Source organism: Eretmochelys imbricata, chromosome 9 (assembly GCF_965152235.1).
Source record: "Eretmochelys imbricata isolate rEreImb1 chromosome 9, rEreImb1.hap1, whole genome shotgun sequence".
In the NCBI taxonomy this organism is placed as follows: domain Eukaryota; kingdom Metazoa; phylum Chordata; order Testudines; family Cheloniidae; genus Eretmochelys; species Eretmochelys imbricata.
Window position 1 is genome coordinate 39,321,330 of NC_135580.1, and position 144,179 is coordinate 39,465,508.

Sequence of the window (144,179 nt, forward strand, 5' to 3'; positions counted from 1 at the left end):
ATCAGAGAGGTATTTAATCTCCACATTTTAGTAGGGGGTACATGCTCTGGGGGGTCTAGAAGACATCCGTATAGGAGCATGGTCAGATATAGCAATAGTACTAATGTCACAATCCGTGACAGAACTGATCAATTCTTGTGACAAAAAAAAAAAATAGTCCAATCCTGAATATGTTGAATGAACTGCAGGGAGAGAAAAAAAAACAAACAAACAAAAACCTGGCTGTCTCTGGCTGTAGTCACCACACATTTTGCAGTCACCACACATTTTGTAAACCTAAATCACCCACGTATGTATGAAGTACTTGATGAGTATTTATGTTCTGAGATGGAGATGATTTATCAAGGACTGGGTCTAGAGTTCATTCAAGTCTCCAGAGATAACAGGATGATGGCCCATGTCATAAATGATGGGATCATCCTAGTTTGCCCAGTGCAATTGGCAAAGATTATTATAGAACTGCCAATTACAGCCTCAAAGACAGTAAATTCACTCTCACCGTCATAACTTGTGCTCAGAATATTAGTATTTAACTTTTTATATATTAGTATAGCAATAACCCTCACTTTAGAATTAAAGCAACTAGAAAGTATTCCGTTTACAAGCTTCAGGTTCTGTCAGAGGTATCTCCCAGAGTATGGCAGTATCAACACTTTTTGAATATTTTTTTTCTTTTAATAGGATTATTAAACCCCTTTATATTCCAGGAGACACATTTAATTTCAGAGCCATCATTTTTAAAATATATCCCGGATAAAATATAAAGTCTATTTGTGAATAAATGAGAAGTTGTGAATAAATGAGAAGTTGCAAATTTTCCTGAGCAGCATACAGTTCTTGTATAACTATGCAGCCAAGTTATATAATCACTGGGTAGGATGTTGTTTTCCAGTACATATTCTACAGGAATAGGAAAGAAATTCCCAGCATAGGAGGGTAACAGTAGGAGGCCAGAAAGAGGAATTAAATAACTGAAAAAACAAAACAGAAAAGAGAGAGAGAGAGAGAGAAATACTAATTAGTACCATATAATCTAAAAGAAGAATCTGTTTAAACAGTCCAAAAATACACATTTGACACCCAGAGGGGGCAGCCGGATCAAGTGAAACTTACATATCTTCACAGCACCTGAGGTCCCAAACATCACAATTACAGTAATCACCTATTACTAACAGAACCTTCATATATTAGTCCATAAGAAATCACCATTTAATACAGTAATGATAATAGACAATTACTAATCAAATGACAAATTCTTACATTGATGCTCATTTCCCATGAGTTAAGGCAGTGGTTCTCAACCAAGGGTACCCTGGGGGTACTGAGAGATCTTCCAGGGGGTACATCAACTCTAGATATTTGCATAGTTTTACAACAGACTACATAAAAAGCACTACCGAAGTCAGTACAAACTAAAATTTCACACAGACAATGACTTGTTTATACTCCTCTATGTACCATACATGGAAATGTAAATACAATATTTATATTCCAATTGATTTATTTTATAATTATATGGTAAAAATGAGAACATAAGCAAATTTTCAGTAATAGTGTGCTGTGACATCTCTGTATTTGTACGTCTGATTTTGTAAGCAAGTAATTTTAAGTGAAACTTAGGGATACACAAGACAAATCAGACTCCTGCAAGGGGTACAGTACTCTGGAAAGGTTGAAAACCACTGAGTTAAGGCAATAGGAAGTAAATTGATTATAACCCTCCAACCCTAATGAGAGAGAAATAAAGGAATTAATGTATCAGTATCCACCAGCACCCATCAACTTGTTTAGAGCGACCATATAAGACCTCAGAGGGCAATCTGTAAGTTCCATATGGGTGGATCATTCCATAGATATCTTCTCTTGCCTGGGAGCAGTCTGCAGATACTTCAGGAACTTCACAATCAATGCTCTAGGCTAATGGGCGTGGGGACATGGGCATGGTGTACACCTGTTCGGTATGAAACCAAAAATCTATTGGCAGATCGAACAACTTAGTTCTCTGTTTCAGGACAAATTCAGAGGGTTTACTTTTCTCTTTTCCCTCAGGATGTTACATCATCTTGAGCAGCTTTAAGATCTATTAGCTTGGTCTTAATAGTCTTGATATTATTACAGTCCTTCACAACCTGTAAGTTTGTTCTCTTTGAAAGCCTCTTCCACTTCAGAAATTTTATGTTCTGCTTCCCCCATCCGTCTGCACTGAGATTCAGAGGGCACTACAAGCTCTGTCATGGTGGTCCATAAGGTGGAAACTATAGGTATAATTTCAACAGTAGCTGCGGCCACCTGTTGCAGCACAGCCATCAGCTGCATTCAGGCACCATTTTGTTTGTAGAAGAGAGGAAGGGCAGATCTTCTCTGGTTTTTAGTGCTTTCTGACTTAGAGAGGAAGTTGCAGAGCTACAAGTCACCTTGGGGGCTTCAGTAGTTGGGTGGAATATTTCTTGGGGTTGGATGATGTTTGGGGATTCTCCATAGGATGCTTTAGGACTCAAGCAACCTGAATCCACCTCATCTGCACCACCCTCGGGTGTCCCAAATTTGCATTTTTAATCAAATAGTCACAAATAGTTTTTGCAGTTTTCATTAGAGGCATCTGTTCATCTGTTGACAGAATCTTTTAATTGAAATCTTTAATATGTTTTACTAACATGTTCATACCTAATAATAATACGGCTAGTCTGATCTTAAGTTTAAGACAGCATTTTTTCCAATGACATACTGCTCACAAGTCATTACTCAACAGAACCCATGCACTGAGAGTCATCTCAGTGGAGTCATCTTTGAACCAAGAGGGAAGGGCAGGTGGCGTTCACACTATTGCCTTTCTTTGAGAGTTTTGCCAAGGTAGACCAGTTTTATTTTTCAGTCTAGAATCCTATTGGTGGAGCCTGCCAGGGGAGTGCACTGAATCAAGTAAATGACTCAGCTGGCTTGGCTATCCCATCTCCCAGCAAGCACTACTCAGGTTTGGGGTTGAACTTGCCAGCTCTGGGCTCTCTGTCACAGCAGGGCTTTGTTTGCACCTACTCTTGTTGCTTCCCATTTTGGATGGGCTCAATCCTGCTCTGACTCTGACCTATATTATCTTTGAAAAAAATCATACGAACAATCATTCAGTTCTCTTAAATTATATTATACTGGAAGATGTTTCCCCTGTTTCAAGGTTTACTTGAAACTTCCCCAGGATCTGTCTGCCTCCGGTGAACCTTCTAAATCCTGCCCCAACCTGTGCTTTGGAGTCAGTACCCCACATAGCAAAGCACACCGTTTATAACCCTTCCATGTTTCCTACAAGGATACATTTCCTCCCCCACGTACATATCCCCAAATTAGACCAATTCACTATCGCTCAGGACAAGGGATCTTGTTATATGCTCTCATAAGGATGGATACACAGGGCAGTTGTCTAGAGGTTTGAGAATGCTTGTCTGTTTAGACTGAAATTCTTGCTTCCTCTCATTCTGGAGACGGAGGCTGACATTCTGATCACAAAATAGAAATCTTAGCTGACAGTGGACAAAACACTTTCAGTCTCAGGTTGAGTGTGTAACTTTGTAATTCTCTACCATGAGCTGTTAAACCTTCATGATTTCTTTGTTTTCTGGCCTAACGTGTGCAATCTGACTTGCGTTGCATTAACAGTGGCTATTTTACAGTCACTGTGATTGGTCTTGACCACAAGAGGGAGTCCTACACCTTTCTCCACTCCACAAGAAAGAGGGTTTGGAAGTCTGAGGACGAGGAATGTAATATTAACTCCTTTTTCTTTAAAAAACAATCTTTCCCCAGTGTGACAAAATGACATGAAATATCCTGTACTGCAGGCAGCCATTCTTGCAAGTTGCGCAAAGTACAGCTTTGTGATGTGTGCATGCATATGTACTCCAGGATTCTCCAGTGTCCGACCGGAGCTGGGGCAAAGTGGAAGGGGTTGCACAGGAAGCTAGTTGTACTCCCTGATCCTGAGCTGCTCCACCCAGGTGCAAGTTCGTTACTTCTCTAGAGCTCTAACTTAGGCCCGTGGAGGATCAAGGGGAGCAGAGCTCTTTTCCCACTACATCTCCCAGAGTGGAGGTGCGGGCAGCTGGTTCCAGAGGTAGTGCAACCATCTCTGCCAGCTTTTGGCCAACTGAGAACTCCCCAGAACAGGGTTATTACTGAACAGGCCATCTCCGGCAGCTATAAATCCACCTTGCACTGCTGCTTTCATGGTGCAGAGTGTACTTAGTGGAATGTGGAATCTGCCCTAGCCGTTTCACTCCTATGAGATCTGCATGTATAAAAGGGGAGAAGGACTTTTAAAAATGGGAGATGAACTCACACACCTGAGCCCTACATGATAGGGAGAATAATGCTAGAAACATAAATGCAGTGAGACTATGAATTTTACACATGCAACTGTATCTGATGTAATAATTACTTCCACTTCCAAGAGACAGAAGATAATTTTCTTGTTTGACATGAAAGGTCAAGCTAAATGCTCCCTGTCACACCCCTCCTGCTCACAGGGAAACCTGCCCGTGTACATCTTGAGGCCCAATGGGTACAACGTACCCTCTTTTCCCTCAGTCCTCGGATGCTCTTCTAGGAGAGCTCCAATTCAGCACTGATTTGTGCAGTTTCCCCTGCTGCACTATCAGTCTCACTTCTTGAAAAGGCCTGAGGGGGGAGCAGAGGTCAGGACTGTCTGCTAGTAGTTGTGGTGGGGCAGGGAAGGGCGGGGGGACTGTACAAGTCAAATGCAGGGTAGTGCAATAAGGTAGGCCTTGGCATGGATGACCCTAGGCTCCAGACAACCTCAAGAAATCTGCAGATTTTGGACGCTGGATTGATTGCCACATCTGGCACTCCCCCCGCCCCCCTTCCCATCTCTGCAACAGAAGCATGAGAAGCAAAATTTGGATTTGGCAACCGATTTATTGCTTGGATTAAGCTTTTATACTCTACCCCAACTTGCAGGGTCGTTGCCAATAGTCTTATGTCCGCCCCATTTCCGTTACGGAGAAGTACCATGTGGCACAGCAGCTGCCCCCTTTGGCAAGTTAGCCCTGGTCAGGTAGTAGAAGACCCCAAAGTCAGACACAGAGGCAAACTGGTGTTTTAGTCAGCAGAGTCCCCCACCTCACACTATCATAACTCTCCATGCAAGAGCGGGAAATAAGAAAATTAAATGGAAAGCAAAAACAGAACAAAAATTGGCAGTAAGGCTTCATTTTAAAAGCAAAAATAGCCAAGGGTGTATTCTGTACCAGCTCTCCGACAAAAGCTGCACAAATACTACTAAATGCTTAGAGGCTCTTTCTAATTTCAAAAACTATGACCAAGTGAATGCCTAGGGCCAGGGAGATAGGATAGTTATTATAGGTAGATTTTTCATATTGTCTAAGTGACATAGGATTCTAAGTCACTTCTGAAAATGGGTCTTACAGACCCTTTTGAAAATGTTACCCTATGTCTCTATATTCATCTCCAAATAAAGTGAAATTTACCGCATACACATCTATGAACAACATACACTGTTTGAGTTTCTGGGTAAAGCGCTAGTAATTGACAGTGGCAATTGCAATCTTCAGGATGTAAATATCCAATTCTTATGTAAGTATAAAGTGAACAAAAATTTCCAGCATAGCTGAATATGAGTGGCAAGTAAAATGCTCCCTGCATCTACCTGCAAAACCTACAATAAGGGCCACTTCTAAGACGCAAGCCCCTGCCTTACACTTTAAAATATCCTGTACAATTTTATTCAGACTTTAAAGACCAACCTTCTACTTGACAGCTGATTTTTGCTAGCTCATTGGGTGGTCCCTTAAGACAGGACACCGTAGAGTGTAAAAGCCTAGTGGGATCTATCAGGATGAAAGATGCTATTTACCCATAATTTCTAATTATCCATCTCTATGAAATGTAAACAAAACTGAAAATGCTCAGCAGAAGTTTGCAGGATGCTGCCTGGGCTACACATGCATATTAACGCCACATGAAATAATCACAGATTCAGAAGAATGATGTACTGTAGATGTTAATGTAGTGACTGGAATTAACTGCAGAAAACTGACAGCGTCTGCACTAACAGAACAGGCATTCCCTAAAATGCCAGCAGCAATTCATTGTGGACGTGCATAAGAGATTGCATTTAATTGCACTACTAGAAAATCTATTGCCAAGGCTGACCATGGAGAAGAGGTGGCCATTTCTTTTCGATTTGTTGGAAGTGCTCTAGAACAGAGGTGGGCAAACTATGGCCCATGGGCCACTTCTGGCCTGCGGGACCCTCCTGTCTGCCCCCTGAGTTCCTGGCCTGGGAGGCTAGCCTCCGGCCCCTCCCCCACTTTTTCCCCTCCCCCGCAGCCTCAACTCCCTGCGTCGCCAGCACAATGCTCTGGGCAGCGGGGCTCTTGCTGCATGGTGGCGTGGCTGGCTCCAGCTGGGCAGCATGGCAGCCTGTCCTGGTGCTCTGGGCAATTTGCTTGTAGCGCTGCCAGCCACCGGTGCTCCAGGCAGCATGGGGTAAGGGGACAGGGAGGGTTGGATAGAGGGCAGGGGAGTTTAAGGTGGTGGTCAGGGGCAGGGATGGTCAGAGGGCAGGGAATAGGGGGGTTGAATGGGGGCAGGGATCCTGGGGGCAGTCAGGAAGGAAAGGGGGGTTCGATGGGGCGGTGGGGGAAGTCAGGGGCAGGGGGGTGGTCAGGGGACAGGGAGCAGGGGGGAAGGTGGATGGAGGTAGTCAGGGGACAGGGAGCAGGGGGGTGGATGGGGTAGGGGTCCCTGGTGGGCCGTCAGGGGACAGTGAGGGTTGGATGTGGCAGGAGTCCCGGGGGGTTGTCAGGGGGTGAGAAGCGGGGGGGGTCGGATGGGGGCGGGGGCCGGGCCACACCTGGCTGTTTGGGGAGGGACAGCCTCCCCTAACCGGCCCTCCATACAATTTCAGAAACCTGATGTGGCTCTCAGGCCAAAAAGTTTGCCCGCCCCTGCTTTAGAAGCAATAAAATCTAAAAGGTCCAGGTGGCATTTCAATGAGCGTGATGCAATAGTTAGAGCAGGTCACCAGGAGCTGGATTCTTGGTTCACCATCTGGCCCCATCATTTACATTGGGAAAGGCTCTTAACATCTGTGCCTCAGTTTACTCACTGTAAAATAGGTACAATACTGCACACCTACCTCAGGGTCAAGGAGGGGGGATTATGAATTGCTTTGGCAGCCTCCAGTCAAGCATGATACTAAATTACCTTCTAGCTTCATCATTTTTAATGGGTACTGAAGGCACTCAGCAGCAACACATGAATGACCCCTAAGGATAAAGTATTATTAGGTTTCAGTTGCCTTAAAAGACAGTCTAAGCAATTCCTCACAGCCTTTTTCTGTGCAGCTCTGGATGTTAACTATAGCAGAGGCCAAGCAGTGTCTAGGCCAGGGCCCATTTCCAAGGCAATGGCTGAAGTGTCCCGACACTGGCTATACAACCCACAACAGTGTGTCATATCTTAGCCACTTTAAAACTGATACCAGAAAGCACAAAGTGGGATGGCTCCTTTTATGGGCATGAAGGAGAAAAGGAGACGAGATCAAATCACAAATGAAAAATAGCACCCCACCCTCCCCCAAGAGCATCAGGGAAACATCAATGGTGTTTGTCTTCTAGCACATACCACAATGCACTGACCACGGAACTTCATTTATTTTGTAATTTACTACTTCTGAAAAGAGTGGGATTGAGCACATGGGAAAACAAAGCCCTCTCTTTATTCACAGCCCAGAGACAATATGGCAATCCAAGCTTCCTCACACTGCCCCGGCAGCCTTAATCTTGTTCTGAAAGGACAACTTCTTTGGCTGAGAGAGGGTTCACACACTCACTATGTTCAGTTCTTGGCTGCTCTGTTGATACTGCTGATTCACCTCACATAGCTACCAAGAGGCACCAGATGGTAACTACCATATAATACCAACAACCTGGGCTTGGTTCAGTATGGAAAGCTAAATGCACTATCTCCTGTTACCATGCCTTGAGCCCTCCAGTTCCTACTCCGTGTTTTAGTTTTTAATAGTACAGTGTGACAATCTGCTTTCCTCCTTCCTCCCCAAACAGCTGACACATATATACACTTGGTGATTCTTTATCTGGTACCTTTGCTGCCTGTTGCAGTTATTATATAGCACCAGCCTTAATGCTGGGTTACTGGAACAGCCTTGACAGTCCCTCACTTTTCCTGAGAACTCTTTCCCCTCCAGAGTCCACTATGACCTAGGTGGGAAAGCAGCTGGGGCTAGGGACACCAAGCTGAGCTCTCTTCAGCCTCCTCTAGTTCCCTCCTCAGAGCTCTACTAACCCTTTTTCAGTTAGCCCCCCTCTCCGAGCAAGTCTATCCAGGTCTTCTGTCTGCCCTCCAACTCCCTTACCATTCCCAGGTCTCCCGCTCTTGAGACCCACTCTCCCACTATCACCTTGGTCAATCCTCCGCTGAAGCTCTGCCCTCTCTGATGAATGTCACTGCTGGTGATGTCACCAGTCTCAGCAGTTCTTCCACAGTGTATTGATAGAGTATGTCTAGTGTGAAATTCAATTACTCCTGTTCTATAATCTTCTTGATGGTACAGCAATTGGTACGTTACTGCCAGTTTGTTAATTAGTAGTTCAGTTTGAGACACAAATAATGTGCTAAAAAATAAGTTGGTTTGCAAGACAGGCAAATAACCATCCCTTTCCATTTATTACACTATCACCATCTCTCCTGCTAACACAACCCCTGCATTTAATCCATCACCAGAAAGTTGAGAAATAGATACAGACGATTGGATACCATCATGAATCTGCCATTCAGCGTTGCACTCATCCCAGTGTATTTTGAGCAATATCTCCCAGACGGAGGGACTAACACTAGAGCTGTGCAAAAGGAAGGACTTTTTTCCCCCAAGCCATTGTGCAAAAGACATGTAAGTTATAGGCAGTTTCACATGGAAAAATTAAAATTCCCTTGGGCTGTTTTTCACATCAAATCACACAAAAAATAGTTTTGTAAAACAGGAAGCCAACACAAAGGGGTGACCTATCTGTACATATGCAAAAATATAGTATTTATTTTTCTGTTAGGATTTCTCACCTTCCCATATCCATGCCCATTTTCAGTCTTACTTCTCTGTATTTGCACAGTGCAAATTCCCTCTGCTTGCTGTCCCATTTCTCATCCTCGCATTTCATCATTAGGTTTTTCCTCAAACTCTCCTGAATGCAAAGCCAATTATGCGAGGGCTCAAGCCAATCCATTTGATCATTACAGTGTTCAAGTGGGTTTAAAATACGGGAAAGGAAGTTAACCCGATCTAGTATCCTTAGTCATTTCACAAATGATACTGTATAAAAGGGAAGAATGGGAAATAACCTGCCCTGTTTCTGCCATGAAAATGCAAGAAGAGTATGAGTCTGAGAATCACGCAGCACTCACAACCCCACCTGTAGCCAATGGGAATGGTAGGTGAACTCAGCACCTGAACCAGGACCTAAGTTTTATTTAAACTAACAGGATGATTTCAGGATAGCAAGAAATTTTTTTTTAAGCTTCGTTGTAAAGTGTCACCTGTTTTTACTTCTATGCTGTCCATTTGATTAAACCCATAGCCATTCAGTCAAGCTTTCCCGGTTTGTATATCTAATCTAGTCATCCAGGAAGCAAAATTATGGTCGTGTACCAAATATAAATCCACTCTCAACTGTCAATTGGACAATGAATGATGCAAAACTTTTCGATCTAGTCATGAAAGTCATGAATGAAATTTAATAGCTTGCCTGGCTCATCATTTCCTCTCCATAGAAGGGTCAGTGGTGTGAACACAACTAAGCCATGCAATGGCCGATTTTTTTTAAGCCCCTTAAGTGGTGGATGTACAATACCACTTTGTGCACAAACATTCCACCCTTTTGAATGGATGTTCAAAATGGAAGAAAAAGTGCTGCTGGGACATGGGCATATTCTACCAACAGTAAAGAGTTTTGTGAGTGCTGGAGGGGGTAAGTCTCATTTTACTTACAAACCTTGAAAGAATATTGACTGCGGAACTTGCGGCATAGTTCAGTTACCACAATTAGTTCTGCCTGATCTAATTCCTAATGACTTCCATGGGAATTGGGTTGGACCCTAAAAGCCCGTGGCTTCAAAAAGGTGACAATCTGATTTTCCCGAACTATGCAATTTTTTTTCTAATCAGCTGAATTTTTTCATTTTAGTGCCTCTGCTCACTCCCTCTGTGTCCAGGTCAGATGGCAGAGGTGACTATCCTGACATCAAGCTAGCTTTACGGCTCTAGAACCGATGTCTCTAGGAATATATTACAGTTAATAGTATAAACATTAATTTATACTGTGAGGGAGCTGGCTCAGATCATCTGTTCCATCTGGGCTTCTCTCCGTATTTTTAACATAAAGGAAACTTGGCCATCTTGGTTTGTAGAGCACCGTTCCTCCAGTAGATCCAGATTCCGAGGTTCTTTCCAGAGTAAACAATGGAAAACATGAGAGTGGCACATTCACTGGCAGTCTTTACAGACAGGCTAGTGAAAGAATGTGGATGGAGACCAAACCACTGTTCCAGATTAGCACTGAGGCATTTTTGTGGGCCACGTGGGGAAGCTTGTGATGCTGGTGTCTAGTAACAGAAAGCTTCAGTACACAGAGTTGTCATTCCTCTTCTTCTCATGAGCCCCAATTTACTCTGCTTCTCTCCTTCTCACCCGCAAACAGCCCTAATTCTCTCTCTTTTTCAGTAAGTTTGTTTACAATGCTGCAAAGATACTAGTTTTAGTCTGAATTCTGGAAAAGTTCCAGTAGTAGCAAAACCCTTAAATGAATTTCCTGTAAGTTTAAAATACTCAAAACCTTTAAAGATGCAGTGAATGGTTTTCTCCTGAAGGGGAAAAAAAAAGCACTTAGCTTTTAAACTGGACATAACCTTTACTTTTCTATAAAAATCACATATACAGCACCGTAACAGAGTATCCTAGAACAGCAATACATGGAAACCGCTAAAGATCTCCCCCTCCCCCACCCCCTTTTTTACCCTAATGCACGCACATAGCCAGAGTGGTACAAACTGAGATGCCGAAAATGCTAGAAACGAAAACCACTATTAAGGCCCTTGCCCCCTTTTTCATTATTTCTTAGCATTTTGCTATGTCCTAGTCATGCAGTTCTTTTCGTAAGCATTTCTTTTGGCCTTTATATAAAGCTGAAGGATCAAATTACACCTCCATTTATATGGAATGCCCCTGGTCCTTTTCATGATACTCTGCAAATCCATTGGCACTGAACCCACATTGTGAGTAATCAACATTAGTTCAGCTCATGCCTTTGTAGTAATTAAAGATACCAGGCTGGAAGTTTTGAGAGCACCATTCTAAGCAATGAGCTCTAAGTGCTGCTCTGTCCCTGTTCTTTGACCTTCTTAAAGAGATCGTTCTATGAAGAGAGTGTTGGTGCCCATTATTTCCTTGTCTGAAACTATGTTGCCTTAGATAAATGAGTTGCTGTGTATTTCTTGTTCCATCAATATCCTGTGCAGCCATACAAGGCCAGCCGTGAGAGAAAAAGCGGCATGGAAATGGAGTTTGAGGGAGGAGAGGAGGCTGTGGGTGAAGAGGGCTGTCAGGAAACAAAGAAATGCTTTTCATCAGTAACAGAGGTTCAAGTTGCCTCTGGACATTGACACTCATTGAAGTGGCACCTCCATTGCCTTGGGTGCAATGCAAAGCAGTGTCTGTGGGGGCTGCACACCTGAACTCTCTACTGGAGGCAAGCGTTCCACACCTCAGTCTGCCTAAGGAAGTGCAGCTGTTTACCTTCCTCGCCATAGGCTCTTCCACAGAGCCCCTTTTACAGTTTTGCATCTAGTGTAAGGTGTTACATTTGACTGGAAACGACAAACATTTTCCTTAATTACTTTGAGCCTTCACAGGCTTGTCTCATACTGAGACCACTCTGATTGGTGAACCACTAAAAGGCACAGACTGAGACTCTAGAGGGCTGGGGCCCCATATAGGGCCCATAATGGCCGCTGTCAGCACTCACAATCACTCACACAGGCTAAACTATCAGCCCCGATTTCTCCTTGGGTACCCAATTCCAAGCAGGGCTCAAGTGCAAGGTCTGTGATATCTTTGTCCTCTGAGAACAGGACCAAGAAGCCCATGAAACCTTCCATCTTGGCTAATCTTCACCCAGAGGCCTGGAGAATAGCACCAAAAGTTAATTTCATAGACCTGTGGGCCTGCCACCTCCACATTCACCTGTGACATCATTTTACCTCCTGACACGAGGAATCCATTCTTGTACCCACCCCAACACACGCCACTGACACCATACCATAGAGCCATCATATCTCAGAGCAGATGCTTCCTGTGAAGAAAAAACAAAAGAAAACCCCACTGTGGTACCCAGGACACACCTAATAAAAGAAAGAAACAGACACTATTCCCAAGATGATCCTCTGGAACAGACCTCTATGGTGCACCTGGATGCAGCAAAGGCACCAGGAAGCACCAGTCTCATGACTGAAAATGTACAGAGGTCCTGCGATGGGCAGCACTTACTGGTGGTGCTGCATAGGGGTTTGGTAGTTGGGTCACAACTCAGTCCTGTCTCCAGCATCCCCTGCTGGTGGTCACTCCCGGCACTGTGACAATCTCCTTTCTGGTAGTACGTGACTCGGCCCGCCGGACACATTGCCAGTTGAGTCAGCCCCCTTCCAGGGGGTTAACAGAATGCAACAAAATATATATCTAATTTTCCCACAAACAAAAGTCTTCAGCTCACATCCAGGCCTCTGTATTGGGGTTTACCATGTTTCTATCCCCCCTTATCTCCAGGGAGAAGGGGTTTGTACCCTTTCGCAGGAAAGGGGTTGGTAAGGGAGCCTAGGCCTTCCCCTCTCCACTGGGTTCCAGCCCAGGAGCCTATGACAGGTAGCAATATCAAACACCAAGGAGTGCTTCAGGGCTGTCTCTCTGGGCTACTCCCTACCACTGGCCCTCCCAATCCAAAAGCCTCAGAAATGGTTCACCAGAAGATGGAGTGAATGGTTCCCTAGTCCTAGGGAAAGACTAGTCCCACCTCTAGGGCCTGCGGTAGCACCATTTGCAGCCCCCTCTCCCCTGCAGCCAGGGCTCCAGCTATGCCCTTGCTCAGGAGCGCCAACATAGGTCTCTCCTCCTATCCTGCCTGCTCCTCTTCTGAGCTGTCTGGCTATCTTTTAAGGTCCTCCTCCAGCTGCAGCAAGCTCTGCAGATATGGTGTGGAGGAGCCACTTGGGCCCAGAATGCTCCTTAACGCCTACCCCAGTGTGTGGTTTATATATCCCATTACAGGCCCTCTAACAGCAGCAGCTTATCAGCCTGAAGAATTTATTGCAGCAACCCTTTGTAGAGTGACTTAGGGAGTTCAATGCCTACTTTAGAGAAGCTGATCATTTTCAATACATTTTTTAAAAAGTTTGCTTAAAGTGAGCTAAATCTCTCAACTTGATGCACTCTGTACCCTTCCCAACCCACCAGAAGAACCATTTAAATTTGCCACATATACAGAGGGAGAGGAACCTTTCCTGTGGTTACACACTCCTAATGCAACATAAAAGACCAAAGATTTATACCTTTATTTCTCTTTAAGACCTTACAATGTGTTTATTAGCCCCCCAACTCAGAAACAGTTTAAGGAGGCAGAAAAAAAATTAAATGCAGTGACAGCAAAAATCATCAATGAAGCAAACAACAGTTTGCAAGATAAATTTTAAAAACTGGGTATAGTAAAGAAAAGCAAGAATTATATTGAACTCAAAGCACATAAAAGTGTACAAATATTACCCAAAACTTTATTTATAGAAATGTATTCAAATGCAGCATTTGAAAATGAGAGAGAGAGAGACTGGAATGCTGATCAAGTTAGAGAACCTCATGTTCACTTACATTTTCTTTGATTAACTAGCACCATTAAGTCACAAACCACAAACTAAATCATAATTATTTCTAGACATGTAAAAAACTCCACCATTATAAAATGCAATACTCTAGTCATGAAAATCTTTTTCAAACATTTGTATTAAAAATTGGATCTGAATTAACTACTTGTAAGAGATGAAAGTAGTTCAAAAATGAAGTTTTCATACCTACTATGGTGGCCTAAGGTAAATCATCCATAAAAGCAGGTTGTTCCTAAGTCTGTTGATCCTGATCAAGGGAAAGCATCTACAAAATCATCTTTTCACAGCCGTTTGCAAACCAAGCAGGTAAGAGAAATTTAGTGCGCTATACATACACACCATACAGTATGTACCAGACTGGTCTTATAAAATAACATTGTCCTAGTCTATAAATATACTAATTGGACTACAAAATTTCTGAGCGTTTAGTCAAGCTGTCTTTCTGCCTCACACAGCCACTGCATCAGACTGAAACGCATGGTTTATACGACAGTCTATCAGCATGAATACAATTACTAATAGGAAAGATCAAAAAAATTTACCATAAGACCGACTGATTTAGTGTTCTAATTTCCGCCTCACGTTTAACTGTAATATTAGCATTTACTTTATCTGTTTCTAGTGACAGTCACACAACCTTAACATTTCTGGATTGTGTTCAAACTATTTAGGAAAGTGCTGAAAGTGCAATCAAAGAAGAGAAGTTTATATCCATTCATTCAGTACACCTACCTGAGGGACAAGTTTTCAGAAGGCTGTATGCAAAAAAGCATGCATACATTTGCGCATGCTCAAACACATGCGTGTATTTCTGCCAACTTGTTCCCTAATATTTCTGGCTAAGGGAAGGATGTTCCTGTCCCAGGATTTCTTTAGCAAGACTATAATACAGATGGTTGGAATTCATAAATACTTTTGATCCAGTGTGCTCCTTATGTATTAAAACTATTGTGATAATATGGTGGGAAAACACCATTTTGTTTATAAATGGTAACTTGCAATGTCCAAAGACTGCCCTGGAATACAGAGGAACTAAACCTATACTCAAACTTTTTCAAGCAATGTCCAGTTTACAGTAGCACACTTAATTTATCAATTAATTAAAGATAATTTAGCAAATGTGTTCAAATGCATAATAAAATAACCTAGCAAATTATTTTCTACTCCAGAACATCTAGAAATGTCTTCTGATGAAAATAAAACTATATTAAAATCTGTTTCAAGCAATATTTTGTACTTTAATGTACAAGAATTTGAAAACCCAAAAGGTGAACTCCACCCCTTTCACCAATACAGATCTTGTGTCAATACACAAATTAAAATTTCTCTCTCTCCTCAACACCCCCCTTTAAAATGGTCTCCTGCGACATGCATCATAATAATTAGTGCTATTAAAAACTGAAAACATGCCCCTTTTGACAAAATGAACAAACTTTTCTAGAGGACACATGGGCTTCCTGGAATGCATGTTATGCTCCCAGCAAAATGAGGTCTGGAATGTGACATCAAACCCATTATACAGGATGCGGATAAAGTGTTCTCTGGGTTTTTTCTCATCCTGCCACAACTCAAAGACTAATCTGGCTGCAAATCTTGGAAACTTGGCTTCTGTAATGCCCAAGGCACTGAGAACAGGTGACAAGGTGACATCATGAGCTGAGTAAAGGACAAATAATTCTTCTTTCTTGCCGTCTGCAATGCGCTGCATCCGGTTAACAGTCTGATTAAGGAGAGGATGAACGGCCAGCAGTGCATACCAGAAATAAAGTTTCTTTTCCTGTCTCTCTCTCTCATCCTCTAACTGATGTGTCTTAATTACCTTAAAGTGTTCAATGTCAATGCAGCCATTTTTAGTACAAGGGAAACTGACATTGTGGCAAAAATGGCACAACATAGAATCTATTGGGTTAGAAGCTCTTAATTGCCTAGTGGGAATACCGACTATTTTTGCCATATCCACATATGTTCTCTCCAAATGGCTGTTTTTCACCCTTAAGCTATACTGGCGGCGTTGCTCCTCTTCTAGGTAATGATTTCTCATTGGGCAATCACAGCTCCCAGAACAAAAGATAGTGCTCCACTGATGTTTTATGTTAATTTTCTTCCAATCAAAATCTGGAAGGAAGGTATATAGAAGTGCTAGCCCACTCTGCAGGGTTCGACTTTTTCCTGTTGTCTCCAAGTAGAGATGCTTTGCTGTCCAATCACTTGATAGCAGTTTATGTTTCTTTATATAAATTTCCCGTAATAGCTGTCCATTATGTAAATGCTGTACAACACCTAGGAGAGATTTAAAAAATCCTGTTACCAGTGTCCGGAAAAACGGGTTATAGGAAATGTCTAGAACTTTGACATTTCTGGAAAATGACATTAGCAGTTTTCTAACATGTGCACAAATTAGTTAAAAAAATGTTGATCTTTCCCAGGAATCAAATTTCACTTAAGCTTGGCTATTATCCCGGAAGATTTCACAAAGTATGCAAATCATATATATTTCTAAATCTGAAATATAGGTTAGCTCTGTATACTCTTCAGTGCAGAAACAGCCAGTTCTATAACTTTTTATAATAAAGCAGCTCATTCACGAGTAGTACTGGATTTAGAACTTTAAAATAATTGAACAGGAAAGTCAGTCTGATGATCTATGAAAAATACTATGTAGTTTATAAAATGGATCCACATTCAGAGATCAACTCAGTTTCCAGGACAAATCTGTTAACACGGTGCAGCTTGCACACATAAACAGCCATACAGTTTCAGAACAGCCCTTAAGAAGTGCATACCACAAACCCAGAATGGGTTAGGGGAGTGTAAGCCGGTGTGCAGACTCTCAAACTAGGGAAAAAGAAAAGGAGTACTTGTGGCACCTTAGAGACTAACCAATTTATTTGAGCATGAGCTTTCGTGAGCTACAGCTCACTTCATCGGATGCTGTAGCTCACGAAAGCTCATGCTCAAATAAATTGGTTAGTCTCTAAGGTGCCACAAGTACTCCTTTTCTTTTTGCGAATACAGACTAACACGGCTGTTACTCTGAAACTAGGGAAAGGAAATCAAGTCCCAACTACCGGCCTCTTCACATTCTTTCTTCAGAACTTGCTGTATTTCCAAACAAAAATTCAAAGCCCGTACAAATCAGCTCAAACTACATACTACCCTCCACATGTCAGGCCTTTACAGCTTCAAACGGCTGGGAAGGGAGAAGTCCCACCCTTCCTCTACAGTAAGTTCCTTTGCAGTAGACTCCCCTTTCCTTTATAACCCTGTCCAGCACAGCCAAGTAACAGTCAAGAACTCAGTTACCTTTTGCATGCCAGAGCATCTTAACATGTCACAAGAAGCGTCAGTCCTGGATACTAACTGACCCACACAGCCGATGTATGAGTCCTGGGATGGGGTAAAGTTAGATTTAAGACTGATGTATAGGTTACCCTGCTGCATGGCAGAAATCCTGGGATAGCTTTGCAGATTCCTCAGGAGGGGTGGTATTGCAGGGGCTGAGGCCAGTCTCGCTCAGTGACTTTGATGCCCATGAGGAGGAGGATTCTTTTGATTTGACTCTGGAATTTATGGTTATGGTGACAGCCACAGGGCCACCCCAGCTGGTTTCTGGTTTTACAAATCTAGCTGGATTACAATAACAAAATAACAAAATAACAAAAACAATATGGATCTAGTGCTAGGAATGGGCTGCAGAAGTTATGATTACGCTCTCAGCATGGACTGGCCATTGTTTCAATGATCCACTCCAAGGTGATTGTTGAGATCTGACAGGCTCCAGAAGGTTGAGGGAACTTACTGTGTTATGACTGACCATCATCAAAAGTCTGATCAGTGGAACACTATAGCTGGTGCTTCCTCAGTACAGAAGGGAGGCAACTGCTGGCATTCTCCACAGAGGCTCTTCAACTCTACAATGTGTTTACCACCCTCTTTGGCCAGAGCCCAGATTTCTCCTTCCAGATATTTTGCAAAGAACTCCATTATTCATAGGCGTTTGGGGAAGAGATAGAATGGCGGCTGCTAATTAAGGTATAATGATGTTATAGGGCAGGAATGAAGAATGTGCAGGTGGTCCACAGTGTATTCCTGGGCGAATTTTGTGCCACTGCGTAATGCAGAATTTTGAAGAAATTAATGTTGTGCATGCAGAATTTCCTTTTTTCTCCCCATAGAAATGGACTGCAGAGATGTTGGCTGCCACTAGGAACCACTGGACCTGGCAGAGCTCAGCTTCCAAACAGAAGACAAAGCTAGAGGAAGGGGGCAGGAACTGGAGGGTTCCCAGCACACCCTGAAGGAAAGAAGCAGCAGCACACAGGAAACTCTGTGCAAGCCTGGGACCCAGCATCAGGCTGTTTCTCCCTCTGGATCCCTGGGCTCTGGGAAGGCAGGGTCTGTGTCTGACTGATCTGGAGTGGGGGGATGCAGCTGGCCACTGGGGAGTGGGGTAGGGCTAGGGGTTGAGTGTCTGGGCTTGGGGGTGGGAGGTGGGGGGGGTACAGCTGGCCTCTGGGGGGAGAGGAGGTGTGAGTACCTTGGCTGGGGCAGGGCCCATGGCTGGGCTCTGGGGGAAAGTGGGTATGTGAGTGTGTAACCCCCTGGCTGGGCTCGGGGCCAGGGGGCGGGGCAGAGAAGCAGGAACTGGATTGCCATAGGGGTTTCTTTAACTCTACTCCTGGGGGAATTTTTGTGTGTCTGAATTGTTACAGAAAAACTTGCTGACAGGTATTTTGAAATAAATTAACAAAATAATTGAAACTGGCGTGAGTTATTTTGACAAATAAAATTTGCAGAATTTTGCAATGCTGTGCGCAAAATTTTTAATTTTTTGGCACCGAATTCCCCCCGGAGTAACAGTGGATATGAATTGTTCAGTATGGTTTTAAATATTGTAAAGAGAGTCCAGAGCACGGAGCTGATAGTATGGTTTTTTAAATGCAAAATAAATCCATATACTAAGGTAAGAAATCTAACAACAACAAAATTAATTCCTTGCTCACAACCACATTTCAACCCAACTGTGTTAAGACTCCTTTCCCTAGGTTTACAGATAGGGATTTTTGTTAGTTTTATAAGGGCTTTTGTTAATTTTGGAGGAAAATATTTGGACAGCAAATAAAAATAAACGAAGAAACAGGGACTGTAGTTTATACACAACAGGTGCTATGCGTTGATCAGAATTGATAATACACATAAAATACACAAATACATTTAAGGACCGAGTCCAACAAGTTTTCATATATCATGTGATAATTACATTTCATTTTTATTATAATATTGAGGATAATGTATCTGGTTGACCTAAACCGTAACACAGTTTTAGGAATAGGAAATGCATGATGGTGCAATATAAAGGTTTTTTTAGAATAAATGAGGGACAGAATGTTACTCATGAGGAGTGAAGCCATGACAGAATTAAGCAAATAATCCCCATTTGCTACCAATGAAAGCTATACACCACATAAAACCATGATGTGTCCTATACACGTCATATTTTAGAGTCAAGCTAGTTCAGGAATGTTTTAGAATTGTTAAACTATTTATTGCAATGTCCTTTTAATCCCATCATCTGTAAAGCTCGGCTCCCTTAATATCAATTTAATCCAACTGAACAGAACTCAGAGAAAGAAAGAAAAATAAACTCATACATTAAAAGCCCCTCATACAATCTAAAATAGCGTTTCCATTTCCTTACCAACAAGTGCCACACTTTGACATCTGCTCTCTCAGGATCTCCCTGGGCTAGAAGCAGCAACTTCATCACAGGGGAAAATTGGCAATTAAATCTTGCCAATCGTTTCTAAATTTGATGGATCATAAGATATTGAACTGTAAGCCAGCTACCAACTCAGCATTAATTATTCCTCCTGGATGTTGGACTAATGTACATTTTTAGGGGATGCAGAGAGGAATTCCATGTTTGGGAGAGAAGGGAAAAGGAAATAAGGTTGATTTTTTTTTTTAAATGGCAACTATTTGCCGTTCTGAGGTTTAACATGTTAGAACTAGTCCCAACAGTGATGCATTAGTAGGCTGAATGTAGGCAAGGTATGAGACACTATCATGACTGTGTGTAGTATATTAAGCTTTTTACATGGCCATATCCCATCTACACTGGGACTGGAAACAAAGTTAGCTGGCAGAATAATTTTTCAACATGGTTCTACTTAATACACACTGAATTCCTATCTAAACAGGGAGATAGAGCCCTGGAAATGGACTATGTTTTGCTGGAGACCGAGAAGAAAGTAAATAAACGTGCTACAGGACCTTACCTGTCTGTGTAAGTTCTCCCATTTCACACAAAGGATGACTGGGGTAACGAGGCAGGCTGCCCAGGGTGCCATCCATTTGTGCTTCAGAGCCTTGGGACATATGCCTAACAAAAGCTTCAAGATGAGGGTGAGACGGCTTCCTGAAGAGGTAAATCAAAACATGAACACTCCCGTAAGTGCATGCAAAAATAGCTCAGAAAAGTGAAGAGTTCTAATTATGTCAGTTCCCGCAATCTCATGATAAGGGGATATTTCCTGTCGAGAAAACATCTGCTCTTGGTCAGGGCTTTCCTTAAAAAATCCAGCCACAAAGCTGTGCACTAATATTAAAGAACTGGTGAGGACAAAATATAGGACTTTAATGTGTCCGAATGTCCAACAAGAATATAAAAAAATCAATAAAAGTTAACTCCATCTGGGGTCACATTCTTCAGTTTAGTAACTTTTGCGGTTACTTGCACCAATATCATTATAACAATATTGGGAAAAATCCCTTGTGTGGAGGGATTTTTTTTTTCAGAACCAGAAAGACTACTCCATTTCAACAGCATGGTCTGTAGCCACACAACCTTGGTTTGTGATTTTGTCAGGTCTGATAATCTAAACAGGGCTGACTGGTCAGTATTTAGATGGGAGATCTTCAGGGAATTCTTAGGTACTATAGTGCAGGAAGTGCTGTTGGCACTGCAGTAAATCATGCTTTTCTCTGAGTCCAAATTACATTTCTACTTGGGTTCTTAAAGGGTGCTGTGCCATTGCTGGAACTGTCTTTAAATGAGAAGTAAAAGCAACATCCTAACTTCTCCTGACCATTAAAAATACCATGGTGCTTTTTGTAAGAGTAGAAGAATTAACCCACATGACCTGGCCAAATTAGTAGATAATTCATGGGTAACTACCCACCTGCAAATTCACCTTCAGCTTTAATTGAAGCTTGTACAAAATAGTAAAGTGTTAGTCTACACCACCTTGCAAGAGTGCTTTTAAAAAACTATCCTTGTACATACTCTACATGACCTTACAGCTAAATTTTCATTTATATTGTAGCAGCACCCAAAAAGCCTAATTGAACTGGGGCCCTTTGTGCAAGGCACGGTACAGACACATGAGAAGACATACATCCTAACACTCTTGAGTTGACCATTATGGATGAGGCCAAAACAAACCAAGCAGTGTCATAGTAAGATTGAGGGGAAATATTCACAGAAAACTCAGTATTTTACCCAGGCAGGCAAACAGACAATGAACATCAAATATCCTCCATAATCTCTCTCTAATCTCTGTCTAGCAGCAGAGTGTGAGAGTGAGTTAGTTCGTATAAATTGTCAATGTTAGTGGCAATATCTAAATTACGTATTCACAATTTAATAGAGTGACTAAAAGTCATTTTTTATGATCAAATATCCCTGCAAAGATACCCTGATGCCTTGATTTATATACATGGAGTATGTATTCCACTACTAATAAAACTTTGTACTTCCAAGCCTTTCAAAGTGAATGAAACATTCATCAATTTTCCCCGAGACAAGTATTTTCATTTTACAGACAGAGAAACTGAGCAGCACAAAGCTTAAGTAAGTTGCCCCTGGACATGCAGTCATAACACGGACAAGGATCAATATTTAAACGTTACCCCAACAAACAACATTGTTTCAACAAATAATTTCAGTCATGTGGAAAGTAAAAATTTGGCTTCCCTGCTACTACAAACAAGAAACATATATCTAGCTCTGAAGTAGAAAGGCCTTGGCTGTTGCTCCATTTCAACCTTTTGCAATGTCTCGGGATATAGGCACACCTAGGAACTTTCAGTGCCACTAAAATCTCTCATGCTTTGAAGCTTCCAAGGTGTCCTTGGCACTGTGGCATGTAACTAAATGGACAGCTCTATGAGAATGAAACAGAGGGGCAGCAGTATGGAGCAAGGAGGTTGATAGATCCTGGCCTTTCCTTCTCATCAGTGAAGATGGCTGTAACAGAAAGATGGTTAACCCCATCCTAAAGTTACACCCCATCAGGAGGATATGGCTACTCCACAGCTGTTCCTATGGCCTTTCACTGAGGCAGCTGGGGAAGCAGTGTGTTTATTTTAAGAAATTAAAACAAATACACCTGCAGTAATAGTAACTGACTGCAAACATTCTCTTATCATACAAGTGTCATGGATACAAATGTCATGGATATAAGCAAAAAGTATCTGAAATTAACACAACAACCGTTCAAATTAATGGAAGATGTGTCTAAATCCCCTAAACTGCTTTGAAAATCTCAACCAAGGTGATTCCATACCACAACATGAACTCTTATATTATTGCTATTGGTGGGTTACTGAAGGAGGTATTTGAAGATTAAGCAAGATAATAATAATAATAAAAAAAAATTAGAGGAGAGAAGCAAAGGAATAGACTGATTTTTCTGTGTATGGGTAGGAACTTAAAACTCCCAAAAGTGTAAGTTCAAATTCCATGACAGGACTATATCACATATGTACATGTTAAGTCATATATTTACCGCATGCATAAATTAAAAATATGGAACACACACCCAAGCTTTGAAAATCATAACAATGGTGTGTTTGCATTCTCATGTTCCACTACATACAAGATAGACTTCTAAAAGGCTCTACTTTTTCATCTAGTCCAGTGTCATTGCATTTCCCCCCATTCCCTCCAACTCCTACTCCCGATTCCTATCCCAACTATTCCAGCTCTAGACAGCTCACTTAACCATGGAAATCCAAGACTGTTGACATTTCCTTGATATGGCTTTTAGCTATCAATGAGATATAGCCACCCATTTCTTAATATTGCTCAGAAACAATTAATTCGACTAGGATTTTGGTTTTAAGCAGAACTGACTTTGACTTTATAAAGAGAAATTCTTAAAGGGTCTCTAGTACTTTTATGGAGAAGTTTATATAGAACTATTGAAAGAAAGAGAGAGAGAGAGAGAGAGAGACCTCTACACTTTACTGACTTTTGCCACAGCAATATAGCAAACTGATATGAAAACAGAAAAGGAGTACTTGTGGCACCTTAGAGACTAACCAATTTATTTGAGCATAAGCTTTCGTGAGCTACAGCTCACTTCATCGGATGCATCAATGATGAAGTGAGCTGTAGCTCACGAAAGCTCATGCTCAAATAAATTGGTTAGTCGCTAAGGTGCCACAAGTACTCCTTTTCTTTTTGCGAATACAGACTAACATGGCTGTTACTCTGGAACCTGATATGAAAACTCGTGTCTACGAACATTATGCTTTTCTCTGAAAGTTATCTGAACCACTAGAGGGTGCCACAACACCACCTGAATAAAAGCATTCCAAAACAAGAAATCTGGCGTCAGATTTTTCTCAATATAAAGGCAACAGTGCTCACGTGGGATCTTCCTAGATGCGTTCCAAGGGAGTAGATGTCTTTTGTTAACAAGAATGGATCTAGCATGAAAATACAGTAATTGCATTAGCTCTCAGGCAAATCAGTTCCCTCAACTGGGATCAAAATGCCCCTTTCTTTTTTGTTTGCAGTTTTAAATCGATTCCCAAAACCACAGTGTGTATTATATTTTTCTTTATAAAGGGATTAGAAAAAAGTTGTTTGTACATTACTGTAACTATGTAAGCGGAAAATCATTAAGGAATGACAAACTGTGAGAAAAGAAGAAGGGCATAAAGAAAAAAAAGTTTAAATTTTACAGTATTAATACAGGTTTCAGAGTAGCAGCTGTGTTAGTCTGTATCAGCAAAAAGAACAGGAGTACTGGTGGCACCTTAGAGACTAACAAATTTATTTGAGCATAAGCTTTCGTGAGCTACAAGTCACTTCATCGGATGCATGTACAGTTTGGAAAGAAAACAAATTAATTTATAGGATTTTAGCAAATTCAATGCTGTTTCCAGATTTTGGAAATTTTTATGTACGTCAAATGAAGTGTAGTGTTAGGAAAGTACAGGCCATAAGAAGTGTCCTTTATTTCTAGATCACTTCAGGTTTCCTGTTATACCAATTTTGGCCACGTACCACAGAGCTTAATCCTGTTCTAAATATGGAACTTGCACTAAACTTTTTGTAGATTTATTTATTTGACATGTCTCAGGAACAAGAAGCTAAAATGAAAGAAATACATTTAAAGAAAATTATTTTGTATGTAATCCTTCTGCCGACAGGTTTGTACAAAATTTGAAGGCTAGAACATCACCACAATTTGGGGGGGTGGGGGGAGGTGGGCTAAAACTTTTGTGGTCTTTTAATAAACTTTATCCTGCATAAACTGCCATTTGTAATTTTCTCCCAGCAATGCTCCCCTTTAATGAAATTTCCAGCTCTTTTGTTAAGCTCTTCAAACAACATAATAGTGTGACAATTGCAAGAGCTGCTCTACTACTTGCTCTGCTGCTTCTGTTATATCACCTGTAATTCTAGTGGACTAAAACCTTCAATGGTGAAACTGTTAGGAATTTTTTGATGGAAACCACATAGCAAATAATCTCTCTCAAATCAGTGTTATTACTGGTACAATGCAGAGGGAGCAATACACAGAATACTAGGACAGAACAACTAATATCCAGGACTTAATAGCAACCTTTGCATATCAATGAATTACAATACATGAAACAGATATATTAAGTTATTTAATTTTTAGGTTTTTTTTTTTTAAACATACAAGCATACACTCACAGAAATCAGTAGAGAAGATTACTTGATTGGATTTCCTATTCTGAAAGCTGGATTTCAGATCTGGAAAGCTTTCTGGTTGCTTCCTATAATTTCAGAAAAGTGGAGAAGCAATCCAGACATGATGGAGATTTTTTGCCTAAATGGGACATTTCAGACTAAAATGTGTTTCTGCCTTCTATCCTTATTGTAAAACTCCAGTATGAAACAAAAACAAAAAAGTATTCTAGTGGTTTTACTGTGGTAAGTTTCTATATTAGAGCAAACAGAATTCCGCAAGTAGTGTTGAAAAGCAATCCTTGCAGTAGTATTTAAACTGGTAGTTGACAAATTCCTTTTTCCCAAAGATTTTTTTATTTAGAATACCAATCTTACTGTTGAATCAGCCAATTTACAGATGCCAGAGGAGATGGAGTTTCTAGGCAACACGGCTAAGACTGCTTGGACTGCTTCTGAGCAGGAAGCAAAGAAAATGACTCAGTTGTGTAGTTGAAAAGATTAAACCCTCAGAGAAATTTGTAAAATTTAATTTCCATAAGATCACAGAAGACTCAAAGTGCAATAAAAGGGACTCATTGTGTAATTTGACTGACTTCTTTATTATTGTATCAGAGCATTACAAACAGCAGTTGGGGAATCAGGAGTTAATACAGCAGCTATTTCAAATCAATTCAGTCCAAAATTTGTTTTTAAATTGTCAGCAAGTACATTGTGAGATTCATCAGCTGTTGCCATCTAACTTTTTCTGATCATGGACATCTATTTTCTAGTTATTAGTTGAATGACTTATTTGTAGGTTTGCTTTTTTAATTATGTTTTTATTGCTGTAAAATAAAACAACAAAATGCAAGAATTTATTTCCCTTTAACAATAACACGTGCTTGCTTTTTTCATGTTACTTCCTGTTATCAATGCACTATAGTACACTTGTGTTAGATACAGATCTATATTGGGATAACAAACCATTTGCCAGTTTTATTTTCTGGCTTTCATGCATTAGCACCAATGTGGAAGAATGTTTAAATCCAAACAAACATTCTTTTTTTAAAAGTCATTAAAAGCATTTATATTAGATCTTTTAGAATCCTTTTTAGAAAAAAATAAATTGTATGCCAAAACTATGACACCGTTCCATTCATGTTATATTGCTATTGCTATGCACTAAGAAAAGTATATTGTGGAACTACATGAAAAGGAACCATATATACACCAATGCCAAAAACTTAACTGACTCATTGTGAAATGAAATTGTCCTTCTTTCTGTTGGGTTAGATGTAAAAATCTGGAGATATTTTAGCTGCTTTGATGAGAAATGAACCATAACTTCCGTTTTGTGGTTTAAATTGTTAACTAGTTGGATGCCTCTGAACGTGTAGAGCACGCCGGGAAATCCCTATTTCTGGTATCTTTGTTTTAAAAAAAAAAATCCTAAACTGCAACAAATACAGAACCAAGAGGAGCCATGTTGTAGAATTTGGGTCCAGTTTGCCATGGAGTACATAGTGTGGGGAGGGGACACACACACACCCACACGAAAACATGGTTTTAGGTATATACATGTTTTTCCCACATGCATGAAATGTGATTTATGCACAAAAGGTCGTGTTAAGTCCTCAACAATCTGGACACACATTCTGCAGCAAGGCCCCTTGCTTCTGTGACACTCTGTGGCAACAGCTTGGAAATTCTGCTGCAGTTATTTAAAATTTTTTAAATGGAGGTTTTTACTGACTCTGGGAACTCAAATCAGTACATGGAAATTGTCAGGGAATTAGCTGGAACTTTTGCCACTGAGAAAGGTATTGCTCTTAGTACACCAGAAGGCCTGGGAGGTCATTCAGGATCATACAGCAAACTCATTAAGCTGGATATGTTCATTCAAATGCTGAGCATAAAAACAAATCAACGCAAGACTTCAGAGTTAAAACAGGGAGATGGACAGATCATGCACCTCAGACGTACTGTTTGAGGCTGACTCAGGAAAACAACACTGTCAGTGCATCCAATTTACATCTGGAAGATTTTCTTCACAACCATCATGGCGAGAACCTTTTTTGATTAATAATTCAGATCACATTCTGTCGCACAATTGTATTCTTGTTATAAGTAGGCTGCATATTTTAAAATATTCTTTTACCACACAATGTGGACTAAACTGAATAGAAAATTTTTTGTTTTGTTTTCTTTCAAATCATCATGACTACTTATGACATTTTGCAAACCACTATGCTCCACGTCTGTTTTAGTGAGGTTAAAAAAAAAAGAAAAAAAAAAGAAAAAGACATTGGAATCCACAAGTCATTTGAGACTAAACTTCCATGAAAACTACAAGGTCAAACTGAGTAATAAAATGATGGAGTACAGCATTTATTAGTGAAACTGACTTTAAAAATCTTATCTTGACAAGAAAATACATGTTTATTTTTTAATAATTTAAATATTTGTAAATATTCATAAATAGAATAAATAATATAGCTTCCCCCAACATGCAACATGCTAAAGACAAACAGAAGACAAGCTGTCAGACCATGATTAAAGGAAAACTGCACTGTAATATGATATTTTAATCATTGTGTCCAATTACTCAGTCACGTTTTAAAATGTGTCTTAAATATAGCAAGAAAGAAAAGTTAAATGAATAGTTAATGAAATAGGAAGCTGCCAATTTGACCGACGAAAGATGTACACAAGAACGCAGCGAGGTGCACCCTCTCTGTTAAATCTTTCTCTGACAAGGTGCTGTGTTCACGGAACAGGAATCTGTGCTCTGAAAGACATCTGCACACCTCAGGAGAGAACCTGTGGAAGTGTGTGAGGATACCCAGGAAAAGGGATTCCTCGCCTCCACATGTCCACAAGAAAGTGGAACTTGCTGAAACAATGTGAGCAAATTTCCCATTCTGTGTACTGATTGGAGTTACTGAAGTCAGGCTAGAGCCAGACAGACGTGCTCCAGAAGATGAGAAGTGGACAGGTTCTCTCATCCTATGAGCACCGAGCATCAGAACCCAGATCACACCACTGGTTTACTAGGTGAGATAGTGCCTGCTGTCGTGTTTCTATCTGACATCTCCCTCAATAGGTCCTACTGATTTGTCAAGCTTTTGGTCACACATGGCTCAGATCCTTCTCCCTCTCACTCCTGGGGGGAATTCTGTGCCACAATTAATAAACGTGGATTTTTTTAATATTTTGTGCAGAAAAAAACTTCTGCTGGAAATTTATTGCAGTTCCACCTTTTGCCCAGGACAGGGCGCTGTGATGATAGAACAGAGCAGCCTCAACAGAAAATAACTTTGGCTGGAAAGTTGCTGCAGTTCTGCCTTTTGTCCACCAGAGGGCACTGTGGTGATAAAACAGAGCAGAAGCTCCAGATAAGCTAGGGAAGAGAAAGAACCTGTCTTCTTTACAGTGCCTGTCAGCCACGTCAGGAGACAGGGGCTATGGGGAGACAGACAGCATGGGGCTGCTGGGGGGGGGGGGGGCAGACAGGGGCTCATAAGAGCTAGTTGGGGAGGACAGACTGGGGATGGTATTGAATGGGAGTAAAGGCGAAAGGCCACAGGGGGAAAGGAGGTTCAGGGCCACATGGTGATGGGGGAGGGGGTTCAGGGCCAGATTGGGACAGGAGATGGGTGAGTGGGGGCACAGAGACACATGGGGACAGCGGGAGGGGGTGCGGGGCCATATAGGGACGGGGTTATTGAGTCGGGACAAGGAGAGAGGGTGAAGAGCCACATAGGGATGGCGGGAGTGGGTGTCTGAGTGGGGGTGAAAGGACACATGTGGACAGGGGGTGCAAGGACACATGGTGGTGCGGGGACACATGGGGATAGGGGCAGATGTGCCTGACTAAATGGGAGAGGCTAGGCGTCAGGCAGGATCTTTATGGGGGAAGCTCCTTAATAATCCCTCCCCACCCCTCAAAACACCTGTTCCATACATTTCCCACCTATACCCAACAACCCTCCAATTTCACACCCAAGCTCCTTCCCAGAAATTACTTCCCTTTCCCTCAGCTCCTCCGTTACCCCATAACTCCCCTAAGCCTTTGCACTGCTTCTGAGGGGTGTGGGAAATATGGTTCTGTACCATAGTTTAAATGAATTATTATCAGAGTTCTGTGTTAATATGCCTAATAAGGAATCTATTTTTCAAAAAAAAAATTCCTGAATCTTTTTGTTGTCTGTATTGTTACAGACATACTTGCTGACAGGTATTTTGAAATAAATGACCCAAAATAACTGAAACTGGCGTGAATATTGTGTTATTTTGACAAATAAAATATGCAAATTTGAAAATATTGTGCACATAATTTTTTGTTGCTGAATTCCCCCAGGAGTATCCCTTTAAACGAGGGGTTCTCAAACTTTATTGCACCAAAACCCACTTTGGACAATAAAAATTACTACACGCCCTCAGGAGGGGAGACAGAAGCCTGAGCCAGCTCGAGTCCCGGTGGAGGGTGTAGGGGGGTGGGGGAGGGAGCAAAGCTGAAGTCCAAGAGCTTCAGTCGCAGGCAGGAGGCCTGTAACGTGACTCCCAATGCCCAGGGCTGAACACCTCGGGCTCCGGTCCCAGGTCCCAGCAAGTCTAAGCCAGCCACTTTGGGGTCCCGACCCACAGTTTGAGAACCACTGCTTTACACCATCTTATTGTATTTATATTTTAATATATTCTGGCTCACAGTTATACTGAAACTAAATCCAGTTTTTCTAATGCTTACTGAGTTCAGGTGATTTTATAACTCCACAAGGGAATAATACATTTTTATGGAAACCTGATGTCAACTTCTGAGCAGTCAAATAGTTACAGATTGAGGGAATGGATTATTTCCCTCTTTGGAAGACAAATGAATGGCCAGAGATATAGGATTAATAAATTATCCTAATCTGCATAAAGAGCTTTGAACAGAAACACAATACAGTTTAGCCGTATTTACTCACTAAACTGCAGCAACTTTCACTTTCTTAGGACAAACTCATGTCACTGGGCATGACTCCCCCAAAATTAGTACTTTTCAGCTTTTGTCAGCCTGTAACTATTTTTGTAGAAGTACTCCACTTTCTAGCCTTGCCATGTACTTCTGCCATGTGGTTTATAGGATGGTAAGTGGGTCAGCCTCTAAATAGGATTTAGTATAATTCTTGACAGCCTCTGCACCTTATTTTGAGAAGACTCAGCTGTTATTTCTTCTGTTAAATTCTCCCAACACTGCACTACCCTTGGAGAGCTACACTGATGACAGCAGCGGAGCATGAATGTAACCAGGACACAAGGACCACTACAGGCCTTCTGGCACTGGTGGGAGTACAGCAGCCTTAAAGACCACAGACCAAATTCCCTGCTACTATAAGCAGATACAGGCCTTCTGAAGTAAATGGCGTTGCACCCACTTGTGTATGAAACGTACCCAAAACTCAAATATTGTTACTTAACTTAGTCACATCAATATCTCACAAGCACTTGCCAATTAAACCAGCAAGCTATTAAACTGGAACATTCTTCTGTAATGGTTTTAATCCCTTCTGATTAAATTTTTCTAAATACAATTTTCTAAATACAAAAAATTTTCTAAATATGACTGATGTTCTCTTTTTTTATGCATTTGACACATGATTATCATCAAGTATTTGTTACAGAGGGAGGAAAAACATGACAGAATAGTTACTTTGTTCCTAAAAAATAACTACTACTATGGAAAAATTTGGATCAAAAACATAAAAAATAATTCTTCTCATAGAGAAAAATGTGTTTTTAAGTTCCCTCTGGAAATTTGCACTCTGAATGTTGAAAATAGTAAAAATATTAACTGAAGTTACAGACAGAAGAAATCTCCAAAGAATTTCATCCATTTTTCTTCTATTCATCCCACATTTTATGTACGTGCCACAATCCGTAATTCACAAAGCTATTTTACATATCTATTAAAAGTCCATCAGGCTGCAGCATAATCTGTGTAATCAATGAATTTAATCAGCAGAATACTAAAATCAAACAAAGAATGGACTGAATCTGAATGGCATACTTATTGGAAAGTAAAGTCCAAGTAGTTTAAACAAATTGAAATATTAGACACCTCAGATTAATTGTTCAATAGCAACAAACCTACAGTTCAAAAAAGTGCCAGTTATATATCTTTTAATATTCTGACTACAAATTTGCCATTAAAAACCAATATAAAGTCATAAAGGAACTCAAGGCTGACAGGCAAAGACACTAAACATCTTCCTGACATTGAAACAATATACCATCCAAAATGATGGTGGCAAAATTAAAATGCCAGTGTTTTTACCTAAGGGATCCACCTCTGCCAAGCCTTGAAATTATGGCACATGCACTTCAAGCTGTCCCCTTCACTGACTGCTGCACTCTTCTGGCAGGCAGGGTTTTAATTTACAAGAGGATTGTTCTCCGAGAGACAGTGTTTCAGTTTTAGATAAGTTCTCATTTTCAGTGGCTATGAAAGGCGGTCGATACACAGATCTGAAGACTGACATTCTATTAATCCACAAATTAATAACAGGCATGGGCAGACTGCCATGCCTTCCACCTTGCCTAAGCGGGACCAGAGGTAAGAGGACTCTTGAATTGTAAAGCCATTAACTCTCTGACCTGGCCATTCTGCTGAGAATGCCAGCAGGGTTATCAGTCAGTTAAATTTTATGGGTAGCTTTCATGATACAAACTCCTTTCTACTACAATACATACTGAGATCATAGGCAGAATCAAATAGCCATCAAACAGTAATTATTTTCAGTCATTACTGACCTATACCCTTTTCCTACAATCTGATGCATAGTAAAGAACCTTTACATCCATATAGAATCCTGCTAGCACAAAGGGGCTCCACAGAGTAGACTAATTTATATCAGTGATTTAAATCACTGAATTAAATTATGATTTAAATCAGCAAGCAGAAAACCTTGATTTATATAATTAACTTTAATCATGTTTTGTTTTTGTACTTTATATTTTCCTGAAGAAAGCTTGATTTGCATTGATTGGCAAAACACACTGATTCACAACTAAGCATAACCTTTACATTAAATTTGGTGTTTCTTTTTGCTAATCAGGAAGATATACTACATCTTCACCAATTTATTTAAGAAACTATAGAGCTTAACTTATATTTAGATTTTTAATTTTTACTTTTTTATGTCAGAAAATGGTGAATGGTACATGTCATTTACAAGATTATTAATTTTTTACTTGTGATTTGTGTCAAGCTCCATTTGGATGGAAATTCAAATGCAATTAAAAATGCACAAAAACATTTAATATATTTTTACTAAATAAAACTAAATTAAAGAAGTGACATTAAACTGGTTGATCAAACCCTGTTTTGCATTTAAAACTGATTAAATAAACGAAGTATTATGTGCAGTTGGTTAACTGAACTGATTGTTTCTGGTCCCGCTGTCCTTCAGGATTTTGGAACTAGTAGATCTCATCCTCCCACACCTAATTTCTATTCAGAGACTGAAAGAGAAAAGTAAGCTTTCCTGCCTTTTCAATGCCTAACAGATTTCTTAGTTTTGAATGAACTGAACCAGTGGAATAAACTGAAATGAAGAAAATATTCTCTACACCTGCAGAACAGATTAGTAGCAAAACTGGTTTCACTTCAACTAACACTGATTCCAGGTGGTTAGCCAGTGACTCAAACCACTGAACTGGTGGGAAATTTCTTTAAAACCTGTCAGCAAATATGTACCAATTAGTTTTACTTTTTATTTAATTTGCATGATTTTAATAGATTATAATTAGTTGTGATCTTAACACAGATTACAATTGTAAATAGTTTTTTATTTAATTCAGTTTGGGCTCCACATGAGTGCAGGGGTCTGCCTGCATAGATCGGATTGCAGATTCAGGTCCCTGGGTAGATTGAGCTAGTAGCCTTCAGGTGAAAAGCTCTCTCTCTTTTATTTAAGCAACTCCACTGAGCAGTCCAACGCAGAGGGAGTAAGCAGTTTAAAATAAGCTGTGACTTTTGCACGGTATTTTTAAGTAAAGACAAGGAACTGCAGATGCTTTTTTTAGCCATCCATCAACCTTGACTTCTCTTTAAAAATATCAGACTGAAGTCTCATATCCTCCTGTAATCCAGAGAAATAAATCTAGTCACCCAACATCGTCACTTCCAGTTATCTTTGAAAAGGTGCTTTCTTGTATATATTAAAACATAGCAGACATACTTTGAGATGAAAAGCTCAGACCCTTTATGATCTCTAAATGGATTTGAATTATGTCTCCTTATTTTCCAAAGGAAATATTATCTCACTCCCTAAAGACAGATAATTAAAAATCCTGTTTTAGCAATTAGCTCCTGGTTCATCTTGTTAGAGAAATTAATTGCTTCCTCAGCCTAGTGAGAGTTATTTGGTGGCATACAAAAGACCAAAGTCTGGGAGCAATCTCATCTTTATATGACCTAATTCAGACAGTAAGTTTGATTCTGGAGAGTGCTGACCAATGTACTCTATTAGTGTCCCATACTGCCCACTGAATGAAGACCCTCTATGTAGGATGCTGTAGATTATTAGTTATTTGACTAACTACGTGCTTCAGTGACAGAAGCAGCGTGAGAGGGTAAGAAAAATGGCAGGGGTGGTACTAGAAGAAAGTTTTACAGAAATTGTAAAAGGTCACTGACCACCACATTTGGAGGATTAGCCTTTTCATTTTCATTACTATGAGAGCCACAACCAGGAAACAGATATATTTTTTTTAAAATGCTGTTATAATATGTGGCTTATGGCCATAGATAAATACACTAGTGTTTTGCTGTGGAATATATTCAATGAAGGCACTGAAGAACTGGCACTCTATCAGAATTTATGCCCTGTTCCTGCAAACAAACACAGTTACAAATGCTAATGTTAAAGTGAACTATATTCAATGCCCCTCTGTCCTGAACTCACCACTGTATTGCAAGAAGAACAAAGGACAGTTAGTTACTTTACAGTAATTGTGGCTCTTTGAGATGCTGTAATCAGTGTGGATCCCACCGTATGTGTGCATGTGCCTCATATGCAAGATTGGAATCTTTTGAACAGAAGCATCGGTCGGGGCTGTGCATATGCCCTGTGCATATGCCCTGTGCTCCCATGCAAGGGCTTAAAGAGTGGGCAGGCTTTGGCCCTCCCTCAGAACCCTCAAAATTCAAAGTCAGTGTTGCTGAGGTCTCTGAAAAGCAAGGATGGTGAGTGGACTGTAGGATGCACTTGGACACCAACTCAAAGAACCAGTTACTGTAGAGCAAAGTAACCATTCTTTCGTCTTAGAGTACATGTAAGCGTGGATCCTATTGTAGTGACGAGCGAGCAATATCATCTCCAGAGCAATATCATCTTTGCCACATCAGTTAAACAGAGATTGCTGTATAGCTCTCCTGAACTTAACATCTGACCAGGCAGCTATCTCAAAGGCACAGTGGGTTGCTCCATCGTGCTGCTTCATAGATTGCTGATATTAGTACATTTCTGAAGCAGGCAGACGATGGGGCTTGTGTTCTGGTGGAGTGAGCTGTAACGTTTAGTGGGAGAAGTATACCAGCTAACTGGTTACACAGTGAGATACACTGTGCTCTCCATTTCAATCACATCTGTGACCAGATGGCCTGACCATTTAAAAAAAAGAAAACCAAGCTCTACTGCCAGTGTGACAAAGTTCCTCCTCTACCTCGGTGGGTCTTGCGCTTATTGGCGGATTTGCTCGCCTCGGAGATTCATGGCAGCCCTCAGTTTGGCTGTTTTCGTGAACCCACAGTCCAGGTCAACTTCTCCTGTGTCTGACCAGGAGTTGGGAGGTTTGGGGGGAAGCCGGGCCCGCCCTCTACTTCGGGTTCCAGCCCAGGGCCCTGTGGAATGCAGTTGTCTAGAGTGCTTCCTGGAACAGCTGTGCGACAGCTCCAATTCCCTGGGCCACTTCCCCATGGCCTCCTCCCAACACCTTCTTTATCCTCACCTTAGGACCTTACTCCTGGTGTCTGATAATGCTTGTACTCCTCAGTCCTCCAACAGTCCGCGTTCTCACTCTTAGCTCCTAGCGCCTCTTGCTCCCAGCTCCTCACGCACGCACCACAAACTGAAACAAGCTCCTTTTTAAACCCAGGTGCCCTGATTAGCCTGCCTTAATTGACTCTAGAAGCTTCTTGATTGGCTGCAGGTGTTCTAATCAGCCTGTCTTAGTTATTTCCAGAAAGTTCCTGATTGTTCTGGAAACTTCCCTGTTACCTTACCCAGGGAAAAGGGACCTACTTAACCTGGGGCTAATATATCTGCCTTCTAACACGCTCCTGTAGCCATCTGGTCCGACCCTGTCACACCGGATACAACCAGGGGGATAGTCTGAACTGTTTTGTTCTGCTGATGTAATAAACAAGGTCCTGGAAACACCCAGAGCGTGCAATACCCTCTCTCCTGGTGCAAAGTGTGGCTTAGAAAAGAAGACAGTAGCTTGACTGATGGACATGAAATTCTAAAACCACCTGCCGATGAATTTTGGATGATATTTCAGCACCACCTTATCACTCTGGAAGGTTCAGTTACAAGCACCTGAACCTCTCTGGTTTATGTTATAGCAACTAGAAAGAGAATCTTCAGAGTGAGAGGAGACAGAACACATTCCAAAAGAGGGTCAGAGGGAAGCTCTGTGAAGAGGACTAAACTGAGGTACTAGACAGAAGTAAGTTCTCTGACCACTGGGTAAGTAAGAGACCCTAGAGAAACCTCACTATTGCTGGGTGAGAAGAGATCAAACACAACTGCACAGGTGGATGACAAGCAGAGACTGATGAAAAGCAGGCCTTAACTGAACTGAATGGAAGGACAGCTGTTTCAAGTGCTATAAGTATCCGATGAAGTGAGCTGTAGCTCACGAAAGCTCATGCTCAAATAAATTGGTTAGTCTCTAAGGTGCCACAAGTACTCCTTTTCTTTTTGCGAATACAGACTAACACGGCTGTTACTCTGAAATAAGTAGTCAGGGTCTTTGGCTCTGGTACCTGCCCTAGGTCAAGTCCCTGCTGGGTTGCCCATACTGAGAACCGCTTTCATTTAGCTGAGTAGATCCTTCCAGTGGGCGTCTTCCTGCTCTACGTTAGGATTTCATAAAAAAACAAAAACAAATGAAGAGTCCTTGCGGCACTTTCGAGACTAACAAATTTATTTGGGCATAAGCTTTTGTGGGCTATAACCCACTTCATCAGATGCACGAAGTGAAAAAAAGTAGGCAGGTATAAATATACAGCACATGAAAAGATGGGAGTTACCTTACCAAGTTTGGAGTCAAAGCTAACTAAGCCAATTCAATTAAGGTGGATGTGGCCCATAAGCATACAATGAGAAACTTTGCTCAAATCTGATACAGTTTGTTAAGTTAGGTATTAGTAAACATCTTATCTTTATTTTTCTTGTAACAATTTGTGACCTTTATGCCACATTACCTGTACTCACTTAAAGTCTCTCTTTGTAGTTAAACTTTTTTATTGTTTTCTCTAATCCAGTGTGTTTAAATTGAAATGTCTGAGAAATTTCATTTGGGATGACAAGTTGTGTGTACGTTATTTTTTGAAAGAAATAATGGACCTGATGTAACTTGTGTTGTCCAGAAGAGGGCTGTGCAGTACAGGACTTACATTTCTGGGGGAAAATCTAAGACTGTGTTGGGGTCACCCTGCAATATGATAATGGCTGGTGAGAAGCAGACTGTAAACCAAGTGTGGCTGGAAGGCTGCAGTTAGACACAGACATTCAGAGTGTGGATTGCATACTGGAAGGCTATTTGTGACCAGCCCAGGTGGAAGCTACTTCAGCAAGACATTGTGAGGCACCCAAGACTGCAGGGTAGGGGTGACATAGCTGCTCATTAGTCTGGATTGTACCCTGGTTCATCACAGTAAGGATTTCACTGATGCCAAGGGCCACAAGCATCAATACACCAGTGCTGGCTTTGCAGGTATCCTCTTTGTCTTCCTTTCACTTTCTGATCCCAGAGCATGGCATATGCTCAAGAAAGCGCTGGCCAATGGTGACTTTTCCAGCTACACTCTTGTGTATACCATCACATCAGAGGCCAAAGTGAACCACGTGAACTGCTCTAGCAGACATAACTTGAGCTGAGCATCCCTGGATTTGCGGAACCTAGAGAAGGATTTTCACACAGAGCACCTACCTGGGATGCAATTCTCCCCTAGCCAAGAAAGGCACTATGTCCACCTTTGATGTGAATCAGTCCGTCACAAGACGGGCAGGTTTGCCCAACAGTTTGAGTCCACCGTGAAGTGTAGCTTTTGGCACAAAGCACCTCCCTTCACTTACTAGGGCAAATATGGAGGAAGAAGTGACCAATGCTTGCTGCTTTTTGGGTTATGGACAATTTAAGGAAATGGAAGTGTGAAGATTATCTTTTCTTATGTGAGAGTAGTTGAAAAATCTGACTGTAGTCTCTAAGAAGAGTAGCAGCAAGTCCGACACTTGTTGGGTTCCATCTTGCTGCCAAAGGTACAAAGAGAGAACAGATAGGTCCTCTCTGCCTTTTATGCCCTGGCACTGGAGAACAGGGCGGGGGAACACAAGGCACATGCCCAGTCCCACCAGACTCTGCTATTCAAAAGAAGCCAAACTCACATGTAGGAGGCACATGCTCACCAAAAGCGGATTTCGGTCTGACATATCTTCAAACAACAAGTGTTTTTACACTATAAATTATCTGACTAAATAAATAAATAAATGCTTAGGGCATAATGTTTGAGATACTGGAAACTGACTGTCTAACCACATGGAAAATTTTTAGACTGGATCAATCCATACTTACCTAACTTTGCCCACGTAGATAAGTGAGTAGAATCCTGATTGATTAATTGGTCCTTTTACCTAAGTTTTATACTTTAACATCTCAGAACTGGATGGAGCAAATTAACAGAACTATTGGTCAGGACAGGTCTCTGTGATTTTTTGTGGATCCAATACAGTATCCACAGGGCTTTTAAGTTTAATGGTAATAATTCACAGTGACATGTTTCAAAAATGTAACATATTTGGGGTAAATAACAGTATGCAATTTTAAACTGTATCTAGCTTTCTAAACACAGTAAACAGTATATATTTGAACCTGTACACAGCCAAATATTTTTCTGAACATTACATCGAAGAAATTTTTCACAAAATAGCAAGCACTTTTCATACAATATTCCATGTTTTAACAAGATAAAAGTTAAAATTCCTGAAAAAATGTGCGTGCATTGAACTAAATTGACCCTTGACTATCAAAGTACCCACAAGCCAATGACTCAGAGGACCGACGCAGTTAAAACACATCAATTTCACAGCCAACGGTACACAAGGGAGTAATGTGGCCAGCATCACATCTGACTGCCCTAACCCGATGGATCAGGTATCCGTTTTGCAGTTAGGTGAATTGGAGATGGCATTTCTGAGTGAGAGAGAGCGACACTCAAATCCACAACCTTCAGGACTGTAGTTGAGCGTGTGAAGTAAGGAGATTCTTTTCCCCAAGAATCAGGCAGGCACTGAAGACAATACTGAAGGCGGTTTTATTCACGGTACCAGGAAGACTGATAAATAGCTTCAAAAGTGTGGGGTTACAGTGACCAATTATATACCTCTCTCATCACTTCATTTGCATGTATCTTGTTCTTACAGAGACAAACATTGTTTCAGAGACAGAGAATGCACTTAACATGACAGTGACAGGAGCAGAACATATGCATCAAAACTATTTTGATTACATCAATTATCCATGACTATCTTAAGGCGAAGGGGTGGGGTGGGGGTGAGTGTTTACAAATATCCAGAGGGCTGTGAAGGGAGGGTTTGTTCTGTTCTAAGAGCTGAGTTACAGGGCGGACATTTGACCATATAAGTTTATCAAGTGGTTTACAGCTACCAGTGTCCTTGGGCCTCTGGTGTTTCTGTTTCTGACTCAGCTGCTAACTAAGTTTTTAACTCTTGCCTAACAAGCGCTTTAACCACTCAGGCACTGCACCTCTCACTTGACCATACCAGTGAAAAATCACAGCAAGAGATTAATACTCATGTTCCCTTCCAAAGTGAGGGAGTGCAGGTAATTTGTTTTCCCTAAATTTCTGCCCATGATCTTTTCTATAACTGTTTGTTTCTTTGTAAAAGACAGTGAAAATAATTATTTGAATCTTCTGCTCCTAAATGCAGCATTGTACATACCACATGGAGTCCTGGTATTGACTGATGTTTTGTTTACTTCTGTTCTACCCTGAATTTTCCATGCCTAAGAAGGAATAAATGTTTTAGAAGTGGGGCTGCTTTATACAACAGGAAGGGAAAAGGCCTTCACATTTTCTGTTTCTCTTTTCAAACATGAAATGAAATAATGTTAAAAAAATCTTTAATAATGGCATAAACTTCTTGACCAACAAAATGGAGACAATGTTGCTATTATCTTGACATGGTTATGGAAGAGGATCTTATTTCCATTTCTTTTCCATAAATAATTTGGGCTGTATTATAGAATAGAAGAATAAGCTAAATAAAGTCTGAAGGGCCTTCTGAAGTACATTTTCTTCCTGCTGCTACAGTAGATGCACTGATGGAGCAAAACAGATTGTGCATACGCAACTCTGCAACTCTTTGTGGAGTCATCCAATCAGAGTATTAGCTTGGTCAGCTATATGGTTACTGTTTAATTATTCGTGCTTGGTTATAGCACTGCCTGCTACTGAAGGCAATATCTTAAAATTGCAAATTTCAGGACATATACCTACTTCCGGGTTGTTTTTCTTATGCAGTCAGATATCCTGACTAAAAAAAATAAATCTAGTTGTGATAGGGTGTCCATCCCACACAAGGCCTGAAGGGGTTAAGGTGGCTAGGCAGGCTAGTTATCCACCTACACTGTACCTGGAGGAGCAGCAAGGGGGCAAGAACTAATTAGATATAAGGTTCAGCTGGACTGGAAGGGCCTGAATAAATCCCAGTAGCTGAGAGCTGATGGGGACTGCAGAGAGAGATGGGCTGCAGTCACTCTCAGGGTGAGAGAAGGCAATATAGGAGTAGCCTAAGGATACAGCAGTATGGTTCAGGACTGTGCAGACCTTGACTGCACCCCTGGGCTGGAACCCAGTGTCAAGGGCAGGCCTGGGTCCCCACTAGCCACTGAGCAGAGGCGCCATTAAGGGGCAATGAGAGGGAAGACAGCACTGGACAGTGGATCCCAAGAGCCTTTCATGCCCTGGAAGGGGTGGACTATAGTGACCCAGCCGGGGGCCAAGCCACAAAGCGGGAGCATTTGAATCTTGAGACTGCAAGATATAGAGACAGAGGTGGAGTGAGCAACTGCAGAAGGGGGCATCAGATGAGCAGAGCTAATTCTCAGATATAGCCACAAGGAGGCGCTCCTGTGGTGAGCAGAGCACCTCATGTTTCAGTATTCTTCAGACACTGAATTTACTGAATTCAGACTCGGCTAGCTTTTCTGCCCATTTATGTTACATGTCTAGTAAATGATCCTCTTTAGTAAAGGTTCCTATTAGTTTTATGAGTATGGGATTAAACTATGCTTAATGATTCATTCCAGATAGTTTATCACACCGGTTCTGCATATGTTAGCAACATCCCCATCATGCAAGATTATTAAAGTAACTGATTTTAATATAATCAGAAGGGCAAAGAATTGAAACAGGACACTGTCTGGGACTTGTCTAATAGTTTCCTAAATTGAACTGCTCAAGACTAGCCAGTCAGGGAGACAAGGAATATCACAATACCCACTGTCCAGTCATTAGTTACATAGAAACCACTTAGACACTGAAGAGGTGAGGTAATCTGGTTCCAAAGACAAAACCACAGGTGCTACTTATGCTGGAGGCATGGGGGACACGCAGCAAGGCATCTTATGCATTTCCTGAGACCAGGAACTTACATGTGAGAATGACAAACCTAAAAACCAAATTAAATCGATTCAAATTCCTGCTCTACTACCCTTAAAATGCACCACAGAACAACCACCTCTCTGCCTGATTCTACAGTAAAGGAGCAGGAAGAACTGGCTGGGAAGGAAAATGGAGATCCTGTGTGCTGCTTGGAGGAGTAACTTAATGCTTGCTCATCTGTTGGTCAGTTCTTGCCCGAGTGACATGCGGAGGAAGCAACACCCATGCATTTATACCACTGGCACTTGTCTCCAGAGCCTACAAGAAAACACTGCAATTCAGACAATCCTGCTGACACCTCTTCTCTTGACCCTTGCATGGCTGAGTGGACAGTAACAATAAAGCTTCTGGTTTTCACTGAACTGCAGCCAACACTAGCTTAAGTTCTAAAATATACTAGCGTAAGAGTTTTTCAAAATGCACTATGATCAGGCTTCCTTAAGTACAAAATGCTCAAGCTTAATTTAGAAGATTTTTCTCTTTAAAAATCATCAAGAGTGTGACAGTGACAATATCCTGAAATATCATTAATGAACTTTATTGAATTAGGTTAAACTTCATTGAATTAAGTTTAACATCTTTGGGGTCCATTGTATTAGAAATGCAATTGTGTATGTGTTATTGTGGAATTGTATGTATATACCTTCTCTTAGGAGACTGACTAATGCAATCTCTGGAAGACATTGAAACTTCAATAAACTTTTTTGGAACAGTACCTGTGAAGTGGATTTTCTAGGAAATACCTGGGAAATGCAAATGATCCACTTTAAAGCCAACCTTTTGAAGACACGCTCTGGGGAGAGAGCAGTGCCGTCCCTAGCTATTCTGGAGCCCTATGCAGCCCCCCACCACTCACTGGCGGCGCAGCTGGGGCTGGGTTGCTGCACTTCCCGCCGCCGGTGAGTACAGGCCCAGCCCTGCTGCAGTTCTCAGGGGAGTGGTGGCGGGACTGGGTTGGTGCAGGTGCGGGAAGGGGAAGGAGCTTTGGCGAAGGGCTGGAGTGGGGGCGAGGCTGGGGCGGAGCAGGTGCAGGGGCCGTGGGGAAGAGGTAGGGCAGGGTGCTGGAGCAGCACGCAGCTGCGCAGGGCACCAGGAAATTTGGTGCCCCAAATTTCCTGGTGCCCTACGCAGCTGCATATTTTGCGTATGGTTAGGGACGGCCCTGGGAGAGAGACCCATTGTGTACCAATTACCTGCTTCTGGTAATTCCAGATCAAAGATGCCTGAACTGTATGAAGGGAGAACTAAACATGTCATGAGTGTGCTTTGTTCTGAGCTGAAGCTGTGATGGACTGGTAATCACAAGGACTCCCCTAGGGTGGGGTGCTGAAGAATTTATCCTGCCAGAACCTATGTTAAAGTTGGGGTGACGTTTGGTAAGCTTATTAGCATGCCGTAGGTTCTTTTAGTGTTTTTACCATGTTTTCTTTAATGCTTTTTTACCTTAAGAATAAAGTAGGCTGGAAAAAGAAGTACTGTGTGATCCCTTATAACTGTAGCAATTACACCTGTAACAGTTGAGAGAGCAGACAGGTCTATTTAGGCAGGCTGTCTTTGCTGGGATTAACACAGCGTAGGCAGGGAACTGTGCAGCCGGGACATACTCCAATCAGAAGGGAGTGAGATGTGGTCTCTGCCCGAAAAAGGCAACGGCTGGGGAGCTGGAAGCCTGAAAGTAGGAGTGCTTGCTGGACCACTGAGAGAAAACACAGGTGGAGTTTCCCTCAGTGGTGACATATGGTATCAGGGAAACATTGTTTTACAAGAAATATTTTTATACATATAAACCAGGATGTGAGAACTCTGTCAGATAATGAACTAACTTCTCCTATTCCTTACACTAAATTGCAGCTCTGTTCAGGTTAGGAGAGGTTTCATTTTCATTGCATTTGGCAGTTTCATGAGGATATCTGGAACTCTAGTAATTGCTAGGAAGTACTGGAAATCTTACAAAAACCCAGCCCTTGTCTAAATGAGATTTGTAATCAACTTCTCTATTGCTCTGGTCCACAAACCTGCCATAGCAAAGAAGAAAAAAGAAAGACAAAGGAGTTTTGCAAGACATTACTTAATAACACTTCGCTCTCGCACGTTGTTTTGGATACATTGATTTCAAAGCACCTCACCGTAGACTGAATATTATGGAAAGAGAGTCAGGTAGTCCCAACTTTAGAGAAGGACAAATATATTTGAAGAAATAATTAACAAAAAATTATTGCAGCTATTCATTCTGTCTCAGGTAATCAATATACTGATAGAAAAGGATATTTATGTTGGGGATTCATTTTTTGTTTTTACTTTCAGCTTTCAAAATTTTGAGGGTACGTCTATACTACATTTCAAAACTTGTGACAGTGAGTCTCGGAGCCTGAAGTTACAGGCTCTGGCCCAAGCTACGGTGTTAAAAACAGCTGTGTGGATATTCAGACTCGGGCTCTGAAGCTCTGGGAACAGGTGGGTTTCAGAGACTGAGCCAGAATATCTACACAACTGGTAGAACCATAGCATGGGCCCAAGTCTGCAGACCCAGGCTCTGAGACTTGATCGTGCAGGTTTTGAGTGTAGACATAACCTCAGAACGTTCACTGGGGAAAATTATGTCTTTTGGGAACTCAATCACCACCAATGCCTCAAGTACAGTATAAGTAAAACCAAACGAACTAGGGTGAAGTCTTTTTATACTGTATGTTCCTAATGTCCACTTTTGATTGTTCCATACTGCACTTCTCACATCACTGAGCACTACCTAAAGTAAAAAAGAACAAATGTTGCTGCCAAAAGTAGCAGCAACACTCAGAATGTCTGCAGCCTGAACTGGGCCTGCTACCAGTGGAAGTGCTAGGCTGGAGACAGCCTTATAATGTGAAATAAAAGCACCAAGCATTCAAATTAAGTGGTTGTCATTAAAATATTTATTACACAGAGGTAACTGACATACCATATTTTTCTTTTTTACTTTGGCTTTCACGCTGGCATCTCAAATAGCACTGAGGGGTAACTGTTGGTAAATAGCAATTTTTGAATAGTGACATTGTATCTGTTTACCTCAAAGAGCTCAAATTAAAATGAGATGTGCCATCTCCCCTCCCCCCACCCAAAAAAGATATTCAATGCAAAAAGAAACTAAACTGAAGAAAAAGCATTATTTCTCTCTTCGAGACTAAGGATAAATGTTAAGAAATAAAAATCAAAGGTAACTTATACATGTGGAATATACGTATTTTTAAAAGTTTCAAAATTTCTATAGCAGAGGCTGGATCTGAATTTACTGAACAGAGATTGCAATTTACTGTTATCATGCAGGAAAGGAGATTTGATTAACTGAGATTGAAATTCTTTCCTAGTGATGTGGAAAAAGCAGTCAATCTCGAATGCTTCATTTAGATAAGGGACAAGAGGTATTTTAAATTTGAAAGAGGCAGTGTATGTAGTGTAGATATTCAATTAAATTGGCTCTGGTTTTTTATATGCAGATGTAGCCCAGGATTTGCAGATGAAGATAGATAATCCCTGAGAATATGTGCTGCTCTGAACTAGTAACAGAATATGATACTTTTATTTAAACATAACATGTTCGTCATAAGATTATTTGTATTACTGTAATGCCTCATAACCTTAATCGTACACCATGACCCCATTGTTTTAGGCAATGTGCAGACACAGAATAAAAAGACAGCCCCTACCCCAAATTTACAGTATAAGTATAAATCAGGAGACCCTCAGATGGATAAAGACAGATGGGGAGTACAAGGAAACAATACTAGTCAGCATGACAGGCAGTGGTCTCTAACTAACGTCAAGTTTTTTGTAGGCATCACGGAAAAGGAGAACGTTTTAAGGATGATAATTAAGTAGTTTCATGGATGTTTACAGGGAGTTCCTCCCCAGACTGACAGGCAGCATGGGAGAAACAGATTGGTGATTGTCTGAAAATGTAAGCAGTGCATGATGGAGGCTGGCACAGTGGGCCAACTGGAGGTGGTGAGCAGTGACATCTCAACTGTGAATGGCAGACAAGAAGTAGGATGGAGGTAAATTGTAAAGGGCCTTGAAAGTGAAGACAAGTAGTTTTGTACGATGCGACTGAGAAGCGGGAGCCAACAGGGGGATGCAAAGCAGTAACATGGTCAAAATGACAGGCTAGGAAAATTATCTTTGCTTAAACCAAGCTACTGGAGTGAGGAAGTGGCAAGGAAATGGTGCTCTGGAGTTTGCTGGAGTGATGGCTACCTCAAAAAAGAAGCAGGACAGCACACAAGGCTTTGAGGATGCTGCAAGCTAAGAAGAGGGATAGGGATGAAAGGGACCTAATGGGAGTTCACAACAGTCAGACTTGCTCCCTGCAGAGAGAGGAGCCAGCTTGTAGAGTTAGGAGGAGGAGAGAACATGTGAAAATGCTTCATGTGGGGCCACTCAGAGAAGACGGTCAGAGAGCTGGGTCACAAACAGGATGATTACAATGAGATATATCAAACAGACTATAGGCCTAGAGACTTACCAGCAATTGGGGGTAAGTGCAGTCTGACACTGTAGGTACCAGTAAGTGGGCGGCTGTTTGACTCCAGATGGGTCACAAATGGCCCCCATGACCCATGCCATCCTCAACCATGCTGAATTCTGTTCAAATACTTGTGTGAATGGGGCCAAAACATACTTAGCGCCCACAGCAGAAAGTATGCTGAGCGCTGCAAACCAGCAGAACTTCATTTATTCCAGCAATAGAACTAACCAAGGAAGCTTCTCTACCAAGAAGTACTATGAATAAAGTAAAATTACCGTGGAATAGGAATGACACATTCAGTTTACATACCAACAGCACTTTCAACTACCAATTCAACCTGTAGTTGTGAACAAGGACATTAACTCTGCCCTAGTACTCAGGGGTAGTATCTCTCCTCAAGTGCTAATCACATCTGCCTACAAGTACCCAAGATAATATAAAACTAAGCTCCACTTATCCACCTCCCTCAAGAACTATTAAATACAAGTTGAACCGTACCTAAAAACAGCAGTCAAAGTCAATTGTTTTACCAATTAAATCAATTGAAGAGTTACCACCATCTTCAGCTGAATTTCCTGTCTGGCCCCAGGAAATGGCCTCCTTAATGAAATCTTATTACATTTTATTATTTTTGCTAAATATCTTAATTTTTAAAAGTAGATTTTTTTTAAAGAAATCTATGATTCTGTCACTTTGAAAAACCACCTGAATTGTCTTTTAATATATTAGGTTAAAATTTAAAATTGCTCCAAATTCCAGAAATTGAAACTATGAATCTCACACAAAATGACAACAAATTGGCCATTAAAAGTAAGGCATTTATCTTAATATTAATATACATTAATATAAAACCTATACATGGATGAGTGAGCTGGATTACAGTTGTAAGAACCATAACTTGGAATTTCTACACTTTTATCCAATTAATCCCAGTCAAAATGCTTCATTAATACAATTTGTGTGAAAAATATTCATATGTATCTGTGCGCTATTATATCATTTAATTTTTTTACATTTTTAAGGACCAAATGAAGAGATTAAATATAATCTCAATGCACAGGGCCTGCTATGACAGAAGCCATTTTTTCAATGACAAACTATTTTGTGTGTAGCTAACGCACACTGGATTTTTTGATAATGCCATGACACTCTAACTTTATCCAAGAGGTAGACATGCTAAAGAGACTTCAAAACAACAGACTGCTACATGACTAATAAAAAAAACTTGGACAACTGTTCATAGCTGAGTGAAGAGATAATCAACCATTCCCAGATAGCTGCTTTACAAACTGGATGCACAACAACAACAGTCATTTCTCTCTCTCTAATTTTGTTCATGACCATGCCTCAGCTCTCACACAACATTTGGAAATGTTACAGTAAATGTCAACATTGAGAGAGAAATGGTAAAATCCAGGACGTTTACCTGCTAGACACCAATGTACAGTCGATCTCTGGTCTTTTTGTTTTGGGAATGGCATACAGTGGATATCTATCCCCATGGCGAATCAACACGTGGACAGACACAAGCTTAAAATAATGGGGTGCATGACCTATGCGGAATGAAGAAGTAAAATTAAACATCCGTCTTAAACCTCTCCATATGTTTTCCAATTCTACTATTCCAAGTAAAAAAGCATGCATTATTGTTAATTATTTGTTGTTTATCCACACTGTATTCAGTACTTAGAGAATATGGAGGAGAGACAGTCATTTATCCTGAAGTATTTATTTCAATTTAAATAATAATATAGACACCTATAACGGCTCTAGGTGCCCAACATATAATACTACAATAGAACCCCAGAAATGTCAGAATAAATTATTCAAAAAGAAACTCTGTTACCATAAAGCTCCTTTCCTCCCCTTCTTTAATCATTCTGGGAAGCATACCCTCAGCCCTCTCCAAAAACCCAGTTCAGCAGATGACTTTTCCAGCATGCCTAGAAAGTCACCAAATGTGGGCTACTTTGGATCCAAGTACTGTTTTTTTAATCTTTACCTTAGGTTTACTTTCTAAGGGGACTGACTGATATAAGCACTTAACCGACATTAGTGGATGATACAAAGGTATAGTAATATAAGATGCTTTGTGCCATACTATGGGGTGAGCAGTCCAAAAAATGTCTTCCTCAACTGAAGTTAGAGGCTGCTTTCCCCTCCCATCGTTATCTCTTTCCATGGTTCCCACCAACTTAACCTGTCATTTCTGAGGAAGCACCCCAATTGCTTGTGTCCCAGTTTGACTCTTCAGCATTAACATGTTCAAAATTTCACACCACTAGGAAGTGATTACACTGTTTCAAACAAAATGCTAAATATTTTTAAACAACAGCTACAATCTTATATTTTCTCTCCTTATCCTCCCCGTCCCTTTGTGGATCTTACAAAAATTTAAGTGTCAGAAGAACCTTTGTAGGTCTCCTTTAGCAACCAACTCCAAAATCAAAATACAAAATATGGAGAAGGAGGAATTGAGCATTTTTGGCAACTGAATATATTTCAGAGGCCAGTCAAGATTTTTGCGGCTAGCTCCAAGTTCTAAAGCATTTACAATACACACTTAAAATCACTATTTCCAGTGCTAACACGTAGGACCTAATAATGAAATAAACCCTGTCAATTGTCTACACCATGTCACACAGCCTACCTTCCATGCTGCTTTCAGTTATGCTAGGGACGTTACAGTAAACACGAGCTTCATAAATAGGATCAATGACAGGGGGTTCGGTCAGTGGATCAGGCATTATTCTCTTTCGGCTCTTAGGGTTCAGCCCATCTTCCTTGACTGGAATTAAGTGCACTAAAAGACATAAAATTAATAACATTTGTAGCAAATTAATACTGGTTATTACATCCATATTATTATTTTAATAATGTGCAAAATATTCAGTTGTAAAAATTGGTTATTTTACCAGGAAATGGACTTCCATGAAAATCAGTCACACTAGAGCACTAGTTCTGGGTTCATCCTGTCAATTTTTGATGCCGTTACATAATGAAATCAGGAAGACCCTAAAGAGCTCTCCTTGGAGTAAGACCTCTGAAATCTATCTGGGACGTAAGAGTCACTGTTTTTGCATTTGCACTCTTTTCCTTGAAACAGCTTCTTGTGTTGGATTTTTCCATGGGTGACAGGAGCAGCAGCAGGACTAGGAATTTAAAAACCTATATCAACAGTCAGTGGATAAGACAGGAGTCATTATCTCCCATGATTGCGGATATAATGACTCTTCAGCATACACCCTGAGAGGTCGGACAGGAGTTGCTGAAGAAAAAGAGATACACATCTTGGTAAAGGAACTTGTAGCCAGAGGACTACTGGGACTTCTCTTGGTAAAAAGCAGCTGAGAAAATAGTTTAGGAAATCTAATATTGAGAAAAGGAACTTCACCATATAAAGGGGAAAAACAGATTTTGGACTGTTCTTTATGAGGATGGGAATGACTGAATTTCCCCAACTCTTCTTATTCTGAAGTCAGGTTTAATAGCTCAGGATAGTATTAACTCTGTTAGGCACTCTTGACAGTAAATATCACAAGCATTTACTTCAGAAACTTGACTCTACAGAGTATCTTTTAATTGGAAATGTTGCTTTGGTTGCCTGCCTGGAGACTAGTTCAGGCAGGGAGACAACAACAGATTGTTGGCTTTATATTTCATCACCTCCTTGGAAATATCAGAAGTCTTCACTGCCAGTAGTACAGAAGAACACCCAGTGAACAGGTCTAAAGTACCCTTATTACACTTCCAACATGTCATCTTTTTGTGAATGGCAGCCAATCTTGTTTTACACATAGGACAATTTAACCCACTGAAAATTTTCAGTACAAATGGTCATCAATTTAACGTATGTAGTGATGACTGGGGCCTTGGGAAGTACAACGTATGGAGAAAGTAGTACATTTCAGTTTTGATTGTTCTATCTACCTAATTTACGACCTAGTAAACAGTGAGAATGGCAAAAATAACACAGGAAAAAATCACATCAGTCCAGAATGGTTAGATAAGAAAAATTCAGCTGAAGTAATTTTTTATATCACAGAGTATTTCCCAGCCCAGGGATCAAGCATGGCCTAACCACTACTTGTCATGCAGGATCACTTCTTGCCAATCAGCTGTCTGCATGGACGCACTTTCGCTGGAGGACCAGTGACTGCTGTCCAAATGGCAGTCTAAAGCAGCAGTTTTTTACATGTGAAGCTAACTGCAGTGGGCTCACTATTCCTAGACATTTCCCCTTGAAAGCTGTCTCATAGATAAACTTGAGTAACTTGTTTTTAGTAAACTTTGATTTTACAATTTTCAGATATCACCCTTTCCCCCCATCCAGAGTTGTTGTTTACTTGTACAATAAAATATTCTTAAGGACGTCAAAATATATCTAATAATTTTTTTCACTTTATAATCACTGAACTCGAAACTGAAATACTGCACACAGATGAAGTTTAAAAATAGAATTCACTCATGTTAGATGATAGCACAGACTTTTTTAAATTGGAGAAAGCTATTAAAATATATGAGAAAAAGCTAAATTACATTAGATCATGCATGGTGCCCACAACATCTCAGTGTCCCTTTCAGAAGAATGTAAGAAATACAGATTTTAGAAAGGTTTCAGAGTATATTTTAGAAATATACAGAAAAAATTACCCAGTTTAACTACTATGGATTTACCCAACTAAAACAAAAACAAAAAGTCAACAAAAGTGAACGTTAATGTTGTTGTGAAAATGCCCTTGGCAGTATCACACTAAACTGAAGGGGACACAAAGTCAACTCAAACTTGGATTTGTGAAACAAAATAAATGGAAATATTTCTCATAGGTCTTTGGCTTTGCAAAAGCTTGTTCTACAAAATCCAAATATTGGACAAAGTTGAGTTGACAAAGTCTCTTCAGATTGCCTAGATTTGAAGATTATTTTCTGTAGTAGCCCTTGAAAACTGCAGCTATAATAATGAACTCTCAAGGCTTTGCCCCGTCAACATATTCCTTTCAAAGAGGGAAAGATTTTCTTATTGAAAATGATGGGGATGGCATGGCTAATGTGATTAGGTCCTATGATGGTGTCACTTGAATAAGTATGTGGACAGAGTTGGCATCGATTGACAGAGCCAGAAGAGTACCCAGAAGTCACCTACTACAGGACAGGCCCAACAAAGAAAACAACAGAACACCACTAGCTGTCACCTTCAGCCCCCAACTAAAACCTCTCCAGCGCATCGAAGATCTAAAACCTATCCTGAAAAATGATTGCTCACTCTCGCAGATCTTGGGAGACAGACCAGTCCTTGCTTACAGACAGCCCCCCAACCTGAAGCAAATACTCTCTAGCAACCACACACCACACAACAAAAACACTAACCCAGGAACCTATCCTTGCAACAAAGCCCAGTGCCAGCTCATGTTAATTAATTAGCCTCTTACTCTATCTTTTCATGTTCTCTCTCTCTCTCTATATATATATCTATCTTCTTACTATATGTTCTATTCTATGCATCCGATGAAGTGGGCTGTAGCCCATGAAAGCTTATGCTCAAATAAATTTGTTAGACTCTAAGGTGCAACAAGTACTCCTGTTTTTTAATTATACTAATAAGATTATAATACCAGTCTCTGTAAACGCACATTGTTAAAGGAGATCAAAGTAGTTCCTATGCCTAATAAAAGAGTTAATAGAGGACTCCAATTACCCCCATATAAATTGATCCAATGTCCCAAGGAGACACGGTTTAGACAGACAACTTTCAAATGCTATAAGCAGTTGCTTTTTGGAACAGCTAATTCCAGAGCACACAACAGGAGACACTATTATTAGTTTAAGTAACTTACAGGGTTGATGTAACTAATAGGGAACACAATATAATTAAGTTCAACATCCATTGGTGGGTGGTTGGGGGAAAAATCATACCAACAACTAACAGTGACACTATATCTAAAGTAAAAAAAAAAAAAAAAAAAAATCAAAATCGTTAGATTTAGCTCTGAAACTATTAAGTATAAGATAACAAAGAAGATGTGTAACCCTCAAAGAAGCAAAAACAAAAAATAAAAACGTATTTAAGTATACTAGAAACAGGAAGCCAGAATCAGGGAGAAAAGAGAGCAATAAAGAGGATAATAAAGTTATTGCAGAGAAACAAAATTATTTCTTTACATCAGTCTTTACCACAGAGGGTATGGGGGAATTACACAGGCCTACCCTATCCAGTTAACGAAGATGAGGTACTACCAAAGATTTAAGTATTAAAAGAATTAGTACTGGAACAATGGATAAATGAAAGAGCCACGAATCACCAGGATCGCATGGTATAAACCCAAGAGTTCCAAGGGAATCCAGTGGCTAAACTGCTAAAACGAATATGCATTCTCTGAAAATCAGCTGCAACTATTCATGATTGGATGGTGGCAAATGTTTTACTTACAGACCAGTTGACAGTGGGCTATCCCAAGTTTCTGTACAAAGACTAGTATTGCTTAACACATTTATCAGTTTTATGGAAATGGGTGAACAGCTGAGTGGCAAAAATTTCAGATGACACAAAATTATTTAGGTTAGTCAAGATAGAGAAATCTTTGAAGAACTTTGGAGGGACCCAGATAAGTCAGCTGAATGAGTAGCCCAACCACAAACGGAATTCCATTTTGACAAATACAAGATAATAATGCACATTGGAAGGAATGATCTGAACTACTCATGCAAATTGAGGTTTCTAATTACCTGAAAGCACTCGGGTTAAAAAGACCCAGGCAACACCCCTGGACACGAATGTGGACACACTTCAATTTAAATTTCTGCTTAATGTGTAGCAGTGATCAAAAAAGCAAACTTTTTTTCTGAATGTGTAAGGAACGGGATAGGAAAACAACACTGAAAATATTATAGTTACATTATATCAGTCTGTTATATAAGCCCTCGGTTGGGATATTATGTTTTGTTCTATTCAGATATGGGTTTGATCTAGTACAGCAATTTCTATACTCCTAGTGGCTGTATACAATAAGGTTATTTCTACTTATCCAATGTCAGAAATGAACAATAAAAAAATACTGTAATTTAAATACCTCTTTGTGGCTCTTTTTAAAGTTTCAATTCTATATCTTTGCCTCCCTGTCCTTTCTCCCTCTCCCTCACTAAATGGTTAATATCCATTCCCACTTTGCCTGTGCAATCTCAGAATTTCTCTCAATTGTTTTCAACTTCTTTTTTTCCCCTCCCCTTCTGCCTTTTCTATGTCATCTTTTCAGTCTGATGTCTTTATTATTGTGCCTTTTCCCCTTCTGATTCCATTGCTTGTACTCTTATATTCCCTGTCTAATCCTTCTTTGCATGCATCCCCCTCCTCCTCCCACTGCCTGGCTCCTCCCCCACTCCCCACTACTTGGCACACACATTTCCTTTCTCCAGCTGTGCCACCTCATCTCTGCTCCACAAGCAGCAGCTATTAAAAGCTCTTAGAAGAGCAGCAGTTTTCGCTGTCAGTACTCCTTACTGAAACTCCTACTCCTTAGTGTCAATCCTGTTTCTGCCCCTGAGCAGAGCTATTGACCAATAAGCCCATGACAATATGCGGTCACAGGGATCGCTACAGCAAGTAACTCATGGAGTTGGCTACCTAATGTTGTCCCATCTCTTTGCTGCTTTTTCTGCTGTAAACTGGTATAAATGTTAAATCTCTACCGTACAATGTATTTTACATTACAATAAATGGCTATGACATATTATAGTTATTTTTACATTATGTGAATTCAGCCTTTAGCGCTATCAATATAATGCATGCTGTACAGGATCAAATGAAACTAAGCTAAATGTATCTCCGTGGAACAGTCAATTCTCTCTCAGTGCTTACATTTTTAAATTTAGAGCCCCAATTAACAGTATTTTAGAATAAGGCCCTTATCCTGCCAGGACTTAAGCATTTCTCTTGTCAGGAGAGGGACCCAAAAGTGTAAGACGAAAATTTCAACAGATTTAATTAATTTGCTATCTGAGCATTTCCAGAAGTCAGTGCAATGGATAAAAATGAAGATTTAAAGTATATTTTTGGAGGTTTTTGGAAACCTCTCCTACACTGAAACTATGCTATACAGACTATGTATGTATATCATTATTATACAAACAGCTAGACAACAGAGATGAAATTTAAGTAGCTTAGAAAGTTCACACCTTGTCAAAATGTTTAAAACTAGAGGAGCAATAGCATACAATTATTTTAAAGGATATTTTAAAAAGTCAGGACTAATAGAAACAAGATACAATATATGATTTTTTCATTAATATCCAAATACAACAGCAAGGAAGCCCTGACTGTTGTCCTGCCACGCCAGAAAATATTTGAAACATGAAAAAAAGGAACACGTTGGCAAATAGACAAAAATAAAAAGGTGCCAAAATGGGCAATCTGTACAGTTAACTCTAAAAGAATTGCAGGAGGCTGTCCAGATGGTAGAAAAACAAAAAACAAAAAAACCCACCACCACAATCAATGGTCTAGGAATCTTTATGTCTGAATTCTCATGTGTTTTGTATTAACAAAAATTTTAATTGGAGAAAAGGGTCCAAACTCTCAGCTAATGTAGGTCATGGTAACTCCGTTGAAGACAATGGAGCTAAAACAATTTGTACCAGCTATCTGTCCCAAGGTTTTCATTGTATTTTTAAATTTATGAGCTATGTAAATATCTGAATTGCATATTACAGAATATTTAAACAAAAACAGACTTTTATATAAATGAGTGTATTACAAAAAAAAGTTTATCTTTTACAGAAGCCGAGGAAACATTTTAAATATGTAAACAGTTTTGGCTAAGCAAACAGAGAAAATCTTTTGTATGAATAAAAAATAGCTACTTTTGAAACATGTTAACATTCCTTTGAATAAACTTTATCTTCACTGTATTTTAAATATGACCTATTAAATCTAAAAAGGGTCTGATTAATTTGTTCTCTTGTTTTTGCAGAACAACTTATGAACTCCAGAAAGTGAGCTCACAGAACATAAATCCTAGACATATAGTTTCTAAGCAATGGATGCAATCATTAGAACAGGCACTTGAAAATAATTGTATCCATGATTCCATGAGAAGTAGTCTCCTTAGAAAGAAAGTATAATTGAACAAATCAAATATTATACTCAGATGAATAACTGTAGGGAGGCAGTTCTATATAGGTTTTGAGTATGTAAAAAGAATACAGATGAAATTGACAGGAACAAAACACTACACACTGCAGAAAATGAAATTATTACAAACTTCAGTCCACATAGAACAAAGCATATGCTGTATAACATCAACTATCAAACTATTGCATTACAAATACTTTCCATTCTTTCCAGTATGGTTTTGAATATTAAAAACATACATAATGGTCCTGTAGCAATTTATACAGAAGGACAGTTTTAGAAAAAATTAATCTATATTTACCTAGAAGCATAAAAGTAGACAACAAAGCCATGTCCCAAACTTTTTTTCCTTTAGAACTGCAATGGGTCTGAGAAGAAAGTGTGGAGCAAGGCTAAAATGGTCACGTGCTTTTTTTTTTCTCTTGCCACAGAGTGATTTAAAATTTTTCTACATTTATAAGACAGATGGTTCTTTCAGTTCCATGTGAGCAAACTATTTAAAGCATTGACATGGAACTAAGCCACACAGCAAAAACGCAAAGACTATCCGGTAGTCTTTAAAAGCAAACAAGTATGTCTGGAACTACAAAAAAGTTACTTATCCCTCCCTCCAAGGTAAAGATTTTTTGGTATTAATAGGTTATTCCAAGGGTCACATGGTACACTGCAGACCAGACAAGTTTCTGAAATCCTCATGATAGCCGCAGGGTTTTTGTGTTTTGTTTTGTTTGTTTGGGAAGAAAATGGAAGGGTAAAGCAGAGGACTGGTGAGGAAAGAACAAGAAGAAAGGGTAGAGGGGTACTGAAACAATGAAACATGGAATGGGGAAGGAAGAATCTTCTGGCAGATATACAGCATTAAAAACAGTCTGGAAAAGACAGATAAGGTTTGAATCGCAGAGGTGCTAGTGTAAAATAATACTTATAGTGCTGTCAATTTAAAAGCAAGGTAGCATCACAAGTGCACTCAACTCAGGACCCTGCCATACCAGTTTATGATTCCTGCCATCCTGCAACCTCTCCGTAGGGCCACTTCTAGAGCTTTGCTTTTTATACAAATGCATATGTGAACACCAGTGACATTCAAATATGCTTGTGTGACAGAACAGAATCCACCTGTCCAACTTCAATCTTTCTGATAGCTGTACATACGTTTTGCAATTTTGTGATATAAGGATGTCTTGCGGCAGCTGAGTACTCTCACCTTAAGCGCACGTACAGCTGTACAATTATTTGTTCCATTTAACTGCTACCACATTAGAGAGAAGTTGGTTTGGCCAGTGCTGGACAAACAATTCTCACTCAGTAGATGTCATATTCACAGCCATTATGAGTAGAAGGGTGTTAAAAAAAAAAAAGAAAAAAAAAGACATTTAAGAGCTAGTCAATCAATGCAGGTAGGGGAAAGAGACTGGACTTTGACAATGTCTAGCATTGGAAGAGGAGACTTGTCAGTGCAGAGCTATTCTTGGAGACATGTCTCCCTCCAGGCCATCCACAGCTGAATCCCAAATTCTTCCTCATGCTCAGGTGAAGGAGGAGTGATTACGTGATCCTTGGGGTAAGTTTGTTGTCAGTAGTTTGTGTGCTTGTGGTGTGCTTGCTGCTTGACTGAAATATACCATGTGGTCTGTTTGTTTGGGGTATAGGTGCCTGCTCTGGGGCTGGAGCACCCACAGGAAAAAGAAATGGTGGGTGCTGAGCACCCACTGGCAGCCTCCCTACCAGAACCTCCCCCTACCCCCAGTGCCTCCTGCTGGCCAGCGGGCCCCGCCGATCAGCACCTCCCCCTCCCTCCCACTGCCTACCGCGGATCAGCTGTTTCACAGCGTCAGGATGCACTGGGGTGGGAGGAGCGAGAGCGCAGCACGCTGGGGAGACGGGGGCAGAACTGGGCAGGGAAGGGGTGGGGCATTGGGGGAAACGAGTGGGGGCGGGGCCTGGGCAGAGCTGTGGGACCACTCCCTGGCAGATTACAAACTCGGCGCCGATGGTTTGAGGGACCATGTGCTGAGCCTAGTGGCCTGCTAGGCAAAGCTGAGAGCTTCTTAATAAGGCTTTGAACCCTAAGCCCTTTAGCACCCACCAACCCTTAGCAGGGGGCGAGGCTACTCAGGAACACCAGGGCTTTAAAAAGCCTGCTCACAAGCGACCAAAGGAGTTAGTGAATAGGAGCGGCGAACAGGGGAGTTTTGCAAGGGAGCTGAGTGGGGGTTAGATACCCTTAATATTCTTTAAATGTAAGGCCAAACCCTTCCGCTGATAAAAACAAAAAAAGCAACAAAGGAACGAGCTGCAGAAGTAAAAGGAGAATGCAGGCAGAAGTTCAGCAACAGAGTGGGGGCTAGACAGTTTATTTCACTCAGTGCATCATGTAGAATTACCTGCCCTATGGACAGGTTGCGTATGTGTGCATTTGGTGCAAGGAGCTCCTGGCCCTAAGAGACCATGTACGGGCTTTAGAGACCTGAGTGGCTGAACTGGAGCAGCTCAGAGAGACAGAGAGGAACACACATGAGACTTTCTGGGACACAGTAGAATGGTCCCACCCCTGGTCTAACAGCCCATGTGCTGTTGAGGAGGATGAAAGTCTCAGGGAAGGAGACCATCCAACAGGAGCTTAGGGAAATGATCCCATAGTTGGGACCCTCCTTCCAGATGATGTTGTGGTATCCTCTGACACAGAGGATACCTCTCCAGGGGGAGGGCACTCCAGTTATTAGGAAGACACAGGTAATAGTTATGGGGGATTCGATCATTAGAAACATAGATAGCTGGGTTTGCGATGACTGGGAGAACCACATGGTGACTTGTGCTCCTGGTGCGAAGACTGCGCAACTCTTGACACATCTAGATAGACTTATGTGTAGTGCTGGGGAGGAGCCAGCAGTCATGGTACATGTAGGTACCAATGACACAGGGAAGGATAGGAGAGAGGTTCTGGAGGCGAAATTTACGCTGCTAGGCAAGAGACTGAAGTCCAGGACCTCTGTGGTAGCATTCTCTGAAATGCTTCCAGTTCCACATGCAGGGCCAGTTTGACCTGCAGAAGTGCAGGATCTCAGTGCGTTGATGAGACGATGGTATAGGGAGGAGGAGTTTGGATTTATTAGAACCTGAGCAAACTTTTCGAAAAGGGGGAGCCTATACAGGAAGGATGGGCTCCACCTAAACCAAAATGGAACCAGATTGCTGGCACTTAAAATTAAAAAGGTCATAGAGCAGTTTTTAAACTAAGGGCTGGGGGAAAGCCGGCAGGTGTGGAGGAGCATGTGGTTCGGACAGAGACATCCCTTAGAGAATCTCCATTAATAGATCCTCCCCTGCATCTTAGTAAGGAGGAGAGGATGGACGATGATAAAATGAGGGTAGGATCAGATGAGAAACAGCCAAATGAAAGAGTCCCATTCAATTACATCATGTAATGGCAGACAGATAAAAAGTGACAAGTTCTTAAAGTGCTTATATACAAATGTTAGAAGTCTAAATAAAAAGATGGGTGAACTACAGTGCCTCGTATTAAACGAGGATATTGATATAATAGACATCACTGAAAGGTGGTGAATTAGGATAATCAATGAGACACAGTAATACCAGGGTACGAAATATATTGGAAGGACAGAACAGGTCATTCTGGTGGGGGTCTAGCACTATATGTGAAAGAAAGCATAGAATCAAATGAAGTAAAAATCTTACATGAAGCAAACTATACCAGAATCTCAGTGGATAGTAATTCCATGCTCGAATAATAATAATATAGCAGTAGGGATATATTACAGAACACCTGACCAGGATGGTGATAGTGACCCTGAAATGCTCAGAGAGATTAGAGATGCTATAAAAATAAAGAACTCAATAATAATGGGGGATTTCAACTATCCCCATATTGACTGGGTACATGTCACCTCAGGATGGGATACAGAGATAAAGTTTCTTGACACCTTAAAAGACTGCTTCTTGGAGCAGCTAGTCCTGGAACCCACAAGAGGAGAGGCAATCCTTGATTTAGTCCTAAGTGAGCATAGGATCTGGTCCAAGAGGTGAATATAGCTGGACCGTTTGGTAATAGTGACCATAATATAATTAAATTTAACATCCCTGTGGCAGGGAAAGCACCACAGCAGCCCAACACGGTAGCATTTAATTTCAGAAAGGGGAACTACACAAAAATGAGGCAGTTAGTTAAACAGAAATTAAAAGGTACAGTGTCAAAAGTGAAATCCCTGCAAGCTGCATGGAAACTTTTTTTAAAGACACCATAACAGAGGCTCAACTTAAATGTATACCCCAAATTAAAAAGCCATAGTAAGAGAACCAAAAAAGTGCCACTGTGGCTAAACAACAAAGTAAAAGAAGCAATGAGAAGCAAAAAGTCATCTTTTAAATAGTGGAAGTTAAATCCTAGTGAGGAAAATAGAAAGGAGCATAAACTCTGGCAAGTGATGTGTAAAAATATAATTATGAAGGCCAAAAAAGAATTTTAAGAACATCTAGCCAAAAACTCAAAAAAATTGTTAAGAACATCAGAAGCAGGAAGCCTGCTAAACAACCAGTGGGGCCACTGGACGATCAAGATGCTAAAGGAGCACTCAAGGACGATAAGGCCATTGCGGAGAAACTAAATAATTTTTTTGCTTCGGTATTCATAGCTGAGGATATGAGGAATTCCCCCAAACCTGAGCCATTCTTTTTAGGTGACAAATCTGAGGAACTTTCCCAGATTGAGGAGTCATTAGAGCAGGTTTTGGAACAAACTGATAAATTAAACAGCAATAAGTCACCAGGACCAGACGGTATTCACCCAAGAGTTCTGAAGGAACTCAAATGTGAAATAGCAGAACTACTAAATGTGGTTTGTAACTTATCATTTAAATAAGCTTCTGTACCAAATGACTAGAGCAGTGGTTCCCAAATTTGTTCCGCCGCTTGTGCAGGGAAAGCACCTGGTGGGGCAGGCCAGTTTGTTTACCTGCCGCGTCTGCAGGTTTGGCCAATCACGGCTCCCAGTGGCCGCGGTTCGCTGCTCCAGGCCAATGGGAGCTGCTGGAAGCGGCATGGGCTGAGGTGACATACTGCCCACCGCTTCCAGCAGCTCCCATTGGCCTGGAGCAGCGAACTGCGGCCACTGGGAGCCGTGATTGGCCAAACCTGCGGACGCGGCAGGTAAACAAACTGGCCTGGCCCTCCAGGGGCTTTCCCTTCACAAGCGGCGGAACAATTTTGGGAACTACTGGACTAGAGGATAGCTAATGTGATGTCAGAGGTGATCCCAACAATTACAGGCCAAAAAGCCTGATTTAAGTACCAGGCAAATTGGTTGAAACTATAGTAAAGAACGGAACTGTCAGAAACATAGATGAACATAATCTATTGGGGAAGAGCCAACATGGTTTTTGTAAAGGGAAATCATGCCTCACCAATCTACGAGAATTCTCTGAGGCGGTCAACAAGCATGTGGGCAAGGGGGATCCAGTGGACCTAGTGTACTTAAATTTTCAGAAAGCTTTGACAAGGTCCCTCACCAAAGGCTTTTAAGCAAAGTAAGCTGTCATGGGATAAGAGGGAAAGTTACCAATCCATGAGAGGACCGTTAAAAGAAAGGAAACATAGGGTAGGAATGGTCAGTTTTCAGAATGGAGAGAGGTAAATAGTGGTGTCCCCCAAGGGCCTGTTCTGGGACCAGTACTATTCAACATATTCATATATGACCTGGAAAACAGGGTAAAGAGTGAGGTGGCAAAATTTGCAGATGATACAAAACTACTCAAGATAGTTAAGTCCAAAGCAGACTGCGAAAAGCTATACAGGGATCTCACAAAACTGGGTGACTGGGCAACAAAATGGCAGATGAAATTCAACGTTGATAAATGCAAAGTAATGCATATTGGAAAACATAATCCAAATTATACATATAAAATGATGAGGTCTAAATTAGCTGTTACCACTCAAAAGAGAGATCTTGGTACCATTGTGGATTGTTCTCTGAAAACATCCACTCAATGTGCAGCGGCAGTCAAAAAAGCCAACAGAATGTTGGAAATCATTAAGAAAGAAATAGATACTAAAACAGAAAATATCATATTGCCTCTCTATAAATCCATGGTACACCTATATCTTGAATACTGCATGCAGATATGATCATCCCATCTCAAAAAAGATATATTGGAATTGGAAAAGGTTTCAAAAAGGGCAAACAGAAATGACTAGGGGTATGGAACAAAGTAAGCCTGGGACTTTTCAGCTTGGAAAAGAGACGACTAAGGAAGGGGGGATATTATACAGGTCTATAAAATCATACCTGGTGTGGAGAAAGTAAATAAGGAAGTGTTATTTACTCCTTCTCAAAAGTCAAGAACTAGGGGTCACCAAATGAAATTAATAGGCAGCAGTTTAAAAACAAAAACAAAAAGTATTTTTTTCCACACAACACACAGTCAACCTGTGGAACTCCTTGCTAGAGCATTTTGTGAAGGCCAAGACTATAACAGGGCTCTAAAAAGAACTAGGTAACTTCACGGAGGAAAGGTCCATTAATGGCTATTAGCCAGGATGGGCAGGGATGGTGTCCCTAGCCTCTGTTTGCCAGAAGCAGGGAATGGGCGACAGGGAATAGATCACTTGATGATAACCTGTTCTGTTCATCCCCTCTAGGGCGCCTGGCACTGGTCACTGTCAGAAGACAGGATATTAAGCTAGATGGACCTTTGGTCTGACCCAGTATGGCTATTCTTATGCTCACTCCTCACACCTTGGCTGTCCACAATGCCTGCCATCATTCCACATTCTACACCCCACTCTAAAACCCTGCTTCACCCATCCTGGTACCATACACCCTCCTCCTACTCACTCACACACTCCCCCTTGGCTTTTCTTCCCATTTAGCATCAGTGCTGTTGGGAACCCCTGAAGCACAGACAGCTCAGCAATGGATACTGTTGCCTGATGTACCCATACAATGGCTCAGTGTGTCAAGGGCTTCCCACAGTGCTGCTGTCTTGGCTCTGCGACATACTGAAGAAACAAGGGGAAAGTGGGGTAGGGAGGTCATGTGGGGAACCGGAAGAGGAGGAGCAATAGCACAGATAAAGGGATTTAACTGGGGGAATAAGGGAAGGAGCTCCACTCTGACAAACCTCTTACAGTTTAATCAGCGCAAAGCTCTCTGGCAAACCATAGGAGGACTGGCTGAAGTAGAGCTCTTCTCCAAAACAAGTGCTAGTTTAGTCTAGCAGAAGTACTATTTTCAAGGCCAAGTACACAGACCTTAAAAACTCCTCCATCTTCAAGGGGACTCTCACCCATTCCTCTAGAAGCAAGCATCTCTGCTCTCTCAGATTTACAGGTACTTTCAGAAAACTGGAGACTCAGAATAAACATTTAATACTAAGCACAGAAAAATACTAAGCACCCATCTGTATTTGCTCATGTGCCATAAAAGCAGATATAAAGAGTACTATATCATTGTACAAAATGTACTGGATTTTTTTTCTTTTTACAAAAATATTAGGTAGAAATAGTGAGCTATGTAAATTGCCAATTCTGAACCTAAAGCCCTTCATACATAAATATCATTTTTGTTATTCTTTTAACCAACTGGTAAACTGATTAACTATATACAGATATTATTAACTTATCAAAATTGTACACATTATTTAAAACAGATCTACATTTTCTAGTGTCCTTTGTACTTTTTTTTTTTTTTAAACCAAATGACTAAGTACTTAAGTATATAGAATAGATGGAAATGTATGTTTAGGAACTCTGTTTCCATACACTAATCTTTACTCCTGAGATTACGCAATAGTTTAATAAATAAATAGCTAAATAAATAAATAAATAAAAACTCACTACCCACCTGTCAGTAGTCCCATTTTAGAATCCTGATACTCTACGACTTTTGTTGTGTTTGCAATTTATAAACTACCGTGATTGTGCTTAACAGGGGAGTAAATTGTTGACAAAGTTACTACTCTAATTCTGGATTAGCAGAGAAAAAACAATCCATTTATAAAACATGTTTCATAAAGTTGATTTAAAATAAAAAATGTTAATTTCTGGAGAAGGTTAAGAAAATAGTGTAAAACAGTGTACCTCAATTCATCAAGCTACATTTAGTGTCTCTTATACATTTTTTCAAACTTTCCATTAAAAATGTATAGTAGGGGCCAACTATATTGCTAAAATAAGTTAGTTTAGAACTGTCATAAATATAAAGGGAAGGGTAAACCCCTTTGAAATCCCTCCTGGCCAGGGGAAAGCTCCTCTCACCTGTAAAGGGTTAAGAAGCTAAAGGTAACCTCGCTGGCACCTGACCAAAATGACCAATGAGGAGACAAGATACTTTCAAAAGCTGAGAGGAGGGAGAGAAACAAAGGGTCTATGTGTCTGTCTATATGCTGGTTTCTGCCGGGGATAGACCAGGAATGGAGTCTTAGAACTTTTAGTAAGTAATCTAGCTAGGTATGTGTTAGATTATGATTTCTTTAAATGGCTGAGAAAAGAATAACTATTTCTGTCTGTGTATCTTTTTTGTAACTTAAGGTTTTGCCTAGAGGGGTTCTCTATGTTTTTGAATCTAATTACCCTGTAAGATATCTACCATCCTGATTTTACAGGGGGAATTTCTTTATTTCTACTTACTTCTATTTTTATTAAAAGTCTTCTTGTAAGAAAACTGAATGATTTTTCATTGTTCTCAGATCCAAGGGTTTGGGTCTGTGGTCACCTATGCAAATTGGTGAGGCTTTTTATCCAACATTTCCCAGGAAAGGGGGGGTGCAAGAGTTGGGAGGATTGTTCATTGTTCTTAAGATCCAAGGGTCTGGGTCTGTCATCACCTAGGCAAATTGGTGAGGCTTTTTACCAAACCTTGTCCAGGAAGTGGGGTGCAAGGTTTTGGGAAGTATTTTGGGGGGAAAGACGCGTCCAAACAGCTCTTCCCCAGTAACCAGTATTAGTTTGGTGGTGGTAGCGGCCGATCCAAGGACAACGGGTGGAATATTTTGTACCTTGGGGAAGTTTTGACCTAAGCTGGTAAAGATAAGCTTAGGAGGTTTTTCATGCAGGTCCCCACATCTGTACCCTAGAGTTCAGAGTGGGGGAGGAACCTTGACAAGAACTATGTGTCAAATCTCCCCCGTTCCCAGCCCCACCTTTGAACTGCATAGAGCCATCCTCACATAAACTTACCTTGTACAGGGGTTGTGCTAGATACCAAGAACTCAATCCTCCTTTAGCTCCCATGCACATGGGGAAAGGTCTGGAAACAGGCCAGTGGATGATTCACAGTTGTGCAGATCCACCAACCCAGTCCTTTGTCCAAACCACAGACACAAGAGCTAGATGGGGGCAAACTGCAGCCTCAAGGTCACAGTACCAGCCACACAGCAGCTCAATGGTCAGAACTGGGAGGAAGGAAGGAAAGAAAGAAAGAGGATTCCTTCCTTCTCCTATGCCTCACAGAGAGTACTCCAGTACCCTACCCTGTTACACAAGGTGAACTTGGGGCTGAGCAGTGTGTGCACGCGCATACAAAATCTGCATTAACTGTGGATTATAGCATCTACTACTGTTCCTCATTTATCTGTATTTAGAGTCATACTGATTGAGGCCATTTCTGTTGGAGACAGCTAATTCACAGCAGAATACAATTCTGAGCATCCTACACTGTGACATGCAGCTCAGCTAGTAACTTATAAACTGGGAAGTAGACCTGAGGGCCAAAGAGTTCATACTGCAAATATTTAAGCAAATTATTTAAAAGCACAGTGACCAAGGAGTAGATATCATTGAATAAACGTTCTTGTCAGGCCAATGCTTTTCATCAACAGAACTGAACAAATACTTGCTGTGGCAGCATTTTATGTTGCAGTTCACCTTAACCATAGATGTCTGCAGCAAACATTCAGCACAAATGAGAACAAAAACATCATCAAAAGCTTACTGGAGTAGTTCTCTTCATGCTATTGGATGCAAACCTCCTTTCCTACCAAAGAGAAATAAATCCATGACTGTCTGATGGCAATGATCAGTACAGCAGCAGGCATTTCAAAGGGAATATTGTTTTCTGAACTTTTAAATATACACATTAGGCTGCCAGCAGCAATCACTAAAATCCACAAACTGAGTTTTCATTTTGTTCACTGACCTTTGGAGGGTCTATTTCAAGATCAGACTGGATAATATTAGATGTTTACAACATTTTTTAAAATTTCCTTTATTGCTCTTTATTGCTGTATTTGTAGCCTTGGGAGCACAGGAAAGTTTGCTGTTCAAAATGACAAAAGGCAAATTATATTCCCATTTACTGGTTAAATTGCTTTCTGTGCCTTGGTTGAGACAGAAGATGGTGGTTTCCCTCTTCATTTGCATTGACGGACCAAAGGAGGACCAGTCCCTAGAGAGTCTGGGTATAACTTGCCCTGCTAAAAATCTGTTCAACCAGAGCCAAGAACACAGTCCCCAAACCCCACAGGTGTGGGGAAATTTGCAGACAAAAGCCCCTGCTGTTCTGAAAAAAAGGAAAGAGATCACTATCCTGTGACTGGGAGGATACTCTTGAGAGACTATGGATAAGGACCAAGGAGTCTGAAGAAGTGAGTAGGCTGATTTTGATTTTGTCTTTTCCAGCCTGAGTGACAACCTTAGCCACTGATTTTGCTGCTTTGAAGAGCGTCTCTGCCCTGCACAGGGGCTTCTCTCCCCTTTTGCAGAAGCAGCATTTTGATTGCCACAGCTTCCAAAACAGAACACACACTTATGTCCCTCATGTGAAATTGCAGCTGTAGGAAGCACACTTGAGGGTTGCCTACTCTTTTTCTTTAACCTTCTGTCACCAAGAGACAAAAGGCAGATTGATATGGCGGCAGCAGACACCTTCCTGCTCTGAGACACAAAATATCTAACTGGAGAAGCAGAATAAGAGGTCCAACAGAGTGGGTAAATCCTGGATACTGACTGGTCATCCTACTCATCAGCGTGAGTGAGTGAGGAGCCCAACAGCGTTTTAAAACTATTAAAATTCGGACATTAAAACACAGCCACTAAGGTGACATCTTAGAAACTAACAGCTGAAGATGGCCCTCCAGTCAAATTGTTATTAGGGACAATTAACACCTCAGCCATGCCACAGCAGGCCACAAGGAGAGTCCATTCAGAAGCGAAGAGGCGGCAACTATCTTTGTCAGATATCAAGAGGGACAGCTGCAGCAGAGAGGTGCAAAATAGGAGGGTGCCAACTGTATTTTGAAGTCACTGGTGTTGCACTCCATCAGTTTTAACCATTTTTCTAAAGGGGGCACAAAGAATGCAGGTTGATACTTTCTCTTTTAATTATTCCAGCTGACAAGTTTTTTTTGATATTCTGTGAGCCCTGATAATGTTGCCTACCCAGCTCCTTAGAGATGAGATGTGCTTACCGTCTGGGAATATTACTACTATAGATGGCATGCACACACACACACCCCTATAATTAAGCTTACCTACATGTTTCCATTATTATAAAGTGTCATTTGAGGTCTCTTAAATTTTCTCAATTTTTTAATTTTCTTAAAATTTGGTAGGTGTGCTCTAAACCAAAGAGAAAACCCTCCCTCTCCCCGCCATACTCCCCCCAGTCTAATTTTAAAAAGGTTGAGCTATTTTTAAGCATAGGAGTAAAAGAGCGTAGTTTTTCTGTTAAAGGAAAAATGTCAGTTATTTTCTTAAACAGCCTGAAGACCAAGGAAAGTTGGTGGAAAGTGAAAATCTGGCAGGGATACTAGGTTGTGGAGGTTCCCCCTTTATTGATCTGGTCAAAAAAGATCAGATTTGATTTGACAGAGCCAGAGTTGCAGTAGTTAAAAAAAAAAAAAAAAAAAAGTTATTTTGTGCATTCACATTAGTTTATGTTAAACAAATCTAGGGCTGTCAAGCGATTAAAAAAATTAATCACAATTAAGAGCACGATTTAAAAAATTAATCGCGATTAATCGCACGGTTAAACAATAATAGAATACCATTTATTTAAATATTTTTGGATGATTTCTACATTTTCAAATATATTGATTTCAATTACAACACAGAATACAAATTGTACGGTGCTCACTTGATATTTATTTTTAATTACAAATATTTGCACTGTAAAAAACAAAATAGCATTTTTCAATTCACCTAATACCATTCAATTCAAAATACAAGTACTGTAGTGCAATCTCTTTATCATGAAAGTTGAACTTACAAACGTAGAATTATGTACACAAAAAAACAAATCAATGTAAAACTTTAGAGCCTAAAAGTCCACTTAGTCCTACTTCTTGTTCAGCCAATCACTCAGACATACAAGTTTGTTTACAAATGCAGGAGATAATGCTGCCCTTTGCTTGTTTACAATGTCACCTGAAAGTGAGAACAGGTGTTCGCATGGCACTGTTGTGGCAGGCATCACAAGATATTTACATGCCAGATGCGCTGAAGATTCAGATGTCCCTTCATGCTTCAACCACCATTCCAGAGGACATCCATGCATGCTAATGACAGGTTCTGCTTGATAACAATCCAAAGCAGTGTGGATTGGCGCATGTTCATTTTCATCATCTGAGTCAGATGGCACCTGCAGAAGTTTATTTTCTTTTTTGACGGTTTGGGTTCTGTAGTTTCCGCATCAGAGTGTTGCTCTTTTAAGACTTATGAAAGCATGCTCCACACCTCGTCCCTCTCAGATTTTGGAAGGCACTTCAGATTCTTAAATCTTGGATCCAGTGCTGTAGCTATCTTTAGAAATCTCACATTGGTATCTTTGTTGCATTTTGTCAAATCTGCAGTAAAAATGTTCTTAAAACAAACACGTGCTGGGTCATCACCCGAGACTGCTAGAACATGAAATATATGGCAAAATGTTGGTAAAACAGAGCAGGAGACATACAATTCTCCCCCAAGGAGTTCAGTCACAAATTTAATAAATGCATTATTTTTTTAATGAGCATTATCAGCATGGAAGCATGTCCTCTGGAATGGTGGCCGAAGCATGAAGGGGCATATGAATGTTTAGCATATCTGGCACGTAAATACCTTGCAACACCGGCTATAAAAGTGCCATGAGAGTGTTGTTCACTTTCAGGTGACATCGTAAATAAGAAGTGGGCAGCATTATCTCCCGTAAATGTAAAGAAACTTGTTTCTCTTCGTGTGGCTGAACAAGAGGCAGCCTGAGTGGACTCATAGGCTCTAAAGTTTTACATTGTTTTGTTTTTGAGCTCAGTTATGTAACAACAACAAAAATAAATATATATTTGTAAGTTACACCTCCAGGATAAAGAGATCGCACTACAGTACTTGTATGAGGTGAACTGAAAAATACTATTTCTTTTGTTTATCATTTTTACAATGCAAATATTTGTAATAAAAATAATAATATACGAGCACTGTACACGTTGTATCCTGTGTTGTAATTGAAATCAATATATTTGAAAATGTAGAAAATATCCACAAATTTTTAATAAATTTTAATTGGCATTTAATTAACAATGCATTAGAACTGCAATTAATCGCAATTAATTTTTTTATCACAATTAATTTTTTGAGTTAATAGCATGAGTTAACTGTGATTAATCGACAGCCCTAAACAAAACTAATGAGCTCCCAGTATCCCATTCACAAGACATATGGATGCATGTAGAAAGTGAGGAAATTTCCACTGAAATTCTGAGACCTCACCCATTCATTAAACATGCAGTTGCATGATTTAACAAAGTGGAATGGAATTTAAGTTTTCTAAAGAAAGGGACTGTGGAACAGATGCTGCTCAGGTTTCTACTGATAGACTTTAGAGTGTCAAATGAGTTTTTAAAAAAACAAGAGACTTCCCCCAGGCTATCGTGTCCCCACTTCCCTCCAAAAAAGGGGGGAGGGAAGGTCAGGAGTTCCCTTCCTACCCTGTGCTATTGCTTTTCTTTACAGTTTAGCATTAGCACACATGGAAGCAATCCCACCTTTAACAACACTGTGACACTTCAAACTCCACTTAGATGTTAGTTTTAATACTGCCTTGTCACTATTATTGCCATAACCAGAACAGGGTCATCAGTACGGAACTACAACTGAGGAGGCCTCTAATTTGGAACTTCACTGAATTACGGTACGTGAAATGCAACTTTGAAAGTTAGTAAACACAAAACCAACTTCCTCGATCATGTGGGGCAGACATTTTACCTTCCATTTGCTCCAGACACCCATCTTCTCTGCATGCAGCCACAGCGAGGTTGCTTTCATTATGGCCCTATCTATGTCAGATACTGGGGAAGACACAGATGCTGCATGGCCCATGTAAGAAAAAAGAAATAGAGCACTGCATGCCACCTGCATGCAGGTGGCATTGCAGTCCCGCTAGCCTCACCATCTCCAACCAAGATTTCTGAGGATTGCTTTACTATTTCCAGATGCGTTATCTGGAAACTTTGCAATAGTTCAATGAAGTAAACAAAATCATACGTGGCTGGCCATTGTGCAGTTGGCACGCAGAGGCAAGGTTCTACACTGATGACATTACTTTTACCAAAGTGCAACAGGGAAGGCATAACAGTGTTATGTTTTGAGACCGAGTTAAATTAAATCTGTTAAACTGTATAATGGAGGCTTGAATTTCATCACAGTACTCCTATATGGCTCCAGAACACTTTTATAGATTTTTTTTTTAATTGGCATAACAGCAAGGATATGTGGCGTTGCTTAGAGAACTTTCAGCATTTCTGACTTGTCAAAAATAAAACCACCATACTGGTTGTAAACATTTTCAAATTCTATAGAAGACAAAATGTAATCCTGCCCTTTGAAAGCATTATTAAAATCAATGTATTGTTTGTGCTATGGGTGATCTAGTAACAAGATGTGAACACGATTGCTTACATACAGTAAAACGGACATGTTATTTTCCTACCCGCAGGGACTTGTTTGAGATCCTTGGATGAAAGGTGGTATGTAGAGTGCAATGTAATCTTGTAAATTGCATAATTTTTACCAGTTTATCTAGAATGCTGTCATAGCACATCAGACTATGAACTAATTAGGACTGAACCCTAAAGTCTGCCAAACTCAACTCAGGATGAAAGGTATAGAGACTGAATAATGTACTTACTGATGGTAAAATGAAGTATGCTTGACAGATTCTTGACAAAAGAAACTAGTACAAGTTAACTGTAACAAACACCACAAACATGGACACCAATTGCTGTAAGTATCTAGTGTAAGAGAAGAAAACTGGGAAAGAAGCATGGCCTTAAGAACAGAGACATGAAATGTATGTGCTCTGTGTTCTAGTTTTCTTTGTCTTCATCTGTGGCACAGGTGAAAGTGTGCAGCAGTTCCTTGTGCCTGAATTGTTCTTTTTCTTTCAAAAAAAAAAAAAAAATCTCAGAAACCTTTTTCATTTCCCTCTGCGTTTCCAGAAACAATTTTTCTCTTTTTCTTTCCCTTCAAATTGGTCAAGTGACTGGCGAATTATGATACTAGACATCTTGTTCTTCTGCTTTTCAATGTTTGTAATTCAGCAGTGGCCATTGAAATGAGAGGGTTAACAGGCATATTAATGATAGTTAATCCTTGGAATGTGGTAAAGGTAACATTTTCTGTTCATTTTTTAATTCCAAAGCTTTCTTACAAGAGACAAAATGCTAAGGATATAAACCTACATTTTCTTCCAAAGTATATACTGCTACATAAAATTGGCAGGTTTTCCCTCTTGTGCTTGACCATCTGCTATCCTGAACTAATCTTTCGTTTCTTTTATTTTATCCTTGCACTGTTAGCGATACTGAGTAATGCCCTGCTTAGCAAAGTGTTCACAAAACCAGTTATTCCAAATTACAGAGCTTAGCTGCGCCTATCTCACAGTTGGTCATAATGGCCACTAGGACATGGATGTTTGCCTCAGACTAGCAAGGAGCACATGCCCAAGAGGACATTGCTGAAAAGTCATCTTACAGCAACACTACAATGGAGAAGTTTAAGCTGAGGAAGCACACAATATTAAATGTACAGGTAAGTGTCTTTTGAACTTTGGAGAAGTAGAGCTCAAAAACTCCACCAGACAGGCACCTACGCAGTGACTTGTGCACTGTGGGAGCAGAATTTGCTCCACTGGGACTTTTATACAAACATGTGCACCTACGCTGGCACTGAAGTAGCAGAGAGTGGCACAGAGAAAGTCGACAAAGGTTAGCCTCGCTTGTCTGCTCCAAACAGTGGTGTGCACATCTGTGCATTGTGAATGCTGGGGGTCCAAAACAACAGCTGGCACACTGAATTCCTCCAAATGAAAATGGGAAGATTTCAAAACACTAATTTTACCCGTGACAGATATAGCAATGTCCTGCCACACCCTTAGGAGACTTTATTGAATGATTTTTTTTTTTTAAAGTAACTTCAGGAAAAGGGATTCCATTAAAACGTAAGTGATCAAAACCTGCCTGAAGGGAAAGCATTAAAATCCACAGGATCAGCATGGAAGCAACTTAAGAAATCTTATTAGTCAGCGAAGATATGCAAACCCTGGAATACAAGAAAGGGTTAGGAAAAACTCCTGCATTATTAAATGACATGATATTTTAGTCTGAATAAACTATTACCTCTTTTCAAAAAATGGAAACCAGCACAACTGAGGATAATGGAACAGAACAGACTGATGGCTAAAATGTAAGATGAAGATTAACAGGGCTAAGAAGAAACCTGAACAGCTAGCCAAAGAAAAAGGAATTTTAAGTGTATCAGAAATAAAAGCTTGCAGGACCACCTATACATCTACTAAAGCGCCAGGGTTGTAACAAGGGGGCAATTGAGAAGAATAAAGGAAAATTCAGGAAAGATACACGATGACCTATTTACATTCTTCATCACAGAGAATGATTAAGAGATACCTATGCCAGAGCTATTCTTCATTGAAGGGTAAGGCACAGCCAGAGACAAAAAGTTCCAAGCAGAAGACCAATGAACTATTATGAGAAATTAGATTGCAATTAATAACTGGGACTAGATGGTATTCATTTTGAAAGCTCTGAACTAAAATGAAATGGGCAAGACTAATGCATTCTGAATTAATTGTGAGCACTCAGGAAAATGATCAAGCGTGACTGAACGGCTCCAACAAAGCATCAGCCTAAAAAACAAGAGGCTGTATTAAAAGGAGGCAGAGTACAACAGAGATGTAAAATGTCACTATGAAAGCTAAAGGTACTTTCTTACCTTGAACACTGTATTTAGTTTTGATCATAGCATCTCAGTAAAATCCAGCATAAAAAGAAGAGTCTACAAGAAGGCAACAAATAGAGGTCTGGGTGGGGGCAATAGGAGAACTTTCATCCGACAATGATTTAAGAAGCTACAAGGGGCTAGACTCAAGTCTTGGTGCACCACCCCAGCAGCAGAAAGCCTGCCAGGAGCAGGATGGTGGAATTAAAGCACCCAAACTCCCCACCACTGAGTGGCACACAAACAGCCAGCACAACCCAAAAAGAGTGGCAGTATTGGCTCCAAAATACCTCCCTCTTGGTAACCCTCAGAGGTGTGGTGGCTCCTATTCAGCCACAGTTCTAACTTAAAAGCTGAACTACCATGGAAATCCCAAGGAAGAATCACAATGCAAACGCTGCACTAAGAGGCATATCTGCCATGGGACTTAAGGGGCCAGGCTGGCTCAAGTTGGTGAAGTTTGCACCTTCCTGAAAGCAGCAAGCTAAATTTAATCCTAGGGCTACATAGTTTGGAAAGAAAGACTGATAAATAGATAGACAATAATAAATCGATGCCAATCAAGCCCTGCCTACTTATTCTTTCCTGTAAACAAAAACAAGATGGGCTTTGGAATGAAAAGGCGATAATTTAAAATGGATATTGGTATGCAAAACCCATGTTTACGCAATACATAAACTCTGGAACCAACTTCCACAAGATATTGAGTCATGTAGCATAGAAGATAAAAAGATATTGGAATCAGAAATGCATCTTTAATTCCCTGAAAAGCAGCATGACTCAGAGCAACAGTCAATCAATGGATGAAAAGGAGTTTTTGTAGGTGGCTGGCTGGTTGAATAACTGCTGAATTACCTATGTTGGTAAGGATATATTAGGAAAGAAAGGACTAACACATTTTCAAAGTGAAGAAATCTAGTTTATACATTCAAAGGTGAGCAGAATTTAAAATCAAGTACATATGCAGAATATAAAATTAATAGTTACATTTCTAAAACAGCTAATTTCAGAGGGTGAAATCCTGCCTCCAATGACGTTAAACTCCCTTCAACTTCAATGGGGAGAGGATTTCACTCAGAGTCTTTTGAATAGACTTGACAGGGTACAACTTCACAGGCAACGTAATAACCAAACACACAGGTATTCTACAAAACTCCACTTTGATGCCTTAGTTATTAGAAACAAAACCGAGAATTAGATACCAAGGTTAATTGGACACGGAAAGACTCAAAGGTGGGAACTCCTAGCAAATATAGTTTGGTTCCAGTTTTATCCAAAACCATTTGCTTGGTTGAATCACAGTAGTTTGAACTTCTTTTACTATTTATCCAAAATTCAAACCAAGAATTAAACTGGAATTAGGGTGCATTTATTAGGGTTCCACCTTTTTTAATTTGGAAGCAGGAATTCGTTTTTTATTTTGATGGAATTATATTAATAAAGATGACTATTACAATTACAAGGCTTAAATATAATTGTTAATTACATGTAACACTTTTTGCACATTCAGTCACCAGATTCAAGCCTGCTTGTATTAGATAGCTATTTGTTACCAACACTCTTGATTTTCCATTCTCATTTCCCTCCTGCTATAATTTGGTCTGAGTGATGTCTTAAGATTTTTAGAAACCTAGCTATTGATTTAGAATTAGTTTTTGCCAAATATTAAGCTTGCACGCTCTCGCTCTCTCCCCCCTCCCCCCCCCCCATATATACATACGCTCATCTTTAATCATGTTTTAACCTGACTCACACAATCTGTGTTTAGAGCTCAGCAAACCATCACAGACGGGGTCAAAACATAGGATTAAACTGAGTTTACAAACAGTTCTGTGGCCTAGAAAATACTTTTTTCACACTTTTCCATATTAACTAACCAAATCCTGTTTAAACCAAGTCAGCCTGAGCTGTGGTAAAGCAGAGTTTTTAAAATGGTTCCTCCAACATACTCAATTGTGGTCTTTGTGGAAAGAAGCAGGAGCTGCCATCCATCCCTGTGCATTCATTGTGCCTTTTTCTCTTAAAGACTCAATTTCTTGAAAATGTAACAGATTCTGTCACACACACCTACCTCTGCCTCTGTTTAATGGATAATATATTTTACCATAAACTTTAGGTGGTGTGATTTAAAAACATATAGTATTTTAATATATAAACCACACATGAAGAATCATTACTATTGTTCATTCTCTTGATTCAAAGTACAAAGTTCTGGGTGTTTTGTTTTGTGCTTTATTTTTCTTTGCTATTACGGTACTAAGATGAACAATCAGAGACATTCACTATGCCAAGGTTTAGCTTACTAATTTGTATTAATTTGATAGCAAGTTGAAAGAGAAAAAAATTTCTGTCTTTGTTTTAATTTGATTTTCTTTGGATACAGATGACAACCATAACAAACAAAACAAATGTATTTGCACTACAGAAGATAATTCTAAAGTTAAGCTACATTCAAAGTTGCTATATTCTCAATATAGTTAACCTGGTGAACGTCAAAGTGTGTTTTTGTACTTGATTTCCCTTTCTCACTAAAAGCATAAAGTAATTTTCCTTGAAATTGTCAATTTAAGGAGTTGCATGTTTATTATGCAGCAGCAAGGAATTCTCTTAATTATGGAAGATTTATGCTAATTGAAAACCATAAAACTAGTTATCATTTAACAAATTATTCCATTACTGTATGGAATGTTGTTCTGCATCCAATTATTTCAGAGCATTTAAAATGCAACTACTTCACCTTGGAAATAAGAGTCTATTAACAGAACTAAATAGACAACTCCGGGAAGGATGGATGCTGTGGGTTTCAGGGAAGTCAGTTATCTCAACCAAAACAAAGCAATGATACAACTTACATAATACAGTCCCTAAAAACTGTTAACTGTTACCTAAAATTGCTTTTCAGTTTCCTACATAAACCTCCATGGTGTTGATAGAGAAAATTACCAACCTGAAATTCTGCTTCTCTGAAGTAGAACTGCAAGGCTTCAAGAAAGCCTTTACATGGCCAACCAAGTTGTAATAGTGACAAATCAGAAAGCTATTTAGGGATGGTCCTTTGGGTAACAGCCCAGCAAACTGGCATTAAATGAAGCAAGAAGCTGGGTGGTCTTTCAAGGGCATTAGTTCACTTAATAGATCTGTGAAGTGTGTCTCTACATTGAACATATGAGGAAGAGGAACCGTGTGAGTATGAAAAGAATATAGGCAGAACAATAAACCCATTAATGTGGGAGTCCAGTGCCTCACTACAGGAGAATCTTGTATGTCTCTTTAGGACCACCCCACATGGCTAAACCAGAAGCAGAAAACAATGCAAAACAGGAAGGCAAAAGTACCAAAGTGGGGTCAAAGGAGGTGCTCCAAAACACAACCAGAATGACTACTGTGCCACAGACACAAGCACTGAAGCACCGATGTAAGTGCCCAAGCAGTAACAAAAAAACCCCAGTTCTCAATTGCTAAGGCAGGTGCTGATGCACCACAAAAACTAGGTGGGACAATCAAGGCCCACGTTAAACACAAAGAAACAAGCACTCTACCAATACAGCATCAAAGCAGTAAAATGAAGGGGCAGATGCCAAAGCAAAACAGCAAAACAGGTCTGAAGCACTTCCCAGAATGCCAAAGCACCCAAGCAAAAGGGTCTCACAAAATCAGTTTTTTTTAAAAAGTACATGGAACCTGCCCAGAAGGATAAAAGAAGTGCCTAAAACAGTCTGGGGAGAAGGGCCAGAGCAGCAACTGGAAAAGGCAGCTCCTTCAGGGAGTTGCTTGCTGATTACAGAAGAAAAGCGTTTAGGCTCAGCATGTGGTTCCCGGCCACCAGCAAGAATAGCTAGAGCACTCTCCACCAATCACCCCAGAGGCATCATGCGAAGGGGGGCACACAGGGTCATGTGCCCCCGCCCTGCACTTTCTGTCTTCCATTTAGCACAGATGTTCTAACTCGGGGGCATGGTCCGGCGCACCCCACAATTTGATGGGAGCCGCTCAGGCCCGTGGCAGCCATAAGGCAGACAAAAACAGTATACAAAGAGGCAAAAAAGGATATCATGGCTATTTAGAAGCATAATGTTATATAGAAATAAATATATAATCACTATTTACATGTGTAACATTACTGTACTCAGATATATTTGCAACAGGGCAACAGCTCACATTTACCAATAAACTTTAATTGTCAACAGCTGCATACTGTTTGAGATTTAGCCTACCACATAATAATTGAGGGCTGTAAGATCTGCTAGTTGAAAATATGCTGTGGTATCTGGCAGTCAGAGACAATTAGCTCAAGTAGAATTTTGTTTTAAGCAGCACTTACTTTTCTATACTATTTAAAAATGTAAAGCATACATCAATTCAGAGGCACCATCTGTTCAAGGAAACCTTGCTTTATAGCTGAGCTGATTGGAGTTTAATGTTGTACTGTTTGTCAGTAGATCAGCCAACTGAAACTGAGAACATATCTGGTTCCTAATCCTTTACTTCAAACACTAGACCACACAATCAATAAAGTAAATTATTTAAAAAATGTCCAGAACTCCCTCTGAAACTAGTCTTTTAAAAAGTTTTATATTATATACTTAAGCAAAATACTACAGAAAAATGCTGTAAATACTCTGTGCACTTACTAGAAAAAGTAAATAAAAAAAAAAGTTATCCATGAACAAACCCCCTGCCACATATATCAAGGGGAGGAAAATAGAAAGAGGAGTTATGGACATAAATAGATGCCCATTACTTGAAAACATTACTCAGGATATTTACTAGTTGTACAAATTGGGGGCCTGTCCACCTGCTGCAATTCACTTCAGAGCCATCATGCATTTCAGCAGTTGAAGTCCTAAGCACTAATTTAGCTGAAGTTGCTAGGGCAGGGATTGAAAGTAGAGTCTGAAGCTTTGCCCCCAATTTCACAATCCACGTGAAGCAGACAAATCAGGAGCCCATCTCCTCCCACTCTACTGTGAATATAAGAATGGCCACACTGGATCAGACTAATGGTCCATCAAGCCCAGTATCCTGTCTTTCAACAGTGGCCACTGCAAGGTACTTCAGAGGGAATGAACAGAACAGGCAATCATCGAGTGATCCATCCTCTGTTGTCCACTCCCAGCTTCTGGCAAACAGAGGCTAGGGACACAGATGGGATTGCATTCCTGACCATCCTGGCTAATACCATTAATAGGCCTATCCTCCTTGAACTTATCTAGTTCTGTTTTGAACCCCATTATAATTTTGACCTTCACAACATCCCTTGGAAACAAGTTCCACAGGTTGACTGTGCATTGTGTGAAGAAGCACTTTATTTTGTTTGTTTAAAACCTGCTGCCTATTAATTTCATAGGCTGACCCCTGGTTCTTGTGTCATATGAAAGAGTAAAGAGTAAATAACATTTCCTTATTCACTTTCTCCACACCAGTCAAGATTTTATGGACCTCTATCATAACACCTCTTGTCTTCTCTTTTCCACCCTGAAAGTCCCAGTCTTTTTTAATCTCTCCTCATACGAAGGCTGTTTCAAATCCTAATCATTTTTGTTGCCCTTCTCTGTACCTTTTCCATTTCTAATATATATGTTTTGAGATGGGGCAACCAGATCTGCATGCAGTATTCAAGATATACATAGATACCTAGATATTAATGTCAGAAGGGACCATTATGATCATCTAGTCTGACCTCCTGCACAATACAGGCCACAGAATCTCACCCACCCACTCCTGAAATAAACCTCTCACCTATGTCTGAGCTTACTGAAGTCCTCAAATCATGGTTTGAAGACTTCAAGGAGCAGAGAATCCTCCAGCAAGTGACCCGTGCCCCATGCAACAGAGGAAGGCGAAAAACCTCCAGGGCCTCTTCCAATCTGCCCTGGAGGAAAATTCCTTCCCGACCCCAAATATGGTGATCAGCTGAACCCTGAGCATATGGGCAAGATTCACCAGCCAGATACCCAGGAAAGAAAAGGATATGGCCTTACCATGGATTTATATAGAGGCAATATGACATTTTCCTAATGGTTCTTATCAGTGTTAGCTTTTTTGATTGACTGCTGTACACTGAGCAGATATTTTAAAAGAACTATCTACAATGATTCCAAGAGCTCACTCCTGAGCAGTAACAACTAATTTAGACCCCATTATTTTGTATGTATACAGAAGAACTTCAGAGCTACAAACACCACTGGTCTGACCCAATATGGCCATTCTTATGTTCAAAAGGAGTACAATGAAGTTAGGTGAAACACTGCCTTATGGTGGCCTGTTGGGACTAGTAACAAATGCCACTTCACCTCGATTGGTCCCTTGAAATGTGTTAACAACTTATGATAAACAATCTGTTCCACCTTACATTCAGCAGTGACATTAAGTTTCCCAGACCTGGAGAAGAGTGCTGTCTAAGCTTGAAAGCTTGTCTCTCTCACCAAACAGAAGTTGGTCCAATAAAAGATATTACCTCACCTATCTTGTCCCACTAATACACCATTTAGTAATAGATTCACAGATTTATATTAGTATGAAGCATTCATTTCCACTCTTAACATTTCATGAGATATCTGGCTTCAAATGCATCTCTGGCTCCTCTAACTTATCGTGGTTTGGGTATTTTTCCAGGTCTAAATATTCTAAGTCCCAGTCCACTGTAATTACCACTCCATGATTTGAAACCAAAACATAAGGAAATGAAATTAAATTTGCTTAAAACAGCTTGGAAAAACTAAAAGTTTGGAAACTAAGTTTTGCAGTCTAATAAAACAGAAAATGAGCATGTTACACTCAGATGAAAAAGCATTATATCTAAAATACATCAAACCTGAAAGAGACTATTTTACAACCATTTTGTATAAAAGTGGGAACCAAGCATACTGTGAGGAACGTATCTCTTCTAAAGGTGATGGTGAGCTATGTTTCACTGACATCATAAGAGACACTGTACTGTATGAAGTAATATTACAATAACTGATGAATTTTTGAGCGAGGAAGCCTGAAGGAGGATTTATTGCAACAAGACAATGACCAAAACAAGCATCAAAATGAACACAAGTCTTTGGGGGGGGGGGGGCCTGAATGACACAAACTTAAGTATTTCATGCCATAATCACAGTAATCTGATTTGAACACAACAGAAATAATTTAGGTGTAATGAAAAAAAAATTAAGAAAAGCTATAATACCAAAGAAAATGAAGCAGCATCCCAGGACTGCATAGTGGACAACTGCAAGGAGCTGTGTTAAGCTATTATGAAGCATGTAAGTAACATTTCAAAGAGACTTCAGTGTGTAATAAAAGATAAGATGGATACATACACTAACCAGAATGACTGAAAAAAATCCCTCTTCCTGATTTACCTTGTCCACGGTAATTTACCGTCCACTGATTTACCTAGTCCACAGTAATTTATGGCTCATGGGGGCTTGACACTTTTGAATCCTCGCTCCCCATTATAAAGTCTTCTGCTGCGTGTCATGGAATACTGGGTAAAATAAACGTTCCTTTCAAAACATTTGATTACTGTGAACTTAAGTTTCTTATACGGGAGATCATTTTCCTGGTGATAGTGACTTGCTTGCTGAGTGAGTGGGCCTCAGGCTTGGTCCACTCTATGAAATTAGGTCGACGTAAGGTCAGCTTATGTCAACCTAATTATGTCAGTGTACACACTACAGCTTTGCTCCTGCCGACGTAAGTGCCCTACTACACTGACATAACTCCACCTCCACGAGAGGCACAGAGCTTATGTCTATGTAGTTAGGGCGACAGAGTGTCTGTGTAGACACTGGTCATTTACATGGAGTTGTTGGTGTCATTCTTGTCAATGTCAAGGCTCCATTCTGGAGCCACAAAATTGACAAGAAAGTCAGACTGTCACTGCAGGGTGGGTCGGGGAGAGCTCTAACTAGAGCCTTGGTGCTGCCTGGAAGCTACCAGCTCCTAATGGGAGCCCAGGAGCTGCCTAGACTCTGGGCACGGAGCTCCCCGCTGGGAGCCCGGGGGGACAGCCAGGGTCTCAGCAGCAGGGAGCCGAGAGCCAGAGGACGGGGGAGTGCAGCCCTGCGCCTATGGGAGTGCCCAGGTTCTCAGCCCCACACATTGCCTCTCTTTAGTTGGTGGAAGCACTTCTAGTGCTTCTACCGCACCACCCACAGAAGGAGGGCAGTGTCTACATGAACCACTGCAGTAATCGCTGAGGTGGTTGTAAGTTGACCTAACATAGGTCAACTTAAGTTTCTAGCGTAGACATGCCCTTAGACTTTAGTACCTGACTGACTGTATATCAAATTTGAAAAAGATAAATTGGTACTACAGACTCATTTAAGATTCCTCTCCAAGCTTTTCTTGGAGTTCCACCTTAAGGAGAACAACATCCTGCCAACATTTTTTCCAAGCTGCATGATCATCCGAGCCAGGCCTTTCTTGACACACTCAATGTGAACAGGTCCTTGAAGCAGAATCTGGAGCTGACAAAAGATCTTAGGAACTCCACCCAACTTTCTGTTTGACACCGATTTGTTAGGCACTGCTGTTACCATGAGGACCATGTTTAAATAGACTTCCAGTTGCATTTCCTCTTGTTATCTGGCTGGCCTGAAGCTAAAAGGCCACCTTCATCAAAGACAAGGCTGCCACTTCCACAAGCTTACTAAGAATTCTTGCTTAGATTTAACCTCTCTGTACTCCAGAATATTTCCATGATAAAGGGAGCTCACCTCTCCCATCTCCAAAAAAGTCCTGTTTGTTTCAGAAATGTCATTTCTTTTAATTTTGGCTAAACCTTTCAGCTAATTGAAGCTGTTATTTGTTTCAATATTGGCAGCTTATCTGATTGAGTTTTAGTCTGTTTGGTTCCTGCTGGATGGTCTTTTAGTCCTCTTTATATAAAAACTCTGATTTTATTCCACCGTCAGTGCCACCCTTGATTGCTGCAGCCTACTTTCCTTTTGAAAAATCCTTCTGTCTTCTTACTCTCCAGGTGTTGTGCGAAAATGGTTTCTTTAAAGAAGTGAAAATTACTTACCTGCCTTTTTGAAGACATTTCACAGGATTCTCACTCACCTACACACATCCTCTCTGAGTAAGGATTCTTCTTTATGGGGTATCTATTTTTGGTATCACACTCATTTTTACATTTGAGGTAATATTTTTCTGTCTCACATTTTAACTGGCCTCTCTCTAGGACTATCACCTCCCACACAGAAAATTAAGGCAGAGGCACGTATAGCCGTAAGGTATGGCATGCAGCAGACCTTCAGTGTGCCTGGCTCACATCCTACCAAGAAGGGCAAATTCTCTAAGAGGATTTTTTTTTTTTTTTTTTGGTGAGCCATAGGTTTTTGGATTACATTTTGCAGAAGAGTAGTTAATGCAAAAATGCAGTGTGAAAACTCTGTGCCTGAAAAACCAGTTAAATATTATTCAAGATATGATACATTTTAAATGCAAGGTACAGTAGAGCCTCAGAGTTATGAACTGACCAGTCAACCACACACACACATCATTTGGAACTGGAAGTACGCAATCAAACAGCAGCAGAGACCAAAAGAAAAAAAAAAAAGCAAATACTGTACAGTACCGTGTTAAACATAGATCACTAAAAAAATAAAGTTTAAAAAAAGATTTGACAAGGGAAGGAAACAGTTTCTGTGCACATTTCATTTAAATTAAGATGGTTAAAAGCAGCATTTTTCTTTTGAATAGTAAAGTTTCAAAGCAGTATTAAGTCAATGTTCAGTTGTAAACTTTTGAAAGAACAGCCATAACGTTTTGTTCAACGTTATGAACATTTCAGAGTTATGAACAACCTCCATTCCTGAAGTGTTCGTAACTCTGAGGTTCTACTATACATCTTTATAGGTGTTATTTTGGCTGCTAAACAGAGCACATTTTACTCCATGGATGTGAAAGAAATAGAGAATTACAATGAAAATTTGATAAAATTAAATACAAGGGCTGAAGAGTTCAAGTATTTCCTAACTAAACTACACACATCCAGTGTAGGAGAAGACATTTCCCTAAATTCTGTCTATACTTTTCTTCTTACCTTCAGTCAACACCTATTTATTTTTGTTCATAATAGTAGAAAGATTAGGTTTGTGCATAGGCCCCACCTTCACTAGGAAATTTCATTTGTAAAGCTGATTTTTGAGTTAGCTGACACAGTGCTGCCTGGAGACAAGGACAAGTCATGCTTAGCACTGTATCTGCTAGTTTTGGGTAAACCTTACTGGAACTACCCATGACTAGCTGACAGAACGAAACATGGATTTGCCTTTTTCTACATCAATCAGTCGCTTGTGGTGAGCATTGTGTCAGCTAACTCAATTGTCAAAAGTTTTGTTAAAACTCGGTTAAATTTCCTTGTGCAGATAAGACGAAAGAAGGGAAGAGTCTCAGCGCTCAGTACTGTCAGAGCAATACACTGGATTCTGTCTTGCTTGCTCCAATATAAAACAAATCAATGTTTTTACCTACATCAGCTTTGCATAACTTGATCGTTTGTCAAATTGTCCTGATTTTATAATATAGTGTGCAATGTACCATTTCACTATTTTTATTCTTAAATTATTTTACCTTCTAAAAGGAAATTTAAAAGAAAAAAAATGTACATTTATATAAAAAACACAAATGCTTAAGAAAGGACACAAAAGGCTTTTTTTAAAGGAAAAAACCTAACACATTTGGCTACACTATGGGCATATTGTAGGCAAAAACAAAAGGAGGTTTTACTTACAGAATTGTAGGCTGAGGCTCAAAAAGGCTAATAAGGCTGCCAAAGCCAGCAAGATCAGAAAACGATTTCGGAAAAGCATTATTAGTCGTTCTGCTTTCTCTTCATGGTTTCATCTCCATACATGAACACTTCCTGTGAACGAAACAGACAAGCGTATATTTAACAAGTGGAAGCTTACAGCTACCCTGAAATAAATCCAAGTATAATTTTGGTAGGAGTACAAGAGAGACATGAGGTTATTTCTTGTATGCAAGTTTCAGAGATGCAGAACCTTGATCAAGATACAGGTTTCAGAGTAACAGCCGTGTTAGTCTGTATTCGCAAAAAGAAAAGGAGTACTTGTGGCACCTTAGAGACTAACCAATTTATTTGAGCATAAGCTTTCGTGAGCTACAGCTCACTTCATCAGATGCATACTGTGGAAAATACAGAAGATGTTTTATACACACAAACCATGAAAAAATGGGTGTTTATCACTACAAAAGGTTTTCTCTCCCCCCACCCCACTCTCCTGCTGGTAATAGAACGCTTCAAGTCTCTTCCTTGCCTCTCAGGCCAGTGTATCAAACTGAGCAAATTTTGCAACAAAGTAATTTTTTTCTCTCCAGTCTCTAACAATTATCTTGTAGCGCCAGGGCCGGCCCTAGACATTTTGGTACCCTATGCAGTGCCCCCGCAGGGGGTTGGTGGCCCCAGGACTCTGCGGGGGGGCTGGCTTGGGGGCCAGAGAGGAAACCTCCCCCCAGCACAAGCCGGTGGAGCGGAGAGGGTTGTGGCCGGGTCACTCCACTTCCTGATGCCCAGTGAATGCACCCCACACTCACGGGGTGGTTGAAAGTGGAGTGACCAGGTCCCAACCCGCTCCGCTCTGCTCCTCTGGCTCGGGACTTGGAGGGCAAAGGGGAACCGCCCTCCACCACTTATCAGCGGCGCAGAGCAGGCTAGGGCTGGGTCGCTCCATTTCCCGCCGCCCGGTGAGTGCAGGGCACCCTGACCCCTGCTGCAGTCCCAAGGGACATTGCTCAGGGGAAGGGGTGGAGCAGGGGTGGGGCTGGGGTGGAGCAGGGGCAGGGGTCATGGGGAAGAGGCAGAGCAGGGGCAGAGGCAGCTTTCCTGGGTGGCTCAGCTGGTCGGGGGATCGGGCTGGCCGCTGGAGCAGCACGCAGCTGTGTAGGGCACCAGGAAAATTGGGGCAATTTGGTGCCCCAAGTTTCCTCGTGCCCTACGCAGCTGTGTACTTTGCATATGGGTAAGGACAGCCCTGTGTAGCGCTCTGCTATTTTGAGGGCTGGTTCCCAGTCTTAACAACTCTAAAATTCCTTTAATTAAAGCAGTCTCTCCCTACCCTCCTGAAAAATACAGGTCAGGAAACCAACATACTTGCCTAATGACTCCTAAAAACCCTTATTTACCTTGCCAGGAATGTTCTAACTACCGTATACTCTGTATCTGAACTGTTAAAGAGACAGGTTAAGAATTACTCCCTCTAGGGGACAGCACTATTGTTAAATAAATTATAGGAATCTTAGGTTAGAGAATAAAGATTCAGAGGAGGAGTTACGACTAGAGCTGTGCGTAAAACAGAAATTCTAGTTATGACAATTGACTTTCTTGTGTTGACTGCAAGATGCAGGAATTTCGTTGGTCTTGAAAGAAATATTTTGTGATTCCCCATCTCCTTTGATTTGAGGTCTGTTTACAGCAGCACAAAAGTCCATGGGGGTTCCCAATCTCAAAAGTGTCAGATTATTATTTTCACAGATTAAGGAGAAAATCCTTGAAAACACTCTTCAGTGTCATGAAACAGTGAATTTACTATATATTAGTAAATTCTTTCTACTGGTTCTTGTCTTGATCTGTTAAGTCAGAGCAAAATTTATGGACCTGTATGCAGCATTCCCTAAGAGCTGTGATGAATGTATGAGACAAAGATGTTCATCTATATCAAGGCAGCACTGGTTCTGTCCTGATGGGCCTTTTAATCTTTGTGTATCATTTTCAAAGCAGCACCACTGTAGCCCTCTGGGTTGTTTCTTGGGTGTCAAACAGTGTTAAAGGCAACTTAACCAATCAAACTGGCAAAAGGAAAGAAACACAAGGGCAACATCAAGAAGATTACATAATTACTCAATGTGGCTAGCACACAGCACGATGGAACATATATTTATGAGGAGATAAATCAAGAGAATGAAAAAGTAGATGTCTAGTCCGGAATGGAGGAGCCCATTTATTAATTAGAACTTACACTGGGGTGCATGATACTGGTGCACAAGAAATCCGCACTGTTTACCTGAGGCCTTCTGGGTGGAATTCAAAGTGCTGGTATTCACCTTTAAAGTCCTAAATGGGCCACATTTCTGGAGCGACCACCTCTTCCCTCAAATCATTATTCCCACAGCAGTAGTCAGTGAATGTGCAGAAAGGGGATGGACTGGTGGCAGGGGTTACCTGCTTGGAAATGCACTTCCCCACTTAGACCCCCAGAGCCTTGATTTGTTAAACTTTTAGACACACTGAAAAGCTTATAATTTCCCTTGAGATTAGGACAGGACAGGGTATTTGTTAACATGGTATAATTAGACTGTGGGGATGAATTAACTACCTCTAAAAATTTTAATCTAACAGTAGATTTAAGCAGCCTCATGTAATTTTGATTATTATGAGCTTTAAGTATTGTAATGGGGACCTGTGCTTTTCTGGTAATAATTAATCAGATTTCCCAGTACATAAAGCTAGGAGGTATAAGTCTTTGCAAGACTGTATCTCTCTCTCTGTCTCAAAGGATACTGACTGTATTGGGAGAACTGGCTTTCCATTTTGTTATACTAATTTCCAAGAGAATATAAAGAACTGAGGGTTCTGAGAAACTAGAAACCAATGCCTGTTGCTACACTTTTTCAAAATGCCACCAGTGCCATAGTTGGTATGGGAACACAGTAAGAAATGCATGGCAGAAACGAGACAGTATAAGTGGGAAGGAAGGCCTGTAGTTTAAAGGGCCCTTTTAACTTTCCAGAATAGCAGCTCTCACTGTAACTAGTGTAATCTCTTAACGAGAGGTGTGCCAGCCCACTGACTGATGCTAAACTGAGCTGTGAAGGAGAAAAAAGTGAGACATACGGATGGATGATTACAAACCATCAGGAGAGAAAGAAGCAGCTAAGTTAAACAGATGGAAGGACAGAAGGAAAACTACAGGAAAAGCAAAATTAAACGTACAGGGGAGGAAAAGGTAAAATATATGAGGAAGAAAAATCTCAAGAATTAATACCAAACTCCCTCACCTCAATATCATTAGTGAATAATATTGGTATATAATGCAATATGCCACAAAAAGTGGAGAGACAGAAGCGTAGAGAAAGTACGGAGAACAGATGCCTTACATTAGCCGGGATATTTATGGAAGATGTTTAATTAGCTTAAACTTTCATTCTTCTTGCAATTAAGATTTAATGTTTAGACTAAGTAGTTCAGAAATTGTAAATAAGAAAGCAAGATTCTTTTTTAAATTATACATGTTTTGGCATGCTAACGAATTATAATCATTATGTTATGATTGATTTGTGACAGTCCCTGTAGAGTAACTGTGTTCAATAAATGGTCTGCCAATGAAATTCGTTATCAGCTCTCACTTGATATCAAGTATCATGGGATCAGATGCACATATACAGTACTGTGAAACGAAACAACAGGTTTAAAATACTGACAGGTGTGGTATTCAAGAGAAAAACAGCACTAAGACTGCAAACATTAAGTAGAAGCAAATACAATCAATAAGAATAGATGTTGTTTATAGTGGCTGGACATTCAACTGGCAACTTTGAGAAGTATATGCTAATTGAGTAGTACATAAAAAGAGGGAGCTTAGAAAGCGTAAACTAAGGGCAGGAAAATTAATTCCCCCCCAAAACCAAAACCCCTCCATGTGATCAAAAAAAGATGAGGAGAAGAACACACAGTCAATGTGCTTTTGGTGTTAGGCCTTGTCTACACTACAAAATTAAGCTGACCTAAGTTAAGTCGATGTACAGCCACCAGAGTAATTCCTGCAGTGCTTCATGTCCACACTATGCCCCCGTCGGTCATGCGCATCCTCACCAGGAGCACTTCCACAGACTTAACTGTCTGGGGCACTGACAGCTGGAGCCCCTCCACCATGGGGTTAACAGCCGGAGCTGTTGGCCCTTGGGAAAGGGGGGCTCCAGCTGTGAACCTCACGTGGGGCTGACAGCGCGGGCTGTCGGCCCCAAGGTGGGGAGGCAACAGCTGTGAGCCCTGCACAGGATAATCTGCTGGCAGGTCACAAGACAGTGTTTACATTGACCGTCTACAGGCATGGCCACCTGCAACTCCCAGGGGCAGCCGTTTGCTGTTCCCGGTCAATGGGAGCTGCGGGAAGTGGCGCGGGCTGCAGGAACATGCTGAGCACCACTTCCCCCAGCTCCCATTGGCCAGGAACGGTGAACCTCAGCCAATGGGAGCTGCAGGCGGCTATGCCTGTGGACAGTCAATGTAAACACAGTTTTGGGGCCCAACAGCAAATTACCCTGACAGGCCACGCGTTGCCCACCACTGGTCTACACAGACACTGCGTCACCCTAACTACATTTATCTAACCACCACGCCTTTTGCCGAGGTGGAGTTATTAGGTCGATGTAGTGGGAGACTTGCATTGGTGGGAGCAACATTGTAATGTACACACTTACAGATTGAGGTCGACGTAGGCTGCCTTATGTGGACCTAACTCTGTGGTGTAGACCAAGCCTTAGAAATACACTGTTACAGAATTAGAGATATTGCTGCAGAATTAAAGCTCACAGTATTACAGAGCAGCTGCTGTTTGGATGACATTTGGAGTATATTGATCTTTATTTACTTGATGGGTGGTTCAGAGTGCAGGTCATGTCCTAGCCTCACTGTCTCCACCTGAAAGCTCTCAGTACCGGAAGGCCAATTTTATCACCAACAATTGACATAACATTGGCTCTATTTGTTGGCTCATGATCCTCCAGGCTTTGACACTCTTGTTCTAAAAGATGAATAAATACTGTACTGCTAGAAACGCAGTCCACACTCAGCATTCTCAGCACTGGCATTCTATCAGCAGGTTAATAAATTGGTATAAATCACAGCATTTATTGCACATAACTGATGATATAGATATTCAGCTCAAGACATAATGTTAGTCTGGATAAAGAAATTCTGCTGAACCACAAACTTCATTCAGACATTATTAATTGTAAGACATACAAAATCAACCTAGAATTTAAAAATGAATGATGTAATACCTCCTATAACCAAATGTAGCTAATAATTAAAAGAAAAGCTATTCGGACACCTAATACAGTATATGTCCTTGCTATATGATTTTTTTTTTATTTTCCTCCCTTTTAAATTGTGTCCAATATTTATTATAACAAATCACAAAGGCAGAAGATTACTGATCTAGTTTAAAGTATCCCCACTGTCACCTACTCAAGCACAAAGATTTCAGTATGTACTAACTTAAGCTGTGCAACTTCTTGCATATTCACTCAAGGCTGAAAAAAAGGTACTGTTATTAACAGACAGGAGAGAGGGAGTCAGGAGACCCGGGATCCATTCCTGCCTCTACCAGGCTTCTTCTGGGTTCTTGGGCTGGTCAAGGCTTCTTTCTACATCAGTTTCCTCAACTGCAGAAGTGGATACCTACTTGACAGAAACGTTGTATGACTGAATTTGTGAATGCTTACAAATCACTGCAAGGTCTTCTCAGGTTTATGTAAGAAAGGTGGTTTTTATTAGTATTTCACACAATGTACTGAAAATATATCCATACCACCAAGGACTTTAAAAGTTCTTGAGAAATTAGACTTGTCCAACCCCTCCAAAATAATCATTACCTTTCTGTACATCTGTGCCACTTGACTAATAACATTACCTCTAAATTAGTTGCATCCATCTAGGACGTAAACCTACCATCTTACTTAGCGTGTAAGCACATTATTTCACTGAATCACCATGACAGCTGAATGAATTTACTTGATTAAAATAGCATGTATCCATAATAATCAATACTACTCTTCAAAGTCTGCTTCCATACAATTACTATACTTATCTCGTATGCCAGATCCAGCAACATCACATCAAAATGACAGAAACTGCTAAGATACAAGCGAGTGACAGTGGTCATTATGAAATGGAGAAGGAAACAGTCACAGTTGTAAGGAAGAAAGCTTCAAAGTCTATAACTGAATGACTGCCAAAGACAGACACAATAACCATACTGTGCTATCAGGCTCTGCAGTAGCAAGACCAGTCTGGAAATTGAGGCGAGACGGCCTGGAAACAAAAAAAAGATACGGGCTGGTGCAGGGTGACATTCATGCATTAATTTGGGGAAGTTATTGAAGAATTTAGGCCGCCCACTGACTAGTCCCATATCCACTACTGACAGTTCTCTCTATTTGAGAGCTTTCAATTGCTTTTGATCTGTCTTGTATCCTTTCATTGCATAGTAAGGATTTTTTTTCCTGCATGCAAGAAAGCCTTGTTTTGAAGGTAACTGAACAGAAAGTGATAGCAGCAGATGTGATTATGAAAATTTTTGTTCTATTTTCAGTTTCCATATTCAGACTTGAATTGTTAGAAGTACTGTACTTCTGAAGGGTCTATTTTAAAGAAGGAAAAGAACACTGAGTGAAGATCTTTGAAATCAAATATATAAAACTGCATACAGTAAGCGTCTCTCTCTAACAGAACACAGATACCTTATTAATGCCTCACAAACAGGACCAAATTCAGAAAGTTATATAGTAGCTTACGTGATTCTATTTAGGTGAGTGAGGGAGGATAAATGCTTCTTCACTTAGTGAAATACCTACAAGAAGAAATCTGTGATTCCCCACTTCTTTTTGGCTAGGCAGACCACATTAGTGTTATCTACATTCATCAGGACATCTTTGGGTAGCACCAAAACGCAAAATAACTCCAGTTTAAGGTCCTAAAAAAGATGTCCAATTATAAGAAGGGCGCTGACTGTGACACTGCACCACATATTCATCATAGTGGTATCACTATGATATGATTATGACATTGTTATGGTGCATCTTGTACAAAATGTGTCATGTGAGGTATCTATGAAAAGCAATGATTTGCTGAATATGATTATCCTATATGTGTGCATGTATAATTTTTGTATCTGAAGTTATGAATATTAATTATGTACCTGTATTTCAAATGTGCTTACTCTGGGTAACACCCACAACTAGTCTTTCAGGTACAACAATGAAGAAGCTAGACTGTTTTTGCTGATGACCATCAGCACTGACAGTGGACCATGGAAGAGCTTAGCCTTCCTGTGAACACTTCAGACAGCCTATGGATAATGGCTGCTATGACTCAGCAAGGCATGCAAAGTTATGTGACCAGATCACGACACTGAACTCTATTTTGGCACCTGTATTCTTCCACAAACTGGGCTGGGAACTTAGCTTGAAACAAAGGGTTCCTGCCATAGGGAGATATTATATAAGGTGGGGAGTAACATCATGATTGGTCTTCACTCCCCCACAACTCAACACCTGAAAGAACATCTGGAAGACAAAGGACTTGGAACGGGGGAGGGGGACCCAAACTCCAAGGCAGATGCAGCTTGTGCCTCAAGAATCTGTAAGCCTGCTTGTATCATCAGACAGAATGAGATGTGGCTGATACAAATCCTATCTAGTATGTTAGGTTTAGTTTGCGGTTTTGTTTATTTACTAGGTAATCTGCTTTGATCTGTTTGCTATCACTTATAATCACTTAAAATCTATCTTTCTGTAGTTAAACTTATTTTATGTTTTACCTTAACCAGTGTTTTCTGAATGAAATGTCTGGGAAAATCTCAGCTTGGTAAACAAAGCTATCGCATATCTTCGCCACATCAGGGAGGGAGTGGGGTGGTGAATCCCACTGCAGTGCAAGATGGTATAATTCTGGGTTTATACTCCAGTAAGGATGCAAGGCTGGGGAGCTGGGGAACTGGCTGGTGCTCTGTTGTAAATCTGTAAGTGGCTTAGGTAGAGCACTCAGATAACTGAGCTGGGTATGTGGTGCCACCTGCTCTCATGTTGGGTGATAACAGGGCCTTGAGAGGCTGGCTGGTGCACCAGCCACGCACGTGAGAAAGCCCAACCCAGCTGAAGCATTAGGGGGCAGAGTGGTTCCCACTGCCTCCCAGACTGCACCCCGGGGATGACAACCCATCACACTGACTACTAAGCAGTATTCTTTTTAACTGCTAATACCCATTAGTCTGTTGTGCATTCAGATCTCAGCAAAGATGACCAGCAGACATCTTTCCTTACACACAAAATAAAGGTAAAGGGAGGACTCATGAAGTATATAAAACAAGGGATGTTGGCAGCTCGTAGGTGGGGTAGCCCAAAACGTTTTCTTTACCCTTTGACTTTGTCCAGGGACACATTCCTACAGAGGATAGGGAATAACAGTTGTATTCACATGGATATGGCCAGATTCATCATTGCTCAAGTAAGGCAGCAAAGAAAGAAAGAGTGACACTGAGCAGAAATGATTCAGAAGACACCAAAGATGTTGACAGCTTTGACTGGTCACTGCTGCACTTAATTAAGTAAATGCTAACTCCCCCCCACTCCACCTCCCTCCTTCCCCTCCCCTTCCCCCTCCCCTCCCCGATATCAACCACAGCTGGTGTCCTTTCAATATTCCACTGGAACTTCAGCATCTTAAAGTGGATACACTATTCCTGGTACATCAGGCAATACTGCAGGTGCACTTTGACTGACATCCCAGGAACATCATGCAGCAACAAAACAATTAGCCTTAATATTGTTAATCTCAACTATGAATGATCCTTATCATGCAGAGAGGATTATACAATCAGTCTCATATCTCTTCACTGGTTCTCTTAAACAATGCCGAGCAGTTCACTTTAAATAAAATAATTCTCCATTCACAACAGGTTGTTCCACTTCCTAGACATATATTTTCCTCATGTAAGACAATCTGCCCATCACTGTATAAAATTATACCCACTTGCCTCACTCAATTTATCCTATCCTCCTTTGTGAAAAGCAGAAGGCTTCGAAATTGACTTGGCTCTACTGAAGGGTCTGTCAAACTAACCAACACAATCTCTCATCTCTTTAAATCAATTATATGGAATCCAGAAAAGTTATACAAAAAATGAGCTTTTTTTTTCCTAACACTCATTATTCTGACTAAGTCGTAAAGCTCCAGCTATTTCAAAGGTTTCTGTTTGTTGCAAAGTATCCAGAAGCCTCTGCAAGTCCTTTGAAGAGTAAAACTCATCAATGTGGCAAGGCAAGCAGCTCCAGCCTCGGCCAAAACAGTCAGAATAGCGTTAAGAGAGCAGGAGCAGACATCTTAAAAGAAACAAAATGTGAGAAAAGGATCTGGGCTGAGAGTAGCTCCAGGAATTAAATTTCAATTGACTTCTTCTCAAACAGGGTTGCCAACTTTCTAATTCCAGAAAACCGAACACCCTTGCCCCACCCACTGCCTCGCCTCTTCCCCAGGCCCCACGCCCCCTTCCCGAGGCCTGCCCCCCGTTCACTCCATCCTTCCTCCCCTCCATCGCTTGCTCTCCTCCACCCCCACTCACATGCTCATTTTCGCTGCAAGGCCCAAACAGACGTATTTATTGTTTTGACAGATATAATATACTAATTTCAGGTTTTATTTGTTACAGGATGCTAGAGCTAGCAGCAAAATAGTCAAAAAGGTTAGTAGTTTTTTTTTTAAATGAAATCTCACAAAGGTTTTCATGATTCTCTCCCTCTCCTCTTCCCATTTTTTCTAACCAGCTCCATGTTTTTTTGTTCACTCAAGTTATTGTAATTTTATGTGTGGAATTAGGACCACACATTATCACAGCTACAGTGGGTCCATTGAAGGCCCACTACTGAAGCCCAAATACAAATCCATAGAGCACAACCACAGAAATGCACACCTGTCCATATACCTATATAAATAAATCTGTGGCAACTGACTCCCACACCTACATGCAGATACACACGTGTATTCATGTATACACGTCTAGCATGTACTAACACACATACTTCCACATTATTTATTATTACAATTGTTTAGTGCCTAGAGACCCCAACTAAGATCAGGGCTCCAGGGTGGTAGGTGCTGGACATTCACATAAAAAGAGCGAGTCTGCCACAAAGTTTATAATGTAGCGTCTAGGTGGGGAGAAATGTATGATACATTGGCCCTTCTGCAATTACTAGTCATCAACATTCACTTTTTAAGAAATGATACATTTCTTTTAGAGTTCCCTTCTCTTTTAAAGACTTGTTATGAAATTAATTCACATATTTTAGGTCATCAATTTTTTTGTGCGCAAGCCAGTAAAAGGAATAAAAGCCAAAGAGTTAGGCTGCAAATTTTATTCACACAGACATATACACATGCAGCAATACACGCACCTCCCTACACAAAGGCACACAGTCTCTTACACACATACAATGCATGCATGTACACACTTGCCTACACAGAGACACCCACCCAGGAAGGGAGGAGGATGGGCTGGAGGGGAAAAGATGGGGTGGGGTGAAGGAGAGAAGATGGGGAAGGAAAGAGGACAAGGACAAGAGCAGGGTGGGAGCAAGAGGGGGCAGTGAAAGAGAGAAAAGAAGGTGTGAGGGGGTATGTGGGGTGGACGGGGATGCAGAGGGAGGCAGAAGTCTACAGGTGCATGAGGATGTGGGGGCGCAGGGCTCTATAGGGACCTAATGGAGTGCAGCAATGTATGGAGGTGCAGGGCTGTGGGAGGTGAGGGACACAAGGGTGGTGGCTCTGGGAGGTGGAGAGGATGCATGGGAGAGCGCTGTAAGGGGTACAGACCTGGGATGGGCATGTGTGGGGGGTAGGGTAGGGTGGGGTGGGATGGGACAGAGGAGGGATGCAGTGAGCAGGATTGGGGTGCAGGGGGGGTTGGAATGGGATGCAATGAGGGGTGTACAGGGGGTGGGACAGGGAGGGATGCAGTGAGGGGGATAGGGTGCGGGGGATGGGGGTGTAGCCCCATTCCCAGCACCTGGAGACGAGGATACATACCTCCAACTCCTGGGTGCCAGCAACAGGGCGACACAGTGCGGTTCGCCACAGGACACGCGCTGCTGCTCGAGCCTAGCCACACGAGGAGCCTGAGAAGAGTGCCGGGAGAGGCACGCACCCTGCGCCCCCTCAACAGCTGCCTGCTGAGCACTCGCGAGTCACACTAGTTCCTCACCTGCCCTGACCCAGCCAATGAGAGTTGTGCCTGCGGGTGGAGGGTGGGGGCAGCATGCAGACACACAAACGCGCACACACACACCAGCCCCTAAGGCTAGAAGCCAGACATGCCAACTGCTTCCCAACCTGGGAGTCGCATGGCACACCAGCTAGCAAGGAGTCTGCCAGCCCTGCTGCGCAGCACTGCAAACCAGACAGTCAACTGACTGGAGCCGCCAGGATCGCTTTTCCACTAGGTGTTCTGGTCCAAAACTGGACACCTGGTCACCCTATTCCTAGAATCTTCCATATGAACATGTGGAAAGTTGGAACCTTTCACAGCTCACGTGGAATCAAAATCTCACAGCCTCAAAAGTGACAGGAATGGGAAGTCCAGGACTGCCACAATCTTACATTTAAAGCTTCTCTGGAACTAATTTTAAGTGCTTAGCTTTCACTGGTAGCTGGACAGGTTTAAACTGCCTTTGACTCAGCCAATTTGGTGACCGAAGGGAGAGAGAGTTGCTTTCCTAGAGAAAAGTTCATTCTAAATGCTTGGTGTAAGCCAAATACACAATACCTGAAAACTCAAAGTGAACATGTGTTTTAAAAATATTATGTTTATTCAGAATCTTCATTATGATAAAAAGCTGGCAAATGTCAAACTTTTAATTTTCTAAGACAAGTTATTTATCAAAATAGGAGTATGTTTTCTTGCAAGTTCGAGTCCAAGAAAACACACACAGCACAGACACCAGAAACTAGACTTTTTTAAAATTGATTATTTTAAATAATTACTTTAAGCTTTTTGATAAATAATAAAAACATAGACGAGCTTGTCACTGCTATAGTATCATCCTGAAGGATCATGCCATTTATTTATAAAAAAGAGGATACTATACTCATGGGGTGTACCAACCCCACACTGGGCCTCAGGGAGTTGAAGAGAGCCTGAAGGTGCAATCAGCTCAGCCCACTATGCCTGCAGTAGGGGTCAGCCTGGAGGGAAGAAATAAGAGAAGAAAAGCCCAGCTCAATGGTGAGGCGATGGGGAGGGAACAGAACTCTTGAGCCGGCTCTTCAGCAGTTACTATGCGGCTCCTTGTCTAGGCACCGACTCCGGGGATGGAGCTACAGGCGCCAACTTTCCAATGTGCCGGGGGGGTGGGGTTGCTCACTGCTCAACCCCTGGCTCTGCCAGAGGCCCTGCCCCCACCCCACCCTTTCCCACCCCCTCCTCTGAGCCTGCCATGCACTCACTCCCCCCGGAGCCTCCTGCACACCATGAAACAGCTGGTGGGGAGGTGCGGGGAGGAGCGGATGAGGGGCTGCTGATGTATTACTGTGGCTCTTTGGCAATGTACTTTGGTAAATTCTGGCTCCTTCTCAGGCCCAGGTTGGCCACCCCTGAGCTGGCCCTATGAAGGATGGCTTGGCTGGAGCCAGAGCCTAATCAGAAACTGCCTTGAAGCTGTCTGGAAGGATGGATCAGCTTGGACTAGAGCCTAGCCAGAGCCTCCTTGGAGCAGAAAGGCATGGTGAAGAACCTTTTTGTTTCTTTCTGTTCCTCAACTAGCTTGGATCCCCTTTGTTTTGGCAGAAGAGTCAGCAAGAAATGTCTGCCTGCAGGGCCTGCTAAGAAGCAATCCAGGGATACAAAAGAGGATCTGAACAAACTCAGAGTAGAGGGCATACCTGGATTCCCCTACTGGCCCTCCTAGGGCTGGTAGGTCCAAATGACTGAAGGTAGGCCAAACCAGATCTGGGGAAACCCAAGTTCAACCCACCTCTGAAGGGGTAGGATTAAAAGTGACCTGGCCGGAGGCCATGTCTCAGGAAGAGGAATCATAGAATATCAGGGTTGGAAGGGACCTCAGGAGGTCATCTAGTCCAACCCCCTGCTCAAAGCAGGACCAATCCCCAACTAAATCATCCCAGCCAGGACTTTGTCAAGCCTGACCTTAAAAACCTCAAAGGAAGGAGATTCCACCACCTCCCTAGGTAATGCATTCCAGTGCTTCACCATCCTCCTAGTGAAAAGACGAGGAAGACTACCACAGGCCCAGAGCAGTTGGCGCCAAAGGAGGAGAGCCGTTATGCCAGGCCCAGCCTGCAGGTAAGTCACATGCTTAAAATACATACAAGGGTTATTCACATATGTCAGAAATATCAGCAACACCTTGAAGAAGACGTCCTGCATTAGCAATATGATGCAGTAGTTGGATTTTATGCTGGAAAGATAAAATTACAGTGCGGACACTAGTTATATGGGAATTTGGTCAGATACTAGAGGTAACCTCTACTTTTCTTAAGAAAAACTTTCATTAGATTCATACTAAGTGTTTGAGACCTCAGTTTTAAGTCTCATCTGAAAGACCAAGTGCCAATGCAGATGCCACTATAAATGAGCATAAAAAAAAAAAAAAAAAAAAAACCACACACACACAACACATTTGCTTAAATTAATCCTAATCAACTTTGAGGTTTGAGCTGAAGTGTTCCAAAGTTTTGTTAACTGTAGAAGTTAATGGAAGTCTTTGGCTTACCACCAACATACAGTTTTCAAGTAGTAGACCAGCTTTTCAACACTGTAGCCTCTTTAGCAGATGGAGAGTACATTGCCCATTAGGGCTAGTTGAAGCATTAAACTTTTTACTAGTGTGGACCACACCATGAAAAGGAGCGTCTCAGTGCAAATGAATGGAGAGGTGGTCAATCGCATTTCATCCTACAGTTCCTACAGCAGTATTTTATGTACAGTAACTCCTTGCTTAACGTTGTAGTTATGTTCTTGAAAAATGCTACTTTACGTGAAATGATATTAAGTGAATCCAATTTCCCCATAATAATTAATGTAAATGGGGGGTGGGGGAGGGATTCCAGGGAAATTTTTTTCACCATACAAAAAACTATATTTAGACAGATAGATAGATATACACAGTATAAGTTTTAAACAAACAATTTAATACTGTACAGAGCAATGATGATTGTGAAGCTTGGTTGAGGTGGTGAAGTCAGAGAGTGGAAGAGGGTGGGATATTTCCCAAGGAATACCTTACTGCTAAATGATGAACTAGCACTCGGTTGAGCCCTCAAGGGTTAACACATTGTTGTTAATGTAGCCTCACACTCTGCAAGGCAGCATGAATGGAGGGAGGGGAGACACCATGGCAGAGAAAGAGACAGAGACACACAGCCTGTATGACAGAGAGAGAGACATGCACTGCCCCTTTAAGTACGCTGACCCCACTCTAAGTATACTGCCTTTTTAAGTAAATCAGCAAGTTGAGACAGCAGGTGCTGTCAGCAAGCTCCCTCCATCCTGAGCCCTGTCGTCTCCCCCACTGCTCTGTGGAAATGGGGTAAAGGAGCGGGGGGCAGGGGCAGGGGAAAACCCTGAATTGAGCACCCCTCTTCCCTCCTCCTTCTTGCATAGCAAGCAGGAGGCTCCCAGGAGCACCTCCAAGGCAGAGGACGGGAGAAGCACACGGCAGTGGCGGGAGGGACAGCTGAACTGCCCAGCAATTGATAGCCTGCTGGGCGAGCGGCTGCCACACAAGGAACTTACGGGAGATGATGGGGGGGCTTTCGGTCCACCCTGGTTCCAAGCCCCCACCAGCTAGCTCCAACAGGCTGCTCTTTCTGCAAGCAGTGGATAAAGCAGGCAACTGGCAAACAATGTTATAAGGGAACATTGCCCAAGTTTAAATGAGCACGTTCTCTAATTGATCAGCGACATAACAATGAAACATTAACCAGGACGACTTTAAGTGAGAAGTTACTGTAAAAGTAATATTAGGAACATATTTATGTAACGCTATCTGTCTACAGTGCAAGAAGTGTTCTTGGGCGGGGTGGGGTGGAGGAGGAAAGTTAGTCAAACTACTTTTACTCTTCATTTCTTCTCCTTCTTCCATCTGGAAATAAAGAGAAATCTCCTTATGACCAGCATGCTCTCACGCACCAGCAGCAAGTGCTCTGCAGACCAATCTAGGAACTACTAAGAGAGTCTATTCTGGAAACTGACAGAGACTAGAGTAGTTAGGAGAGTTAAAAATCTTGTTCCAAGTAATGGTGGTATACAGCTCATGATAGCACAATGAAAGGACTTTGCATCTTTTAGGGGTGCAGTGTGAAAGCAGATGAGGGAAGAACAAGTTTTATATATTGGCACTGATTGTCACATTCCTTTTTTTTTTTTCTAAATGTATTTCTTTTGTAAGCAAATCCTAGTTTTCTTAAGCCTACTGGACACAGAACTTTTAATAAGCCTGGTCTCAACACAGTGATGCAGAACTGCACATCAAAGATGACAGTCATGACTGATACACTTAACTATAGATGCAATGCTATAATAACCTTGGGCTACACTTAGTGTGCTTTCCAGTACTGAAGTCTGGCTAATTTTGTAGCCACAGATCTCCTCATTTTTGGAATTGCCTTGACTTAAGTCAGCCCCTTAACAGTTTTACATAACTGCGGATTTGAGAAAATATTCCCATCACTATAAAAAATTGGATACACAAGAAGCTTCAAACCAGAGATGTGGTAAAACCATAAAGACTAAAGATGGACTGTTAAAAGTACAGCAACAAGAAAACATCTTCTTATCTCAGTAATGGGTTTTTTTGTTACAAAGAAACAACCCTAGAGACTCGTTAAAAATAATTTTAAAAAATTATGGGGACTGTGAAATAGCTTGAAATAGTCATTAAATATCTGGATTCTTGCACTCATATCATACATGTGGTAGTGATACCCATATAATAAACTTCACCTCTATATGAGGAATTGCATATAATATTCATTTGACCATCTCACCCGTACTCTGCCCATTAATTCATCTCTGTAAGGATTATTAATATTACATGCTTCTGGCAGCTTAAAACAGCAACATTTTAAAAAAATTTCAAGTGTCTCGAGGATGTGTCTCTCTCATATTACAAACAAGTCTAAACATTACTTAAACAAAAACAAAAACAAGCTAGTCACTTGAATAGTGAAACATTACTTTGGACAGACAAGCCACTACTACTTATGGTAAGTATAGCCATTAGAGACCATCAATAAATTCAGCTGTTTCAGCATAATCAATGATCCCTAAAGACAGACATTTGAGAAGAAAATTAATATCTGCTAATTTTTAGTAACAGGAAATTATAGAGACAGGACACAAGGTACTAGGTAGCTTTTCTAGATCTGCCTATGGGAGTGAGCATTTCTCCTCTGTTACTGCAGCTATTGCATATATGTCATGCCACAAGAGTTTCACAAACGTTCTCAACGGTGGTGACTGCACCGTGATTTTATTTTCTAGGCTCTGCACTACCTCCCCAAAAGCCTTCCCTTGCTACTAATCTAAGATAATATCAAATAGAGTGCTCAGGGGAAGGTGATTAATTCGTTTTTGGTTTTTTTTTCAGAATTATCTCCACTTCAGAGGAATAATGTTAAGACAACTTGATGTCTCACCCTGCCTTTCTAGGAGTATGGCAATATCCTTATTGCAATTATTCTACCTCCTTCAGTATTATATTTATAAAGACCTGAAACACATCTGTCAGGACAAAAAAAATAACAGATCCTTGCACTGAGGATCTTACAAAAGTCTAAATTAGCCATGATAGGAAACAAAGGGTGGGAGAAAGACAAAGAGGATTCCATCCAGAAGAGATTATGAGTTGCACTTATTGTTTCATCTGTCTTATTAGCTCCTTTTTATTTTAGATAAAATAATATACTGAACTTGGAAAACATTTGGACAAAATGCCAGGGTGGAGGTCAACTTTGAAATCCTTGTATTCTGTAGACTAGTTCAAGTATTTACTCTTCGTATTAGTTCCTTTATTTACATCTGCAATCATGTCTTCTATGGCATTCAGAAACAAATCTAAAATTGCTTCTGCATAATTCTGTTCTTTACCATTGATGTAAGGAAGGCAGGTATTGTCATGCACCTATACCCATAGGACTTCTCAATTCTTCCAATGGAGTACTGCAGCCATAAGTCTGGATCTGAATAACTGATTTCTCTAATTATGAATTTGTTTGCCCTTTCCACGAGGCCTCTGAATTTCCAATTATACTCATGCTGATGATCCTTCCCATCAGATGGCCTATAACAAAACCCTATCAAATGGATTGCCTTTGTCTCTAATTTGCACCAGATAATTCTATCCCCATCTAAGGTCCTTGATCTCTGTCATTTATGTTACAAAACATAAATCCACCCTTCTAATCTGGTATCTTCTGTAGAGTGTGTGGCCAGGACTACAATAAAAGGTAGGTCGACCCAGCTATGTTGTGCAGGGGTGTGAAAAATTCACAACCTGGAGTGATGTGGTAAAACTGATCTAATCCCCAGGACAGACTACGCTAGGTCAATGAAAGAATTATTCTGTCGACATAGCTACCACTTCTTGGGGAGGTGGATTAACTGTCTACAGTTAATGGAAGAACCCCTCCTGTCGTTGTACTGTCTACACTGATGCATTGCAGCTGTCGTGTAGACACAGCCTGTGTAACTCTAGGTACTTTAAAACCCACATAATTGCTTAGCCGCCACCCCCCACTCTTCCCCAATTCAACTTAGAATTCTGTCTTTATGCTTATATGCAATTTGTATATCAAATAGCCAATTATCTAGGATATGTATCTCAATATCAAGATCATCTATAATACAAAATTTATTTATTTTACAGTATTTTCCATTTACATGGTTCTTCAGCAGGACAGTTGCAAGCGGAAAAGATGGTGAGGGAGCCTTGAGATTGCTGTGTATAACAGAACTGTTATTATGCATTTATTCTAAGTCTGTGTTTGTTATAGTTTTTGTTATGACTACAAGCATTAAACCAGATCAAAGCAGTTTTATTTTTGCAGCAGCTGATCAAGAATAGAAGATCACCAAGAAGTAACTGGTGATGGAATGTGACGTATCTGGGTTATCTTGCTATGCTTATTTCTATATCTGTGCATAGAAGCTTGTGCACAAAAATACAGGAGCAACGGTGCATGATACAGTAGATTTATTGACTTTTTTCAATTTAGAGTTTACAGATTCATGGTAAAAAAGCAATTGCATATGTACCTTGTTTTGTGGCTCTGTTTATAGTTAGCTTCAGTTATTCTGATGTTTCCAATCAAGTTAAATTCATCCCTTGGCTTCAATGGACTTAATCCCAATTTACACCAAAGTAATAGTAAAATTTGGCTCTTCATACACTAATGGATACCATTTCATTATATTTTTCAGCAGTAACTAAGAACCATAGCTTCAGAAAATGATCTACAGATGTAATATCTCTAAGCCATTTCAGATTTTCAAGTTTTGGACACTCAAGTTTAAAAAATTAACATTTCTTATATTAGTTAGTTAGTTAAGAAAAACAAACAAAAAGCTTAGCCAATATGATAAATAAGTAATACCATTTTAAGCTACTTACCAGTACACCTTTACTAAACAAAAGGAAGACTTTAGTATCACTACAGACCTATCTATGGGGGAATTTTTTCAGAAAAATTTCTTGCATTACGTGTCTGTCATCATACCATATGACAAAATTGAACAATATATTTACTGTAAATCTTTGAATTTCCAAAGACATACTATTATTTCTTTAACATCTGTTAAGGAAAAAAATATACAGTATCTTGCCACTTGTTGCAATCCTTTTATTGCAGATGACAAAAATTAAACCATTATCCACACTCCTTGCATTCAACAAAGAAAAGAAAACAGCAAAAGATCTACTACCAGTGCATTAAGTACAAGGAAACGTTGTATCCACGTGTGTTTCTGTCATAAATATAAAGGAAAGGGTAACCACCTTTCTGTATACAGTGCTATAAAATCCCTCCTGGCCAGAGGCAACATCCTGTTACCTGTGAAGGGTTAAGAAGCTCAGCTAACCTGGCTGACGCCTGACCCTAAGGACCAATAAGGGGACAAGATACGTTCAAATCTTGGGGGAAGGAAGGCTTTTGTTTGTGTTCTTTGTTTACCTGGTTGATCTCTCTCGGGACTGAGAGAGGCCAGACAGAAATCCATCTTCTCCGACCCATCCTAATCCAAGTCTCCAATATTGCAACCAGTATAAGTAAGCCAGGCAAGGCAGATTAGTTTATCTTTTGTTTTGTGGGAATTTTCCCTGTGTTAAGAGGGAGGTTTATTCTTGTTTTCTGTAACTTTAAGGTTTTGCCCAGAGGGGGATCCTCTGTGTTTTGAATCTGAATACCCTGTAAAATATCTTCTATCCTGCTTTTACAGAGATGATTTTTACACCCCCCCCCCTTTTTTTTTTTTTAAGAACCTGACTGATTTTTCCATTGTTCCAAGATCCAGGGATTTGGGTCTTTGATGATTTTGTAACAAATTGGTTAGGATATTATTCTCAAGCCTCCCCAGGAAAGGGGATGTGTAGGGCTTGGGGGGATATTTTGGGGGAAGACGTCTCCGAGCAGTCTCTTTCCCTGTTCTTTGTTTAAAATGCTTGGTGGTGGCAGCATACTGTTCAAGGACAAGGCAAAGCTTGTACCTTGGAGAACTTTTGAACCTAAGCTGGTAAGAATAAGCTTAGGGGGTCTTTCATGCAGGTCCCCACATCTGTACCCTAGAGTTCAGAGTGTGGAAGGAACCCTGACAGTTTCACTAGCACTTTAACTTAAAAGAAGCCAAGTACTTTTTGCTACTCTCTTCATACTCCTCTGCCTACCCCCAATATGCTGTTAAATTTACATTTCAGCCTATTGGGGGTATTCATTTTATGCTAAACCAGTCACAAACCTGTACAAATGACTATGCTTTAAAAAAACCTCAAAGGATTCTGCACATTTTTAGGTTTTCAAAATGAAGACTGAGAAACTAGATCACTGCAGCAAAAAAACACTTGCAAACTGCTGCTATAAAATTTCTGTAAATGGAGAAGTTGCTATTAAGACTTATATGGGTTCAAGTTTAAGACAAAATGAGAATTTTAGAATACATTTTACAATGGAAAAGAAGATGCTGGACCACAGATTACATTGTACATTAAACCCCTCCTCCCCCGGCCAGTAGATTACTTTATAATCAAACCTGTCAAATGATGAAGCTTAACAGTTTTCAAATAACTTTTGATCATAAACAAATCCTTTAGTTTTAGACTTTGTGGCATGCCCCCATTAAAAGTACTATACAGCTATGCCAGAAACTATTACTATAATATTAGAAAGTGTCGTGCAACCTTAACAACCCTCCCCTCCCATTTTCACATGCTCTTAATTTGCTGAACCATTGCTTTTTGGAGCTCAAATTATCCATGCTTAGGTCTGACCGGACTCAAAGGTCTTGCTTTAAAGAAAATCCTTAATATAAGGTAATTGTGCTAATGAACACAGTATACTTATTGGTGAGACAAGGGGAGAGAGACAGACATGCACAGAACAAAATACAAATGGGTGTTCTTAGCTCAGGCTTCATTTGGCCACCTCATACACCAGGATCCCACTTTCCCTCAGAAGTAGCGAGACACCAGATGTCACCTTTTGGCCCAAAAGCTCCTTTCACTCCTTCCTAACAACTAAATCAGTCTGGCTGTGAAATCTAAGCATGAGCAGCCTGCAGTGCCTCTTCCTGCCTAACACTGCTTCGGGGCTAACTTCATTCTTGCTCTTTCCTTCTCCTTCCAAATTGCTGTCTGATAACCCAACTGTCCAGGGATACACTGTGCAGGCCCCACAAGACACAGACTTTACATACTTCCTGAACTGGTATGTTTATATTCCATAAACCACATCATATGAAAAGGCTAGAATGTCAGGGTAATCCCTTTCCCATTTAGTGAGATGGTGGGTTTCTAAAGATTGAAGACAAAATTTTAAAAAATCCCTTCAGCCATCTGGATGTGGAAGGAAGTAAAAATACATTTCTGCTTTAATTTTTTTTTTTTAAATTGAGCATCACTTTCTTAATAAAGCTACTTCAAAATTAATTTGGAACTTGAAAGGAGGCAGAGAAGTAGTAATGGCCCCATGCACTCTGCTTGACTGACTGCAAACATCCCAGAATATACATATTTAATTAAATTATAATAATGCACCAGTGGATATGGAATGACTGAGGCCTGGTCTATACTACAGAGTTAAGTCGACGTAAGGCAGCTTACGTCAACCTAACTCTGTAAGCATTTACACTGCAATGGTGCTCCTGCCAATATAAGTCGGCCACTACACCGACTTAACTCCATCTCCATGAGAGGCATAGCACTTAGATGAGTGCAGTTAGGTTGACATAGTGTCAGTGTAGACACTGTATTGACTGTTCCAGTTGTCATCCCCTGGTGGCTGTCAGCCCTGGTTGGCGGGGCTCTCACTGTCAGTGCCCCACAATGCCTCACACTGACAGCTGGCTCAAGTGCTCCTGGTAAGGATCTGCACCACCAACAGAAGGAGCTAGTTTGGACATACAAAATCAATTTAATTACTGCGGTGGCTGTACATCAACATAACTTAATTCTGCAGCATACACATGCCCTGATACGTTCAAATCTTAAGTGGCTGCCATACACTCAGAACTGTACCACCATGCCTTCTAAGAGCTTAACAGTGTAAACAGACAACACACAGTTCACAAACAGTGGATGCTCAGAAAACATTATGACCTCAAAAAAGTTGCAGGCTGGGGCACGGGAAGGCTGATTTTTTTTAAACACTTTTGAATTGCTGAAAGACCTCCCTCATGATGTGGATTATTATCCCGCCTCGACACAGGCAGACACACACACCCCCTCATCTGCAGTTTCCTTATCTAATCCTTTTCATGCATATTCTGCCTTCCATTACTCCAATTGCCCTACATTCTCTTCTACAGAAAATACAGTATTCCTCCCCGTCCCCACTCTCCTCCCCACAACATCACTGGAGATATGTCTTGCAGGGATCCAGCCAGAATTAACTGGTGATCAAGTCACAGACTCAGGTCAAAGTATGGTGACCAGTCATGAATTTTGGAGACAAAAATCTTTAGCTTGTCTGGAATAATCAAATCTTGCAGACTTCTCTGCAAGCACCATGTCTAACACTTGAATTAGTAGTAGTATGAAGGAATACATTTCTTTTTGCTTATCTAGTTTGTAATAAAAGTTACAGATTGTCCTCATCTTGCAGAAAGTCAATGTGACTTGTGCTCTTAAGTCGTTTAGGCTTTTTTGAACTCCTATGTGATCCTGTATCTCTAGCTGTTCTCCACCTGTTCTGTATCACAACCTAAATATCACACCTTATGTGGCAGCTAGGGTTGGAGATGTATCCATTGTTATCGTACACAAAACCACCCTGTTTTGGTGTACTGTTCCTCAATCACAGAATCTATGCATTTGCGGAGAGTCCAGTTAGCCTTTAATGTCTCAAGGTGTAATTGACAAAACTCTTCTGTCCACTCACCAGATTAGCCTGGAACTTCCCTACCACTTTAAGCCAAACCTTGCATCCAGTCATCTAGCTGAATTTCTCTTCCGATGAAGTGAGCTGTAGCTCACGAAAGCTTATGCTCAAATAAACTGGTTAGTCTCTAAGGTGCCACAAGTACTCCTTTTCTTTTTGTGAATACAGACTAACACAGCTGCTACTCTGAAACCTTTCCCTTCATTGGCAACTAGCTTAAAATCCTATAGCATCCAACCATTACAGTTCATCTGATTCTCACTAACCCCTAAATAAAACAATTTTCTTCTGCAGTAGTTGTCACTAAGGTTTTCACCATACTTTTATACTTAATTTTACTGAGGTGCTTCCTGTGGTAAATACAGGAAATATCACAGCACAGAAAGTGTTAACCAGTAAAAATAAAAATTATCTACGCTCTGTACTTCCCAGGTTGGATTTCTGGTTCCCATCTTCAGCTTTGTTTTGTGGTCCTACTCTTACTACGGCGGCTGCTCCCTCTCCTTGAATGATGGGTCTCCTGATCACTTATCTATCCATCACTTTTATCTATGCTGTGATGTCACAGAGCTGAGGTAAAACTTTGAAGCAGTTAAGTGCCAGAACTGCTTCCTGCCCCCTCTATCCAAAAGAGCTGGGCAAGTGTGGCTCTCCATCCCATCAGACTGTGCTCACCCTTCTTTCCCTCAGCTATTTTTTTTTTTACATCTATTGTGATTTATTATTGCATTAGTATCAATTTTTATAGTTTTAAAGCATCTATGATTTCTGCCAGAAATGGACATAACTAACTTCCAGCATTTCAGGATTTATTTTTTCAGTGCAACTTTTACGTGCTGACTGTGTAGATTCCCTTCCCACAAAGACACTTCAGGTAATTCGGTAAAATCTTGCCGCAGCAGTTACAGGTCTCTAGCTTCATGATCACAATACCCAACGAACAGGGGTTCAGCTGCTATTGATGGGCAGCAGCATATATTGAAGCCACACTCCCATCTCAGCTCTGCAGGAACGTTTAGCTTCCTCCCACCTGACATTGAGCTAGTGGTGCATTAGGAGCAGGCAGGGTCTTCTGTTTTCTTCAACCCAGAGTTTCACTGGAGATTTATCTGGAGCATGTAGTGGGGATAGAGTTCAGTGATGATTCCACTCCATAGCTATAGAGAATGACACATTTTCTTGGGGGAATGGCAATGGAACAGCATGTGTGACTTTAAAGCAGGTTGAGCCCCATGACAGTACAACAAGCAAAGCTGTGGAAATAGCATGGGATCTTTCAATTAAAGGCTATTAGACAACGTATGCACTAGCAGGTAGATTGATGGTTGGATAGTCCACCTGAATTTTTACTCCTTCTGACTTCTAAATGCTTTCCTATGCAAACTCAATGTTTGCACAATAGTTTGTGTTTTGTTTTTTCCACTTATTTCTAAGAAATTCCTTTCAGGAATCATAGGCCAGATTGCCATACCGGGAATGTCTGTCAAAACATTAAGCAGAAATTCAAGTAGCATGAAACAGAAGTCTGAATACATGGGGAACGTAAGCCAGCCCAAGAAAAGAAATGTGAAGAAAGTCAAATGAAGCGAGTATGGTAAAAATTAGTGTTGGTATTAGTTTGTCCCTTCAAAATAATCATTAACAATACAAAATACAATACAGCCTCTGTATCTCACTCATAAGAGAACATCAATGGAAAAAGATCACCACAGGACAATGATCTACTGCATAAATACTCCTGGTTTGTTGTGCAATTTATCGAAACAGATGCTGAGACAAAGCCATAGGTTTTATTTTCAAAACAGGACACAGTAATCCTATGACAAATTTCTGTGATGCTGACTTTATTCCTATTATATCATCTGATTAATGCAGTTTTGAAAACTGTATCTAACAGATGGGTCATCTGAGTAATGTTTACTCACTGCAGCATTATTGAATATCTTCTTTTCTGATTGGCTCAGAAAACAAACGTAATTATTTCAGCTCAAAAAATTAGTTATTTTAAAGCATCTCTACATGTCTTCTTGTTTAAGTAATCTTACTTCTTGTTGTCTGAAATTTTGTTTTGTTTAAATCAAAATAAATCAAAATTTAAATCAACTTGCCACCAATCTGATTCTGAATCTGAATCCTATTTATGCCCTAAGCGTCAGATGCTGCTTTGAGCATGAACAAGCCTCTACCTCCTGTGTCTGTTCAATCTAATTGCCTGGCACATATTTCATATTTCATTACTATACAGCACAATGAAAATATCTTTGCTCCTTAAGATCAACCAATTAAATTTAAAATATATGCTGTATATTAAAATACCATCAAATGTATATAAGACATGTACCAAGATATCAACTCCAACACTACAAGTCTCATCTTTCATCACCTCCTCTGCATATGCCTCAATTTCTTCCCTGAGTGAGACGAAAATCAAGGTATCGGGCAGCCGTAATCAAATATCACATGACACTTCACACAAAAAAGGAATGCTAACCCCTGAGTGCTGCCAAATTCCAAACTAAGATCCTGATACTGCAAAGAGAATCACATGAATGCTCCTGCATGGAGTTTCACTGACTTGAATTAAACTGAGGCCCAGGTACTTACAATCAGCCTATCTGGAGTACCCTGTGCAGTTTTAAAAGAAAGTATTCATAATTTTCTGCCCTTAACTGTTGTGTAGTGTTATAGTGTTCACTAAGGAGTCACTGTTTCACCACATAGATGGCAGATGAAGTAATTCATAATTTAGAGAGCATTTGGTATCTTTCCGGATAGAAGGGATTATATACATTTTTATATAAATTTAAGTCATTATCACCCTGTTACTGACCTTATGATTGACTGCTTTAATTTATACTTGCCACCTCCATGTAATTTATACCTACACTTACTTCTTTAAGGCATTTCAGGATACATTTAGCCTGAAAGATGTTACACAGAAAAAGCCATACTGTAAAATGAGATTTAGTAGATAATCTCCATGGTATTTCAATATAATTACCAGGTCCCTCTCAAAATACCTGCAAGTAGAAATTCCATGGTTTAAAGTCTCCACATAGACTTTTGGTATTCCTAAAATGTCATACAGATTTTAAGCATTTATTTTTTTTTTTAAAGAGAAAGGTTTCTAGCCAAGCTACAGAATTTTTATAAATAACCTTTTGAATGTGAATCAACGCAGCGCTACTGTCTTACTGGCTACATCATCACTAATTCATGATTAGTCATGACTGAAAACTGTATTCAAACTTCTGGAGTGGTTTTGAACACAGCCAGCAAACGTGGACACAGCCAAACCCTGGTCAAAACTTCTCTCCAACGATAATTTAAGAAACTGGGGTGTTTGAGGTGTTAAGATTTTTCTTTTAAACAGACACTTCCGAGTCTTTGAATACTGTTTTGAAAATAGTCTAGCGGCGTCCACACTTGGTAACAAAATATACTCAAAACCATTCATTAGAGCACCATGCCATTTTTCTCATACCCTAGTTTCCAAACCCATCCTGTATCACCTACAAAATGCTCCATCCATTTTGTCCTCCCACAAATCTGCGTACACCCCTTTATCAGATTCCCCACCTCCCCAAACACTAGCAGTTGCAGATGTTTGGTGTAGTAGTCGGTTATGGTGGGAGAGGCTAGTTTTGCTGTTAACAGAAGGATGATAAAGGGAGTGTCGCAAAGTATTGTCCTAGGCCAGGGGTTCTCAACCTTTTTCTGAGGCCCCCCAACATGCTCTAAAAACTCCACAGCCCACCAGTGCCACAACAACTAGTTTTCTGCATATAAAAGCCAGGGCCGGCATCAGAGTAGCAAGCAGGGCAATTGTCTGGAGCCCCACGCCACAGGGCCCCACCAAAGCTAAGTTACTCAGGCTTTGGCTTCAGCCCCAGGTGGCAGGACTCATGGTCCTGGGCTTCAGCCCCAGGTGGTGGGGCTTCAGCCTTCTGCCCTGGGCCCCAGCGAGTCTAATGCTGGCCCCGCTTGGAGGACCCCCTGAAACCTGCTTGGGCCCCCAAAGGGGCCCTGGACCCCCTGGTTGAGAATCAGAGGACAAAAGTAAGTTTCCAGTGCTTGGTCTATGATGACAGGTTTCAGAGTAACAGCCGTGTTAGTCTCTATTTGCAAAAAGAAAAGGAGTACTTAGAGACTAAGGTGCCACAAGTACTCCTGGTCTATGATGTACAGTGTTTGTGGTAGGATATGTGGGGGAAGAGTAGAGGATATATAATGTTAGGTTGGTTAACTTTTCATTTCTTTGCTTTTGTGATTTAGTGTCTGGTAGGTTGTGAATGTATCAACCCTAATTGCTTCTTAACAAAGCTGTTTGTGTATTCATCGTCTAGATTTTTGTAACACTACAGTCAGGGTGGGAACTTGTGTTGGAGGCAGAAGCGCAGCAGCTAATGGAGAAGATTTTCTCCATTTCTCCATCCGTAGCTGTGCAGAAAACCTTGTGTGTCAACAACTTCAAAGGAAGCCCCTCTCTACCATGTGATAAAGTGACAGGAAAGGTAGCTCCTGACAGGGAAGATTTTGTGGGCCCAGCCTCCATCACTCAGATCTGCTTGCTCTTTTGTGTAAGATTTCAATAATAATGTAAACAGCTGCTAAAAAACAAGCCTAAATCCAATAAAAAAAGCCTTCCCACTGCACCATATCTACTCAGAGCATCCACCTCCTGCCAAGTTTTGTGCAGATGGACAATCTTGTTTTAAAAAGAAAAAGTCAACAACAAAAAGTCAGATCGACACAGAAAAATGTCAGACAGCTCCATTTCAAAGACCTCCTATTAAAAATTTACGAAGAAAAACCAGACAAGAGCTGCAGAGAAAATTCAAAGGACTTAAAATGTTACACCAATTGGTCACCTACTTTTACGAAAAGAAAAAAAACAAAAAGCAGGAATTTATGGCCCATGTTAAGACCATTCTAGAATGTAACCCTAATTATGGAGGTATTGCCATAGGCACCTTTGTAGCAAATCAGACTCCCTCTATTTGGGGAGGAGATGGTCTAGCAGAAACTCTCTAGGAGACAAGGAGCTATGCCTACTTTTATATTGCCTGTTCTAAAAATTAAAGTAGTGTTTTACTAATGCTGAGTTTACACAAAATATTTAAATGACTACAATTAAAAACCACTACGATAAGGTTAATATGATTTATCCTTCTGTGCTACTTTTAGTCACCTTTTTGAAAAGAGATTAAAATTAAGAAGCTTTTCCTTTTCATTCCACTCACACCCACCCACTACAAATTCTGTCTGCTTTAATCCTCCTTCCACAGATGTCAAAACAGGACATCAGTATTAAAACTACTCATTGCCAAAATCTGTTAGTCTAGCATCCCATTATTCTTGTAATGCTGGCACAATAACTTTATTATAATGTGTGACAGTTCATGCAGCTACTCAATGCTGGATCCACTTGCTCCAGAGATTTTTTCTCCACCTATAAAGAATTATAGCATAAATATTCTTAAAAGGTGACGTTTTGGATGAAAATAGGTGCTTGTCCCTTAATCGGCAGTAACAAGGTCATCCCCTTGATCATTCTGTTTTCATAGCACTTACATAAAGTGATTAGCCAAGAGTTCAGTCTTCAGACAGCCATGGTTATGAACATCTCTTTTAACCCTCTCTTTTCTCCCACTTTTGAAGGAACTCACATTTTACTGAAATTAAGAGGCAAAAATTCTGTAAAACTATGGCCCTACCAAATTCACGGCCACAAAAAACATGTCACAGACCGTGAAATCTGGTCTTGTGTGTGCTTTTATCCTATACTATACAGATTTCCCAGGGGAGACCAGCATTTCTCAAATTGGGGGTCCTGACCCAAAAGAGAGTTGCAGGGAGGTTGCAAGGTTACTTTAGGAGGATCGTGGTATTGCCACCCTTACTTCTGTGCTGCCTTCAGAGTTGGACGGCCAGAGAGCGGTGGCTGCTGGCCAGGTGCCCAGCTCTGAAAGCAGCGCCCCACCAGTAGCAGCACAGAAGTAAGGGTGGTAATGCTATGCCACGCCACCCTTACTTCTGTGCTGCTGCCTTCAGAGCTGAGTGGCCGGAGAGCAGCAGCTGCTGACTAAAGGCCCCATTCTGCAGGCAGCAGCACATAAGTAAGGGTGGCAATACTATACCATGCCATCCTTACTTCTGCAGTGCTGCTGGCGGCGGCTCTGCCTTCAAAGCTGGGCTCCCGGCTAGAAGTCGCCACTCTCCAACTGCCCAGCTCTGAAGGCAGAATCGTCACCAGCAGCAGTGCAGAAATAAGGGTAGCAGTATCACAACCCACTCCCTACAATAACCTTGTGACACCCCCACACCCACAACTCCTTTTTGGGTCAGGACTGCTACAACTACAACACCACGAAATTTCAGATTTAAATAGCCGAAGTCATGAAATTTACTTTTTAAAAAATCCTCTGACCATGAAATTGACCGAAATGGACCCTGAATTTGGTAGGGCCCGATGTAAAACTGCTACGTTCTATAGAGGACCGAGTATATGCACAACACAAGAAATTTCAAGGGAGATTCAATAAAAATCAAAAAGTCTTTTCTAAACAAAAAAAAAAATTAGGATGAAGTTTCTGTACACTGAAAAAAAGTGGACTTTCCTTAAATACATTAAAGGCAGCGAACTTCACAAAGATCGAATTTTTTTAAAAAATTGACACCTGACATACTACACCACTTAAAAACATATCATAGCTAATGGTATGTTGTGATGTTATCTGATTAAATTATGACCATATAGATCATTGTTGCAGCCACTATTATATATTTGCAGCAAATATTGTACATAGGTTGTAGAGTGAGGCGTCTATGAAAAGGTTATGACTTGCTGGTTCTGATTATGCTATCTGTATACATGTATCATTTTGTATGTGAAGTTATAAGTATTGGCTCTACACCTGGATTTCAATTGTTTGTAACACCCACAAGATAACACCCAGCACATCTTGGAGGGACTGTTCAAATTAAGTGGCTCATCAAGAAATACTTGGTTGATAATGGATTATGGGAGACACCCATCTACACCGAGTGGACTGTCATGCAAATGTGCTGTCTGGAATGTAGGTAATGGCTTCCTGCAATGACTAAGGGAAATGGGGCATGAACATGTGACTTGCCCATGTGACTCCGAACTCCATCTTGTTGTAATTTTCCACAGTAAGAACAATGGGATGCCCTCCATGTGGAAAAAGCTATAAAAGGTTCTGAGAACATCTCCATTGTGTTTTCAATCTTGCTTCTTACCTTTGGAGGAACTTTGCTACAGACTGAAGCTCTGAACAATGGACTGAATGCCCCATCCAAGCCATGAATGTACTCCAGAGACTTGACCTAAGCCAGCAGTTTATTCCATCACTGCTACAAGTCTGAGCCAAGAACTTTGCCATTACTGTATGTAATTGATTCCTTTAACCAATTTTAACTCTCACCTTTCTTTCTTTTTATAAATAAACCTTTAGATTTTAGTTAATAAGAACTAGCTGTAGCGTGAATTTGGGTAAGATCTGAAACATTCGTTAAACTGGGAGGTAATGTGTCCGATCCTTTGGGATTGGTAGAACCTTTTCTTTTATATGATGAAATAAGATTTACAGAAAGTTTCATCATATTTGACGTGGGTACCTGGATGGAGGCCTGAGGCTGGATCACTTTAAGGGAACTGTGTTGTTTGGACTTCTGAGTAACCAGTAAGGTAATAAAGAAGCAGTTTTATGCTGGTTTGGTAAATGCAGGTATTGGAATATCCACCAGCTTTATGGGGACTGTCTGCCCCATTCTTTGCAGTTCACCCTAATTGAGTGACCACAGTTGGCTCCCCATTAGGACCCCAGACACATACGTATACACTGAAAATGGTGCAACGCTTCAAAATACACACTACCTATGCCAACAGGAAGCGTTCTCCCATTTGTGCAGGTAATTCACCTCCCCATAACAAACCTCTGGCTATAACTAACAAATGGCTTGGATCCCAAAGGGCTCATTATACCCAGGGTGTACTATACCTACATGCATAAAATTAAGATTTCCAGGATTGAGGCCTAAGTGTCCAGCTAGCCATTGGCTGGCTAATTTCTTAGAGGCATCATGGCACAAGTGGGTCTTGAGAAAGAATTTAAAAGGAGAGTGGAGCCACCTTATAAATCAGTTCAGGGAGGACTATTCCATGCACTAAGGATGGTATGGAAGAAAGCACAGACACTTGTGAGGGAAGCAGACAAATCAAGTGTCAAGGAGGAGAGTGGGCAATTCTGTCTAGCCTTTGCCATTTTGAGGGATTATTCTATTTTTTTACTATTAATATTACTTATTATTTATTTAGCCATTTTAAAAAAGTTACTTGCTGGGATGCTGCCACCAATAGACCATTCAGACTGGCAAGTGACAAGCTAGGGGTAAAATTTTCAGTCACCTAGGTGACTTAGGCTCCTAATTCCGATTTAGATGCTTAGAAGCTTAACTTCTAATCAGCAAATTTTAGGGTACAATTTTCAAAAATACCTAAGGAATTGTCTATAAAGAAGTTTTACTAGTTATACCTCCCTGCACATTTATTCTGCAAAAAGAACAGGAGTACTTGTGGCACCTTAGAGACTAACATTTATTTGAGCATAAGCTTTCGTGGGCTACAGCCCACTTCATCGGATGCATGCAGTGGAAAATACAGTAGGACGATTTTATATACATAGTGTGTAGGGTAACACTCATTGTTTCATGTTCTCTGTGTATATAAAATCATGCTACTGTATTTTCCACTGCATGCATCCGATGAAGTGGGCTGTAGCTCACGAAAGCTTATGCTCAAATAAATTTGCTAGTCTCTAAGGTGCCACAAGTACTCCTATTCTTTTTGCGGATACAGACTAACACAGCTGCTACTCTGAAACATTTATTCTGGTAAGAGTAACTTTTTTCGGTTTACTTTTTACCCCACCACAAGCAACAGACTGAACTGAAAAAAAGCCATTCTCATCCCAAAGTTAGTGTCCACAAAGGGAGGTCATACCAGGATAACCATCTAGGTGTAAAGTCACGCTTTAGATTATGCTGACAAACTTTCCCATGCAGACAAAGCCAATGGGTAAAATGACTTTGGGTATGTCTACACAGTCCACAGAAGCAAACCTCCCAGCCTGGGCTGAGAGACTCCAGCTAGTAGGGCTTGTAGCTTAATGGCATTCTAAAAATAGCTGCACAGACAGCTCTGAAGTTGCTGCTCTGGTCCCAGCTCCACACCCAGCCACAACTTCAAAGCGCTGTCTACACTGGCTACCACAAGCCCAAGACTGTCCACTGGGACAGGGACGAGTGCTGCTGGTGGCTGTACAGACATAGCCTTAGGAATTTAGGGGGCTAAATCTCATTGGCTAATCCACAATTTTTAAAAAAAATGCGCTCTCACCTTTTGTTAGGTAACACATGGTAACAAAGGGAAATCCTAGCAAGGAGATGGCAGTTTGTAGTTTTTAGATGTGTTGGCAGGTTGAGATAAACTCTGCATCAGCTGGCATGAGTGAAAGCTACAAACTGCCTTGTCTTCCTTATGTCAAGGTAAGAACACACATTTTCCCGAGTGAAGACAAGGCCACTAAACCTCAATGGGCTGTCACAGCTTAATCTTCAATGCCAAAAGGGAGGAGTTTGTTGGGGGGGGGGGGTCGTTTACGTTACAGCAGGATAGCTTTGAGGCTGTAAACACCTTGTTCGGTAGCTCTGTAATTTCTGAAAATCTCACCCCATCTCTTTGCGCTGGGGATGTCGCTGGAGAGCCGCTGCACTGTTGTTATTAATTAATGGATAGCAGCACCTACGGGACCCTTTGCGAACCAGACCCCGCCGCGCTAGCAGCTCCCAGTCCAGGCTGCTGGAGACTCATCCGAGCCGGAGCGCGGCTATCGACTGCCCCTAACGGGACTGGGCTACGCGGGCGCCCCACGCTGGCGCCGGGCGAGCTGCCCAGCACTGGGGGAAGTGACACTACCCCTAGAGGGAGCGCCGGGCGCAGCCCGAGCCCACCACGGAGGAGGAGGAGGAGGAAGAGCAGGGGCCGCCCCGCCCCACACTCCAGCCCAGCTGCTCTGGCCGGGACCCCGGGAGCGGAGGAGCCCAGCGGGTCACACACCGCGGTGGCTCCCGCCAGGCAAAGCAGAGGGCAAGGGGAGCTCGGCGGCGGCGGCGGCCGAAGCGGGTGCGGGGAAGGGTCCGCGCGGAGCTGGGTGCCCAGCAGCGGTGGTGCCCGGGAGGGGGGCGCGGAGCCGCGGGTGCCCGCCGGGGAAGAGGCTGCCCGGAGCTGGACGCGCGGTGGCTGCGCTGCCCGGGGAGCCCGGCACGGGGGAAGGGGGCTCCCGGGGGCGGCGCTGCCCGGCGCAGGGAAAGGGGTGGCGGCTCCTACCTCCTCCGCGGCTGCCGTCTGCTCCGCTCAGCTCCTCCGCCCGGGGCTGGAGCCGGAACCCGCCGCCTCCTGCTGCTGCCGCCAAGCGACAGCCCCAACTCGGACTCCGCGGAGCGGATCAAGTTCTGCCGAGCGCCGCCTCCTGCCCCGCTCCCACACGCGGAGCTCCCTGGGGCCCAGCACGACAGCCGCCAGCGCCACCTGCCGCCGCAACCGGGAGGCTGCAGCTTGGGCTCCCTCCTCCCCCGAACGGGGAGCGGCGCGGTGACCCCTCCGGCTCAGCCGCGCTGCCCACAACCGGGGTTCCGCGCCGAGCCACGCCGCTCTCCTCCGTGTGACCCCAGACGCTCAATAGGTGCGGGGCAGAAGGGAGCCCGGGTTTAGGGCTGGGCTCTCCTCCCAGCGCGGGCACTGCCTCCCCGAGTGAGTGACCCCAGGCAAATCAACCCCTGCCCGTGCCTCAGTTTCCCATCTGCTCAGAGGAGGGGATATGGTTTGTATTCTAGTGTCACCCAGAGGCCCCGCTCAGGATTGAGCCCTGGGCATTGGGACAGGCCACAGGATGAGCTCACTCGTGCTTGAGACTTCACCAGTGTCATGATGCATAACATATAGAATCTGAAACTTGTCTGTTTTTCCTTGAATTGGTGAAGATCAAAAGCTAGAGCTAGGTTTAACAGTACCTTGAATACATACCTACCGATCAATGTATTGTTCTTACTACCTCCTATTGCTCCCAAGATTTAGGTGTATGGTGATTAATTCCCTGTATAAGAAAACAAACTATAGTTGAGCACCATGTGCAAAAATACTGATAAACTCCGTCATTACAGGTTTCAGAGTGGTAGCTGTGTTAGTCTGTATCAGCAAAAACAAAAAGGAGTCCTTATGGCACCTTACAGACTAACAAATTTATTTGGGCATAAGCTTTCATGGGCTAAAACCCACTTCATCAGATACATAGAGTGAAAAATACAGAAAGCAGTATATATATATACACAGCACATGAAAAGATGGGAGTTACCTTTCTAAGTGGGGTGGGGTCAGTGCTAAGGAGGCCAATTCAGTTAAGGTGGAAGTGGCCTATTCTGTTGAAATGGCTGACATCCACCTTGATTGCATTGGCCTCGTTAGCACTACAAAAGTAATTTTCCCTCTCTTGATATTCACCCCTTCTTGTCAACTGTTGAGAATAGGCCACTTCCACCTTAATCAAATTGGCCTCCTTAGCACTGACCCCCCATATATATATACACTGTTTACTGTATTTTTCACTCCATTCATCTGATGATGTGGGTTTTAGCCCACAAAAGCTTACACCCAAATAAATTTGTTAGTCTTTACGGTGCCAAAAGGAGTCCTCCTTGTTTTTGTCATCACAGTTGCCTTCCTGAGATCTACTGTTGAGATCTGGCATGTCTTTTCAGGATTGCCCCTTTAAGAAAGACAGATTTCAGTTACAGACAGAGGCACACTGTTGAAATTTCCAATAAAAGATAAAATTGAGTTGGACTCCTTATTTCATAACTCTATGAACTACTTGGAGACATTGATAATCTATAACCCTCAACTATTAAAACAGTCTTTTTCCATAGTAGAAGATTGTTCTACACCATCATAGTCCCACATTTTCTCCTTAAGTCTGTTCTTTTGAGTAAACCTTTTTTTTTTTTTTTTAATCTCTGGAACTATTAAACTAAATTGTACAGATTTTTGTAATCTTGGTGTAAAACCTACTCCCTTCTTTGACTCATATTTAGGTATATAAGCTACATTTAAAAAGTTGACAGGTTTCAGAGTAACAGCCGTGTTAGTCTGTATTCGCAAAAAGAAAAGGAGTCCTTGTGGCACCTTAGAGACTAACCAATTTATTTGAGCATGAGCTGAGGGAGTGAGAGAACCTGGATTTGTGCAGGAAATGGCCTAACTTGATTATCATGCACATTGTGTAAAGAGTTGTCACTTTGGATGGGCTATCACCAGCAGGAGAGTGAATTTGTGGGGGGGGGTGGAGGGTGAGAAAACCTGGATTTGTGCTGGAAATGGCCTAACCTGATGCTCACTTTAGATAAGCTATTACCAGCAGGACAGTGGGGTGGGAGGAGGTATTGTTTCATATTCTCTGTGTATATATAAAGTCTGCTGCAGTTTCCACGGTATGCATCTGATGAAGTGAGCTGTAGCTCACGAAAGCTCATGCTCAAATAAATTGGTTAGTCTCTAAGGTGCCACAAGGACTCCTTTTTTTTTTTTTTTTTAAAAAGTTGAATAGTTCTGCTTAGTGACACAAATTAAATTTAACAGTTACATGGTGTATAACAGGGATTGGACACCAGCTGTTGACTATCAAAAGAAAAAGCAAACACAATACATTCAGGTCTGTAGTATTAACCCTGGGGCCCAATCCTGCAAATATTACCGAGAACAGTCAAACTGTCATGACTCATCTCATTGATTAAACCATGGTAGTAAGTGCTTTCGAGGAGAGTTACATCCCCATCTGGGCCTAGAATTAAATATAATTCACAAAGGATTTGGCAGTTAGGAACTCCCAATCTGTTCTCTAACTAATGAAAAGGATTTAATTTCCTTCACAGAATCCTTTTGCTCTGGAGAATAACACATTTCTCTGTGCACACAAAAGAATTTGTAATTTTCTTGGAGTTAAAGACATTGGGTTATTTACACTATACCATAGTATGTGGGAGGCAAACGCCACTCTCACCCTGAATCCAGGGCATGTTGACTACAGCTCAGGACTCTACTCCAGCATACAGCCTGGAATAGTGGCCACAGTCCCACTTTATCACGTCTAATAAATTTTCATTCAACTGGACCTACATACTTGCAGATCCTATGGCCCGTTTCCCAGTCTATATCCAAAGCCCCTATGGCCCTATAGGTCTTTGTAGGTGTAGCAGAACTATTCTTTTCATTACACAGGAACCACTCTGCTAGCAACACCACCAGGTATCCTTGAATCAGGGTGAATTGCAACCATTGTACAAGTTTTTGTGCAGTAACTTAAAACTTTAGCAGACTCTTACTGGTGTGCATGTGGAAACAAAACCTGTCAACAGGCCCATTAACTGAATCCAAATTCTTGCTAACGCAAGGCATTATGCATTGGGTCAAAATGGAGAGGATGCTATGAAATTGCCTACAATGTCACGTGGCCCATCTGCCTCTGCTAGTAGCAAGTATCAGTACACTAGATGGGGAGGGCTCTGTGTTACCACTATGAATTCTTTCCCGGGAGTCTGGCTGGTGATTCTTGCTGACCTGCTCGGGGTCTAACTGCTTGCTATATTTGGGAAGTAATTTTCCCCTATGTCAGATCGGCAGAAACCCTGGAGGCTTTTCACTTTTATCTGCAGCATGGGGCATGGATCACTTGCTGATCTGAACTAGAGTAAATGGTGGAGCCTCTGTAACTTGAAGGCTTTAAATCACGGTTTGAGGACTTCAGTACCTCAGCCAGAAGTTATGGGTCTATACAGGAGTGGATGTGTGAGGTTCTGTGACTTGCAATGTGCAGGAGGTGAGACTTGATCACAATGGTCCCTTCAGGTTTTAAAGTCTATGAGTCTAAAATACTCTGATATTTCCCTATCTGACTTCTGTCCAAGGTTCGACAGGCAGACCTGCAAATAGGAAATTATAGGTTACTGAGAGACCCAGCCCTGTCAGGTATTAATACAGCCTCCTCCCTCTGGAGGAAGGGTGGAACTAGTTTCATGGTTTAATTAGTTTTCAAGGTACTGCTTGATACGAAAATGAGACTCTCAGATCTGATTTCTGCCAACCCCAAAGATGGCCAAATTAAGAGAATGTATTATTTTATTTTAAAAAGAAAATTAAGAGTAAAGTACATAATCACCAAGTAGCCCTTGTTGTGTTTGTACCTGGCTGCCTCCTTTTCTATATTTTCATGAGACTCTCTTTATGTTATTATCATTTCCTAGGGAGCTAAACAGCAGATACAAGATGAGAGGAAAAATAGCAAGACAAATGTATGCATAGAGGTGACATAAATACTATGATCTCATTACAAACAAGAAACTCGGGATTATAAAGGATTAAATTATACACCCACAAACCAGAAGGAAAATGTGCTTTGTACATACTGTGATACAGCATGACCAGAAGGCAGCAGAAGAGTGATATAAGAAAGATATGTAAGTCCCACGATGAGGAGAAGCCTTATTCCCTGTAAAGGGAAGAAAGGTTTCTATAGATTAATTAAAAGTACCTGAAGCCAATTAGAGCACCTGAAGCTAGTCATCTAATAAAACCCCCCTGCTTCAATCAGCTAGGGGGAAGGAACTGGAGCAGAGGAGAGTTTGGAGAAGTGCTGTGGTTGGTTACAAGACCAAGGCCCTAGGTAAAAAGACACTGGGGGGGAAAGGGGAGAGAGAAAGATAGAAGCCCCACAAGCTGAAGAGCAGGAGAGGGAAATAGTCCAGAGAAAGGAAGCACTAGTTCAAGTGGTTTACTACTATCCCTAGGGCTCCTGGGCTGGAACCTGGAGTAGAGGGGGGCCCTGGGTCTCTCCCTCTCCACTAAACTTCTCTGGGTTACTAGTGGGACTGTAGATACCCTAGTTCAAGGGTAGGAAACTGTGCCCTGAACACTACCCTCCCCCCCCCGAAGAAGAGGAAGTGTGGGACCCATCATAATTGTACTGGCAATTTGCCACAATACAAAGAACAAACTTCATAAATAAATTTTATTTAACCAAGACTATCATTAGTCTTTATCTACTCCAGTTGCTATAAGAAGTCTCACCTGCCTCAGTGTCCGCAAAAAGAAAAGGAGTACTTGTGGCACCTTAGAGACTAACCAATTTATCTGAGCATAAGCTGTAGCTCACGAAAGCTTATGCTCAAATAAATTGGTTAGTCTCTAAGGTGCCACAAGTACTCCTTTTCTTTTTGCGAATACAGACTAATGCGGCTGTTACTCTGAAACCTGCCTCAGTGTGAGACTCCATATGATTCACTCAAGATGGCCTCTGGGTAACAATTCAGGCACTTGAGAAGTTTTCCCTTTGTCTGTCAGAAAGAAAAGAATTCTTTAAGCATTCAGTCTTAAACTAGTTAGAACAGCCTAGCTATTCACTGGTCTCATACCACCACCGCAGTGAGGCAAGGCAACTTGGTCCAGATTCTCAAAGATACCTAGGCACACAAACATCTGATTTAGGTGCCTAATCCCAGTTTTGGGGCCACTGTGGTGGACCCAAACTCCTTGTAGGCACCTACATTTTCAAAATAAAAGCTCCCTAGGTGCCTGTTTCTGCCCCTAGGCATTCACACTTCTGCCTCCCTCTAGGCATTTGGATGCCTGTCTCCCACCTAAGCTCCTGAGCAATTTATGAACCAAAGGAAGAAAGGTGATCGGTCGCCTAAGTTGCTTGCAGGGCCCAGTCTGGTAGATGTGTTCAGATTGGGTTAACTGAAACTCCAGCTGTAGGAGGAGGTGATGCCCACCATATAACTGTTATGGAGTCCCTCAAGCTCTCCTGTTGAAACTGTTCCACTGTGAATAAATGAAAGAGCGATTGGAGCAGGGAACTGGGCCCTGGGTCTCCCAGCTCGTGCCCTAACCACTGGATTATAGATTCTGTGTGTATGTCTCTCTCTCTGGCCTAAAGATTGTTTCAGTATTTATCCACAGTGGAACAGTAACTGGACTGCAAGAAGAGAATGAGAATGATGCTGTAGTCCAGCGGTTACTGAACCGAATGAGAGTTAAGTGGCTATGTACCTTTGAAGATCTGGGTCCTACTGTGTATCTGAATTTCAGTAGCAATGATTTCTTAGCGTAAAGTCACTTGCCATATATGGTACAATATACAATTTCTGACCATTTGTTTACACTGGAAATTGTAAGAATCCTTGTAAATTTAAATGTTATGCATTAGAAGATTGTGTTACCTTACCTGTAGACTGCCTGACCTTCCTGGATAAGATAATAATGTGTTCATGAACCTCTCATGTCCAAGTGTTAGGAATGCATCATGGGATCTAGGCACTTCTGAATGCTGCAAAGAAAGTTAATGCTGCAGATAAACAAACTGGAACTTTACTGAGAAGTAACTAGAACTTTGAAGCCTGTTACTACCCACAAACAGGAAGTTTTCTTTCTCCTACTATACCACAATCTATTACATTTTCCCCCTGAAGATTTCTGTTCCATACAACGTATTCCTGGAAAACAGACATTCCACCCTCCTAATGTTGATGCCAGTCTGGATATACAGTAACTGGTTCATCATTATCTTTCATTTCAGGCCATCACTATCTTCATTCATCCTATTAGGATCTGCAGTGTCCTGTGGTTGTCTTTTCTCCCCTACAAAAGTGATATATGTGTGATGGTCTATGCCAGGTTTCTTTTTAGGTAGCTCCTGTTTCTCTAATAGGTGCCATACTTTGTAGTATCAGTGTGATAAGATTTGGATTCTGCTCCTATTCTTGATGAAACACTGTAAGACCCCACAGGTTACTCTTGGGGGAGTTCTGCACCAAAGAATTAAAAATCCTGCACACAATATTTTAAAATTCTGCATATTTTGTCAAAACAACACAATATAATCATGCCAGTTTCAATTATTTTGATAATTTATTTCAAAATACCTGTCAGCAAGTATGTCTGTAACAATACAGACAACAAAAAAAGATTCAGGAAATGTTTTTTGACAAATCGATTTCTTACTAGACATATTAATACAGAACTTTGAGTAATTCGTTTAAACTACAGCACAGAAATGGATTTCCCTCACCCCTCAGAAGCAATGTAAAGGCTGGGGAGAGTTAGGAGTAATGGATGAGCTGAGGGAGAAGGAAGTAATTGCTGGAAAGGAACCTGGGAGTGAACTTGGAGGGTTGTTGGGTGTGAGTGGGAGAATTATAAACATGTTTTTTTGGGGGGGAGGGATTGTTAGGGAGTTGGGGAGCCTCCCCCGGCAGACCCCTAGCCTCTCCCATTCAGTCAGGTACATCTGCCCGTTCCCATTGTCCCTGCACCCTCCCTCTACCAATCCCCAGGTAACCCTGCACCCCCTCAACCATCCCACTCCCCCTATCCCCATGTGTCCCTGCACTCCCATTCAGCCACCCCAGCTCCCATGTGTTCCTGCACTCTCATTCAGCCGTCCCTCCTCTCCCATCCCCAAGTGTCTCCACACAGCCATTCCCTCCCCCCCGTCCACGTGTCCCTGCACCCCCATGTGGCTCTGCACCCCCACTCCCATTCAGCCCCTGGCTCAATGCTATCACCCCACTAGCTCCTGTGCCCCTGCCCGTGTCTGTCCTCCCCCACTAGTCCTTCTGAACCCCAGTCTGTGTGTCCCCCCCAGCAGCCTCGTGTGCCCTGCTCTTTCCATTCCCCCCTTCCCCATATCCTGTGCCTCTTCACCTGGCCCTGCAGGCAAGTTGCTGTGAGGAAGATAACCTATCTCCTTCCCCCTCCCCCTCCATAGCAAGCTGAGCCAGCAGTCCTTTCTTCTGGCATGACAGCAGCTCCTGGTAGGTAACACTGCAGTGCCTTCCTGGCAGAATGTATTTTCTGCGGGGAGGGGCAAATCTGTGGGGGACATGAATTCTGCACATGCACAGTTGTGCTGAATTCTCCCAGGAGTAATGGGTCTACGGGGTAGATAGTTGTTCCAGGCTGCTACCCAGCAACAGCTGTAACCTGCTTATGCTTCAATGCCCATGACCCACTGTGAACACGGACTGTGGGAAGTCCTGCCTGAAGGGGTTTGACAGGCAGCAGGCTCATAGCTCCTGATTGGCTCCCCACTCAATATAAACACAAGGGGCAATTCAGATAAGCGTGGATTTTCTGTTGCTGCTATGGCCATGTGTGCTCTTAGCTTGATTTGGACTTTGCCTTCAGACCTTGAAACCTGTTTAACAACTTTTCTGTTACTCCCAGCCTGAGGTTTGATGCTGCTCCAACCCTTGGATCTGGCTGTCCGTATTATGATCCTGACAGACAGTAACTAGCCACCCTGGTAACATTTCTCTCATGTTTCATTGAAAGCAAACAGAAGTCAAATAAAAACATACCTTCTCTTGCTAGAAGGTATATAACATAACATTTTATTTCTTAAAATTCAGAATAACACACACAAATCCCAAAACATGAAGCAGCCTGTTTTCTTTGACGCAGAACTTGCTGTTCCATAATTAAGTTTAAGCTGAGTTTTACACTTAAAAGAGAGATTCAAACCACTTTTATCTGAAACTGGGCACATCTAGGGCACATGCCAATCTATTTCTACGTGAAATACCAATTACCAATTGAGCAGAAGAATATAACATACCAGTTCCAGGGCTATTTCTTAAATCTAACCGAACCTGAGGATCTATTTCTCCTTTTTAAAATCATAGTTTTAACTACCTAATCATTCTTTCAGTTATACTGTCTGATTGTGGATACCCTGGACTTGTATTTCTCTAACATGTTCCTCAATGCTTCGCTAAATCTTTAATCTCTCATCTAGACACAGGTCACTAACCATTTCTGATAGTATCCCATGCCTAGCAAACACTGCTTTAAGCTTGTTAATTACAGGCTGGGATGCCTCATCACTCATTCTCAGTATGTATAAGCATTTAAATGAACAGCCAATAATCAGTTAAATAGAATATCCTTTGAAATCACAATTCTGTGCCTGCCTTTTGCCAAAGCATACTTGGAAACTAATGTGGTCTAACAATTTCCTTCTTTTTTCTGGACTATTTCACCAGTTGACTTAATCCCTAATGGTAATCTACAAAATCTGTATTGTTACCATAGGGTATTAAACAAGCAAAGGATGCTCCTCCAGCTGTACATGCAAATATCCTTCTTTCTCTTGTAAAAATTGCCCTTTGTGTATTCTCTAGTATGAGTGCTGAACAGTGCTAATTGTTAAGTTTTAGCTTTCTGGGGTATAAATAATGGGCCTGCTAGCAAACTACTAACCTGCTCAGTTGAAACATCAGATCTCTTAATTCCAGCATCTTCAAAAACAACAATGTTTTTTTTCCCAAGAGAAGCAAAAAGTATCTTTTTTACACTCATGAAAATGAGGTAACATTTCTGGCAATACAAACGTGCTCATCACCACAAAACTCAAACACATCAACATATTCTAATTACAGCCTTTTGGGTAGCAAATATTCTCTAGAGACTGCAAGCTTCACTCTGTGCTGTAAATGTAGCACTTCCCTTGTTTAACATCAGCGTAGACATTACTCCAACTACACAGCAGGGCAACTTACCTTTAATATAATGGTGGGACTCACCAGGTGGTGCTACAGCAGTCTTACAAGTGCTTCTACTTAGTGTGCAAGTGAGGTACAGTTTTGAAGAAATGTATTGTTTTATGATGCAGTTTCTTTATGGAAGATTTCTCTGTGTTGTAATAGCTTTAAATTGCTGGGGTACACTTGCTGTGAACATTTTTCAAAAGTAAAGGGTGTGTATGATGGAAAAATGGTAAAGCCAAATTTGAGTGGTGTGGGGCTGGCCATCCCTCTGTCAGCATGACGTGGGGGCCAGTGGGGTCAGCTTTTAGGGGTTTTGTGACCTGGTACATGGGGTTGCAATATCATGCACATTTGACCTGGCCACCTCCATTAGAATTCTAAATCCATACAGGGACACCTCTTCTCTTGAATTTCAACTGGGATGTAGCATTGCCAGAGTGGGTCAGATTCTGCTCTGGCAGCAAAATGGAAAAAAAATACTTACCTACTCAGGACAAGCAATTTTGTTTAGTTAAATAATGGATTCCCTTATAATACAAGGCTGTTGGCAACCCTCCTCTCTGGGAACTAGGCATTGGATCTGGGGCTTGGATTTCCAGAAGAGGGATTTGCCTGTGTGCTATTTGTGACTCTCTGTTTAGGGAGTGGTGAACAGAATACCAAATTAAACTAAGAAAATACCCACACTCCATGTGACTGATTTTTTTTTATTCCAGTAGGAAAAACAGCTTGCATGGTCCTGACATCTGCTACTGCTTTGCAGAGGTTAAACAGTACTCTCTGTAGCCAAACCCCATTCAGCATGGACATGTTTACATCAGGCCTAGTACAGTATTTATATATATATATATATATATACACACATATATAATCAACTGATATAACTTTGCTCAGTGCTACTGGAAGAGGAGTTTGAATGGCACTCTGACGTAATTTTTTGAAGTGCTTTGTACTAAGAAGCTATGTTTACCATTTGTTGTCTGGAATGGTGATTGTTGCTTTTCTCAGGAATTGCAATTGAGATCTAATACAGTGCTGCTGTTAATGTCTTATAACTAAAGATAACTTTGGATAATTTTGTACACTCAATTTAACAGCATAAGCAAATGACTCTCTTGCCTAGCTTTTGTTGCCTTGTTCTAAAATCTGCTGTCACAACGGGTGAATAGGCTGATAATTAGTTATGGCTAATTCATATTCATAGTCCTAATACTGTATCTGAATGCTGTTTAGACCACCATCCTCCATTTTGAATAGCACCTATTGCTCCTTCCTCATGCCCCTGGCCCCTCAGTTTCTAGCCTTAAATCACCAATGACCTTGTAAGGTAGTAGGCAGGCTCTTAAGGGGGATAACTGGCTGGCCTGCCACACGTTCAGACTCCTCAAAGGGTGGCCAGCAAAGTAAGGCTATTCCCCAACCCACCAGTGAATATATCTCCATTTTACAGTAACTGCTAATATTTATGCTAGTTGTCAAATTTGTCCATTTACCCATCCTTGCTCTCATAGTCAACATTTTTCCGGCAGTGTTAATTGTTAACTTGGAGCAGGGCTAGGATTAGCCCCACTGAATGACCCAGATCTCAAAGGATTTTTTTTTCCCTTGTACAAGTGAAATGTTCTTTGCTATGGCTTGCATTTTGGGTTGAGTGATTCAGATTAAGTATCACTGTCCCAGAGCCAGCAGACACAAAACAAGCAAAGACAGAAAATCAGCATAGCCTGATTATATCCCATGTATGTACAAAGCTGCCCTCCTAAATCCCATATTCTCTAGGCAGCTTCTCCTGTCATACTGCTGAGAGAGGCTATTTATATAACCTTAATTGGTTATAAGGGTAACAGGGTCCACCTGTTCTGTCTGGCACAGCTGCTTTCTGTTAGCCCAGACAAGCTGGGGAGGGAGAAACTCAAAGCTACCTACTCTTCATGAGTTCCACTCCCATAGTCTCAAATCTGACTAGAATCTGGATTGGAATTTTAAACAGATCCCCTAGGAACAGCAATTGGCTTCCTAGGCAACCGCTGGTGGCCTGAACACATTACTGCAGTATTTACATGGTAATTGAGGGGTTGTTTTAGTAGGACAATTATGGGGGAGGAAGGGTTTTCAGATCATGATGTTTCTGTCATAAATGGTGTGTATTTTTGTGGGGTTTTAGGTAAATTCAGACCCATGCAGGAGCCATGTTGCCTGGACAGTGGTGTTGTGAAAAGTGCCAGCTACTCCTGCCCCTGATGTGTCCTTCCACAGTGAGTGGGATAGAATAAGGTGGCATAGAGCCAACAGTGCTGGCTTTAAAAATCCGTGGATCCTCTTATGCTGGAGGAATCTGTAGATGCTGTGTTAGGGAAGAGAGTTTTTTGTTGTTTTTTTTTTTTTTTACTGTTTAGTAGTTGGATAAGATGAGAATCTGCCCAAGAAACTCCTGAATTTTAAATATATTTTGTTTTACATTTTTCTAATGCATTTAGTATTCATGAGAAATGCTAGCTTGAAATAGTGAATATGGAAGTCCCCTGCTTAACAGAAGAGATACAGTTTGGGCAGTGGCATTGCTATCTTCCTTACTGCCCCTTCAGTTACTATGCCTCAATCCTGTCCAGGAGGGACCACCTCTGGGTGTAAGTGCTACCCAGGGTTCTTTCAACCCAAATCTCTTGCTAACTTTTACTCTGTGCGAGGTGGTGTCAGGAAATAAATCAGGGGAGACACGGCCGTCTGACCGATAGATGGCTGGCACAAACAGGACAATACAAGAGTGCTTTCACTTAACGCTAAACTTTACTTCGTCTCAAGCACTTAGACACACGTCTGCAACTGGTTAGTAAAACACCCCCAATCCTTGATAATTACCAAAGCTGAATGTGGCTCTCAAGCGGCACAGCGGCAGCCCATCTGCTAGTGGGGAACACAAGATGCATCCAGAGGGAGAGTCCAGTCCTGAAGAGTGTCTCCCCCACCCTCAAATTTTCCCCTTATTTATACATTAGTGATAGAATGACATGTCCCTTAAAGCAAACTTGTTATGTAAGCAGTTTCAATGTTAAAGTGAGGGGTTCCTTCTGATTATCGATTAACCAGGTGTGGGTTTTTCCAGAGTTTGCAGCCTTGAGGCCCCAATAGACATTCCTGGGGCACATCCTGCTCTTCTAAGATGCATGTATTAGCAACTTCAACACAATACTTATCAGGAAGGATGCGGGGTCAAGCTGCCCTCTCTGCGGCACCCAAAACCCTCCCTTCCCTCCTGCCTTGGTTAAGCTAAGCCTGCTGACTTGGCTGCTTTTAGCAATAAGCCATAGTAGTTTCAGGCACTTTACTGGTTTGCCAAAGTCTCTCCATACATAAGAGGGTATGAAGATACCTTTAAAATCCTTGGCCTCCCCTTACCATTAAAATTGCTACTAACATTTAACAAGTTGTCATAAATATAAAGGGAAGGGTAAACACCTTTAAAGTCCCTCCTGGCCAGAGGGAAAAACCCTTTCACCTGTAAAGGGTAAAGAAGCTAGGATAACTTCGCTGACACCTGATCACAATGACCAATGAGGAGATAAGATACTTTCAAAAGCAGGGGGAAGGACAAACAAAGTCTCTCTCTGTCTGTGTGATGCTTTTGCTGGGGACAGAACAGGAATGGAGTCTTAGAATGTAGTAAGTAATCTAGCTAGAGATGCGTTAGATTCTGATTTCTTTAAATGACTGAGAAAAAAAGCTGTGCTGGAGGGAATGGATATTCCTGTTTTTGTGTCTTTTTGTAACTTAAGGTTTTGCCTAGAGGGATTCTCTGTTTTGAATCTGATTACCCTGTAAAGTATTTACCATCCTGATTTTACACAGGTGATTCTTTTTACTTTTTCTTCTATTAAAATTCTTCTTTTAAGAAACTGAATGCTTTTTCATTGTTCTTAAGATCCCAGGGTTTGGGTCTGTTTTCACCTATGCAAATTGGTGAGGATTTTTATCAAACCTTCCCCAGAAAGGTGGGGTAACGTTTGGGAGGATTGGGGGGGGGGGGAAAGACATTTCCAAACGGACTCTTTCCTAATAATAATAATACCGGTTAGACGTTTGGTGGTGGCAGCAAAAGTCCAAGGGCAAGAGGTAAAATAGTTTGTATCCTGGAAGTTTTAACCGAAGCTGGTAAAAGTAAGCTTAGGAGGTTTTCATGCAGGTCCCCACATCTATACCCTAGAATTCAGAGTGCGGAAGGAACCTTGACACAAGTGTATTTACATTTCATATAACACTGTACCTATTACCATTTAAAAAGGTAATAAGCACCTTAAAAAGATTAGATGGAGACACAGATGAGCTCAAGTTAACACAGACAGAATTCACTCTCTAATAAGATCTAGTACTGTAAAAAGAAAATAAACCCAAAGACCATACAAGTTACTAAAATCTTTCTTCCTAACTTCTTGGTAATATTGGAATATGTTAGAGCAGGCAAGTACAATTACATTTGCAGGGGAGATCCTCTAGCATCCCAAGTTGCTGTTCCATCTTATAAAGGAAGCCATCTTATAAAGGAAGTAAACACAGTATGATTGGTGGTGGAGGAAATGTGTATAAATTAGTTGTGACGGATTGGATCACAAACCCCTTTGGGACTGCCACCTGATGTATTTAGACTACCTGTGAACCCGTTTTCCCTGCCAGCTTGGGACTTCAGTACCTTGTCTTGTTTGAGTCAGACATGCTTGCCTGCTGTAAACACGGATCCAAGTCTGAACCACGTCCCCCACAAGCTGCAGGCTTAACTGAAAACGGCTTAAGAAGTGCTCCCGCCTCCAGCACTCAGATACCCAGCTCCCAATTGGGTCCAAACCCCAAATAAATCTGTTTTATCCTGTATAAAGCTTATATAGGGTGAACTCATAAATTGCTCGCCCTCTATAACACTGATAGAGAGAGAGATGCACAGCTGTTTGCCCCCCCCCCAGGTATTAATACTTACTGTGAGTTAATTAATAAGTAAATGATTTTATTAAATACAAAAAGTAGGATTTAAGTGGTTACAAGTAATAGAACAACTTAAATTACCAAACAAAATAAAATAAAACAGGCAAGTCTAAGCCTAATACAGTAGGAAACTACATGCAGGTAAATATCATCCTCAGATTTTCCAATAAGCTTCTTTGAAAAACTAGCCTCCTTCTAGTCTGGGTCTATCAACCACTTATACCCCTATAGTTACTGTCTTTTGTTCTAGTTTCTTTCAGGAGTCCTTCGGGGTGGAGAGGCTATCTCTTGAGCCAGCTGAAGACAAAATGGAGGGCTTTCCCAAGGACTTATATAGTCTTCTCTCTTGTGGGTGGAAACCCCTCTCTCCCCCTGCGTAGAATTACAGCTACAAGATGGAGTTTTGGAGTCACATGGGCAAGTACATGTCTATACATAACTCAGTTCTTTACAGGCTGATGCCATTGTCCACATGCTAGTTTGAATGTTCCCAGGAAAGCTCAGATGTGGATTGGTGGCTAACAATGGACCTTGATAGACAAGTACTCCCAATTAGTTGAATAATCCCTTCACACTATCTTCACCAGATTTGCCTTGGTGCTTCCTAGAGCAAACACTTTAAATACAAGCATAGAGCCAATGCTAACAACTTCAGATATAAAAATGATACATGAATACGAATAGGATGAATACAATCAGTAGAACATAACCTTTGCAAAGATATGTTACATGGCATATATAGCATAAACATATTCCATTTGTCATATTTACATTCATAAGCATATTTCTATAAAGCATTATGGGGTGCAACATCAGATTAGTGTGGTTTGCTTACTTGAGGAAACACTAATATGACTTGTGACACCAAAGCTGCTTTGTTCCCCATTTCTGTGTCTAGAATGTAAGATGTGTAAAAGCTGGAGCTGTGTCATATCTAAATGAAGATGCATACCATTGAGACTCGCCTCCAATGTCTTATCCCTGCTTAAAATTAACACCTGCTGAGGGATACAGGAAATCGGTCAGGGTCTCTGCCCAAAACACGTTGTCTGCCTCTGCAGAATCTCAATATACACTGCAACTGCTCTAATCCCAGTTCTCTCTGTATAGAATATTTAATGTACTGTGCATCTAAACAGCATCTTAACCCAAACACTCTGAATTTATCTTACTGCCTTAATTGCATTCAGCGATTATGCAGACTTGGAAATGTTTCTTTCCGTAACCTGCTCACAGTGAATAGTGCTCATTATCTCAAATAGAGCCCCTGAGGAAGGGTAACAGAACAGAGCCATTAACTATCAGGAAGCAAAAAGAATAACAGAATGCTTTAAAGTAGTGAATGTAGTAGATGGTGGGCTGGTGAAGGGTTTTGGAAGAGACACTGCTTTCTGAGACTGCAAAGGGAAGACAGGAAGAGCTGTCAATGGGGCTGGGCTATCCTTGTAGTGGCTTCCACCACCACATAGGGTGGCCATTTCAATTATCCATTGCTTGATCTTTATTTTTGGGTGAAACTTGTATGAGTGAATACAAGTGACCAGATTCTGTACAAATACAGTCAAAACTGGGCATTCATTCCAGCCCTATCCAAACTTAATCTCAAATGAGATTGTTTGTTTATTTTTATACTATCATCCCATCAAATCTACATGAGTTTACTGTGAACAGCTGCAACGAGCAGGAGTGGTTCAATGCTTTGGAAAGGTCCAAATTGCGAAAAGGCAATTGTAACAATGCCTCACTACTTTCAGATCAGGCAAGTCTCCCTGTATTCACGATGGCTCTTACAAGTACTTGTGTGGCATTTTTGGGGAAAGATCTTCAGTCTCCTCTACAGCTGTGACTTTGTACCCAGTCAGTTGCCTACTTCTTTCCTCATTGCCCTGGAGAGGCAAGAGTACTTAATTTCTCCAAGTTTGTCTTTCATTAACGCTTCGGCTATCCAGGCCTGGTCTTCATCAGAATAAATCTTTAGTTTTAGTGATATAGAATAAAAAAATTTAAATAAAAGAGCTAAAAATAAACACCACAGAGAAAGCATTTCTACTTTGGCATTGAGCTTAGTTACAAACTAGAGGCTCTGGGCCAGGTCCTGGACTGTTCAGCTAGCTGATTTGCACTGTTCATGCACCAAAACAGAGCTGGAAAACTGGTGGGGTAACTGGGGAGTCTCCTGGCATAAGAGAATCCCTCAATGCTATAAAGCCCAGTCCCAGCTCCCCTTTCCTGGCACAGGGAACATACTGGGGACTAACCCTGGCTAACAGAACAGTCCCTGAGAAACTTACTGACTGAATAATGGGAATAGTCCTGAGGCACAGGGTAGTCCTAAGATCTGTTGTTGGACAGGTGGCTTGAAGCCACCTTTGCCTGGGGTCCTGCACCAAGCACGGATCAGAGATCCAAGTGACAAAATTTATCTTGTCATGCAGCCTAAAGTTGCTGCTTTTCCACCAGTTGGATGTCCCCATTGTGATGTCACAGAACCCCTACGTAGACTCTTTTCTGACAAAAACAACAAAAAACAGTGTTTAGCATGCTGATTTTACAAGGGCATTGCTGTACTGTCTACAGTAGTTATTCCTGATTTAAATCAGAATAGGGCCCAGATGCCATAGTCTCTTGAAGTCCAGGAGTCAAGAATCCTTTAGTATTTGGGATGACATCCTTTGTTTAATGCATACATTCCCTTAGATTTTCATTTTATAAACAGAATGAGTTTACTGCTAGACTTCCGCTGTGTTTTTTTGTTCTTGACACCGACATCAGGCAATATTCCCTGGACAAATTCATTTCCAATCGTTCCTTCAGATATAATGATGATGATGATCAGTTTTTTGCATACAGCTTATTAGCATGTCTCAAGGGCAGGGAAATTCAGGATAGAGGTGGGAGGGACTCGAGTCTAAATGGAAAAAGAGCTGGACTGGGCACTGTGTGACCAGGAAAAGATTTTAATAGCCTCACCCCGGAGAATAGCTAAATAACAGAAACTGCATATGTTGCACAGTTCCAGGGATAACTGCACCTCTGCTCCCTTTGTCGCCCCCTTACATGGACCCACTTAGGTGATGGCAAGAGGCCAAGATCTTTCTCAGATTGGAACCTGTGTTCCTTCCTTCCAGATCAGAGTCTTAGGGCTGCCATCCCCTTGTCATTCACTATGCCTAGCCCAGTAGATGTGATTTTTTTTTTTTTTAGTTCAACACCTGCAGTTCTTCTGTCTCAGGGACAATGACAGCATTAATCAATGACCAGCCAGCATTAATCAAAGTACCATAGATGTATTTAGGGCAAAAGCAATACAGAGAAAGCATCATAAAACAATAGTCTACATGCATGCTATGCTTACTAGATGTCACTCATCCTCTTCCTGGGATCCTGGTAGGTCCATACACACATCTCAGTTCTTTATTCCAGAGTGAGTCTGCTGAGCCAGATCAGTCTGACTCTTTTTTTACAATGTGGGAACTTTGTCTCCCAGGCCTTCTGACCCAGGTAATGCCAGTCAAGGCTACTGCCCCCGGGGGGGTGAAACTTCAAAGGGCTGAGTATCTGCAAAGCCAGCACTGAAAACGTGCAGTAATTTCCCTCCCACCCTGTCTCCCCAGTGATTCCAGATTCCCACCCAGCCAGGAAAACAATACATACACCACTTATTGATACAATAGTTTATGAATATCCCAAGTGTCCATAGCCTCTGGCACATCTCCTTTGAAGTTTCTAGGCTTCCAAGGTCTCCCATCTGTCACAGAATACATAAGGGTATGTCTACACTACGGAATAAGGTCGAATTTATAGAAGTCGGTTTTTTAGAAATTGGTTTTATATATTCGAGTGTGTGTGTCCCCACAGAAAATGCTCTAAGTGCATTAACTCGGCGGAGCGCTTCCACAGTACTGAGGCTAGAGTCGACTTCCGGAGCATTGCACTGTGGATAGCTATCCCACAGTTCCCGCAGTCTCCGCTGACCATTGGAATTCTGGGTTGAGATCCCAATGCCTGATGGGGCTAAAACATTGTCGTGGGTGGTTCTGGGTACATATCGTCAGGCCCCCCTTCCCTCCCTCCCTCCGTGAAAGCAAGGGCAGACAATCATTTCGCGCCTTTTTTCCTGAGTTACCTGTGCAGACGCCATACCACGGCAAGCATGGAGCCTGCTCAGGTAACCGTCACCCTATGTCTCCTGGGTGCTGGAAGACGCAGTACGGCATTGCTACACAGTAGCAGCAACCAATTGCCTTCTGGCAGCAGACGGTGCAGTACGACTGGTAGCCGTCCTCGTCGTGTCCGAGGTGCTCCTGGCCACATTGGCTGGGAGCGCCTGGGCAGACATGGGCGCAGGGACTAAATTTGGAGTGACTTGACCAGGTCATTCTCTTTAGTCCTGCAGTCAGTCCTATTGAACCGTCTTTTGGTTAGCAGGCAGACGATACGGATTGCTAGCAGTCGTACTGTACCATCTTCTGCCGGGCAGGCAAGAGATGAGGATGGCTAGCAGTCGTACTGTACCATCTTCTGCCGGGCAGGCAAGAGATGTGGATGGCATGCAGTCCTTCTGCACCATCTGCTGCCAGCCAAAAATGTAAAAGATAGATGGAGTGGATCAAAACAAGAAATAGACCAGATTTGTTTTGTACTCATTTGCCTCCTCCCCTGTCTAGGGGACTCATTCCTCTAGGTCACACTGCAGTCACTCACAGAGAAGGTGCAGCGAGGTAAATCTAGCCATGTGTCAATCAGAGGCCAGGCTAACCTTCTTGTTCCAATAGGAACAATAACTTAGGTGCACCATTTCTTATTGGAACCCTCCGTGAAGTCCTGCCTGAAATACTCCTTGATGTAAAGACACCCCCTTTGTTGATTTTAGTTCCCTGAAGCCAACCCTGTAAGCCGTGTCGTCAGTCGCCCCTCCCTCCGTCAGAGCAACGGCAGACAATCGTTCTGCGCCTTTTTTCTGTGCGGACGCCATACCAAGGCAAGCATGGAGGCCGCTCAGCTTACTTTGGCAATTAGGAGCACATTAAACACCACACGCATTATCCAGCAGTATATGCAGTACCAGAACCTGGCAAAGCGATACCGGGCGAGGAGGCGATGTCAGCGCGGTCACGTGAGTGATCAGGACATGGACACAGATTTCTCTGAAAGCATGGGCCCTGCCAATTCATGCATCATGGTGCTAATGGGGCAGGTTCATGCTATGGAACGCTGATTCTGGGCTCGGGAAACAAGCACCAGACTGGTGGGACTGCATAGTGTTGCAGGTCTGGGACGATTCCCAGTGGCTGCGAAACTTTCGCATGCGTAAGGGCACTTTCATGGAACTTTGTGACTTGCTTTCCCCTGCCCTGAGGCGCATGAATACCAAGATGAGAGCAGCCCTCACAGTTGAGAAGCGAGTGGCGCTAGCCCTGTGGAAGCTTGCAACGCCAGACAGCTACCGGTCAGTTGGGAATCAATTTGGAGTGGGCAAATCTACTGTTGGGGCTGCTGTGATGCAAGTAGCCCACGCAATCAAAGATCTGCTGATATCAAGGGTAGTGACCCTGGGAAATGTGCAGGTCACAGCGGATGGCTTTGCTGCAATGGGATTCCCTAACTGTGGTGGGGCCATAGATGGAACCCATATCCCTATTTTGGCACCGGAGCACCAAGCCGCCAAGTACATAAACCGCAAGGGGTACTTTTCAATAGTGCTGCAAGCTCTGGTGGATCACAAGGGACGTTTCACCAACATCAACGTGGGATGGCCGGGAAAGGTACATGACGCTCGCATCTTCAGGAACTCTGGTCTGTTTCAAAAGCTGCAGGAAGGGACTTTATTCCCAGACCAGAAAATAACTGTTGGGGATGTTGAAATTCCTATATGTATCCTTGGGGACCCAGCCTACCCCTTAATGCCATGGCTCATGAAGCCGTACACAGGCAGCCTGGACAGTAGTCAGGAGCTGTTCAACTACAGGCTGAGCAAGTGCAGAATGGTGGTAGAATGTGCATTTGGACGTTTAAAGGCGCGCTGGCGCAGTTTACTGACTCGCTTAGACCTCAGCGAAACCAATATTCCCACTGTTATTACTGCTTGCTGTGTGCTCCACAATATCTGTGAGAGTAAGGGGGAGACGTTTATGGCGGGGGGGGAGGTTGAGGCAAATCGCCTGGCTGCTGGTTACGCGCAGCCAGACACCAGAGTGGTTAGAAGAAAAGCGGAGGGCGCGGTACGCATCAGAGAAGCTTTGAAAACCAGTTTCATGACTGGCCAGGCTACGGTGTGAAAGTTCTGTTTGTTTCTCCTTGATGAAACCCCCCGCCCCTTGGTTCACTCTACTTCCCTGTAAGCTAACCACCCTCCCCTCCTCCCTTCAATCACCGCTTGCAGAGGCAATAAAGTCATTGTTGCTTCACATTCATGCATTCTTTATTCATTCATCACACAAATAGGGGGATGACTACCAAGGTAGCCCAGGAGGGGTAGTGGAGGAGGGAAGGAGAATGCCACACAGTACTTTAAGCACAGCACTTTAAAAGTTTACAACTTTAAAATTTATTGAATGACAGCCTTCTCTTTTTTTGGGCAATCCTCTGTGGTGGAGTGGCTGGTTGGCCGGAGGCCCCCCCACCGTGTTCTTGGGCGTCTGGGTGTGGAGGCTATGGAACTTGGGGAGGAGGGCGGTTGGTCACACAGGGGCTGTAGTGGCAGTCTGTGCTCCAGCTGCCTTTGCTGCAGCTCAAGCATACACTGGAGCACACTGGTTTGATCCTCCAGCAGCCTCAGCATTGAATCCTGCCTCCTCTCATCACGCTGTCGCCACGTTTGAGCTTCAGCCCTGTCCTCAGCCCGCCACTTACTCTCTTCAGCCCGCCACCTCTCCTCCCGGTCATTTTGTGCTTTCCTGCACTCTGACATTATTTGCCTCTATGCATTCGTCTGTGCTCTGTCAGTGTGGGAGGACAGCATGAGCTCGGAGAACATTTCAGCGCGAGTGTGTTTTTTTTTCTTTCTAAGCTTCACTAGCCTCTGGGAAGGAAAAGATCCTGTGATCATTGAAACACATGCAGCTGGTGGAGAAAAAAAAAGGGACAGCAGTATTTAAAAAGACACATTTTATAAAACGGTGGCTACACTCTTTCAGGATAAAACTTGCTGTTAACATTACATACATAGCACATGTGCTTTTGTTACAAGGTCGCATTTTGCCTCCCCCCACCGCGTGGCTACCCCCTCAACCTTCCCCCCTCCCTGTGGCTAACAGCGGGGAACATTTCTGTTTAGCCACAGGCAAACAGCCCAGCAGGAATGGGCTCCTCTGAGTGTCCCCTGAAGAAAAGCACTCTATTTCAACCAGGTGACCATGAATTATATCTCACTTTCCTGAGGATAACACAGAGAGATAAAGAACGGATGTTGTTTGAACGCCAGCAAACATACACTGCAATGCTTTGTTGTACAATGATTCCCGAGTACGTGTTCCTGGCCTGGAGTGGTAAAGTGTCCTACCATGAAGGACACAATAAGGCTGCCCTCCCCAGAAACCTTTTGCAAAGGCTTTGGGAGTACATCCAGGAGAGCCACGAATGCCAGGGCAAATTAATCCTTTCACATGCTTGCTTTTAAACCATGTATAGTATTTTAAAAGGTACACTTACTGGAGGTCCCTTCTCTGCCTGCTGGGTCCAGGAGGCAGCCTTGGGTGGGTTCGGGGGGTACTGGCTCCAGGTCCAGGGTGAGAAACAGTTCCTGGCTGTCGGGAAAACCGGTTTCTCTGCTTGCTTGCTGTGAGCTATCTACAACCTCATCATCATCATCTTCTTCTTCGTCCCCAAAACCTGCTTCCGTATTGCTTCCATCTCCATTGAAGGAGTAAAACAACACGGCTGGGGTAGTGGTGGCTGAACCCCCTAAAATGGCATGCAGCTCATCATAGAAGCGGCATGTTTGGGGCTCTGACCCGGAGCGGCCGTTCGCCTCTCTGGTTTTCTGGTAGGCTTGCCTCAGCTCCTTCAGTTTCACGCGGCACTGCTTCGGGTCCCTGTTATGGCCTCTGTCCTTCATGCCCTGGGAGATTTTGACAAAGGTTTTGGCATTTCGAAAACTGGAACGGAGTTCTGATAGCACGGATTCCTCTCCCCAAACAGCGATCAGATCCCGTACCTCCCGTTCAGTCCATGCTGCAGCTCTTTTGCGATTCTGGGACTCCATCATGGTCACCTCTGCTGATGAGCTCTGCATGGTCACCTGCAGCTTGCCACGCTGGCCAAACAGGAAATGAGATTCAAAAGTTCGCGGTTCTTTTCCTGTCTACCTGGCCAGTGCATCTGAGTTGAGAGTGCTGTCCAGAGCGGTCACAATGGAGCACTCTGGGATAGCTCCCGGAGGCCAATACCATCGAATTGTGTCCACAGTACCCCAAATTCGAGCCGGCAAGGCCGATTTAAGCGTTAATCCACTTGTCAGGGGTGGAGTAAGGAAATCGATTTTAAGAGCTCTTTAAGTCGAAATAAAGGGCTTCATCGTGTGGACGGGTGCAGGTTTACATCGATTTAATGCTGCTAAATTCGACCTAAAGTCCTAGTGTAGACCAGGGCTAAGAGACATAGTATTCATTATGAAAAGGGGTGCCCAAACAACACTCAAGCCCTTAACTCCAAACTGAGCTCCAAATGCCGCATCTGAAAGCAAACACATTGAAATGGATCAACCCGTCAATATGAAATTCATTAATCCCACTCTATCCCCCAAAGAAGAGTGATCTACCTGTAGGACCTTTTGATGTGTGTTCTCATATGTGGAAGTGGGGGAAAAAAGGAGAATTTCTTTGCTGCCATAGGACCAAAGCCTCAGGCCCAGCTATATGAGAGTAAAGGGTATATTAGCCTGAGGCTAGTCTGGCCATGGTGGAAGGGACCACGGAATGGTTCCAAGTAAAATCCATGGAACTTCTCATGTTTGTGCAGCTCTGCAAACAAGACACAAATAACGTACATATATATAGCATTGCATACTAATGCACAGTCAGAGCGTGTTTGCTCTGCATGCAGTAAGTGTCACTCACACAGTCTGCAACCACTTCCTAGTTAATTTGGTTTCAGAGGGGTAGCTGTATTAGTCTGTATCAGCAAAAAAACCTGAGGAGTACTTGTATCGAGTGCATCTAGTACTCCTTGTTTTTTCTAGTTAATTTGGAATCTCTTCCACATACCTGTACTGTGGCAGAATTAGATTTGAATCTGTATCCTAGCACCAAGCACTGCATGTTTGCAGAAAATGGAACTATTTTCCTTGACGTTAATTAAAGCAAGCAGTCATCACAATCATCACTCTGGGCAACCATGCAGCTATTTATCTCTCAGTCTCCAGGAGGACACAGTCAAATATTTTGAGACTTACTCCCTTCCCCCACATCCACTGTTTTTGATATCCCATTCAGAATCTATTGTCTCACTCTTACCATGCTTTGCTCTCTTTTTTTCAGGCTTGAAATGGGATTTGAAATTAAAATAGCATTTTATGTATGCAATGCCATTTCCACTGACGACAGCAGAGCTTTGGAAGCAGCAATGGTGGGTAACACAAAGGTACTTTGGGGCCTACACCCTAGGTTTAGGTGTCTAAGGACTAATTTTTGGCTGAATTGCAGTCCACAACTCCTGTGTAATCCTGTAGCCACCTAAACTCACATGGCACCTAAGTTTTTAGGGTAACAGTTCCCTTGGCACCTATCTTTCTGCCTCTGGGCATGTGCACTGTGCCTCACTCTAGGTGTCTGGACACCCACTTAAGCGTCTGAGCAATTCATGAACCACTGGAAGATAGGCGTTCGTCTACTTTCATCATATGGAGGGCCTGACCTGGTAGAAGGCCTCTGAGGCTGCCTACCAAGTCAGGTCTCATGCAAAATGTGGCAGCAGGTAGTAGCATGGCTCAGTTTATAACTATTAGCTAAGTGGTTAGAGCACTCACCTAGCACACAGAAAACCAAGATTAAATTCCTCTGTTGGCCAGAGAGGGAGATTTAACCACTGAGCTATTCTGATGTGGGGCACTCTCAGTCTCTCATGGTAAAGCTGTGGAAAAATAATGGAAGAGTGAGAGGAGGAGAACTTAGACCTTGGGTCTCTCACATCCCATATGGGTGCCCTAACGACTGGACTGGAGAATCATTCCCACTCTTTCTCTCTTGCCCAATCACTGTTCCACTATGGATAAATATTTAAATAGTTCAATTCCCCTCTCTGTCTGTGGGGGAGAGAGGATTTGAAGAGGGGGCACCTACTTCCCACGTAAGTCCTCTAAACACTGGGCTAAAAGTTGTATAAGGTCAGCTTCAGCTCCTTCTTTTCCAGCTGTTTTTGTGTGGAGCAATGCAGGTGCCTAACTCATTTTCCCCCCTCTGCCTCAAGAAACAGCTTTACATGTCTAAGCTGCTTGACTCTGGAGAGAAGTTTCCATTTGTGGATTGTTAAGCAGAGATATCTAGGGCTTCGTACATGCCCCTCTAGTCAGCCCCACTAGCTAGCTCCACATCAAGTATGTTGGCATTTGTGGATTGCTTTCTGAGGTGCCTATTTCTCTCCATTTACTGTACAGGGAGACTAAGTACCTAACTCAGGTTTTGGGGATCACAATATTGTGCCTGTGATTTTTCTAGGTACCATGCCACAGAGCATTGCAATATCTAAGTTCCTTTGCCGATCCACATCCATGTGTATGTTTATTCTGTAACCACAGCAGAGCACAAAACACTGTGGGCCAGGTTCTGATTTAACTTACGCTAGTATAAATCTCAGGTTTCAGAGAGTAGCAGCCGTGTTAGTCTGTATCCATAAAAAGAAAAGGAGGACTTGTGGCACCTTAGAGACTAACAAATTTATTAGAACATAAGCTTTCGTGAGCTACAGCTCACTTCATCGGATCCCCACTATATTTTCCACTGTATGCATCCGATGAAGTGAGCTGTAGCTCACGAAAGCTTATGCTCTAATAAATTTGTTATTCTCTAAGGTGCCACAAGTACTCCTTTAGTATAAATCTGACATAGCCTTTGTGACTTAAGATCTGCACCAGTGTGAATGACAGGGGAATTAGTTCCTGTATGATAGCAGTGATTTTCCTCACTGGCTTGGTAGTACATCCCAGGCATCCAATGTGCCTGCTGAGACCTTGATTGCGGAAAGTACTTGTATGCATGCTTAGGACCCACTGAGCATGTGCTTAAAGTTAAGCTTATGTGCCCTTCCTGAAGAGAGATGTTTTTCTGAATTAGGGCTGTTACAGAATGAGCTGGATCTTCAAGGGGGCGGGGTTCAGCTGCACTTTTCCAAGGTTTAGCCCATCTCTCCAGGTGAAGGGAATGAGTCGGTTGGGGGAGGAGGGCAATGTGATGGGACAGATGACTCAGAACCAGACTGCTGGAAGTTATAAAAGGCAGCCTGAGCACTGTGGGAGAAAGAGTTAATGGTGTTAAAAAGCTATTGTAAGGCAGAGGCTTTCCAAAGCTCCTGGGTAGGAAGTAGTTATACGAGGGCTGGTGGGTGTGGCAGGGGATCTGCTAGGAAGAAAGCAAGTGACGGATTTCTAGAATTCCCTAGGGAAGGCCTGGGTGAGAGACCTACAAGGAGCAAGAACTTGCTAGAGAGAAGCCTCAGCTAGGGGAAGTCCTACTAAAGGACTGCAACCCCTGGAAGGAAGGTGATACATAAGGGGAAACTGAAACAGCAACATGGCTGAAGCCAGACCAGGTATGTCCTGCTACAAGGGACTAAGGGCCCAGTTCTGCATGCCCTTGCTCAGAAATTTAATCACTGAATACAATGGGAGTGCAAACTGAATTGATAACTGGGAGACTGGTTTCACACCTCCGAGGGTCACAAACCAGAGGGGACTCTGGTTGTTAAGAACTCGGTGGATGGATTGGGGAGGGACGGGACTGGAATGGCTCATGTCACCCTGAAAGAACCAGCTAGGCTGGTGGAAGCCACGGTGAGACCTCTGACTGTGAGCAGGATATTGGTGTCAGGGCTTTTAGCCATAGCAGACAAGTATTAAGATACCCAGGGTTACAGGGCAGGCTGTGACTGAACCATTTAGCGGTCTGCGTAATCTCAAAATGACACAGTAGTACTGTCACGTTTGGGTTTTTAATAGAATGTAAGACAACTTGATGCTAAATTTCTCCTTCGTAAGGGAGTCCTCCAGAAATCTAATGCTTCTAATGCATTTAGAGCACTTTGCAGTTACTGGCTCATTTTACCCTGACAAGCTATACATTCCCTTGAAAAAACAAATATATTTAATTGCTAATTATCATACTTTTACCAGGAAGCCTTCACATTCTTGCATTGCTAATACATAACCTGATCAAACATAGCAGATTTCAGCTTTATAATAGCTTTCTCACTTATTAAAGTAGAGATTAGGAGATATATATATTATTAATTCTCTTTTTTAAAAAAAAAAAACTGCCATTTTAGGGATTGGTGGCTTCTTTCAATGGCAGGCAGGGTTTGTAATAACAGGAATAGTCAGCCCCTTCCCTCAAAGACTGTGCTTCACTGTCTCAATTCAACATATTTCCAATAAACTGGGGTACAGCATATGCATATGCAAGATTACTCCCAACTCCATCTCATGCACAGCATCATTAGGCTGTCTTATTACTATAGTGATATATGTGTTTTAATCCACCACTTGTTAACTTTATCACATTTGTAAACTGACCTCTCAGTAAAAAGAAAAGGAAGACTTCTGGCACCTTAGAGACCAACAAATTTATTTGAGCATAAGATTTCAGTGTAGAGTTTGTGTTATAATTTGAAATGCATCCAAGCTCACCCTGTCCAAAAACCAGTGACCAAGATTTAATAATGGTTCATCACAGTGGTGGTATAACTTACACAGCAGGTGTGGGGGTGGTGTCTAATGATAGAAAAGATGACACAAATGGTGGTGGTTTTTTGACAGCCAGAAGCAGGTTTTTATTTAAATCAGAACACAGGGAACTGGATTCCACCTACCTACAATAACATTAAATATATACAAAACTAATACATTCAAATACACACACTAATTTATTACTAAGTATACTTAACTAACTATAACCCTCTACATAAACAATATTTCTCTCTAGCTCCATATGTACTGGCTATTACCTTACAGATTATTTTATTTTTAGTTCAAGGTTCCCTTTCCCGCAAATCTTACTGGGTGCTGTCTAAAGCCCAACTCAGTTTTTGAACCTCAGAAGTGCCTTTTGTCAAGTCTATCTCTTCAGGAAGAGATGTCAGTGCTGCTTGCTTGTGGGGGTGCACATTAGAGCAGACCCACCGGATCTAAAGGACATCTGGTTCTCCTGTCCCAGATCTCTGGGACCACATGAATCAATGATAGGGACAGATGTTCAAGACGTGCCATCAAGGAGCACTTAAAGACGATAAAGTAATCACAGAGAAACTAAATGGAATTCTTTGCTTCAGTCTTCACGGCTGAAGATGTTAGGGAGATTCCCAAACCTTAGCCGTCTTTTGTAGGTGACAAATCTGAGGAATTGTCACAGACTGAAGTGTCACTAGAGGAGGTTTTGGAATTAAATGAGAAACTTAACAGTAACAAGTCACCAGGACCAGATGGCATTCACCCAAGAGTTCTGAAAGAACTCAAATGTGAAATTGTGGAACTATTAACTATGGTTTGTAACCTGTCCTTTAAATCAGCTACTGTACCCCATGACTGGAATATAGCTAAAGTAACGCCAATATTTAAGAAGGGCTCTAGAGGTGATCCTGGCAATTACAGACCGGTAAGTCTAACGTCAGTACCGGGCAAATGAGCTGAAACAATAGTAAAGAATAAAATTGTCAGACACTTAGAAGAACATAAATTGTTGCACAAAAGTCAACATGGTTTCTGTAAACGGAAATTATTATGTCTTACTAATCTATTAGAGTTCTTTGAGGGGGGTCAACAAACATGTGGACAAGGGGGATCCAGTGGACATAGTGCACTTAGATTTTCAGAAAGCCTTTGACAAGGTCCCTCACCAAAGGCTCTTACCTAAATTAAGTTGTCATGGGAAAAGAGGGAAGATCCTTTCATGGATTGAGAACTGGTTAAAAGATAGGGAACAAAGGGTAGGAATAAATGGTAAATTTTCAGACTGGAGAGGGGTAACTAATGGTGTTCCCCAAGGGTCAGTCCTAGGACCAATCCTATTCAGCTGATTCATAAATGATCTGGAGAAAGGGGTAAACAGTGAGGTGGCAAAGTTTGCAGATGATACTAAACGGCTCAAGATAGTTAAGACCAAGGCAGACTGTGAAGAACTTCAAAAAGATCTCACAAAACTAAGTGATTGGGCAACAAAATGGCAAATGGAAATTTAATGTGGATAAATGTAAAGTGATGCACATTGGAAAAAATAACCCCAACTATACATACAA

General features: G+C 41.6%; 1 protein-coding gene across 2 annotated transcripts; it reads right to left on the bottom strand.

Annotated features, from left to right (window-relative positions):
- Positions 1-13,647: 13,647 nt before the first annotated feature.
- On the bottom strand, positions 13,648-115,638 carry PXYLP1 (2-phosphoxylose phosphatase 1). 2 transcript variants are annotated; one of them, XM_077827022.1, is made up of 6 exons: positions 115,504-115,638; positions 82,425-82,556; positions 48,005-48,157; positions 46,781-46,907; positions 20,247-20,386; positions 13,648-16,248 (listed from the first exon to the last, which is right to left on the bottom strand). In XM_077827022.1, exons 2-6 carry the CDS (start codon positions 82,501-82,503, stop codon positions 15,317-15,319), a joined length of 1,431 nt encoding a protein of 476 aa, XP_077683148.1. In that variant the 5' UTR covers positions 82,504-82,556; positions 115,504-115,638; the 3' UTR covers positions 13,648-15,316. The 2 variants fall into 2 exon arrangements, with proteins under 2 accessions (XP_077683148.1, XP_077683149.1); XM_077827023.1 differs by lacking the exon at positions 115,504-115,638 and adding an exon at positions 114,514-114,548.
- Between the last annotated feature and the right edge of the window lie 28,541 nt (positions 115,639-144,179).

Bases quoted from the DNA above. Each gene is read 5' to 3' on its own strand.
- PXYLP1 (XM_077827022.1), bottom strand. From the start codon at position 82,503: ATGCTTTTCCGAAATCGTTTTCTGATCTTGCTGGCTTTGGCAGCCTTA. The intron at 48,158-82,424 runs GTAAGTAAAACC...TATGTCTTTTAG, and splicing joins GAGCCTCAGCCTACAATTCT to TGCACTTAATTCCAGTCAAG. The intron at 20,387-46,780 runs GTAAACGTCCTG...TTACCTCTTCAG, and splicing joins TGTACATTGGTGTCTAGCAG to GAAGCCGTCTCACCCTCATC.